Genomic DNA, 144,179 nt, shown 5'->3' on the forward strand with positions numbered 1-144,179 from the left:
ATTGAATTGGACTGATTTGTGGTTGTAATTTGTCACTCTAAAGCTGTTAAGCAAGAGTGTGTGTCTACTTGATCAAAGCTGTGAAGCAAGATCAAGTGTGTGTCTTCTTGATAAAAGTTGTGAAGCAAGATCAAGAGTGTGTCTTCTTGATTGAAACTGTGAAGTAAAATCAAGAGTGTGTAATTGAAAAGTGTTTTCTTTTCTCAAGGGATTGTTGTTTAAGATCACAGGTGTGATTGTAAGGAAGTGAGTGGGTTCTCATATCTAAGAGTGCTTAGGTAGAAATTGCACGGGTAGAGATTAGGTGAGAAAGACTGTAACTTGTTGAAGTGTACGGAGAGTCTTTGAACTGATTCTATTTTAGTGAATTTCCTTCCTGGCTTGGTAGCCCCCAGACGTAGGTGAGTTGGACCGAACTGGGTTAACAATTGCTTGTGTATTTTGCATTACTATTCTCTATCTTTATTCTGTTTGCATTACTTAGATATTAGTGTCGTGACATTACTTTCGACATCTCATATCTGATACCAGAATTTCAACGCGAAAGCGACAGTTCCTGTTAAATGCATTCTTTTCAAGAGTAAAAAATATTGCCCAATAAGTAGTTCTATTTAGACAATCGAAGCATCGTTTACCTGACGTGAAATACATTCAAGCCTATCTTTATCTACACTGTATTTATCATTTTCTTTATTTGTTGTTATTTTGCGACATCAATATCTCATTCGTACCGCCTTAGATAAACATCGTAACAATAGTAATCGATAGATTGACGATTTGGTCTCTGTGGGATCGATAATATTTTATATTACTCTGACACGATTCGTGCACTTGCGAATATAACGATCAAAGGGTAGAGATGAGAGGTCCTTACTCTCTTTAGGATAATTAGGATGTGATTGATTCTGAATTTTCTATGAAGTTTTGATGTTGTTGGCAATTATAAGATGAATTTCTTATGCTTATATGTGTTATATTTTCTGTTTTGAGATATGGATGTTTTCCACCATGTTTGAGGGTTTGGAAGGTTTTAGGGTAAAGATGAATTGAGAGAATTGCATGTTAGTCATATATAAATGATGTATTATTGATTTAGATATTAAGAAATGTTAAAAATCAATATGTTTTCATGTACAATGATGTATGGTATGTTTTGTGAAACTTGGGATTTAGGGTCTGATAAACTGCTGAAAAACAAGAGCGATCGCACAAAATCGTGAGCAAATTGGGGTTTTCTGGGCACTGCTACGAGCCATAGCAGATGCTATGGGCGGCCGTAGCAGCCCTATATTTTTTGTACCAGAGGCATGTACAAAGGGTTTTTTTGGCTTGGGGAGTGCTATGGACCGTACTAGCTACTACGGCCAGCCGTAACAGCTCCCTTGGTTTTGTACCTAGTGATCCATTTTCGAGCATAACTTGAGTTTTGTGACTCCAACTGAGACATTGTTCAAAGTGTTAAAAAGCTAACGTGCAGAGCTACCTCATGGCAGTGCTTGGTGAAACATTTTAGTTATAGTCATTTACCTAGTGTAGGTATGTTTTGGATGACTTGTATGATCGTTTAGGAGATCGTTATGTTTACATGATATGTGTTTTTGTTTTGGTGAAGTAGTATGAAAGAATGCTTATGAAATTACCATTGTTGAGTTGATGATGTTTGTTGTTGTTTATTGATGTTGTAACATTGATTAAATCTTACACATGACGAGTGATGTTGTGTATAAATGGTGAGATGTGCTTGGTGATTCTTTTGGTGAACCTTTTGGTGAAAATGCATGTTGTTGAAAGTCATGCATCATGGTGTACATATTTCGGTCCAGTATTGGTGTGCTCCGGTCCTATGGTGGGGATTGGGAGAGAGTAGCCAGTTTCAGGTGGAAATCGGTGAAGCGTTATATATGGTGATGGTTACGATTTGGTGTGCTCTGGTCCCATGGTGGGGATTGGGAGCGAGATGAATCTGGGCATTCATGAATGGTACCACGTGCATAATGAGTTAGTTGTGGAGTACATTGCATACATGTTTTCATGTGTAGTTGATATTTCACGATGTTGTGAATTGGTTGAGAATATGCACATGTTATTATGATTGGGTGTGAGAATATGTTATTGTCGATTCTGTAATGAGTGTGTACTTGTTGTGTGTTCTCTACCTTAACATTCTTTACACTGTTTATATTCGTTTGTTGTTTCTCACCCCTTTTGCTTTCATGTTGTCCACGATGGACATCTTGCAGATACTCAGGAGTAGATTTTGCTACTGTTAGTGGAAGTTCGCTCATGGAGTTACTTCGTTTAGTTTTTCGTTAGAAGTCTTGTTCTAATTTTGTAACATCACGGTCGCGAACTTTATTTGTTTATTATGTTTTATTGGAGTTTAAACCTTTAATTTGGTCTATGTTAGAGTTGTTGAAAGTTGCTTATGAGAACTCTGGTTTTTGAAAATATTTTATTTAAGTGGAAGTTTGAGACAAATGTGTTGTTGTGATTATTTTGTTTAAATCGAAATAGGAAGGATACCGCCGCAATGATACCCTAAGTGAAAAGGAGTGTGCGATGATAGGTGTTGATTGACGTTGTAATTCTGCTGAAATGTTTCGTTGATTGTTAAATATTTGTCTTGTTAAAGATTTTGTCGTTGGAGACATCTTAGATTATCGTGTAATTATTAAAATATAGATTTTAAGATTTAGGATGATTCGTAGCCAATTAAATCGTAAATTACTTGGTTATATATATTTGATTTCCAATTATTGAACATTTGTCTGTTTCTATTGTAGCTTTTAATATTTGTTATATGTCATTGTATTTTGTTGTATTTGATGAATAAGAATACTAAATTATTTAATTTTGCTTAAGTCTATTTTATTGCATATGTCATGAAATAATATTTTTCAAAATATATTTCTATAATTATAAACTTAATTGTGTTAGACGAATGCCAAAAGTTAGATTAGTTATCGGTTTTTGAACTCTTTACCGAGAGCATTTTAGTATAATTTTAAATGTCATATTCTTATGATAAAATACTATAAAGTTTGTCAATCTATGTTAACAAATAATAATATTATTATAATAGATTATTGTTTTTTATTTATAAATGGGATTTCCTGTCTATATTGATCAGAGATGTTCAAGGTTCATCAACTGCAATAAACCATAACACATTAATGGTTCAATAAAAACCAGTGAATCGTTAAAGTGGTTTCAACTTGATTGAAATTAATGGTTCAATTGAAACACTTTGTATTTATAAAAAGGTTTTATATTTTAAATTCTTTTTGAATAAATTTTATTAAAGAAAAAATTATTTTTAAAAGATTTTTTTCTTTTTCAGAAATTAAATATAATCTGATTTTTATTATTTTCTTTTCAGTAAAATTATTTTTTAAATACTTTTTTAATTTTCTAGAAAAAATTAAATTTTATTTATGAAGAAAAAATATATTTTTTTCAGAAAAATATTATTATTTTTTAATTCAAATAAAAAATTTATTTAATTTTTTTAAGTTTCTAGAAAATAATGATTTCTAGAAACTTTTATATTTTGAAAAATAATATATCTTTTTTAATTGTTTTATTACGAAAAATTATTTTCAAATATTTTTTAAGCAATTCATTTAACAGTTTAAACTAATTTTTAACTTAATTTTGTTAATTGAATTGTTTATAATATGTGATTCAATGTATTAACCAATTAAATAATTCAAGTTTGTTTTTCCAATGTAATTCATTTTGTGAATATGATTAAGTTAACTTAATGTCTTTACATACTAATATTCATATATTGCTATGTATGGTTTTAGTGTTTTTTCCTTGACTACATTAATTCTATTAAAAATTAAAAATTAAAAATTTAATAAGATGTATCTTTTTTAGATATGCTTTTAGTCAATCTGGATATTTTAAAATTTTAAAATTTCAAAGTAATAGTCTAATCCGTATTCATAAATTTTGAGTGAAACTTGGTTTTAAAAAATTAAATTTTATCATTCAAATTAAATAAATATATTTATGTTTTCAATTTCCAAACCTTTTTTATTTGGGGATAAGGTAGCCAATGAGGATTGAGCTCTGACGTGGTTTCCTTTTATTAGTCAATGATTTTAATTACATACTCTATATAAAAGGGGTTTTAATCTCAATTGTATACCACAAAGAGAAGCAAGTAGACATGACAACTAGAAATAGACTAATAATGCACCAAGGGAACATGAAGATTCTAACCGATTTAATAGTTCCATCATATTTCCTTTATCACCATCAAGTATGACTTCATATGTGTAGGCTCCACCTTTTAATATTGGTAATTTTTTATTATGGATTATTGTGCTTTTTTTCAAAATTAAATATCAAATTCTTAACTCATAATTTTCCTGTATTTTCTTTTATTTATTATTTTCCCCCTTTTGATTATTTTTTTTAGAATATATAATGTCTCAGTGAATATTCAGTGATAATATTTTTTTGTAACAATTCTACGACAGGTAAATTTCAAGATTGAAAGATTTATCATTTTTTTTTGATATTCTCATTCTATTTTCCAATTTGTTAAAAAATTTAAATTTCATTCAGTTCTTTAGATGTTTATTTGAATGATGGAATTTACTAGAATTCAAAAACGACCTTAATTGGAGCAATTTTGGTTGTTCATCATTTCAGCCTCCAACACATTTATTGTGTTGGGTTCTAAGAGTGTGTTCAGTCTCCACCATTAACTTCTTTAAAGTCAATTTTTTGATTTTGAGTTTCATCTCTTGTTCAATTCTTAGGATTATCAAAGATTCGCTTTCGAGCCAACCACACCTTAATTGATATATATAGTGTCTCTGGTTATTTTATATCCTGATTGAATTCATGTAAAACTATGTATATTTTAAGTTAATTTAAGTATCTGATATTCTTCCTTATCTAAAACAATGACTTTAACTAAGTATCAGAGTAGTACCACCATTCATTACATATGTTGTCATTGCTTTGTTCTCAAACTTTAAAACCTAACTATTATAATGTTATTACATCTTTGATTCATTCTTTTTCTTCATCATATACACCTTATTCTACAACCATTGTTGAAATTATCTTAGACTATCTAATGTACTTTTCCTTTATATATCTTTTTTTAGAAAGCTTATGGACATGGAACACATGTTGCTTTTCAGTTGGGTTATCCCATTTGTGAATTTTTTGTTGATATTTTCTGTCTTTCTTATGGTAACTCTTCTTCACCCATGACCTTTTCATATGAATTTTCTCCCTCTTTGTGGAAAATATTCATATTTTCAACTTCTATAAATTCAAAATTGCTATCATTCTCAACAAAAATATTTTCAAATTCCATAAATTTAAGATTGTTATCATTGTTAGCAAAATTATTTCCAATTTCCATAAATCCAAAGTTGTTACCATTATCAGCAAAACTATCTTCAATTTCTATAACTCCATAGCTTTTGTCATTATCAACGGAAATGTTTCCAACAATATCAATAAAAGACATTTTATTGAAAAATATTAACGAAAAATCTGAACTCAATTTTCCTATACATTTCTTCAACAATTATGGGATTCTAGAACCATTTCAAACGAGTTCTTCAAGTTATTATACATGTTCTTTGTTGTTTTTAATCTTTGTACTAGATTTCCCACATTTCAGACTGAAATGAGGGAAAATATAGTACAAAGATTAGAAGCAGTAGAGAACGGGAAGAATAATTTGAAGACTAGTTTGATATAGTTCTTTAGAATCCAAAATTTATTGAAAAATGTATTTGAAAATCTAGTTCGTATTTTTGTTAAGATGTTTCAATAAAAGACCTATTAGTGATGTTGTTGAAAATAGTTTTGTGACAATGATAGCGATTACGGAGTTATGGAAGATGGAAAAAGTTTTAATGATAATGGTATCAACTTTGGATTTATGGAAGTAGGAAATAATTTTGGTTACAATGATACCAACTTTGAATTTATGGAATTTGAAAATTTCTTTTTCTGAGAATGATAGCAAATTTAGATTTATGGAAATTGGAAATATGAATATTTTCCATAAAGAGGACTAAAATGCAGAGGATTAGGTTATAATGAAGGAATGTTACGACATGAAACGGAAACAATATTAAGTTTCGGAGAATCCAACTACGATTATCTAATGCACTTTCCCTTGTATAGTTTTATTTCTCAAAAGGGTGTATTTCTTAGATGATTAATTTTAAATAGGTTTGAGTGTGAAGGAGAAAATAAAGTATCTTAAATCATCTTTTTGCATTGATATATATGCTAAGCATTGATATAAGTGTTAACTAATTAGAATGGATAAATATATTAGAAGTAATTCATCTTTATTAGTTTTACTATTTTCTTAGCCCCTAAGTTTGTTAGAGGGTATTTTAGTATTTTATTATATTCTAGTAACCCTAGTTTTAGCTTATAAATAGGGTGACAATCATTGTAACTTTTAATCATGTTTTGTAGCCGTCATTCTCTTAATAGAATATTCATCTTTTATTCTACCTTTGCACCAACAATTGGTATCTAGAGCTCCGGTTCGGATTCATTGGGAAACACGGGAAACACGAGTGAACGTGAGGTCTTGTGTGTTTGGTTTTGATTCTTAGATTCGTGTTGAATCTTGAACAAAATCTGATCAGAATTTTAATTCTGTGGGTTGGGAAACACTGTGTGAGAAATCTGAGTGTATTGTGCAAGGTAGAAAGATGAACGGAAACGGCAACATGAACACCAAACTTCCAGTATTTGACGGTAAAAACTGGAATCGTTGGATGATCCAAATGCGTGTACTGTTCGGTGCTCAAGATGTTCTAGATCTTGTCACTGATGGTTATGTTCCGGTAGCAGCAGATGCGACGGATGAACAGAAAAACGCGCAGAAGGAAGTAAGGAAGAAGGATCAGAAAGCATTGTTCTTCATTCATCAATGTGTTGATGTAAATGTGTTTGAGAAGATTGCAGATTCAACGACAGCAAAGGCTGCGTGGGACACACTGGTTAGATGTTATGGTGGTGACGCATCAGTGAAGAAGGTGAAGCTTCAGTCCTTGAGAAAGCAATATGAGAATCTCAACATGAAGAATAATGAGAAAGTTTCTGAATACATCTCTAGAGTGATTTTGATCACTAATGAGATGAAAGCGTGTGGAGAAACTCTTTCTGAAGAAACAATCATGGAGAAGGTATTGAGATCCCTTACCTCTCAATTTGATTACATTGTGGTAGCAATAGAACATTCCAAAGATCTGAGCACCATGAGAATTGAAGAGCTGCAGAGCAGTCTAGAAGCGCAAGAGTTGCGTTTGACTGAGAGAACTTCTGAAAGGGAAGTAGAGCAGCAGGCTCTGAAAGCAACTTCTGATAGGAGGTATCAGAAGCAGTCAGAAGCCAGGAGAAGATCTGATGGTGGTCAGAAGTCAGAAAGCTCAACCTCTGATAGACAAAAGAATGCTCAGAAGGGAAAAGAGAAGTATGACAAGAAGAAAATCCAATGTTACTGCTGTAAGAAGTTTGGTCATTTTGCTAGAGACTGTTGGTCAAACAAGGAGAGAAAATCAGAAGAAGCAAATATAGCCAGAAGTTCTGATGACGAATCTGTGCTATTGATGGCCTCTGAATCTGATGATATGGATCTGATAGACTGGTGGTATATGGACACTGGCTGTTCAAATCATCTTACTGGAAACAAGAAATGGCTGGTTGACTTTGACTCTGAAAAAAGGACAAAGATCAGATGTGCTGATGACAAATATCTTAATGCAGAAGGTATGGGAAATGTCAGAGTGATTCTGAACAATGGGAAAACAGCATTGATTCAGAACGTGTGGTATGTACCTGGCATCAGAAGCAATCTGATGAGTGTGGGACAATTAATTGAGAAAGGTTTCTCAGTTACCATGAAGGACAATCTTCTGAAGCTGTATGACTGCAATCAGAAGTTGATTATGGAGTCAGAACAGGGAAGGAATAGAACATTCAAGGTGAATGTCAGAACTGCAGACTCAGAATGTCTTAGTGCAACAAGTGCTGAGAAGGAGAGTGAGCTGTGGCACAAAAGATTTGGTCATTTGAATTTCAGAAGCTTAAAACATCTGAATTCAAAGAAGTTGGTACATGGAATTCCTGCAATTAAGAAGCCTGAAAAGTCATGCAAAGTTTGCATGGAAGGAAAACAACCACGATTGCCATTTGCGTCAGAAACTGCTCCAAGAGCAAAACATGCCTTGGGAGTTGTACATTCTGATGTGTGTGGTCCATTTCCAGTAGCATCGATTGGAGGGAATAAATACTTTGTGTTATTTGTTGATGAATTCACAAGAATGACATGGGTATCCCTTATTAAGTTTAAACACGAGGTGTTTGATGAATTCAAGAAGTTCAGAATGAAGGCTGAGAATCAGAGTGGTCAGAAGTTGAAGATTCTTAGAACTGACGGTGGAGGTGAGTATAACTCCAAAGAGTTCCAGAAGTTCTGTGAGGAGAATGGAATTGAGCATGAGGTTACTGCTCTTTATACCCCTCAACACAATGGTCTTGCTGAAAGAAGAAACCGCACTTTGCTTGATATGGTGAGAAGCATGCTAAAGGAGAAGAAGCTTCCTCAGAAGCTCTGGGGAGAAGCTGTTGCCACTGCAACGTATGTACTCAACCGATGTCCTATGAAGAAGTTGAAGGAAATAGTTCCAATACAGAAGTGGACTGGAGATAAGCAAAGTGTTAGTCATCTGAAGGTGTTTGGTTCTGTTTGCTATAAACATGTTCCAGAAGCCAGAAGACAGAAGCTGGATGATAGAAGCAAAGTGATGATTCTGATAGGGTACCACAGTACAGGTGCATACAAGCTCTATTGTCCAGAAACCAATAAAATTGAATTCAGTAGAGATATGATTGTGAAGGAATCAGAAGTTTGGAATTGGGATAAGTCTCAATCTGATTCTGATGTTAGAACCTCTGAAGAAAGGTCAGAGTTCAGAATTTCTGAGGTTGGAGTAAACTCTGACGTTGATTCTGACTCTGATAGTGATCCAGAATCTGATGTTCCAGACTCTGATGTTCCAGACTCTGATGTTTCAGACTCTGATGATCCAGACTCTGATGACCCAGACTCTGATGGTAATCCAGATTCTGGTGGCAATTCAGACTTTGGAAATATGCCAGAACCTTCAGATGGTCAAAGCTCTGGAGGAAGTCAACCATCTGAAGGTAGAAACTCTGAAGTTGAAGACTCTGAACAAGTTCAGAGACCACAAAGAGTCAGAAACATCCCCAGAAGATATGCAGAATTTGACATGCTGCAAGACACTGAAGTAGACTCTGAAGGAGAAGTTATTCAGTGTGCCATGTTAGTAGACTCTGAACCCATAAGTACAGAAGAGGCTCTTAAGCAGAAGCTCTGGTTGAAGGCCATGAAAGAAGAACTTGATGCTATAGAGAGAAACAAGACTTGGAAGCTGACAGAACTTCCAAAAGACAAGAAAGCCATCAGCGTCAGATGGGTTTTCAAACAGAAGTTAAAGCCAGATGGTTCAATTGGCAAACATAAAGCAAGGTTGGTAGCCAGAGGATTTCTACAGAAACCTGGGCTGGATTACTCTGAAGTGTTTGCACCTGTAGCAAGACATGAAACAATCAGAATGGTGATTGCAATAGCTGCTAACAGGAATTGGCCTCTGATGCATTTAAATGTAAAATCTGCATTTCTGAACGGTCCATTAGAAGAAGAAGTTTACGTGTCACAACCTCCTGGATTTGTGAAAAAGAATCAGGAAGGGATGGTGTACAGATTATACAAAGCTCTATATGGATTGAAACAAGCGCCCAGTGTAACACCCCGATGAAATTAAAATAATTGTTTAAATTAAGTTAATATTTTATTTATTAATTTAATTAAATAATTAGAAAATTATTGGATTATTAATATTATTATTGGGATAATATTATTGGGTTATTATTGGAAAATATATAAGTTGGAATTTAGAAAATCCCATTTTTGGTAAAAAGATTATTTTCACGTGAAAAGGAAAAAGAGGCAGAAAAGGGAAAAGGGCAAAAAGCCAGAGAACGAAGGTTGAAGGAAGGAAAAGCTTGGAGCTCAGAGATTGCCGGATTTACTCAGGTAAGGGGGGTTTATCACCGATTAATGGGTATTATGGGATAATATGTGATGGGTAGTGAGAAACCATTGATTTGCCTCTGATTGAATGATGTATGATGAATTTGTGAACTTTTGGGATGAACGAAATTGGGATTAAAATGGAAGAAATTCGTAGGAATTAGAGGTAGAAAGGTTAGCAATTTGTGAAATCGAAAGTGTATGATTCGTGTTAGATGAGATGAATGAATTGTATGAAAATTGGACTGTAGAGGGTTGGAATTGGATAGATCTCGTAGCAGAGAAAGCCATAGCAGATCTGGGAATTCTGGGTTCTGGTCATACGCGTATGGCACTAGGCAATACGCGTATGAGATGGCTGGTACGCGTATGGATGAGGCCTTACGCGTATGGGTGAGAAAGATGATGTTTTGAACGTGAAATTGTCTCTGTTGGTACGCGTAGGAGAATGTGGTACGCGTAGCATACACGTATGGGCTTGGGCAATACGCGTATGGACTTGGTCAGGAATGGGCAATACGCGTATGGGTATAGGCAATACGCGTATGGGCAGACTTGTGGTTTTCCTGAACTGTTGTTGTGCAGTTTTTGGTTGTTTAGGCTGAGTGATGTAACTTAGCTGATGTATGACGTAGTAGGGATCATTTCCCGTTGTTTTGAGCAGTATAGGTATTAGTAGAGTGTGCTAATACTGTGTTTAATTATTTGATATGATATGATGTGTTGATACATGTGTTGATGATGTATGATGAAATGCATAATGCTGTGAATGTATATATTATGCATGTATTTGTGAATGGACTGTTGTATGGCTTAGAGTGTGAGCATGTGTCCATTGTGGATTGTTGTTGATGTTGCATTGCTAGATGATTAGCGTGCATAGCATAGCCTGTGGGGCTGTAGCTAATTCCCATAGTGAGGAATTAGTGAGTAAATCATTGTGGATTTGTTGTTGATGTTGGCATGCTAGGTGATTAGTGTGCATAGTCTAGCCTTTGGGGCTGTAGCTAATTCCCATAGTGAGGAATTAGTGAGTGAGTCACTAGGTCTCAAATGAGTGGGACTAGTGAGCTTAGTAGCCGTATCTGGAGGGATCGGTGAGCTTGAACTATATGTTCAAGAATAGTCGGTACCGCATGTGTGGAGTCTCATTGCATAAATTATGTATGGCGTATAATATGAATGGATGTATTCCAATATTATACGTGTGTTTGTGTTGGTGTTGAGTATTATGTTGAGTTGATGTGCTGTTACTGAATATATGTTTGGATTAGGGTGATGAAATGTGTTAAAATTACTTAGCATTACATAATGTTTTATAATGCTTATTATATTGATTGAGGAACTCACCCTTACAACTGTTTTTCAGGTAACGAGCAGTGATTGAGTAGGAGCTAGTACTTGGAGTCTAGAGTAGTTCTTTAGTGGGTCATGCTCTGATAGATGTAACATCGGGACGGGATGTTTGACTTGTTTTCATTGATGATTGTTGAATAAGCTTACATGTTTTGTATTGATGTTGGATTCTATTCCGCTGCGAATTATGCAAATGTTTTATTTGATTAAATAAATGAGCATGACAGGATATTTTGATGATTGTTATGAAATGATTGTGTGGCACCCTTCGGGGCATAATTACTCTGATTGATATTTTTATTATTTTAATTAAATATTTGGGGTATTAAGAAGGGTGTTACATTAGTGGTATCAGAGCATAGTCGGTCGAGTCGAGTCGTAATTATTCTGTTTCCCCTGTACGGGATAGGTGTTGTGTAACCCTATCAGTACTATTGTTTAGCTTGTTGGGTTTTCAGAATAGAGATGGCTGGGAGAGGTAGAGATGATGCTGCAATTGCTGAGGCTCTGGGTATGCTAGCTGGAGTACTTGGAGGAAATCCGAATGTTGTGGGAATGGGAGCTGCTCGTCAACTGAGTGAGTTTCAGAAGAACAATCCTCCAATGTTCAAGGGAGCATACGATCCAGATGGCGCTCAGAAGTGGTTGAAGGAGATAGAGAGAATCTTCCGAGTGACTGAGTGTGCCGATAACCAGAAGGTCAGGTTCGGTACGCATATGCTGTCAGAGGAAGCAGATGATTGGTGGGTTGCTACCCGCACCGAGTTGGAATCTGCTGGGAATGCTGAGATCACTTGGGCTGTGTTCAGGGAGAGATTCCTGAGGAAGTATTTTCCAGAGGATGTTAGAGGAAAGAAAGAGATAGAGTTCTTAGAATTGAAGCAGGGTAACAGGTCTGTTACTGAGTATGCTGCTAAGTTCACAGAGCTGTCGAAGTATTACACTCCCTATAATGAGGCTGCTGGAGAATTTTCGAAATGTGTGAAGTTTGAGAACGGGTTGCGTCCCGAGATCAAACAGGCTATTGGATATCAGCGGATCAGAGTGTTTTCTGACTTGGTTGACTGTTGCAGGATTTTTGAACAGGATTCCAAAGCCAGAGCAGAGAGCTATCAACAGAGAGTTGATAGGAAAGGCAAGAGTCAGAATGATCGTGGAAAACCGTATGCAGCTGGCAAAGGTTTTCAGAAGCAGAGTGGGATGAAGAGGCCTAGTGGGGGAGACTCTAGTGCCCCTGCTAAGTGTTATAGATGTGGTCGGGCTGGACATCGTGTCCATGAGTGTACCAGTGCTGAGATGAAGTGTTTCAAGTGTGGAAAAGGTGGTCATTTGGCTGCAGAGTGTCGGTTGAAGACTGTAACTTGTTTCAACTGTGGAGAGTTGGGTCATATCAGTCCACAGTGTCCTAAGCCGAAGAGAGAGAATCAGTCAGGAGGCAAGGTCTTTGCTTTATCGGGTTCTGAGACTTCTGCAGATGATCGTTTGATCCGAGGTACGTGTTATATTAATGGCTTTCCTCTTGTAGCTATTATTGACACCGGTGCTACTCATTCCTTTATATCTTTGGATTGTGCTGTGAAACTTAAGTTAGAAATATCTGAGATGCATGGTAGTATGGTGATTGATACTCCTGCAAAGGGTTCAGTGACTACTACTTCAGTTTATTTGAGTTGTCCTTTGAGTATTTTTGGTAGAGACTTTGGAATGGACCTTGTGTGTCTTCCACTAGTACAGGTTGAGGTTATCCTGGGTATGAACTGGTTGGTGTTTAACCGAGTCTATATCAACTGTTTTGATAAGACTGTGATTTTTCCTGAGATTGAGGAAGGAAAGAGTTTATTTCTATCAGCAAGGCAGGTGAATGAGGAAGTAGCAGATGGGGCAGAGTTGTTCATGCTGTTAGCGACTTTGGAGGCTAAAGATAAACTAGTGATTGGCGATCTAGCCGTGGTGTGTGATTTTCCTGATGTGTTTCCTGAAGAAGTGAATGAATTGCCGCCCGAACGTGAAGTTGAGTTCTCGATTGATTTGGTACCTGGTACTAGACCGATATCGATGGCTCCGTACCGTATGTCTGCTGTTGAGTTAGCTGAATTGAAGAGTCAGTTGGAAGATCTGTTGGATAAGAAATTTATTCGTCCTAGTGTGTCACCGTGGGGTGCACCAGTGTTGTTGGTTAAGAAGAAAGAAGGTACTATGAGGTTGTGTGTGGACTACAGGCAACTGAATAAAGTGACGATCAAGAATCGGTATCCTTTGCCGAGGATCGATGATTTGATGGACCAGTTGGTTGGTGCGAGTGTGTTCAGCAAAATAGATTTGAGGTCGGGATATCATCAGATACGTGTGAAAGTTGAGGATATTCAGAAGACTGCTTTCAGAACAAGGTATGGACATTATGAGTATTCTGTGATGCCTTTTGGTGTGACTAATGCGCCTGGAGTATTTATGGAGTATATGAATAGGATTTTCCATCCGTATCTCGATCAGTTTGTTGTGGTGTTTATTGATGACATTTTGGTGTATTCGAAATCTGAAGAAGAGCATGCTGAGCATTTGAGAGTGGTTTTAGAAGTTCTACGAGAAAAGAAGTTATTTGCTAAACTATCCAAGTGTGAATTTTGGTTAGAAGAGGTTAGTTTTCTTGGTCATGTGATTTCAAGAGGTGGTGTTGTTGTTGATCCTTCTAAGATAGAAGCGGTATCTAAGTGGGAAGCTCCGAAGTCAGTTTCTGAGATAAGGAGTTTTCTTGGTTTGGCTGGTTATTATAGGAAGTTCATTGAGGGATTTTCCAAGTTGGCGTTACCGTTGACGATGTTGACTAGAAAGGGGCAAGCGTTTGTTTGGGACTCAAAATGTGAAGAGGGTTTCCAAGAGTTAAAGAGAAGGTTGACTACTGCTCCTATTCTGATATTACCGAGTTCGTCGGAACCATTTGAGGTTTACTGTGATGCTTCATTGTTGGGTTTAGGTGGTGTGTTGATGCAGAATAAGCAGGTTATAGCTTATGCTTCGAGACAACTGAGGGTTCATGAGAGGAACTATCCGACACATGATTTAGAGTTGGCAGCTGTGGTATTTGTTCTGAAATTATGGAGGCATTACTTGTATGGGTCAAGATTTGAGGTTTTCAGTGACCATAAAAGTTTAAAGTATTTGTTTGATCAGAAAGAGCTGAATATGAGACAGAGGAGATGGTTAGAATTTCTGAAGGATTATGACTTTGGTTTGAATTACCATCCGGGTAAAGCAAACGTAGTGGCTGATGCATTGAGTCGGAAATCATTGCATATGTCTATGTTAATGGTTAAGGAATTGGATTTAATTGAGCAGTTTAGAGACTTGAGTTTGGTGTGTGAGAGTACTCACAATAGTGTTAAATTGGGAATGTTGAAGTTAACGAGTGGTATTCTGGATGAGATTAGAGAGGGTCAGAAATCCGATGTGTTTTTGGTCGATAAGTTGACTTTAGTGAATCAAGGTCAAGGTGGTGAATTCAGAGTTGATGAGAATGGTGTTTTGAGATTTGGTAATCGGGTGTGTATTCCGGATGTTATCGAACTTAAGAAGAGTATCCTGGAGGAAGGACATCGTAGTGGCTTGAGTATTCATCCTGGAGCTACGAAGATGTATCATGATTTGAAAAAGTTATTTTGGTGGCCGGGAATGAAAAGAGAAATTGCTAGTTTTGTTTATTCCTGTTTGACTTGTCAGAAGTCAAAGATTGAGCATCAGAAGCCGTCTGGGCTAATGCAACCGTTGGCTATTCCGGAGTGGAAATGGGACAGTATCAGTATGGATTTTGTTTCTGGTTTACCGAGGACAATTAAGAATTTTGAAGCTATTTGGGTGATTGTTGACAGATTGACAAAGTCGGCTCATTTCATTCCGATCAGAATGGATTATCCGTTAGAGAGATTAGCTGAGTTGTATATTGAGAAGGTTGTAAGTTTGCATGGTATTCCGTCGAGTATTGTTTCGGACAGAGATCCTAGATTTACATCGAAGTTTTGGGAAGGTTTGCAGAGGGCTTTGGGAACTAAGCTGAGATTGAGTTCTGCATATCATCCGCAGACTGATGGTCAGACTGAGAGGACGATTCAGTCATTAGAGGATCTTTTGAGGGCTTGTGTTTTGGAAAAAGGAGGTGCTTGGGATTGTTATTTGCCTTTGATTGAGTTTACCTACAACAATAGTTTTCATTCGAGCATTGGTATGGCACCGTTTGAAGCTTTGTATGGTAGGAGATGTCGGACGCCTTTATGTTGGTATGAGTCCGGTGAGAGTGCTGTGGTTGGACCGGAGATTGTTCAACAGACTACGGAAAAGATTAAGATGATTCAGGAGAAGATGAGGATTGCTCAGAGTCGTCAGAAGAGTTATCATGACAAGAGGAGGAAGTCACTTGAGTTCCAAGAGGGAGATCATGTGTTTCTTCGTGTTACTCCGATAACTGGTGTTGGTCGAGCTTTGAAATCGAAGAAGTTGACACCTCGATTTATTGGTCCCTATCAGATTTTAGAAAGGATAGGAGAGGTAGCCTATCGTATCGCTTTACCGCCGTCGCTTGCGAATTTGCATGAGGTTTTTCATGTGTCTTAGTTGAGGAGGTACATTCATGATCCGTCGCATGTAGTCCAAGTAGATGATGTACAGGTGAGAGATAACCTGACTGTTGAAACATCACCTATGAGGATCGAGGATCGAGAGTTGAAGCAGTTGCGGGGTAAAGAGATCGCCTTGGTGAAGGTAGCTTGGGGAGGACCAGCAGGTGGCAATGTGACTTGGGAACTTGAGAGTCAGATGAAGGAGTCTTATCCTGAGTTGTTCGCTTGAGGTATGTTTTCGAGGACGAAAACTCTTTTAGTGGGGGAGAGTTGTAACACCCCGATGAAATTAAAATAATTGTTTAAATTAAGTTAATATTTTATTTATTAATTTAATTAAATAATTAGAAAATTATTGGATTATTAATATTATTATTGGGATAATATTATTGGGTTATTATTGGAAAATATATAAGTTGGAATTTAGAAAATCCCATTTTTGGTAAAAAGATTATTTTCACGTGAAGAGGAAAAAGAGGCAGAAAAGGGAAAAGGGCAAAAAGCCAGAGAACGAAGGTTGAAGGAAGGAAAAGCTTGGAGCTCAGAGATTGCCGGATTTACTCAGGTAAGGGGGGTTTATCACCGATTAATGGGTATTATGGGATAATATGTGATGGGTAGTGAGAAACCATTGATTTGCCTCTGATTGAATGATGTATGATGAATTTGTGAACTTTTGGGATGAACGAAATTGGGATTAAAATGGAAGAAATTCGTAGGAATTAGAGGTAGAAAGGTTAGCAATTTGTGAAATCGAAAGTGTATGATTCGTGTTAGATGAGATGAATGAATTGTATGAAAATTGGACTGTAGAGGGTTGGAATTGGATAGATCTCGTAGCAGAGAAAGCCATAGCAGATCTGGGAATTCTGGGTTCTGGTCATACGCGTATGGCACTAGGCAATACGCGTATGAGATGGCTGGTACGCGTATGGATGAGGCCTTACGCGTATGGGTGAGAAAGATGATGTTTTGAACGTGAAATTGTCTCTGTTGGTACGCATAGGAGAATGTGGTACGCGTAGCATACGCGTATGGGCTTGGGCAATACGCGTATGGACTTGGTCAGGAATGGGCAATACGCGTATGGGTATAGGCAATACGCGTATGGGCAGACTTGTGGTTTTCCTGAACTGTTGTTGTGCAGTTTTGGTTGTTTAGGCTGAGTGATGTAACTTAGCTGATGTATGACGTAGTAGGGATCATTTCCCGTTGTTTTGAGCAGTATAGGTATTAGTAGAGTGTGCTAATACTGTGTTTAATTATTTGATATGATATGATGTGTTGATACATGTGTTGATGATGTATGATGAAATGCATAATGCTGTGAATGTATATATTATGCATGTATTTGTGAATGGACTGTTGTATGGCTTAGAGTGTGAGCATGTGTCCATTGTGGATTGTTGTTGATGTTGCATTGCTAGATGATTAGCGTGCATAGCATAGCCTGTGGGGCTGTAGCTAATTCCCATAGTGAGGAATTAGTGAGTAAATCATTGTGGATTTGTTGTTGATGTTGGCATGCTAGGTGATTAGTGTGCATAGTCTAGCCTTTGGGGCTGTAGCTAATTCCCATAGTGAGGAATTAGTGAGTGAGTCACTAGGTCTCAAATGAGTGGGACTAGTGAGCTTAGTAGCTGTATCTGGAGGGATCGGTGAGCTTGAACTATATGTTCAAGAATAGTCGGTACCGCATGTGTGGAGTCTCATTGCATAAATTATGTATGGCGTATAATATGAATGGATGTATTCCAATATTATACGTGTGTTTGTGTTGGTGTTGAGTATTATGTTGAGTTGATGTGCTGTTACTGAATATATGTTTGGATTAGGGTGATGAAATGTGTTAAAATTACTTAGCATTACATAATGTTTTATAATGCTTATTATATTGATTGAGGAACTCACCCTTACAACTGTTTTTCAGGTAACGAGCAGTGATTGAGTAGGAGCTAGTACTTGGAGTCTAGAGTAGTTCTTTAGTGGGTCATGCTCTGATAGATGTAACATCGGGACGGGATGTTTGACTTGTTTTCATTGATGATTGTTGAATAAGCTTACATGTTTTGTATTGATGTTGGATTCTATTCCGCTGCGAATTATGCAAATGTTTTATTTGATTAAATAAATGAGCATGACAGGATATTTTGATGATTGTTATGAAATGATTGTGTGGCACCCTTCGGGGCATAATTACTCTGATTGATATTTTTATTATTTTAATTAAATATTTGGGGTATTAAGAAGGGTGTTACACCCAGAGCTTGGAATCTGAAGATTGATTCATTTTTCAAGAGGCAAGGCTTTCAGAAATGTGAGATGGAGTACGGTGTCTATGTTCAGCATACTTCTGAAGGAAATATGACTCTGGTATGTTTATATGTTGATGATATACTGCTGACTGGAAGTTCTGAACAGGAGATAGCCAAGTTCAAGAAAGTTCTGATGAATGAATTCGAAATGACTGATCTAGGCAAAATGACATACTTTCTAGGGATGGAATTCAGATACTCTGAGAAAGGTATTATTTTGCATCAGCTCAAGTATGAATTAGAACTTCTGAAGAGATTTGAATTGGAGAATTGTAAGATTGCTGTCACACCTTCTGATACAAATCAGAAACTGGATTCTGACTCTGATGGAAAGGATGTGGATGCTACAACCTTCAAACAGTTGGTTGGTTCTCTGAGGTATTTGTGCAATACCAGACCTGATATTTGCTATTCAGTTGGGATGGTTAGTAGGTTCATGAGTAAACCTAAGTGGTCCCATTACCAAGCTGCTGTCAGGATTCTGAGGTATATCAAGGGAACTCTGAAGTATGGAGTATTATTTCCTTCTGAAAGAAAGGATGAGTCAGAACTTCTGAGTTATTCAGATTCTGATTGGTGTGGAGACAGAGTTGACAGAAGAAGTACGTCTGGGTACTTATTCAAATTTCTGGGAAGTCCCATTTCTTGGTGTTCCAAGAAGCAACCTGTTGTGGCATTGTCAACTTGTGAAGCTGAATACATTGCAGGTGCTGTTACTGCATGCCAAGCTGTGTGGATTCTGAATCTATTGCAGGATCTGAAGATTAAAGTAAACAAACCTCTGAAGCTGATGATTGACAACAAGTCTGCAATCAATCTTGCCAGAAACCCAGTGTTGCATGGGAGAAGCAAGCACATTGAGACCAAGTATCATTTTCTGAGACATCAAGTTCAGAGGGGAGTGTTAGAAGTTGTACACTGCAACACTCAGAAACAGTTGGCAGATGTTCTGACGAAAGCTATCAAGACTGATCAATTCCTCAGATTAAGGGATGGAATTGGTGTTACAAGTTTTGATGGAATATGAATTAAGGGATGGTATTAGAAGTAATTCATCTTTATTAGTTTTACTATTTTCTTAGCCCCTAAGTTTGTTAGAGGGTATTTTAGTATTTTATTATATTCTAGTAACCCTAGTTTTAGCTTATAAATAGGGTGACAATCATTGTAACTTTTAATCATGTTTTGTAGCCGTCATTCTCTTAATAGAATATTCATCTTTTATTATACCTTTGCACCAACAAAATAGTGGTGACTTACGTAGTTTGTTTTAAGATGACTTAAGTAGCTTAGATAGTTTAAGTTCAATATAAAAATTATAGTTTAAATTTATTTGTGTCACATAAATCCCAATTGAGAAAAAAAGATGAGACAAATATATATGTTCTGGCCAATGATTCTTGTCTTTTATTATATTGCTTTCAAAATAGTTAGATTATCTATATATATATATATATATATATATATATATATATATATATATATATATATATATATATATATATATATATATATATATATATATATATATATATATATATATATATATATATATATATATATATATATATATATATATATATATATATATATATATATATATATATATATATATGCAAAGTATTGATATAAAGTTTTGATAATTAGAATTGATAAATAGTGGTGTCTTACGTAGCTTATTTTAAGATGCCGCTTAATTAATTTAGTTATTTTTATTTTAACATAAATATTACAGTTTAAATTTATTTGTGTCACATAAGTCTTAATCGAGAAAAAAAGATGAGACAAGTATATATGTTATGGCCAATTATTCTGACTTTTATTATATTACTTTCAACATAGTTATATTATATATATATATATATATATATATATATATATATATATATATATATATATATATATATATATATATTATATATATATATATATATATATATATATATATATATATATATATATATATATATATATATATATATATATATTATATATATATATATATATATATGCTAAGCATTGATATAAAGTATTAATTAATTAGAATGGATCAATTATGGTGGCCTACGGAGCTTGTTTTGAAGTCTCCATCCCTGACAGAACCTATCGGAGAAGAAGAAGATATGGGGAGGAGAAATCAATACACCATGTAAAAACAAGAGCAAAACCAAAAGACAACTCAGTGCACGAGAGTCTGTAACACCAAAGGTGGTTACGAACCAAAAACAGTTGAAAAAGAGAACCTAAGGAAGGGATTCAACACACATGGTGGATAGATAAGATGAGATTTGGGGTCAAGTTAAGGAGAATATTAGTACCACATAGGAGGAAAGGAAGTTAAAATGTTCCAATCTAATTGAAACGTCCATAGACTACTTGAATTGGAAAAAACTATAATCCTTCAAGATTTAATACCACTGTGTTTTTTATGGTTGAATTTAAATTTAAATTATTTGGTTATAGTATTTTCAATTATAAGTCTTAAAAACAAGTATGTAGTTTATTTATGAAAAACAATAGCACACTAAAAAGTTTTATTTTAATTTTATTCAAATTCTTTTTTAATAAAGATAACTTATTAAATAAAAAAGGAAAAACAAAAAGGATGGAAGACATAAAACTTAGGGCCTGTTTGAAACACTTTTCAATTTTAGTTCTTAAAATTTGTTTTTCAAATCTATTTTAAAAAACTATTTTTAAGAAAAAAATTAACAAAAAATTTGTTTGATAAACTAATTTTTAAAAACTGTTTTAAAAATATGAAAATGAAAAAACTTGTTTGATAATCTAATCTTTTAATAGTATTTTAATAAAAATTATAATTTTTTATGTTTTTTCTTCAAATTTTATAATACTAAAAACTAAAAAGTAAGAAGCAAAACACAACTAAACTGTTTCACTTTTTTGCTTTTAAAAACTGAAAAATAGAAAAGAGTTTTTAAAATCATTTTTGCAAAACATTATATTCAAACAAGTTTTTAAATTTTAAGTTTTCAAAAACTATAAAAGAGTTTTTAAGATGCATTTCAAACAGGCCCTTAATCTATCAAAAAGAGAAAAATTGATTGTTGGAAACGTCTAACATATCTCTCAAAAAGCTTTCAAAAATACAAATAAGAAGTGAATTTCATCAAATGTCATAATCTAACGGTAAAGCCTGTGTTGGTTAATTTATTTGCACATACATTTCCATCTCTGAAAATGTGTGACATTTTGAATATAAAGGAGTGTATAGTGTGTAATGTATTCTTTCATTCAATTAAAAGATGTCAAGGAACAATATTTGCATTAGAAAATTCATGAATGTCCAATATTTAGTATGTTTCAAGCGAAAGATTTCTACAATTTGTCTTGTTAACATATTCAATAACAAGCATGATTCCATGCATTTTAGCTTCAAGGGTGGTACGAACAACAATCTTAAATGAGAAAGCTCCCAAGAATATTCCTAAATTATCCCTAAATAGGCCACCACAAATTGACAGTCTTGAATTTCCTCTTGAAGCTTCATATGTGTTGCACTTAATTCATTATAACTAGGAAAACACCAATTATCTTGTATGATTCTAGGGGTGGGAGGAGGTCGATATTTGATTTAAAATTATTTAATAATCGTAAACTCATGAGTTGAAGAGCACATGTGCCCCTTGAAATAAGTATATGTCATATAGATCAATCGTTTAACATGAAAATATCTCTATCAAAGTCAACTTTACCATTTTGAAATCTGATATCATTTCTTGTGTGCCAAGTTTTTGAAATAATTATTATGATGAGAGTTGTGAACAAATTTTGAATTTGATAGCTCCAACTTCTACAAGAAAGTTTAAATAAGATTTCGTAACTAGTTATATCAATGTTCATGTTAACCAATCGCTCCATCCAATGCCATATAAAAGTAAATTGTACATGCATTTAAGAAATAAGTGGGTTGCAGTTTTCACGTCATGATTATAGAGACAGCACCTCGAAACCATATGAATTTCCCTTCGAATCAGGTTGTCTTCTATTACAATAACATTATGATTTAGTTTCCAAGTCACTAATGACATAGGAGGTGGTATGTAGGGATTTCAAATGAATTTTATCCAAGAAGGCTCAATGTGATACCCGCTGATACATTGTAGGCATCTTTAATAGATAAATCAGTATTTTCAGATTTTGTCCAAATAATTTTGTAAGAAGTAGTATTATCGAATGCAAGAATAGTTTGTTAAGAAGATTTATTGGTCATTTATAAATCATAAGACTATACAAAAACATGTCTTATTTGACTGACTAGACCAATTGAAATTTATCCATCATAGAAAGAAGGTGACACTTCTAAGTAGCTAGCTTAGCCATATTATATATGTTATGATATAAAGATGATGAGTTCTATGTTTGCCTTGGAATATAGGAACTTCAAGATAATTAAATGATGCATGTCCCGTAGTGAATCCAATCATATTTGCAATGCACATCGGCCTAGATCCTAAAGTACCTCCATAATTAGCTTACATTTAGTTGAACCAGTGTGTTGACCATAATTCTAACCATATTCTTGAAGGATATTATTAATGACTAGAGATTTTTTTCTTTGTAGCTTTACAAAATATCACAAGGCCATCTAGAAAAAAAGTGTGGCTAATGTAAGACCCCAATTTTGACCCTAAGATCCCTCATGGCATCATAACATTGCATTTGCATCTTGCCTCAAGGATCATAGCATCTTGGCTCCTAACCTTTGGGTGGGAACACTTGTGAGTTGGTTTGAGATCACCAAGCATGCTTTAATTGTATATTATTGCTTTCCTTACTTTGATTACTAACCAAAAACACAAAAATATGTCACTAACATCTTTTGACTTGTAGCTCAAGCAAGCATGTGACCCAAAGCTCCTAGGAGACCCTATGCTCATTGATATGACCAAGTGAAGATGAAAGCAAGCATGGAAATGGTTCACAAGGCCCTCATCCATCATATATGCCTCCCAAGTATCTCAATTCATCATTTTGATCAAAGCAAACCAAAGGGCTTGAGGATTGTTTCCCAAGGAAACCCTAATTCATCTGTGCATCAACTATGCCTTGCTCATGAAGCAACCTCAACCCATGATCAAATACAATCAAGGTAAGTTCTTTCATTCATCATTTAATGCATATTTGAGATTATTTGAGTTTCCTCAATCATCAATTCATCAAGATTTGAAGTTTGGACTTGAGAAGTTGATCAGTCAATTCATCTAACTATTTAGAAATCCACTTAGACCTAACTTTTGATGTGTTTGTCAAATTGATATTACCCCAAGATAAATAATGTTCTTAAGAACCATATGAACAACTTTCATGTTCATCAAAAATTGATTTGAAGCTTGGAAGATCATCATCCATTTCAAAACATTATAGGTCATTTTGACTGAAACCCTAATTTTGGGTCAACTTCCCAAGAACATAACTCATTCATTTTTCATGATTTTGAGGTGGGATAAAATGCATTGGAAATTTTAAGATGTCTAATTAATTTTTTATTTTGATCAAATTTTCATAATACTAAAAGAAATACACGTGATAATGAAAAACATTACAGGTCACTTTGGACCAAAAGCATTGAAATATGAAAAAGTCCAACTTCAAGTGCCCATAACTTTCTCATCAAAAATCCAAATGATGCAAAATTTAAGTCCAAATTAATTGTCTTGAAAAATATCTACAACTTTGATTTTGAAGGTGTTGTCATTTGGAGCTTGAATCATTGAAACATAAGGGCTTGAAGTTTGCCCATTTTGGAAATTTTCACATACACATGTTTTGCACCTTGCACTTTATGATCAATTTTCATCAATTTCCCAATTTCAAATGAAGTTTTGTTCAACATAACAATTTATCCTCATGTCAAGAGCTTTCTAACCATTACCCATAAGGCCATGTTCTATTTTTGGAGAAGGCATTTTCGAAGAGGAGAACATTTTGGTGCATTTTTAGAAACTTGATTCAAACTTTATGCATGAGCCAAATACATCTCATTTGCACGTCCAAAACCTATTTGTTGATGTTAAGCTTGCTATTCCAATTAGATTTGGGCCCTCCATGCGCTTGTACAGGCCCATGCATGGAGGCCCTTATCATTCATGCACACACTTTGCTCATGCTTGCAGCTTCCATTTGCTATAAATAAGTGTGCTAGGCTTCATAATTTGATAACCTGAAGGCGCCTGTTATGCTGCACAACTCCCTCCATAGCCATACCTAAAGGAATTCTCACTTTCTTTTCAAAAATTCAGATCTGAATTTCAACTTCATTGGTTGATTTTCAGACTCATAATTCCTTGACCTTGCTTCATCTTCATCACTAGATCATACTGCAAGCATTAGCTAAGGAGATTTGTGCTTTCTAGATCCACATTTCAGAGGTGGATATCCAAACTTTTCTTCTTCGAAACACCTTGATTATTGTCTGTTTCTTGCCTTTTTTGGCTTGGCTAAAGTCCTCTCATTAGAGGCAATTGAACTGTACCTTTAATTTTGAAATTCCATTAAGTTCAAGATGAACACCATCATTTTCAACCTCTGATTTCTCTCTCCATGGAGGTCTAGAGTGAAAATAGATGGCACAGGGGTGATGTACATCACCCCAGCTTTCCATTGATGTATAGATCGCCCCATTTGGTTAGGTCTTGTTCTTTGCAACTCTCGCCGGAATCTCTGGTCTCGCCGGAGAAGACGATGGTGTACACCACCGTCCGTTTGCCAGATCAAACCACAGCCGTGCGATGCATTCTCCAGATTTAATCTCATCCTTCCATCTTTATGACTTTTTTAATGGCTTGGTGTTTCTCATTGACCAGCGTGTTTGGTGGATGCGCGCATATGAGTCGTCTGATGCGCCAGCTCAATTAATGAGCTTGGATCCAACACATCATGTTTTTTCTCATTTTTTATTTCTGATTTAATTTCCATTTTATTTCTTTTATTTCTTTTCATTTCAAAAAATCATATCTCATTCATTTTAATTCCAAAAAATGTGAGACCAATTGCATTATTTCTCTTTTAATTTCTAGTTTCTAAAAATGATTTTTAATATTTTTTATTTTATCGTTTGATATTTTTTATGAATTTTCTCTTTTCTGGTTGTTTTTAATTCATTTTAAATAGTTTTCAATATCCAAAAAATACAAAAATATTTTCTTAACCTCTTTGAATGATGATGGATCTATGAAAAATATTCTCATAAATTTCTTAATTGATTTGAGATTTATTTGAGATTTTAATTCAATTAGGTTATTTTTATGCCTTTTTAATTGATTAAAAATAGTTTTTGGTTTCTAAAAATGCTGAATTTTTTTGTCAAACTTTGTTTGACCTTGTTGAACTTAGGATGATCCAGTTGGACTTTTCAAAGTTGATTTGAAATGGATTTGAAGTTTGACCTTTAATTGTTCATTTTAATTCAAGTATTATTTTAATTTCCAAAAAATACCAAAAATATTTTATTTGTTTCTTGACTTCTAAGTTTCATTATGCTTCTGTTTACTAATGTTTGGCCTTGATTCCATCTATCTTTGGTCAATGTGTGTTGATTACTTCATTTGAATTTCCATTAATGTTCCTTCTTATTCATCTCCTTCTTCATCTTTTTCTTTTTTGATCAATGAGTTAAAGATTGGTGGTTAGCCTTGATGAATGGGAGGTTTAACCTTCCTTGATTCAAATCTAATTCATCTTGATTATAGATCAAGTGAAAGACTTTGCATTAAGGATAGGTTGCTTCCTAATCAAGCAAAGAACCTAAATCAATACAAGATCATTTCTCATCTTCTTTTGGCAAGGCAAGTTGTAGGAGCTTGATTCACTAATCAAGATCTCTAACTTGTGTTGTTGCCTATATTTTTATTGACTGGCCTCAGATAGGTGCGACTACTACATTAGTCCACTTACGATTGCTTAACATAGCGCTAAATTGCCTTATGGCACACTAACACTAACAATTGACCATTAACATTTAATTCTTGCACTTTACATTTATGCAATTTAATATTCTTGTACATATTATTCATTTGCTTTTGCCTCTTGCTAACTTGAGCACATGTTTATGTTAATGCAATTTGCCTTTTGCTCACTTGAGCACATGTTTATGTTAATGCAATTTGCCTTTTGCTCACTTGAGCACATAATTGTGTATATACTATTGTGCTTGTGTTTTATTTTGATTGTTGTGAACCAAATGCAAATGGACAAAAGGACTTAGACTTTAGGACATTCCCTATGCAAAATGGAGTCAAAGAGCAACTAGGCCTCATGCCTTTAGAATGCTTAATGTTGAAGACTTTGAAAGGACCTAATCTCTAAACTCAATCTTGTCCACTCATTGTTTGCATTATAGAACTTTTTGATGTGTGTGTTCTTGTGTTAGGGATTCCAACTTGAGCCTAATTGAAGAACCATTGTCATGAACATCCAAAGGGAGAGATACAAAAGCCATTGGAAGATTCCTAGGAGCTTGTGTGATTGTGTGCTTGATTGCTTGAGTAATTGCTTATTTGCTTGCTTATTCCAAAGGATGGGAGCTACTTGGATCATAACTATGATCTCAAGAAGGGAACTCCATTTGTGGTTTTATTTCTCTTCCTTCATCTTTGTATAATTAGGACTTAGCCATTCTTCTTCTTCCCTCCTCTCTAACCCAAGCCAAAACTTTTGTGCAAACATTAACATTTGTTTTCAACATTAGAAACCTAAGCATTATGCTTTTGATTTTCCAAACTTCTTTTTATAACACTTATTTTGAATTGAATTCTTAAGTCAACTTTGACCATATTTTGTAAATACTTTTCATTGGTAAATACAACTCACTCAATTGTTTTTGTGGTTTCAATGGCCATTTCTTGCCAAAGTTTTTATAAACCATTAGCTATTAGGTTTGAGTTATCCTTGAGGTTGATATAATGCTCACCTATATCCTTAGTGATGGACAATGAGTCTTCCATGCTTATTATAGGGTTAATCCCTCACTAGCATGTTGAAGCTATCCTCACATGGTGGATTTGTGGTTTTAGGTTGAGTTTTCTCCCTTGGATAACAAAAGACCTTAAGGTTTTTGGACCAATCAATCTACCAACTTCTTTTGAGATTTTTACCCCGAACTACGAGGTTTTGATCCTAATCTTTTTTAAGATGGTACGTAGGCAGTGAGTTTATCCATTCAAACACAAAATTGTAAATAAATTTGTATATTCTTCTCTCATCTCCCCAATCATGTTTGCACAAATAATTTTTCCGCAAATACCAACCTACCTTACAACAAATTGTGAAAAGGGATCCCTAGGAGTACCTAGGATGTTTTGGGTGCTTAAAAGCTTCCCATTGCATAACCAACCCCCTTACCCCGATCTCTGACATTTTTATTAGTTTTTTATTCGATAAAACTTCTCAGTTTTTGTTCGCTTTCTAACCTTTCCTTTGGATAAATAGAAGTGCGGTGGCGACTCGACTTGTATGGTTTACTTTTGATTTAGTCAATAAATCTAAAGGTAACGAATACCCCGCTTCAGAAAAGTGGCGACTCTGCTGGGGATGGTTTGCCTAGTGTGTTTTGCCTACTTTTCACATTTGTTGTATTGTATTGTGTATATTATTTTTTGTGACATATTTTTGTGCAATTTGGGATTACTGTATTGTATGTAATGATTGAATTGCTTGATATATTGATTCCTTGTATGCTTGATGATCTTTATGAGATGAGTTCTATACCCGAACTCGAGTGCACTTAGGATAGGAGAATGGCATAGTCTTGTCAACTTGTGTGGAGTTATTCCTTAGCAAGTTGACTTGTAAGCCCATTCACTTGGTGGAGGTCATGTTGGGATCAATAATGTCACACGAGTAGTCGTGGTTAGGCATTACTCTTTCCAATATAGACCTTAGAAGCCAAGGACCTTAGTTTACCAAGCCCATCTTGGCCTATTTTTAGGATGTAGTGCGAAGGTCGTTCAAGTGTAAGATTTGATACGATTGTTACGCGATACTACACTCATAAGAGTCTCTCTTGAGAATATTTTTGGAATACGAGTAGTCGTTTACCCGATAATATCCGAAAGATGGGATGATGACTATGGGAACCTCTTGTAGAACATGATTGGCATGTTTAAACCATAGTACACTCCCTTTGGGTGGTTCTTAACAAAGACTCCATGCTCGTGACTTGCAACAAACCCTTGATTCATGGTCGATCCTTTCTTATATATCCTTAATATCAATGGAACTTGGGTGTTGATAAGGTGTAAACCATAATCCACCAAAATGGATGATTGATATTAAGGGTGACTTGATCTATCCCATGACCTTTACGTGGTGTGCTTTGTTTGATCCTTGAGTGTGATTGTTGCATCCATGCATTCATGCATCCACATACATCCATATCATCAACAATGAGAAAATTTTCAAGGAACTTAAGAGGTCTATTTGCAAATTTTCAGACATGGACAAACAAAGAAGGAATACAAATAAGTACAGTTTCAGACAACCCGACTTGAAAGAGCTAAGGAATTTGACATCCTATGTATTAGATCCCTTGGAGTTTAAGGCTCGTCATGGGAAGCTTCTATCTATTCTGGCTACTCAGGTGGACGAAGGTCTGATGAGTGTATTGGTGCAGTTCTATGATCATGTGTACCGTTGCTTCACATTTCCGGATTTCCAGCTTTTTCCTACGCTTGAGGAGTATGCCTATCTTGTGGGTATACCTATCCTAGATCAGTTGCCGTTCAGTGGCTTAGAGAGGGTTCCTACTTCTCAAGAGATTGCTGATCTGTTGCATATAGATGAATCTCTGGTTGGTGCTCATATGACTACCAAAGGTGGAATTCAAGGTCTCCCTTCTGAGTTCCTCATTGCTCAAGCTACTTTGTATGGGAAGGCCATGAGTGAGGGCGCCTTTGAGGCCATATTTGTACTTCTCATCTATGGGCTAGTGTTATTCCCCAACATCGACAAGTTTGTGGATGTGAATGCTATTAGGATTTTCTCTACTATTAATCCCGTTCCAACTCTGTTGGGTGACACTTATTTCTCTTTTCATATGAGGAATGCAAAGGATGGTGGTACCATTGTATGCTGTTTTCCTCTGTTGTACAAGTGGTTTATTTCGCACTTGCCACAGACGGTCGCCTTCAAGGATAACAAAGGATGTCTACGGTGGTCCACGAGACTTATGTCTCTCACTAATGATGATATCTTTTGGTACAACCGTGTATATAATGGTGTGCATATTATCGACTCTTGTGGTGAATTTCCAATGTGCCTCTTCTTGGTACATGTGGTGGGATTAACTACAACCCTATTTTGGCACGTCGTCAGCTTAGGTTCCCCTTAAAGGATAAACCCAATAACATTCTGTTAGAAGATGTATTCTTTCAAGAGGGTAAAGATCCCCAAGGCCTGAAGAGCAGGATGGTCCGCGCTTGGCACAAGATCCATAGGAAGGGAAGGAAAGAGCTTGGTCTGAAGAACTGTATCGCTTTGGAACCCTATACCTCGTGGGTGAGGAGGAGAGCTTCCAAGTATCTTATGCCCTACGAGTATCCGAGACCTACACCTTTGGTTATGGATGGGCCATCAACCCTCCCTGACCAAGGAGTAGAGGAGTTGAGAGACGAAGACCGTTCGCGTGCTTGGATCCATGAACGAGAAGAGCTACTTCAGCAGCTCAGAGATAAGGGTGCTTTGATAGAGTTTCTTGAGCATCAAGTTATTGATGAGCCTGATGATGTGGTGACTTTTCTTCTTCCTCAGTCTTCTAAGTTCTGGAAGAGGAAGTACGATCGACTCGCCAAAGAGAAGGCAAATATGGAGGCAGCCTACGAGAGAGAGATGAAGAGGCTTCATGCAGCGTATCTTCCGGTATCCAGAGCTTTAGACGATTGTTTCTAGGGTTCTATTAGGATGTTCATTTTCCTTCTCTCTTGTATTGTATTTGGTTACCAAGACTGTACTTCTTTGGTGTAAATTTTTTCCAGATATTATTGATATGAGATTTCCATATGTGTCTAAATAATTAATATTTTCAAATATTTGCAAATAGGACTCTAAAAGTTCCTCTGATGAATAAAATAAATCATATGCACAAGCATTGCATGCATCATGTGCATAAGCAGGTTTTGCTCCAGGCTTCTTGTTCAATGGTCTAACTCTGTGTTCTTTATTTATTTTGAAGACAAGTTGACTCACCGGTACTACACCAGAGCCAACACTTCAAGACTGATGGATCACTTAGATCAAGAGAACAGAGAACTGAAGGAGGAAGTGGCCAGATTGATTGCCTTGATGGAGTCTTTCATGGCCGCCCAAAGCCAGTCATCTCCAACGCCTTTAACTCCTCACCAGAGGACAGTCATCTCTGAGATTGCCTCTTCAATGGTGCCTGCTGCTAGTTCCCATTTTGCGCCAACTGTTATGCCAGCCGGGTTTCCTTGGGGGATGCCCGCAAACTTTGTTCCTGACGGTGTCGCCCCAACGTTTGCTTCTCTGCCGGCATCTAGCCCGGTCCTCGCCGTTCCACCTCCGGTCGTGCATACTATGCCATGAGTAGACGACACCATCTACCACTCTGAGTCGTCTGAGGGCCCAGACGTGTATGAAAAGATGGATGAAATGAACGATCAGTTTGTTGAGCTCCACAAGGAACTCAAAACTCTTAGAGGAAAGGACCTCTTTGGCAAGTCTGCTGCTGAACTCTGCCTGGTTCCTAACGTCAAAATCCCTGTAAAATTCAAAGTACCTGACTTTGAAAAGTACAAGGGAAACACTTGCCCCCTCGGCCTTGGTTATGTATGCGAGGAAAATGTCGACTCAGACCGACAATGATCAGCTCCTCATTCATTATTTCCAGGACAGCCTGTCCGGTGCCGCCCTGAGATGGTACATGGGTTTGGACAGCGCGGACATCCGATCCTTCAATGACCTTGGCGAAGCTTTCGTCAAGCAGTACAAATATAACATGGATATGGCTCCCGATAGGGATCAATTGAGAGTCATGTCCTAGAAGGACAAGAAGACTTTCAAGGAGTACACCTAGAGGTGGCGAGAACTAGCTGCACAAATTGTGCCTCCGCTGGAAGAAAAAGAAATGACCAAGATCTTCCTGAAGACCTTGAGCTTATTTTATTATGAGCGGATGATTGCCAGTGCTCCTTCTGACTTCACCGAGATGGTGAATATGGGGATGCGTCTGGAGGAAGGAGTCATGGAAGGGCGTCTGACTAGAGAAGAAGGCTCTTCTGCCAAACGATATGGAGCGTTTGGAAAGAAGAAAGATGGTGAGGCACATGTTGTGACCTCCCATGTCAAACCCAAAAGACCCTCTGTGAGGAGGAAGACCGTGCGTCCCGCCGGTAATCAACATCAGGTGGCTCACATAGCACCTGTTTTCAGAGAAAACCAGCACTATCAGCATAATAATAACCAGCAACAGCAACACCAACAATATCAACAACAACAGCACCGTCCTCAACAACAGGCCTACCAGCCTCGAAACAATAATCAGACCAGTGCAAGCTATGAGAGGAAAAGGGTCACTTTTGATCCTATTCCCATGACCTATGCAGAGCTATATCCCTTTTTGATAGAGAGAAAACTGATCACTCCATGTGACCCACCGACTATACCTACCAACCCTCAGTGGTGGTATAAGCCCGAGCTACATTGTGTGTATCATTCTAGTGCCCCCGGACATGACGTGGAAAATTGCTACCCGCTGAAGACCAAGGTTCAAGACCTTGTGAGGAGCGGTATCTTATGTTTCGAGGACGTAGGTCCCAACATCAAGAAGAACCCATTGCCCGAGCATGGGGAATCTGCTGTCAACATGGTCCAGGGCTGCCCTGGTAAATACAAAGTCCGATATGTCAGCCATATCCGACAATCCTTGGTCGAGATGCACAGAATGTTATGTGAATATAGTCATTATGAGCATGACCATGACAGATGCCGAGTCTGCACTGTCAAATAGAGGGGGTGTCGTCAAGTTCGGAAAGACATCCAAGAAATGCTGGATGAATGTGTAATTGAAATACTTCAGAATCGCGATGGGGATGATGAAGTTAATGTGATATCACCAGTATTCCGGATCCCAGAGCCTGTTGTCATCCGATATGATGGCAACAAACAGAAGGCTTCTCCCTCTCTCATAATTAAACCAGTTGGCCCCGTGCCATATTCTTCTGATAAGGCTGTCCCCTATCGTTACAATGTTGTGGCATTGGAAGATGAGAAGGAGGTGCCCCTGCCCTCTACCTCTGTTGTCAATATCGCTGATGTCAGCGACCTTACCCGTAGTGGTCGCGTTTTCTCGGCTCTGCCGAAACCCCAGGCTGACATCAGAAGGGCAGATATTGCTGATTGTGCGGTTTGTCCGGTTGGAAATGCTGTTGTTGCTCCAAATCCGGCACTTGTTGCTAATAAACCTGCCACCACTGTAAGAACTCATGTCCCTGCTGGCCAAAATGGCACAATGAAAGAGGATTGTGATGAGATGCTGAGGTTCATCAAGAGGAGTGAATACAACGTTGTAGATCAGCTTCTACAAACGCCATCAAAGATCTCTGTGCTATCTTTGCTAATGAACTCAGAACCACACCGTGAAGCTCTGCAGAAGGTATTGGATGTGGCGTATGTAGACCATGACGTCACAATAGAACAATTCGATAGTATTGTTGCGAACATTACCGCTTGTAACAATCTGAGTTTCTGTGATGCTGATCTCCCTGAGGAGGGAAGAGACCACAATTTGGCACTTCACATATCTATGAGTTGCAAGGATGATGCCATGTCTAATGTGGTGGTAGACACTGGATCATCACTGAATGTTGCCAAAATCCACTCTGGCTAGATTGTCATACCAGGGGCCTCCCATGAGGCAAAGCGGGGTGGTGGTAAAAGCTTTTGATGGATCCCGCAAAACGGTGATTGGTGAGGTTGAACTCCCAGTCAAGATTGGACCAAGTGATTTCCAGATCACTTTTCAAGTCATGGATATCCACCCATCATATAGTTATCTGTTGGGAAGACCATGGATTCACGACGCAGGCGCCGTGACATCCACCCTACACTAGAAATTGAAATTTGTCAAGAACAAAAAGCTGGTGGTGGTAGGGGGAGAGAAGGCTCTCCTGGTTAGCCATCTGTCTTCCTTTTCTTATATAGACGCTGAGGATGAAGTTGGGACGCCGTTCCAAGCTTTATCTATTGCTGAGCCTTCTAAGAAAGGAATTTCTTCATTTGCGTCCTACAATGATGCTAAGTTGGCCATTGAGCATGGCACAACTACTGGTTTAGGACAAATGATTAAGATAGCAGACAATAAATCCCGAGCTGGCATAGGGTATTCTTCAGGCACCTTCAACAAGCGTGGGCTGTTTCAGAGTGGTGGGTTCATCCACACCGTCCAAGACGAGGAAACTGCTGCTATTGTGGAAGAGGATGCAGAGGAGGATTCTGGCAACTTTGTCATCCCTGGAGGGGTCTGCAATAATTGGGTCGCTGTTGATGTTCCAACAGTTATCCATAAGTCCATATAATGTGTCCACTCTTGTTTGAAAACCCTTCTCCCATTTCCAAAAGGAGGAGTGATGACATTGTTGGCTCATAAATTCAATGATATTCATTCAATAAATTCATGTTAAATGTTTGTTTTTTTCAAATTATTTTCACTTTTTGCTTTTTTGCATGAAATTGGTGATCACATAAAACCTTAAAAATAGAATAAAATCAATCTTTTCATCTGCATAATGATTTGCCTTGTTTAAATTCTAAAATCTCTTTTATATCTAAAATCATTATGCAGGTTGATCAAACCCTTTGAACATAATGATCCAACACCATCTCCCAACTTTGAGTTCCCTATATTTGAGGCAGAAGAAGACGATGTTGAAGAGATTCCTGATGAGATTACCCGTCTACTTGAGCACGAAGAAAAGATCATTCAGCCACACCTTGAGAATCTGGAAACAGTCAACTTGGGGTCTGAAGATTGTGTTCATGAGGTGAAGATTGGGGAACTCCTGGAAGAATCTGTAAAGAAGGGGTTGATTGAGTTGTTACGAGAATACATCGACGTCTTTGCCTGGTCATATGAAGACATGCCTGGTCTAGATACTGATATCGTGCAACATTTCCTACCTTTAAAGCCTGAGTGTGTGCCTGTAAAGCAGAAACTCAGAAGAACTCATCCTGATATGGCAATGAAGATTAAAGAAGAAGTTCAGAAGTAAATTGATACGGGGTTTCTGGTGACTTCTACATATCCTCAATGGGTGGCCAATATTGTGCCTGTGCCTAAGAAAGATGGAAAAGTCCGAATGTGTGTGGACTATCGAGACTTGAATAAAGCTAGTCCGAAAGATGATTTTCCTCTACCACATATTGACATGTTGGTAGATAATACAGCTAAATTCAATGTCTTCTCATTTATGGACGGATTTTCCAGATATAATCAAATTAAAATGGCACCCGAGGATATGGAGAAGACAACATTCATCACATCTTGGGGAACATTCTGTTATCGAGTGATGTCCTTCGGTTTGAAGAACGCCGGAGCCACGTATCAAAGATCTATGACTACCTTGTTTCACGATATGATGCACAAGGAGATCGAAGTATACGTTGATGATATGATTGCGAAGTCAAGAACGGAAGATGAACATGTAGATCACTTGTTGAAGCTTTTTCAGCGTTTGAGGAAGTATAAGCTTCGTCTAAATCCCAACAAGTGTACATTTGGAGTCCGTTCTGGCAAGTTATTGGGCTTTATTGTCAGTGAGAAAGGTATTGAAGTTGATCCTGCCAAGGTCAAAGCAATACAAGAGATGCCTGCGCCCAAAACTGAGAAGCAAGTCCGAGGTTTTCTTGGCCGCTTGAATTATATCTCCAGATTTATATCCCACATGACTACCACATGTGCGTCAATATTCAAGCTTCTCCGGAAAGATCAGCATCATGATTGGACCGAGGATTGCCAGAAGGCCTTTGACAGTATTAAGGAGTATCTGTCTGAGCCGCCGATTCTGTCTCTGCCTGTGGAAGGGAGACCCTTGATTATGTATCTGACAGTTCTTGAAGACTCTATGGGTTGTGGCCTTGGTCAGCAAGACGAATCAGGGAAGAAAGAGTATGCTTTTTACTACCTGAGTAAGAAGTTCACCGATTGTGAGTCCCGATACTCAATGCTTGAGAAAACATCCTATGCTCTGGCTTGGGCTGCTAAGCGCTTACGCCAGTATATGTTGAATTATACTACTTGGTTGATATCCAAAATGGATCCAATCAAGTATATCTTTGAGAAGCCTGCTTTAACTGGGAGGATTGCCCGTTGGCAGATGTTGTTGTCTAAGTATGATATTGAGTATCGAGCTCAGAAGGCTATTAAAGGTAGTATCTTGGCTGACCACTTGGCACATCAACCAATTGAGGATTATCAGTCAGTTCAATACGACTTCCCTGACGAGGAGATTCTGTATTTGAAAATGAAAGATTGCGATGAGCCTACGCTTGATGAAGGGCCAGAGCCTGGTTCCCGATGGAGCATGTTGTTTGATGGCGTTGTAAATCAATATGGAAATGGTATTGGGGCAGTGATTATTACCCATCAAGGCACACATTTTCCTTTTACAGCAAGACTAACTTTCAAATGCACGAATAATATGGTGGAGTATGAGGCCTGTATTTTGGGATTGGAAGAGTGTATTGATCTTAGGATTAAGCATCTTGATGTTTATGGTGATTCGGCCCTTGTGGTTAATCAAATTAAGGGTGAATGGGAGACGAATCAACCTGGCCTCATCCCATATAGAGATTATGCGAGAAGGATTTCAACTTTCTTTACTGAAGTTGACTTCCATCATATTCCTCGAGATGAGAATCGGATGGCAGATGCGCTTGCTACACTTGCTTCAATGATTGTGCTGAGACTCTGGAATGAGGTTCCCAATATCACTATGATGCTCTTGGATAGACCAACTCATGTATTTGCAGTAGAAGAAGTGAAGGATGATAAGCCATGGTATTATGATATCAAGTGTTTTCTTCAGAGTCAGATTTACCCGCCTGGGGCATCTGTGAAGGATAGAAAGACCTTGAGGAGATTATCTGGCAGTTTCTACCTCAATGACGATGTGCTTTATAGGAGGAATTTTGACATGGTTCTTCTCAGATGCGTGGATAGACACGAAGCAGACCTGTTAATGACTAAAGTCCATGAGGGTTCATTTGGTACTCATTTCAATGGACATGCCATGGCAAGGAAGATGTTTAGAGCAGGCTACTATTGGTTGACCATGGAGTTTGATTGCTGCAAATATGTGAAGAAATGCCATAAGTGTCAGATTTATGCGGATAAAATTCATATTCCCTCAACATTTATGAATGTGATTTCATCACCATGGCCCTTCTCCATGATGGAAATTGACATGATAGGCATGATAGAACCGAAAGCGTCCAACGTTCACAGATTTATTCTCGTAGCTATTGATTACTTCACCAAGTGGGTTGAAGCAGCATCGTATGCAAACGTGACCAGGCAGATGATTGTGAAGTTTATCAAGAATCAACTCATATACCGTTATGGGGTTTCAGACAAGATCATTACTGTCATACGGTGAACTGGACTTTTTGTGTTTTTTATCGCAATGTCGCGGTTAGCAAGAGTCGCCACCGACTTTTCTTTTATCCAATAAGGAAAGGTGGAAAAGAACAGGAAAGACCTTAATTTAGATTTTGGGTTCGGGAGGTACATTATACAAAGGGAAGGTGTTAGCACCCTTTGTATCCATGGTTATCCATGGGCTCTTAATTGCTCGATCACTTATATTATTTTTGAAAAAAAAAAAAAAGTGTTTGTGAATTGTTTAGAAAAATTGTTTTGAAAAGAGAATTTAACTTTGTAATGATTCTTGTATGAATGTATACAAAGTGATTATCTCGTTTAGTTTTGAAAATTGTTTAGAAAAATATAACTCGGTAATGATTCTAGTATGAATGTATACCAAGTGGTGATTTTCTGAAGGTATTTTGAAAGGTGTGAGGTGTGAAAAAAATGTTTTAGGTTGTGAGCCAGCAATTAAGAGTTATACCGACCCAAGGTCTTTATGAGTATTTCCTATCCTTATGAGGGTAAAACTGTCCTTATTATTGAGAAATAAGTAGTTTTATCCTTTGGATGTAAAAGGGTCATCGTAGGGTCATCGATTGGTCATTGAAGGCAACAGTTACGAGGATACCTTAGCATTCGAAGGGACTATCATCTTTTAACCGTAGGAAACATCGGAGGGTCATCGAGGGACAAAGTTGTATATTCGAAGGCAACATCCGAGGGACTATAATTTATTTTATGATGATTTAACCGAAGGGTCTTTGCTAAGGGTATCCCCACGTTCGCGGGACATGACCGTAATATCGTAATCGTAAGGCAACAAAGAGAGGTCCAAGATCACTTATTCAAAGGCAAAGTTTTACAATTAATTATATAATTAGGATGAAACTCCACATTAAAATTATTAAAAATAATATATTAAAAAATTAATACATTAGAAATTAATACATTAGAAATTAATACATTAAAAAATTAATTTAGGGTGAAACTCCACAAGGGTATCCCACAAATAAAGTGGAATACCTAGCCAATAACCTTTTCCTGGGATATGTGAACCTTTACGAAACTCAAAAAAAAGAAACATGTCAGAACACCAAATCAGGGTGCAATCGAAGATTACACCGGAGAAATATCACAACAATAAATAGGATAGGATGAATAATGCATGGCTATGATAAAAACATAAAAAAAAAAACAGAATAGGCCACGGATTTTGAATTTGAAAACAGCCCCACGTTAGGAACTTTGAATTTTATGGCATTTTATCACAGGAATAACATGGTCAAACATTCAGGGTATTCAGGCATATTTAAATTCCCATACGAAAGCAAATTATATATCAACATTTAATCATGATGCATTATATATGTAGATATGGCCAATTGAAAGTATAAACAATAGAGATACGCAAACCTGTTTGCCAATTCAAGGTTGAAGGGATTGACCACTTGTAGTATCGGAATAAGTTAGGCAGCGGGAATTGGACGGCGATGGCTTCGGTGCAGATGGGCTGCCTTCAGGGTTTCTTTACTCTGAATTCTCCGGGTAGGCAGGGTTCCTATGCCAAAGTTTCTATCCGTCCTTCTCTGTTCTCTCTCTTTCTTTTTCCTCAAGGTTTTGTTCCAAGGAAACCTCAGAGTGTTTTGCTTCTCTTCCTTCTTTCTCCAGTAAATCTCCCAGTGTAAACTCCAAGTCTCACTCCCCTACTGAAACTTCAGTATTTATAGACTAATTTCGTGGGTAATGGGCTTGGAATGAGGGAGACCCAAGTCCAAAATAATTTGTTATATTTTATTTATTTTAATTATTTAATTAATTAATTAATTAAATTTTTTTTCTTTTTTTTTTTTTTTTTTTTTTTTTTTCGTTTTTTTTTTCGTTTTTTTTTTCGTTTTTTTTTTTTTTTTTTTAGGAAAAATGATGGGTAATTTTTGGGGTATGACAGCTGCCCCTGTTCAATATTCTTGAACCGAGAGAGTTAGGATGGCGTGTATGCCATTCGTGGTCTGGAGGTGGAAGATTATTGAACACTAGAATGCCCCAAAAATTTGCACTTGAGAATCGACAGTTGGTCTTGATGGAGATGGGCTTAAAGATGCCATCCGGGAGGTTTGATGACGAAAGCTTCAGATCGCGCCGTATATTAGGCTAATTTGAAGACATGGGTGCCACACTGGGTCGTACGTTAGACCGTATAATGAGTCATCCATTAGGCTGCCGACTTCGCTGGGGAGTCGGAGTGTGTCATATGCTGTTGGGGATAAAGGATCAGAATGGACCATACGCTAGATCGTATCTGAGTTGCAGAATGAGCCGTACGTTAGGCTGAATCTGATGACGAAAGGGGTAGTCGTACGTTAGACTACACTTCAGAAATGTACCGTATGTTAGGTAGGATCTGATGATGAAAGGGGTAGTCGTACGTTAGACTACACTTCAGAAATGTACCGTATGTTAGGTAGCATCTGAGGGGATGGACATCCGAACGGGTCGTACGTTAGACCGTCGTAGAATGAGTCGTCTGTTAGGCCGCATCTGATGATGAAAGCGGTAGTCGTACGCCAGACTACACTTCAGAAATGTACCGTACGTTAGGTAGCATCTGAGGGTTGTAAGATCCAAACGGGTCGTACGTTAGACCGCGTTGGGGTTGTTGAAGTTCAGAATGGATCGTACGTTAGATCGTATCCGAGTTGTAGAATGAGCCGTCCGTTAGGCTGCATCTGAAAAAGAAAGTAGTCGTACGCTAGACTACACCCCTGAATGTACCGTACGCTAGGCAGCATCTGAGGATTTGAAGGTCCAAATGGGTCGTACGTTAGACCGCATTGGAGTTGCTGAAGAAGTCATATGTTGGGCTGAATCAGAATGAACCGTACGTTAGGCTGTATCTGATAACCTGTATATGTTGTACTTGCAATAAATGTCTGGGATGGGCTTAAAGATGCCATCGTTAGGAGGATATCGAAGTGTTGTCAGAATGAATGTTCCCATGAACTGTATTTGAAATATGTATCTGAATCTTGAATGTGATTGATAAAGGTGTCTGTCTGAATGAACCTTCTACTTTGACTATATCAGGAGGATAATTAACCTGCAAAGAAAAAGTTAGCTTCATGCTATGTCATGATGCATGAGATGTTTCGTGTTATGCTAAAATAAATGTGAATGTTGTATGCATGCGTATGCTGTGAAAGGATGTAATGAATGAGTTATGCGTATGAGAAGTTCTGCTTGGGGACTCTACTGGGGAAAATAAATCCCCATCTACTGATTTGAGACATTTGTGTCGATGACCCTTTCTCGGCTGGGGATGCTTGATTTCTGTCTGATGGTGGAAATATTCAACAGAGCCTGGCTGGGGATGGATGAGATGATCAATCTGTCTGGTGACGCCGACCTCTGTTGGGGAGTAACTGGCTGTGCCGGGGAATACTGCTAATTTCTTCTGAGGAATAACAGACTTGCTGGGGGAATAGAATTGGTAGCGGATTCATTGGAAGCATGGTTAGACCTTCTCCTCGATCCTGAAGTCGGGTAGTAATTGCTATTGCTATTCTACGCATATATTTTGGTAAACATTTATCATATTCAAATGCACATATTAATTCAAATTAAATCAATGGACATTTACGCAACCAAAACAGAAAAGTAAAAACAAAAGCATCTTTTTTTTGAAAGAGGGTTGTATTGATTTTGAAAGGAGGCCTATAAACAGGCAATTTGTGTACAAGGAGACAGAAATCCTAGTAAGAGGAAATTGTCGAAAACAAAGAGAAAGCTATGTGGAAGAAGTCCTATTGATTTTAAGCCTACTACTGTCATTATGTCTTCGAGCATCTCATCCCTTGCTGTCGGATAGAAGTGATTGGCTTGGTCAGTCCCTCGAACTTGGATGAAAGTTGACTGAGAACGGGACATAGTCATACGCTTTAATCCCTAATTTTTGCCTGGACCGCCTTTTCAGGTTTTCAGTCCACCAGGATACCCTTTTTTGCCCAAGCCGCCTTTTCAGGTTTTCGACTTGCCGGGTGTACATTTTTTTTATATATCCCTAATTTTTGCCCGAACCCTTTTGGTTCGCCGGGATGCCCTTACTTTTGCCTAGATACGTCGATCTAGCGGGTCTCTTTTATGCGTAGTATTTTTTAACTATGTCCGCGTTCAGGGGATGTGGGAAGTCTTCACCATCCATTGTAGCGAGTATCATGGCTCCACCTGAGAATACCTTCTTAACTACAAATGGCCCTTCGTATGTGGGAGTCCATTTGCCTCTGGGGTCAGTTTGTGGTAGGATGATGCGTTTGATTACCAAGTCGCCAATTTGATACACTTGTCTCTTGACCTTTTTGTTGAATGCCCTGGTCATGCGCTTCTGATATATCTGCCCGTGACATACAGCCGCAAGTCTCTTCTCATCCATCAAATTTATCTGATCGAGTCGAGTCTGAATCCATTCGTCCTCGTCTAAGCCCGCCTCTTTCATGATCCTTAGAGAGGGAATCTGAACTTCCACTGGTAAAACGGCTTCCATTCCGTAGACTAAAGAGAAAGGAGTTGCCCCTGTCGAAGTTCGCACGGAAGTACGATAACCATGAAGAGCAAATGCTAACATCTCATGCCAGTCTTTGTATGTTACCGTCATCTTTTGTATGACCTTCTTGATATTGTTAGCAGTCCCCACGGCGCCGTTCATCTTTGGCCGGTACGGAGAAGAGTTATGGTGTTTTATTTTGAACTGCGTGCAGAGTTCAGTAATCATCTTGTTGTTCAAATTAGTACCATTGTCAGTGATAACTCTTTCAGGAGACAGCAGGTTTCTCAAATAGGTATTTGATAGAATCCATCTTAGAAGTCAATAAGGTGGTATGATTCAACATATACTGTCTTAGTCGGCGAGCAGCCCAGGCCAAAGCACAGCAAGCTTTCTCGGGCTGTGAGTATCTTGTTTCACAGTCGGTACCTTTTGCTAAGGCAGTATATGGCATGCTCTTTTCGACCAGACTCGTCATGTTGCCCCAACACACCTCATTGAATTTTCTAACACGGTCAAATACGTAATTAAAGGTCTTCCTTCAACTGGTGGCATCGGAACTGGAGGTTCTTGGCGATATTTCCTGATTTTGTCATAAGCTTCTTGGAATTCATCATTCCATACCATCTCTTGATTTTGTCTCAGTAATTTGAAGATGGGTTTGCAGGTAGCAGTCAAGTGTGGAATGAATCGGGCAATGTAATTCGAGTGCCCCAAGAAACCTCTGACTTCTTTCTTGTTTATTTCAGTACCCAGATTTACAATTTCAATTGATTCCTCATGCGGCTGTATAGTCTTTTCTTCTTGCAGTAGTCGGGCAAGTTCTCCAGGGACTTCACAATCTTCCTCGCTTCCATCCTCGGCTTGGTAGATCGGATTTTCAAAGTCATAATGAACAGTAGCAGAGTCATTACCAACAGGATCCAGAGTGGATATGGATCGACAAATTGTTACGTGAGTGTGTGCAAGAAACATAGCTTGTTTGAAAAATGACAGGAAAGATAAAGAGCGCAATATTTGAATGCAAAAAGTCCATTGATCTATTGAATATGAATATGCTTATGAAAATGACAAACCCCTAACAAATTAGCCATTGTGCCTCGGGCATAGACACAATGCTTTAAGAAGTTTGATTGTAAAAGAAAATTAAAATTTGCAATTCTAGAATAAACAATAACAATTACTCCTGACTAAAGGAAATCGGGATAATGTCTTCAGTCTTCCAATTGTTGAGTCCGTCACCAATTGTTGGGAAAATCCAGCTATCCAAGTCGCAATCACTATCAGCATCTTCCATAGCATTAATCTGATTTTTGACTATCTTTCCAGAGTTAAACCCCAGGCCAGCTTTATCAGACTTGTACGGTACATTGATCAGTTGACCCCAACCAGCACGATCACCATTTTCAACCGCGGCTTGAGCATCTTTCAGAGAGATCATGACAGGGGGAGCACGAACAACCTTGGGCACAAGGGGAGTTGGCTTAAGGACAGGACTGGGTGGAGGAACCACTTCAAATGACTGAGAAGGAGTCTCAAAGAATTCACCATCCATCTCGACGTATTTGAAGGCTTGCACACTACTGACAATATACTCTTCTTCTCCACATACAGTGACAACCATGCCTGCTATTGGATACTTCAGCTTTTGATGAAGCGACGAAGCTACCGCACCTGCCCCATGGATCCAAGGGCGCCCCAACAAGCAGGAGTAGGCGGGACGAATGTCCATCATGTGAAAGGTAGTGTTGAAGACTTGAGGTCCTATCTTGATAGGGAGAACCACTTCACCATAGACAACACTCTTCGCACCATCGTAAGCACGCACCACAACATCACTAGGTTTCAGTTCAATGCCTTTGTAGTCAAAATTATCGAGTACAGCTTTCGGGAGCACATTCAAGGAAGAGCCGTTGTCGATCAACACGTGAGCCAGGGTGGTCCCCTCACACTCGATGGAGATATGCAGAGCTTTATTGTGATTCTTTCCTGCTGGCGTCAGGTCAGCATCGGAAAAGCCTAGGCCATTGTCAACAGTCAAATTAGCAACATAATGTTCGAATTGATCGACGGATGTTTCTTGAGGCACATGAGCGGTCTTCAAGAATTTCATCAATGCATTGGCATGGGATTCAGAGGATAATAACAAGGACAACATTGAGATTTTAGACGGAGTATGCCCCAATTGTTCCACTACATCAAAATCGCTCTTACGGATGATTTTCAGCATCTCTTCCATTTCCTGTTTGGCAACATCTTCAGAAGTAACTTCGACCGATGTCTCTGACTGAGGAGGATTGACTGGTCTTTTTCCTCGAATTTCGGGAGCGGGAGGTGAGATTTCTGGGGAGTAGATCCTTCCACTTCGAGTAACTTTACTAGTCCCCACAATATCATTAGGATTAGCAGAACTACCAACTTGCTTTATGCCATGGATGTAAACGTCGCCTCCATAGTTCCACGGAATAGCTTTGCTGGAGGAATATGGCACGGGGCCAGGTGCGGTAATAATCAGGGGAGCCACTTTGGGCTCAGCGGTAATCTTCACAGGCACTCTAGTAGCGGTAATCTTCACTAGGGCTTTGGACCTAGCAATCACAGATACCTCTTCAATAGAGTTGTCCACCTTAGGAACCCTTTCAAATAGAATTGTACGATCATCCATCAGCCGTTGAATGTCGTTCTTCAACTTCAAACAATCATTGGGTCGGAGTACACAGAGATCGCAATCTTCAGCACAACCTGGAAATAAACCAGCTTGCAATAAATTCTTCTTAACGATCAGGAGAGGAGATGCTAAATCAGCAACGTCAGTAACGTGAGAATTGTCGTCCACAACATTAACATTCTGGTCATGATTAGGCATAGGTGCTGTGATGACATTGGGGGTCGCCGGAGGATCAAATTCAATTTCTCTAGCGTCGATCATATCCTGAATCTTGTTCTTCAACAACCAGCAATCATTCGTATCATGCCCGGGGCTATCGGAGTGATAGGCACACCTGGCGTTGGGATTATAACGAGGAGAAGTAGTGTTGGGATTTGCAGGAGGGCCTCTGAGGGTAATCAAATTGGCCTTTAACATACTCTGCAGTGCTTGGGTTAAAGTCATATTGATCTTGGTAAACTGTCTTCTCGACCTGTCTTGTCTGTGTTGGAAGTTCTGAGATGGCGGTGCGGCAATTGTAACTGTCCCAATAGTATGGTCACGATTCTTCTTGTTATGCTTCCTCTCACTGTACACAGCATTTGATTCATTCTTTCCCTGATAGGACTTTTTGGTGCTTGCAGAAGTAGCTGCCTGTATCTTTCCACTTCGAATGCCGCTTTCAACCCGTTCACCTGTCAAGATAAGTTCAGTGAAACCTGACGAGGAACTTCCCAGTAGATGGCTGTAGAATGGGCCAGTCAGTGTACCCATGAACATGTCCACTAACTCTCGATCAGTCATAGGGGGTTTGACTCTGCCAGCCAAATCTCTCCACTTTTGAGCATATTCTTTGAAACTTTCTTTAGAGCCCATAGTCATATTTTGTAGCTGTAGCCGAGTAGGCGCTAACTCAGAATTATACTGGTAGTGCTTGTAGAAAGCTGTTGCTAAATCAGTCCATGTGCGGATGTTAGAGCTCTCAAGCTGATAATACCACTCTAACTGTGTGCCAGACAGACTCTCTTGGAAGAAATGGATCCACAGTTTCTTATCAGTAGTGTGCGGCTGAATCTTTCTCACATAAGCCCTTAGATGCATCTGAGGACAAGAGGCACCATCATACTTAGTGAAAATGGGAACCTTGAATTTGCGGGGAATGACCACATCAGAGACCAGACCCAAGTTTTCGAAATCCAGACCGGGCACTTTCTGCCCCTCCATAGCTAGCATACGTTCTTCCAGCAACTTGTACTTATCATCCTTCGGAGAGTACTGTTCATGTTCATAATCTTCGTCGTCGTCCTCAGAATTGACGAGATTAGGATTCTCATCTTCCGAATCATTCTCGGTCTCTTCTTCTGAATCCTTCGGAATTCTAATCTTGACTCCTGTAACCTGTCCCTTAAGCCTTCTCCCCGGGTTGATGTAACCCACAGGTTTCTGGTCCTTCTTCTTCTCCATCAAAAGAGCTTTCAGTTCTTCCTGCCCCTTAGATAAGCTCAGCATCATTTCCTGGAATTGAGCATTCTGGGCCTGGAGATCTTTGACAGTTTGTTCGAGAGCCATTGTTCAATCTGTTTGAATCTGCTGGAATCTGTTTGATAGGAAAATCGTGAGAACACTGATCCTTTAGAATACCTGTTATGCGATGCAATGCAATGTATGAAATGTTTTCAAGGACTTTCGGGATTTAACTTTGCATAAACTACCAAAAAGAGCTTTTTTTTTTTTTTTTTTTTTAGCAGAGTTAAATCCCTAAATCCTTGAAATGCTTAGTACAATGCCATGATGTTGTCGCATCGCGCGAAAAACCGGCGGGAAAAGAAAGAAACAACAGAGCCGCCACCGTGCGTTATTTATCCCAAAAGAGGGAAAGGAAACGCTCGAAGTAAACCTAGGAAAGAACATGGTCTCGCGACCAAAGAGAATGGGTTCGGGAGTCGGTTATGCGAAGGGAAGGTGTTAGGCACCCTACGCATCCGTAGTACTCTACGGGATCCACGCACAATAGGAAGGAAAATGGTTGCTAAACACTGCTCAGACACACACACACTGGCTGAAAGGGACAAAAGAAACTGACAGAAACTGACTCGGCAGGATGTCGCATCCTGGGCCTACTTAGTCTATCAGGCATAGACATCAGAGTCGAAGTAGTTCGGACGGGGAAAGCGACACATGCTCGCTAGGATATCGCATCCTATGCATACGTATCTTCTCGGACGAGAGAAGAATCAGAGCATTCGTAGCTCGGCTGACACGCGCACAAACAAACACAGGCAAAGGCAAACGTGGAGCCCGACTGCCAATCACTGGACTTACATCAGCATCCGAACCGAAACACACACAAGAAGGCAAACATGGAGCCTGAATGCCAATTGCTGGACTTACATCAGCATCCGAACCAAACACACGCACACTGGAACCCAAATGCCACTCGATGGACTTACATCAGCTTCCAAGCACACAACAACACAACAAGTTAATAGGGAGTCGGGGACTCGAGCCTATAACTGTCAAACACACTCAAACACACAGACAACAAATTGCTAAGGAGCCAGGCACTCGAGCCTAGCAACTGTCAGACAACACACACAGAAAGAAAAAAGGGCGCCCGGAGAGATCAGCTCAATCTCCTGCCTACATACTTCATCTGGTATGAAGATCAGGGCGATGTAGTTCCCCTACGCAGGGATAAAGGATCTAGCCTAACCAGATAACAGAGGGAGACACAACACTAGGGAGACTACGACTCGAGCCTAGATGTTGTCATGCAAAATCAACCCTAAGTTATGGTTTCTAGCTAAATGGCACGCGGGCCAACCTATCCTAGACACGGCTTGCACAGGAAGCAAGGGTCTCAATTGCAACTAGGGCAAGAGAAAGGGGAGGTCTCAATCGCAACGAGGGCGAGAGAAAAGAAAGATCTCGATCACACAGGGGTGAGAGAAAAGAAGTTAGTGTTAGTGGTTAGTCAAACTCGGCAAGACATCACGTCTCGTGCCTACGTATCTCACCTGAACATGAGAATCAGAGTTGCCGTAGTTCGGCCGGCAGGGGAAAAGGACTCGATTGCAACTAGGGCAGGAGAAAGGAAAAGGCTCGATCGCAATGAGGGCGAGAGAAAGGAAAAGGCTCGATCGCAACGAGGGCGAGAGAAAGGAAAAGGCTCGATCGCAACGAGGGCGAGAGAAAGGATCGCAACGAGGGCGAAAGCAAACAAGGATTAGTTGTTAGTCAAACTCGGCAAGACATCGCGTCTCGTGCCTACGTATCTCATCTGAACATGAGAATCAGAGTTGCCGTAGTTCGGCCGGCAGGGAAAAAGGGCTCGATTGCAACGAGGGCAAGAGAAGGGGAAAGTCTCGATCGCAACGAGGGCGAGAGAAAGGAAAAGGCTCGATCGCAACGAGGGCGAGAGAAAGGATCGCAACGAGGGCGAAGGCAAGCAAGGATTAGCTGTTAGTCGTTAGTCAAACTCGGCAAGACATCGCGTCTCGTGCCTACGTATCTCATCTGAACATGAGAATCAGAGTTGCCGTAGTTCGGCCACGGAGGGACAAAGGATCTCGATTGCAACTAGGGCAAGAGAAAGGGAAAGGCTCGATCGCAACGAGGGCGAGAGAAAGGATCGCAACGAGGGCGAGAGAAAGGATCGCAACGAGGGCGAGAGAAAGGAAAAGGCTCGATCGCAACGAGGGCGAGAGAAAGGATCGCAACGAGGGCGAAAGCAAACAAGGAATAGCTGTTAGTTGTTAGTCAAACTCGGCAAGACATCGCGTCTCGTGCCTACGTATCTCACCTGAACGTGAGAATCAGAGTTGCCGTAGTTCGGCCAAACAACTCTAAGCATGGCTCACACAGGGAGTAAGCCACACAGACCTGACTTGCACAGGAAGCAAGTCAAGCACAACCTACCTTGCACAAGGGCAAGTCTAAGCTAAACCTAAAGAGGCAAAGCAAATAGGCAATCACAGATAGCACACACTATATACATACAAGAGGCTCAAGCAAAAGGTTAGGCACTAGGGCCAACTGGAATAGGGTAAGTGTTGCTCTTAACCTTGCCATTGAGAGGCTAAGGTGAAGCAGATGAATAGGAGATGAGGGGTGTGCCTCATTGCTTCTATCCCTAATCAGGGAGAGCATCAAATAGACAAATGAGCATGGGTCCAGAAAGTGGGAACCCTTCTATACTCGAAGACTCTGACACTGTACACTTTGTACAAGATCTTGGGTTTGTATCCCAATGCGTCAACACACAGCAGTGTGAGCAGAGGGATGACACAACAAGAGTAGTGGGGGATAGATTGCATATCCCTACCTTCCACCAATTGCCTTACTTGAAGGACTTTTCCTGCTTGGGACAATTTTAAACAAACACAGGCATTGCCTCTTAAGGAGGACTTCAGACAGATTGCCCGGTCAAGTAACAGGCCGGGTCTCCAGACTACATGAAGTAAAAGAGATTATACCTCAAAGCAAATGCTAAAAAGCAAAGCAAAGCAAGTTCAAAGAACTTAAGCAACTAAAGTACCTGAAAAAGTCAAACTCATTAGTAAACAAGTCAACAATCAAAATCAAAAGAAAATGAACCAATAGTCAACCACAGAGGGACCAATTGTGCAAGGCACAAAGACTCAAGTATGTGAGTCACACCTACAAAACAAAGGTTAGCACAATATAAAATTCAACTCAAACAAATTTGAATGGTCTTTGAGGCATTGGTGCTTAACCTGAAACAACAGCTCAATTGTAAGCTTACAAGACCACTAGGACTAGCCTAGGGTCAAAGAGGAAATAAAAAGTCAAAACAGCAAAGTAAAGTCAACCCAGAGTCAAAGTCAAACATTCAAGAAGCATTCTCAATTGGATTCATAATTATATCATGCATCATGGTCATTTCATATACAAAAGGATGCAAAGCATGGCAAGAGAAGCATACAAAAGTCAACAGCAAAGACTTCATTCAAAAGTCAACTCAAACAATCCCAAAAATTATGAAATAAATCACACTCAATCCTAACATCTAACATGGTATACATGTCAAATTTCAATGCATTTGGATGAGAGGAAGGCAGTCAAATAAAATCATGAAGTCAAACCAATTTTAAGTAAGCACAATGAAAGTCAACAAGCATGGGTCAACTTCAAAAAAATCATATCAAATTGAAAACAGAAGAGAAATGAATGAGATTAACACTAATGCAAAGCTTGAGGTGTCTAGTTATCACATATGAAATTTCATGGTCATACAATATGTTATGAAAATTTCCCAAAAGATTTGGCAATGTATAGCACAAAAAGTCAACAAATGACCAAGCATGGAAGAAAATTCTCACATAAATTGGAAACAGGGCAATTAATTCCAGGAAAATTCATACATCAACTAGACATATCAAGGATCAATCATGCAGAATTTGGGGTCATTTGGAGGCCAGGAGACATGTGAACAAAATTAGGGAAAATGCATGTTCATGGTGCAGCAACAAATGTGACACATAACTTCAAAAAATCATATCCAGCAAACCACAAATGGGAAATCCACAAACTTTATATCAAAATGAAGGTGAACATGTCTAGTTTCCTCACAAAAAATTTCAAGCTCACTGGATGCAACATGAGTATTTCACAATTGAAATGGCCAAGGGTATCAATATTGCATACATGTTGGGACAATAATTACCATAAAAAATCCAGCCAATGGAAAAATCATTAAAAATCATCATAAAACAAAGGACACATTCATGATCATGAGGAAAAAATTTCACAATTTTTAGATGAAATGTGAAAGAGAAATTAATTGTGGAAGTTGGATGAATAATGGATGCAACATGGACAAAATAGCATGGCAACAAAGTCAACATGTGGTCAACCGATGGCACAAAAGTAATTCTGTGTCTCATTAATCCAAACGACACAGTTTTGGGCGCGCTGAGGAAATGTTCCTATTGGCTGTTGCCAATGGAACAGTACGCGTGCAGGAACAGCTAACAACAACAGCCAATCCAACTTCATATTTTTCTGGGAATTTCGTGCAACATTAGGGTTTGTCCAACAGCAATATGCATTCAACATTCATGCATCAATCAATTAAAATGAAAACCAATCAATAACTCATAAACAGCATGGCACGGCAAGCAGCATGAACAACACCAAAACAATCATGGGGATGCTCGGGCAGAATTCTAGGGCTTCATACACAGCAGTAAGACATTCATCATCATCATGTTCCATCACCAATCATGAACAACCGAAAATAAACATCATCAATAATCCAACAGGGCCATGACACTATCCTCATACAACATTGAGAACAACAGAACAAACATAATCATGAGGGTTTCTGGGCAGAGTAGAGTTCAATACAACAGTGCATATGTTCATCACCAACATTCATCAGTCAATCATCAACATGAACAACAACATTAACAAATGGTCGTGGCCATGGAACATCATCAACTAACAGCAAAACAAACAACCATGGGAGTTTTTTTCTAAACAGAATTCTAGGGTTTAAAGAACAGCAGCCAACACTCATCATCACTAATTCGAATTTTCAAAGAAATTTCCAGAAATTAAAAACGCATACATAAAAATGCTCAGCATGGCAAGGTGAATGAGAAACCAACATCAATTTTCAACAAAACATGCTGTGTATTAGGAATCGAGCAAAGCATCATGTGAGCATCATTTTTCATTTCCAGGTTTCTAACAATATACTCAACTATTTTACATGAGACCAAGTTTAAAACAACCAGCAAACCAAAACCTATCTAACACATGGCATAGATTGGAGAATGGGGGTAGTTGAAAACTTACTTATTTTTGAAGCAAGTTGAGATGTAGTGATGTATTGGTGGTACCAGCTTGAAACAGAAGTAGATTAAGGTCAATGCTGAAGGATTCTTGAAGGTCTTTTGCTCAAACTAGCTTGAAACCAACTGATTCTAACTTTGCCATTGAAAGGGGTTGAAGTAGCAGCAGGGAGATGAAGCTTTACAGATGTGAAATAGTGATTCAAATAGACCCAAAATGTTGTTCAGTTGATGAAACAACCAAGCCAGCTCGTGATTCTTTGAAGGATTGGCCAGGAAATTTCGAATGCTCAAATGCAAGAATGAAGAGGAGAGTGTTTTTTCTGTCGTGTGGCTGCAGTCTAGGGTTCAAAATGAACAGAATAATGCCTTTATATCATCTGTTTATCATTCACTAATCAAATGGTAAGTTGGTTTAGTGCTAATGAAGTAATTTGCAAAGTTGCTAATGTTTGGTCAAGTGTAATTGGAGGTACAAGTGCTGCACGTTTTTGGGCTTGCTACAGGCTACAAAATGACTTACCAATTGCTGTTTGTGGTCTGCCTTTGCATGCTGTACTTGTTTTACTTTTATCAAACCATTTTGCTAAAATTGTCAAGATTGCACTTTGGTCCAAAATGAGGTATGGTAATGGTATGAACATGAAATGATGCTTGGAACATGTCACAAATATGGTATAAAGTGGATCCCAATCGGTCAATTGTGCAAAAAGTCCCTAAATCAAAAAGTCAACCTTGGGTCAAACTTTGATTTTTAATGAAAAAGGTCAAAAAATGCCATTTTGATTGGCAAGGTTTTAGGTCATGAAGTTTATATTTTTGGAAAGAGGATGAAAAATGTGATTTGTAGGAAAAAACCCCACCAAATTTGGCCTTATGGTTTGAGAGATATGCCCCTTTGAAGTTCAAGATTTGATGAAAATGAATTGATCATATCTCGACAACCATACATGGGATTTGAGAGTTCTTGGACTTTTTGAAAATGGGAGAACAAGATCTTCAACTTTCATGTTGGGCAAAAATCCATTTGGAGCTTGTATCATGATGCAAGTTGAGGATCAAGAAGTTTCTATTTTTGGCAGTTGAAATTACAGGTCCACTTGCTATTTCTGGAAATTTTCTGATTCTACATGATTTTCTTCCATGATGAGGTTTGACATGATAGATGAGACCTATTAGGACATGAATAAGCTCCTTCAAACCATTTCCATCCATCAAATCCAAAGAATCAACCACAGTTGACCAACTTTGACTTTCTAGGGTTTTGGACTTGACTGTGCACTTCTGATGAATTCCAAACCCTAGTTCCTTGAAATCTTGACTTCAAATGATGTCCCAAGACATATGAACTCTTGATGATTGATCATGGTGCCCAAATTCCACAAGAATGGCCACCATCCACTGCTTTGACTGACTGTCGACTGTTTAGGGTTTTGACCTGGTTGTGCATTGACTGCTGACCTCTGAGCCTTCAACCCTTGACTTAAACATTTCAAATAGACCTCCAGGTCATGTGAACTTGATGGACAAACCCTAGGGCTTTTGCTCTGTGAGAAACAACTTTGCTTGATTGATGGACTGACCTCCTGATCAGTTTGACCTAATTCTGGCTTGCTTGCTCTTGAGGCAACTGGGGACAATGCAAATGCTATGCAATGGATCATGATATGCTATGACTTAATATGAAAATGTATGTACAATGATAGGTGCAAATTTGAGGTGCTACAGATGTTATGATGTTATGTTGTTATGATGTCATGTTGTTAGATAAATAACAAGCACAAGCAAGTCACACAACAATCATTCCTAGGTTTTAAGGCTTGCGTGAGTTCCATAGGTAAATACCCTCCCCACTGAAGTTTGGTTGGTTCAACCTGTCTTAGAATAGTAACCGGGTTCTAGAAGGATCTCAAATCATTGACCTTTCCTTAAGTCCACTTCAGTGCAACACCAAGTGGTTGACCGAAGCTTCCCTAAAGTCCAATCTCAAAGAGTGTAGTATCGAGTCTCAACCAACTCCAGTCGGAACCGAAGCCAGTTATCTCACTACTTTCTAATGGCCAGGATGAGTCAATTAGGGTTCTAAAGGTCTGGTTAATGCTTTTATGACACCACGCGAATGCCAAATATTTCCTCAACTAACATGAGGAACATCAGGACATCCAAAGTGCCACATTAACCGTAGCCATCATTTTGACCATTCCAGTATACGCCGGACAGTCGCGATGATCTCTTGCTACTTACCTAAGGTACACTAGATCCGGGTGTAGGATCTTTCACTCAAGCATAACATACCCAAGCAACCCCTTAAAAATAAATCAGACAAATTGAATAAGTGATCTTGTTTTTAAGGTAACCTCTCTTTTTAAGGGTCCCCAGCAGAGTCGCCAGTTCTGTCATACGGTGAACTGGACTTTTTGTGTTTTTTATCGCAATGTCGCGGTTAGCAAGAGTCGCCACCGACTTTTCTTTTATCCAATAAGGAAAGGTGGAAAAGAACAGGAAAGACCTTAATTTAGATTTTGGGTTCGGGAGGTACATTATACAAAGGGAAGGTGTTAGCACCCTTTGTATCCATGGTTATCCATGGGCTCTTAATTGCTCGATCACTTATATTATTTTTGAAAAAAAAAAAAAGTGTTTGTGAATTGTTTAGAAAAATTGTTTTGAAAAGAGAATTTAACTTTGTAATGATTCTTGTATGAATGTATACAAAGTGATTATCTCGTTTAGTTTTGAAAATTGTTTAGAAAAATATAACTCGGTAATGATTCTAGTATGAATGTATACCAAGTGGTGTTTTTCTGAAGGTATTTTGAAAGGTGTGAGGTGTGAAAAAAATGTTTTAGGTTGTGAGCCAGCAATTAAGAGTTATACCGACCCAAGGTCTTTATGAGTATTTCCTATCCTTATGAGGGTAAAACTGTCCTTATTATTGAGAAATAAGTAGTTTTATCCTTTGGATGTAAAAGGGTCATCGTAGGGTCATCGATTGGTCATTGAAGGCAACAGTTACGAGGATACCTTAGCATTCGAAGGGACTATCATCTTTTAACCGTAGGCAACATCGGAGGGTCATCGAGGGACAAAGTTGTATATTCGAAGGCAACATCCGAGGGACTATAATTTATTTTATGATGATTTAACCGAAGGGTCTTTGCTAAGGGTATCCCCACGTTCGCGGGACATGACCGTAATATCGTAATCGTAAGGCAACAAAGAGAGGTCCAAGATCACTTATTCAAAGGCAAAGTTTTACAATTAATTATATAATTAGGATGAAACTCCACATTAAAATTATTAAAAATAATATATTAAAAAATTAATACATTAGAAATTAATACATTAAAAAATTAATTTAGGGTGAAACTCCACAAGGGTATCCCACAAATAAAGTGGAATACCTAGCCAATAACCTTTTCCTGGGATATGTGAACCTTTACGAAACTCAAAAAAAAGAAACATGTCAGAACACCAAATCAGGGTGCAATCGAAGATTACACCGGAGAAATATCACAACAATAAATAGGATAGGATGAATAATGCATGGCTATGATAAAAACATAAAAAAAAAACAGAATAGGCCACGGATTTTGAATTTGAAAACAGCCCCACGTTAGGAACTTTGAATTTTATGGCATTTTATCACAGGAATAACATGGTCAAACATTCAGGGTATTCAGGCATATTTAAATTCCCATACGAAAGCAAATTATATATCAACATTTAATCATGATGCATTATATATGTAGATATGGCCAATTGAAAGTATAAACAATAGAGATACGCAAACCTGTTTGCCAATTCAAGGTTGAAGGGATTGACCACTTGTAGTATCGGAATAAGTTAGGCAGCGGGAATTGGACGGCGATGGCTTCGGTGCAGATGGGCTGCCTTCAGGGTTTCTTTACTCTGAATTCTCCGGGTAGGCAGGGTTCCTATGCCAAAGTTTCTATCCGTCCTTCTCTGTTCTCTCTCTTTCTTTTTCCTCAAGGTTTTGTTCCAAGGAAACCTCAGAGTGTTTTGCTTCTCTTCCTTCTTTCTCCAGTAAATCTCCCAGTGTAAACTCCAAGTCTCACTCCCCTACTGAAACTTCAGTATTTATAGACTAATTTCGTGGGTAATGGGCTTGGAATGAGGGAGACCCAAGTCCAAAATAACTTGTTATATTTTATTTATTTATTTATTTTAATTATTTAATTAATTAATTAATTAATTATTTTTTTTTCTTTTTTTTTTCTTTTTTTTTTTTCGTTTTTTTTTTTCGTTTTTCTTTTTGTTTTTTTTTTTCTTTTTGTTTTTTTTTTTTTTATGAAAAATGATGGGTAATTTTTGGGGTATGACAATTACTGATAATGGATCCAACTTGAACAACAAGATGATGAAAGAGTTGTGTAGAGAGTTCAAGATTGCGCATCATAATTCTTCTCCTTATAGACCCAAGATGAATGGGGTTGTTGAAGCCGCTAATAAGAACATCAAGAAGATTATCAAGAAGATGGTTGTTACATACAAAGATTGGCATGAGATACTGCCATTTGCTTTGCATGGATATCGTACATCTATTCGCACTTCAACAGGGGCAACCCCTTTCTCCCTTGTATATTGTTGGTACACGGATAGAGTATCGGGATTTGTTATCGTCTCCACAGGGATTATGTGATATTGCCACCGTTCGACAGTTGTTAAGTTCTTAACTTATAGTAACAAGGGGGTTTTAGTTTTCGGTTACGGTAGCTTGCATAAAAAGTAAGAAATTACGGTAAAAGTTTTGGTTTTACGATTTGATAAAGATTGTCAAAGTTAGGGTTCGACGATCATTTTGCATGCATATGTTCGATCAAACAAAACTCATAAACTCCATTAGATGATAAACACATTCACAAAATCCTCCCAATGTGTTTATTTCTAACACACATTGTGGTTTTTCCCATTTTGATCCATTGTTGATTTCTCACACAATCTATCAAAATGACAACTTTTAGGTTCAACTTTTTAGTGAACAAACTCATTCAATATTATCTCTAGCTAAAGAACAAGGATGGATGAAAACCTAGGTCAAGCGTTGGAAAACACCTTTCAATCATAAACCAACACAAAAAGTTATCAATAAAACAAGGTTTTCACCATACATTCATCATCAAAGAGTTTACAAATGAAGATCATCCCATATACATACAAAGCTTATGATCATCTACATCTAACCTTGACAAAATGAGAGGCTTAGCTACTCATTTTCATGGTAGCTTGAACAATAAGTTTCGATCGAAGGTTGATCAACATCTGAGTCGAAGAATCGAGATTGGATGGGAATCCACCTTCTTTTTCTAAAATATTGTCAAGAGAAGAAGAAAAATGAGAAAATGTGATTTCTAGGGCACAAAAATCACCTCTAAGCCAAAAACAAGTAAAAAGATGATCCCAAGAAAAATGAAGATAAAAAGATGTTGTTCCAAAAAGTAACCCCTGCTACTTATAGTAATGGTTACTGAGCTGTCATGCCCGCTAGGCGAGCAGAATGGTTCGCCTAGCGAGCCCCAAAATAAGCCACCAAAATAGCCTGCGTCCAGAGGAGTCATCCCAGAAAAGTTTGCATATGTTCGCTAGGCGAAGCCCTCGCTTCTCTCATTCGCTCCAGCGAGTCTTGATGTTTTTGCTATTAGAATTGCTCGCTGTCTACTCGCTGGATGCTCGCCTAGCGAATACTTAGCTACTTCCCTCGCCCCAGCGAGTTTTGATGGTTTTGCTACTGGAATTGTTCGCTGCTTGCTCGCTGGATGCTCACCTAGAGAATACTTGATCTTTTTGGTTCTGTCCAAGTCTGGGAGTGTTCGCTGGAATCTCGCTGAGTGCTCGCCTAGCGAGCACTTCGCTACCTCACTCGCCTAGCGAGCTTGCTAATGTTTGCTTTCTTTCTAGGTTCCTTTGCCATCTTTCTTATGCCTTAGTTTTCTACTCTTTCATGCCTAATTCCTGCACAATAACACACAAATTAAAGGTACCAAGATCATTTCCATAGTATTGCAAATCAACAAAAGCAAGGGCGGTTTCGAACACTTTTTCGACAAAAAGGAGTGAAAGATGCCCACATTTGATAGCTCAAATAAGCAAACTTGGGCATCTAACAACTCTCCTCAACTAGATTCTTGCTTGCCCTCAAGCAAAGTATGCCTCTTGAAGGACAAGAGGATTTGCTTAAAGAAAAATATTTCTCCGAAATCGGATAAAATGGCTCAAACACAAGAGAATCAACCAGACACAAGTTCCCAATGGTTAGAATAACACAATACATAAGAACTAAAGCCTTATAGCAATGCAAAACATGTATCAATCCACAACAATGTTATCCTGAATGAATCACCCTATCTCTCCTCTTCGAATAAGGATTGAAGAAATTCCGCGTTTGCAACCGCGGGGACAATTTCACTCTCCAACAAACAATGCAAAAGTCAATTCAATTCATACAATGTCTAACAATTATAAATGAAAATGCGGAAGCACGAAGATCACTAAGGTCTTTTCCGGTTGTAGCTTGGTCAGGTTTACAAACAAGGGTCATATCTAAGGCCATTGAAAACGAACTTGTCGACGCAAAAGAGACATTCACTGTACAAGCTATTCACACATCTCAACTTCGTTCCACTTGTTTCTCATTTGAAACCTTCACAACTCTTATTTCACAACTCAATTTTGTTTTTCACTATTTTTCTTTCAAGCAAGCATTCATTTTCATTTTCTCTATTTTTTTTTTCACATCGTATTCACAAAACAGATGTTTCTCTTTTCTAATTTTTTTCTTTTCAATGCTTGCTCGGTTATTCAAGAGTTGTGGCACCTACCGATTCTCATTTTCGTTCTCCCCAACTTATCTTTTACTCACCCCAAGTGAATGCTCTTGACTTTTTACGGCAAAAGAACAATTATAAAAAATTTCAGGGTTTCAAGAAAAAAGATTTTGACATCTCGCCTTATTTCAAGCTGAGATTCAACTGTTTAAGCTCAAAGGGGTTCACGAATACTCTCTGCTCACGGGTAAGTTGTATTTGGAACTGGTTGTGCTCGAAAGAAAACAAGCGCCTTGATCATTTCTAATTGCTTCCACAAATTCACAATAATAAAAGACAAAGCATGAATCAAATGAATCAACACAGTTTATTAGAATCCAGCATTTTAGTGTACAATGGAGGTTTCCTCACAATTTGTGGTTCTAAGCCCTAGGTGAATCATTCATTCAATTATGTTGCAAAAAGAACAATATTCAATTACGAAAAGAGTAAAGTTCTTAATGCATTCTAAAATTCTAACCGGAGGTACCCATGTACCTTAGCCTTATTCGCTTGTTTATTTTTATCATCGTCATCCAAGCTCGGATGCACCTTCATTGGATACTTCTTTGAGGAGCAACCAATCTAGAAGGTTTGACCCTCAACAACCAAAAATTTATTAAACAAAAGAAATTCAAACCAAACACAATAATTTAAAACATAAACAACAATCATCACTTCAAAATGTTAAAATGTGCGTGGGGGACAAAACACCCCAAAAAGTACATAACCAAAATACTAAATATCTGAAAATACAAGAAAATAAAACATAACATGAAAAATAAAACTTAGTCCTCATAGGACTCAGAACTCTCTTCACTACCGGCCTCAGAACCGGAACCATCATCATCATCACCATCATTATCATCATCAGCGCCACCAGAAGCATCAGCACCAAAAGCACCAGCACCCGCCCCCTCTCCGAAAACAGGCATGTCCTCAGGCCAGCTAGCATGTTGCAGGAACTGCTCACGCGTCATCATAGGATGCTCTCCAGAAGGGTCACGTACATGCAACTGTAATAACTGCATAGAGTCATGAATATCAATCATGGCACGCTGAGTTGCCGCCATCCAATCCCAATTGTAATTGCAAACAGCTTGCTGGAAAGGATCAAACCCCTGAGCAAAAACACCAGGACCATCAGAAGCCCCGGTATCATCAGCAGTTGTACTACCTCGGAAGTTCTTCGGCTTACAGTACTTGGCCACATATCGATCGTCGATTGCGGACGGAATCCTTACCTGACTGCGGGAGGGTAGCTTCACCCTCGACTGTTGGCACAAAGCCATGATGAGACAAGGGAAAGCAAGGGGGAAGTTAACTCGTGCCCCCGACTTCAGCCCGCTCTCAACCACAGACTTCATCTCAATCGCAATGATTTGCGCCACATCGATCTGTACATTGGTAAGAATACAGTGGACCAAGTGTGCCACTGGGATCGGCACGGTCGACGTGTGTTGCTTGGGCTTAATGTTAGTCAGAACCAACATCAAGATCAACTGAGTCAAGGGAATCATATCCTCCCGATGGTACCTCACAGGAACCCCAGATGGGTTCACCTCAACCGACTTTTCCCTCAAACAACAGGGCTGCAAAAATAGAATCAGTGTCCCTGTGGAGCCTCAGATCTTTGTGGTATGCATCCCTCTCATTAACTCCCAGATGGAGCGGTTCACCAAGCACTCGGTTAATAGCATCCCTATCAAAAGCACCCTGACGTCCTGACACTCTTGTAGTCCAAGTGAAAGGCTCGTCGTCATTCGGCAGCGCGTTCGCATAGAACTCGCGCACTATTTCAATATCATAGCTTTCGAGTGGAGAGATCAACCTGTCCCATTTCTTGCTATGTATCAACCCTGCAAATGTCTGATACTCGCCTTCGGGGTTGATCAAAAACCTTTTCTCAGGTAAGATCTTCCTTTTCTCCAACGTCACATAACGTGCGGCTTGCTTCGGCCCAACGAATTTGTCGGTGTCAAATTGAATTGGCATAGTTCGGGAAGTGCTCCCGACCTTTCTCTTTTTTGAAGCACTTGACCTGGATGCCATCTATAAAATCATAGAAAAGAAACAGCACACAACCACAAAACAGATTAGAGATCAAAACAGAAAAACCAAATACTGTCATGGTCGCTACTGCTTCGCTTAGCGAGGACCCAGCGAAGATTCGCTACTGGTTCGCTTAGCGAAGTGACAGCGAATGTTACGGGATTCTGAGTTCTCCATTGTTAACAATCCAATTTCAGAAAACCCAAAGTAAAATGATACCCATTCTCCCAAATTTCAGAAACAAAGTAATTTAACATGCTAGGAATCGTTCTAAACATACATGCAAACCTAAAAACCCAATCTCCCAAATTCAACCCTAATGACTCATTATTCAGAATTTACAACATTGGAAGCACAAAGGAATAGAGACAGAACAAACCTGATTGAAGAGGTTGATTGATTTTGAAATGCAACAGTTAGGGTTTGAAATGCAACAGTTAGAGATTGTGTGCGATGGAAGTGAAAAGTGTGAAAGTGAGAGTGAGTTCGACCTTATATTCAAACTTAAAACAAAATAAAGAGTTTTGGTCCCAAATGAGTGGCCTTGTGAAATAGAATAAAGTTCTGTCATGCAACGTTCGCTACTGTCATCGCCTAGCGAGCAGCTAGTGAATCAGCTCGCTACTGTCTTCGCCTAGCGAGCAGCTAGCGAACATGACAGTATCTGTTTTTTCAAAACAGCACTGCACAACACAATTCAGCAAGGTTCCACCAATTTGAACACCAATACCACACAACACAAAGTTGTAAATACTTACAATGTTGGGGTGCCTCCCAACAAGCGCTTGTTTAACGTCGGATAAGCTTGACGGTTCGAGATGCTCACAGAGGAGCATCTAAGCATATTGCACAGCTCTCGCGATCCACAAGACCGCCAAGATAAATCTTCAAACGTTGGCCGTTAACCGTCCAACTCTCTTTCTTCTCCAAGTCCTCAATGACAACAGCTCCATACTCTTTGACTTCTTTGACATGAAATGGCCCGGACCATTTAGATTTCAATTTTCCGGGGAATAGCTTCAACCTAGAATTGAACAAAAGGACCGACTGTCCGGGCACAAATTCCTTCTTCCTAAGCTTTTTGTCATGATACTTTTTCACCTTTTCTTTATACAACCAACTCGAGTGATATGCGGCATTGCGCATTTCTTCCAACTCAAGCAATTGCACTTTTCTTTTTTCACCGGCCAAATCCTTATCAAAGTTCAATAGTTTCAGAGCCCACAAAGCTTTGTGCTCCAATTCGACCGGCAAATGGCAAGTCTTACCAAATACCAATTGAAAAGGATTTAGCCCAATTGGAGCTTTAAAAGCGGTACGGTATGCCCATAAAGCTTCATCCAATTTTTGCGACCACTCTTTTTTAGAATTCGACACAGTTTTTTCAAGAATTCTCTTAATCTCACGATTAGAGACTTCGGCTTGACCGTTTTCTTGTGGGTGATACGGAGTCGCTACTCTATGTGATACACCGTAATGTTTCAAAACTCTTTCTAACGGTGCATTACAAAAGTGCGACCCTCCGTCACTAATCAACACACGGGGGGTTCCAAAACGGGAAAATATGTTTTTCTTCAAAAAATTTATTACCGTTTTAGCATCCGCCCGAGGTGAGGCAATCGCCTCAACCCACTTAGAAACGTAGTCAACCGCCACAAGCATATATTCATTACCATATGAGGGTGGGAATGATCCAACAAAGTCGATACCCCAACAATCGAATACTTCAACCTCTTGGATGTTTTGGAGAGGCATCTCGTCTCTCTTACCAATCCCACCACTTCTTTGGCAACTATCACAACTTTGCGCATGGGCATTTGCGTCTTTGAAAATAGTAGGCCAATAAAATCCTGACTGAAGGACTTTAGTGGCCGTTCTTACCCCATTGTAGTGTCCGCCGTAAGGCGAGTTGTGATAATGCCAAAGAATGCTTTGCGCTTCATCGCCAGTAACACACCTCCTCAAAAGGTTATCACCACCCAATTTAAACAAGTATGGGTCATCCCATACGTAGTACTTAGCATCCGAGAGAAATTTCCTTTTTTGGTTTGAAGTTAGGTCGGGAGGCACCAAACCACTAGCCTTATGGTTCGCAAAGTCCGCAAACCACGACCTAACTTGAACTTTGAAAAGTTTTTCATCAGGAAACTCTTCCCGGATTTCCTTCTCGGAAGCGGTAACCTCCACATTAACTAAGCGAGATAAATGATCTGCCACCAAATTTTCCGATCCTTTCTTGTCTTTGATTTCAACATCAAATTCTTGCAACAAGAGGATCCAACGGATGAGCCTTTGCTTCGAGTCCGGTTTGGTGAGCAAATATTTAATCGCCGAGTGGTCGGTATACACTATGACCTTGAAACCAATAAGATAAGACCTAAACTTTTCAAGCGCATACACTATCGCAAGTAATTCTTTTTCAGTGGTGGCATAGTTAACTTGAGCCTCATTAAGAACTTTACTTGCGTAGTGTATCGCATGAAATTTTTTCTCTTTTCTTTGGCCTAATACCGCTCCGATTGCATAGTCGCTCGCATCACACATGAGCTCAAAATTTAAATTCCAATTTGGAGCGACTATAATTGGAGCGGTAACCAATTTTTCCTTTAAAATTTCAAAAGTTTGTAAACACTCATCAGTTAAAAGAAATACCTGATCCTTAGCTAGCAAGTTACTCAAAGGCTTAGCTACCTTTGAGAAGTCTTTGATAAAGCGCCGATAGAAACCGGCGTTCCCCAGAAAGCTTTGGACTCCCTTCAAATTCGCCGGAGGAGGCAACTTTTTAATCACTTCAACTTTAGCACGATCAACTTCAAGCCCTCTTGAAGAGACTTTATGGCCAAGCACTATCCCCTCGGTCACCATGAAGTGGCAATTCTCCCAATTAAGAACAAGATTTGTCTTCACACATCTTTCAAGAACCGTTTCCAAGTTGTCCAAGCATAGACCAAAGGAACCACCAAATACGGAGAAGTCGTCCATAAAGAATTCCATTGTTTTCTCGATAAGGTCGGCAAAAATAGCTTGCACACATTGTCGCATCCGCGAAAAACAACCGGCGGGCTGAAACAAAACAACACAGAGCCGCCACCGTGCGTTATTTATCCCAAAAGAGGGAAAGGAAACGCTCAGAGTAAACCTGGAAAAAGCATGGTCTCGCGACCAAAGAGAATGGGATCGGGAGTCGGTTACGCAAGGGGAAGGTATTAGCACCCCTCACGTTCGTCGTACTCGACGGGATCCACGCTCAAAAGATAGAAAAAGGTTGCTAAAACAAACATCACACACACACACTGAAGACAACACAGGTGGAGGAAGAGAGGAGAGGGCTCGCTAGGATATCGCATCCTATGCCTACGTATCTCGTCTGGAACGAGAATCAGAGCTGCCGTAGTTCGGCTCACGCACGCCGAAACAAAACACACGCACAAAGAGGCAAACATGGAACCCGAACGCCAATCGCTGGACTTACATCGGCTTCCGAACCAAACAAACACAATCAGGATACGGACAGCCAATCGCTGGTCTTACATCCATATCCCGACGCACAAGAAGAAACAAGCAACAAGTTACTAAGGAGTCAAGCACTCGAGCCTAGCAACTGTCAAGCAAACACACACAAAAAAGAAAAAAAGTGCCCGGAGAGACCTCGCGCGGTCTCCTGCCTACGTACCTCATCTGGTATGAGGATCAGGGCGACGTAGTTCCCCTGAACGGGAAAGAAGTTCTAACCAGATACAAAGGGAGACACACTACTAGGGAGCTGGACTCGAGCCTAGATGTTATCATGCATCATTGCCCTATGTTATGGTTTCTATCTACTTGCACAACAGCAAGCTAATCCTAACCAGGAAAAAGCAAAGCATGCAAGCATAAATAAAGCAAATCAAACATTCACAGTTAGCACACACTATATACAGACAGACGTGGGCTCAATCAAGGGTTAAGTTGCAAAAGCAACACAACTGTGTCAGGGTGGTGTTAGCTCTTAACCCTGACATTGAGAGTCAGGGTGAAGCCAGATGAAAGGTGAGTGAGGGGTGTGCCTCACAGCTCTTATCCCTGGCCAGGGAGAGCTTCAGACAAAGGAGTGTGGGTTCAGAAAGTGGGAACCCTTCTACACTCATGACTCTGACTCGACTGTACAAATGTACAAGATCTTGGGTTAATGTCCCAATGCATCAACACAATGGTGTGAGCAGAGGGACGACTCAACAGAATAGCAGGAGGTGGACTACACACCTCTTGTGTCTGCCAATTGCCTTAATCAAGGTCTTTTCCTACTTGGGGACAAAGTTAAACAATCACAAACATCGCCTCTTAAGGAGGACTTCAGACAGTTGCCTGGCTAAATAACAAGCCAGGTCTTCCAGACTACATGGAGACAAGAGAGTCTACCTCAATTGGTTTATACAACCAAGCAGCAGCACAGCAAGTTCTCAAAAAACTATTAGCAACTAATGTACCTGAAATCAATCAAATACAGTCAGTATACCAATCACAAAGTTAAAACAAACAGCATAAGAATCAACAGACAATGCAATCAATCATCTGTGCAAAGCACAAGTCCAAAGCAAGTGAGCTAGGCATCCTACAAAACAAACAAGTTAGTTCACAACAAGCAACCAAACTCAATCAACTTGCATTAATCTCCTTAAAGCATTTGCTTCTTAACCTGAAAAGCACATTCAAACATGAGAAACAAGACCCCTAGGACAAGCCTAGGGTCAAAAGGAGATGAAAAATTCAAAACAGCAAGTGAAAATTAATCAAAACCAAGATTTATCAAGCAAAAATAGAATCCAATTGGTCTCACACCAAAACTATGCACCAAATCCATTTCATATACAAAACATGCCAAACTATGCACTTTGGAAACACATTGGAGCAAACAGAATGATCACAATCAAATCAATATCAAAACATCTCAATAAATTCCACAAAAATTCAAGCCTAAACAGAACACATTGAATGAGTAGCATATCAAATTTCATGCTATTTGGACCAGAGGAAGTATGGCAATGAAATTCAAAAAGTCCAGCCAAGTTCAAGCAAGCCAACACAAGGCATCAAAACAAGCATCCACTTCCACCAATCATAAAACAGTGACAAAACATGATAAATGAATGGGATCAAAGCCAAAATGTTCTATAAAATTTCTACAATGCTCATACCAAATTTCACACTCATCCAATTAATGACCAGAATTTCACAAAGCAAATACAAACATGTATCACAAAAAATCAACAAATGACCAAACAGAGGGAAAAATTCCAATCAAATAGGAAATGTGACCATAAATTCCAGAAAAATTCCCATGTATTCTCAACATCCATATTCTCAATCATGCAAAACTTCAACTCAATCCATCATCCACAAGCCTGGAAAATAAAATCATGAAATTGCACTAAGCATGGTGTGACACACATTGTCACACCTCTACTCAAAAAATCATATCTCATCAACCAGGGACTCAAAAATTGCAAACCATACATCAAAATCATCAGAAAAGAGTCAAGAATAGGCATGTAAAATTTCATGAATTTCTATGGAAGCATCAAGATTTTATGATCAAAATGGAATGGCATACACAAATTGGACACATTCAAACACTCTCTAGGCATTTTTAAAATTCACACGTGCACAAAAATATTAAAAATCATCATAAAAAACTACACATCACAAGGAGAATGGTGAAAAAAGTCTCATCAGATTTGGATTAAAAATGAATTACTTATGAATTTTCTAAAGTCATGGATCAAAATGAAATGAAATGGAGAAAAGAAATGAAATAAAAATGAAATTATTGTGAATAATGGCAATTTCGTAATTCTCCTGCAACGAAGCTAAACGCGGCGTTTTCATTAAACGCGGTGGCGCCATCTGATTGGCCTATGGAAGCGGGAAACAAGAAATTCAAAACAAAAGCCAGGCGCATGGATCAAACAGCATTGGAAACGCGTTCTTCATCATTCATCAACAACAACAATTCCAGAAAATCATCAAGAACATTTCTCAACCAAATTCATCGTGCCATATACCAAAATGACCGGTGTTCAACATACATCACGAATATGGCAAGCATTTAACCTAACTCTAAACATGCTTCACGGATCGAACGAAATTAGGTTTCACATCCAAACTTCAACTTAAGATATCTCACTCGATTCTCAATGATTTTCAATTCTACAAGCTGCATGCTACTCTATGAACTTAGATCTACACAAATCATATCATAATTCAAGCAATGATTGAGATCGAGTTCTAACCTTGTGGCGATGGCAGCTGTTGAAATCGTGAGTTTCCAAGCCTCTAATGCCAAAACAGATGATGATTAATGCTGTGGAAGTTGAATGAAATGAGTAGCTTAGCTCAATTGTGCACCAGTTTGAAGAATCAGCAAAATGCCATGGATGAGTGAGCTTTCAACAGTCCCAATTTCTCAATCTTTGGCCACGATTTTGTTGAAACAGATGTACACAAACACTTGTAGATTATGGATCCAACAAGAATGAGCACAATTGATGATGAATTCAATGAGAAATGATGAAAAAAATGTGAAAAGATTTTGAGAAAAGTGAGAGGTTTTTGGAGAAAAGTTTGTTAGATCTGAAATTGTGAAATGTTATTATGCTTTTCTGTTACAATTATCATTTTATACCATGCCTTAATCCACTTGTTAATCACAATTAGCAAAATGGAAGTGATTAGTGAAATGTAGTTTTCATGTGAAATGACCAATATGTCCTTTTGCAAAAATCAGCCAATGCAACAGTAAAAACCAATTCAAACAAGTCACATTGATCATTTGAAATGCATTGAAATTGGTTTGGTATGCAAAATCCATGTATTTCACAAAATCACCTTTTTCCCACCAATTTTCAAATAGTTCACTTGAAAAATGACATTTTTCCATGATGATTTTTGATGAAATATGATGATGCATCATGAAAGTACATGTAAAATATGGTTTGCTCAAAGAAAGATCACCCAATTTGGCCATTCCATGTGAAAGTTATGCCACTTTGAAATTCAACATATTTGGAAAATGATTTGATCACAACTTGCCAACCACACATGAGAAATTCATGTTCTTGGACTTTTTGGAAAGGTGAGAGCAAGATCTACAACTTTCATGTTGGACAAAATTTCATTTGAAGCATTTTTGGACACGTAATTTTGAGGTGAAAAACTTTCCATTTTTGGCAGTTTTCAATTACAAGTTACTTTCTATTTTTGGAAAGTTTCCATCTGATTTGATTTTCTTCATTCTTGATGTTTGAAATGCCAAATGAAACTTGTTTAGACATGAATGAAGTGTCTCTAACCCTCTCCCTCCTCCAAATCCATCAATTCAAGCACAGTTGACCACAGTTGACTTTTCTGACTGGTAGATGAATCTGGCTATGCACTGATCAAGTTGAGCCTCAAACTCCTGATGAAATGGCTCAATGATGAAACCCTAGCTTCCATAAGCTCAATATAATCATGTGATGATCCCCATATCCATTGTAGACCCCATCTCCTTGCCAAGCTCTGATTGGCCTAATACAACTGATTAGGGTTGACTAGAGGTCAAAACCCTAATCTCAAGGTATCTGATCAATCTCTTGGATGATATCAAGACCATGATGATGATGATGTATCATTGCAACCAAGATGAAGCTCAACCCCCTTGAGAATCAAGAAACCCTAATTTGAATCACACACCCTCAGATGGCTAGTGATCAATTCAATCAATGAAACCCTCAGGCTTGCATCTTAACCTCTCTATCTTCTGATCAAGACTTAGGAAGATGACTTGCTTGTTGCTACCACATGATATGCAAATATGCAAATGCCTAATGACCTAAAAAATTAAATGCAATATGTTAAGCTAGTCCCAAGAGAGGAGGGCAAATTTTGAGGTGTTACAGCTGCCCCTATTCAATCCACTGTGAACCTGTCGATATGAATAGCCTCGGCTTTCAGATGATCAGGATGAAGAGTGATTGAATACCAAGAACAGACGAACAATTTGCACTTCGATGGGATATAATTAACAATGCCTGTCAGAATCGGCAAAGAAACAATCTTGAAGGAAAATCCATCTGGTACGGAGAAAGTCGGCCTGATCACCGAAACAGAAACGTCGACCTGGATACCAAAATAAATGGTAACACAGGGATAACCATGGCCTGAACACCACATCCGCTGGGGATTATCATTTCTCTTCTTTTTTTTTGCTTTTCTTGAACCCCGAAATTTTCCTCTTTCGCGCAAGTGATCCCGGATCATTGCATTTGAACCCCGACATCTTGTTTGCCAACATAATGAACCCCGTTCTCCATTCGAACCCCAGTCGCCTGACGATAACTTGTGATCGCCATTGTGAACCCCATTCTCCAGAAAATGCCTCAACATCTCCCTTTCTCCGTTTGAACCCCGTTTTCCATAAAATGCCTCAACATCTCCCTTTCTCCGTTTGAACCCCGTTTTCCAGAAAATGCCTCAACATTTCCTTTTCTCCGTTTGAACCCCGCTCTCCAATTTCTTGTGATAATTCCGCTGGCAACGTCGGAAATAACACCAAACACCACTCTGAGGGCGACATATCAGAGGGTATACCTTCACAAAAGGAAGGTAACATGTGTATCTCTTCCTCAGAAGACACCTATAACGACCTCCATTGACCTCAGCCAAAGTCTAAGGTGACACATGAACAGAAGATAATCCTGCGGACCTCATCCCAGATATAATCTTCAACTCCAATCTCCATTTGAACCCCGCTCTCCAGAAAATGCCTCAACATTTCCTTTTCTCCGTTTGAACCCCGTTTGTCGCGCTGATCGCGTAGCGTCCTTTGATTTTATTTCCATCTCCGTCCGACGGAAAAGTTTTCTCCAGTATCGCACTACTGGGGAACATTGCTGATCTGACCTCATGATGCTAAACTCCTCAGAGTAACATCTTCCAACTTCCGTCTCGCACGACATAAATCTCCTCCAGTATCGCACTACTGGGGACTATTGTTGATAAAAAACGGTGCCAAACTCCTCGGAGCAACACCTTCACCCTCAGGCAACCACTTCTCAAACGGTAACCACGGCTTGAGTCGCGCTGATCGCGTAACATTCCCATCTCTGTCCGACGGAAAAGTTTCCTCCAGTATCGCACTACTGGGGAATCACCTTTGATTTGAAATCATGATGCTGAACTCCTCGGAGTAACACCTTCCAACTCTCAGGCAACCACTTCTCAAACGGTAACCACGGCTTGAGACTAGCTCATGCTTGCAATATGATGCATGATTGATTTTTCTGCGTAATGCTCCATACTTATGGAAATGCTACGCGATTCTTTATGCAATATGCTATGCTATTTACATGGTGCATGTATAAAAAGCATCCCCCTCAAGGGACTCTTCTGAGGAGCTCGAGACACTCTGCTGAGGAACTCGCCACCACTCCAATTTCCGCCCTGCTGGGGAATATCGCTGCTGCTGGGAAATAGGCAACCCTTGCTGGGGAAAAACCTCCTTTGCACCCGATCCGCTTGGGGAATTGTCGGGGAAAGATCACCAACACACTCTGTGGGGATACACCAGTCTCTGACTTGCTGGGGATATAAATCCCGACTCTGTTTGAGACACCACCGCACACAGATACTTCCGCTGGGAAATAACAACCTTCAGGCCTGACGACTGGGGAAGCATCGATCTGAAACCTGCTGGGGATAACCATCCTGACCCTGCTAGGGAAGCCACAGACCTTGAATCTGCTGGGGAATTAGTCATTCCGACTCTGCTTGGGAAGTTGAATGAAATTTTGGTACTGAACACCCGTCGACTCGTCGAATCATGTCATTCATCATCCACATCTACTGTCAGCTTTCCAATTTTGAGGACTCCCAGACTCATCTGGACCTTTTCTGCTCCATCATCTTGTATTCCAAACCGTTCCGCGCTCGACGGAGAGCGAACTCCTGGGACTTATACAGGTTTTTCAATTTTCAGACTTTGAAGAGTCTTCTTGATTAATTTCCAAGGATCGTCGTACGTCCATCGCCGTCATTTCACCGCTCTCTTATTCATTCGTCCCTGATCGGACTCCATGGGGATTTGTTTTGTCAAAAGCTTCCACATCACAACCTGCAAGTGAGTGAAAATACCTAACAGTACCTGCAAAACAGATCGTTAGATAAAACCGTGCCCCAGGTGTGTCAAGATTTCAACACTTGGGTCACTCAACCTTCCGAATAAGATTTCAAGCTTTCAATCTTATAAACATGCATTGGAAGGGACCTGTTTGTCTTAAAATGCAAGATTCTTTATCAAAAATAATCGGATGTTTTTGCAATCAAAGCGGTAATGAAAAACAAAAACAAAATTATTTGACTGAATATGCATTTTATTGATTTGAAAAAGTGTGGCTCAAATTGAGCAATACAAAGGAAGCAATTCCTGAAAAGAGGTAATTGCGCACAAAAGGAAAAATCTATCCTAATGGCAATGTGAAACCGCGATCTCATCGAGTTCCAACTCGGTTACACCCCATATGTCCTCAGACTCTCCGTGCTTTCTGCCTTCTGAACAAGACGCTTCCGACTGATCCCTACCGGGTATTATCCATGATGCCTTAACCAAAGCACTAACGATCATGCCAGACGCAGTTGTTCGTTTCAATCCCTCTTTTGCCTGGACCGCCCTTTCGGGTTTTCAGTCCACCGGGATACCCATTTTTGCCCAAGTCGCCTTTTCAGGTTTTCGACTTGCCGGGTGTACAATTTTTCATTTTTATCCCTAATTTTTGCCCGAACCTTTTCTTTCTGTTTTTTCTTTTGGTTCGCCAGGATGCCCATTTTTGCCTGGACTATTTTATTCTTTTTGTCCAGCGGGTCTCTTTATACGAAGTATTTTTTAACTGCGTCCGCATTCACAGGGGATGGAAAATCCTCGCCATCCATGGTCGTTAACAACAAGGCTCCGCCAGAGAAAACCTTCTTGACCACGAATGGACCTTCATAATTGGGTGTCCACTTGCCCCTTCGATCGTTTTGAGGAGGAAGGATCCTTTTCAGCACCATATCACCTACGTGATATACCCGAGGTCGTACTTTTCGGTCAAAAGCACGTTTCATCCGCTGCTGGTACAACAGCCCATGACAAATGGCTGCCAACCTCTTCTCTTCAATCAGGCTCAACTCTTCATACCGGGTCCTCACCCATTCCGCCTCTTGCAATTTCACGTCCATCAGGACTCTCAAAGAGGGAATTTGAACCTCAACTGGTAGCACAGCTTCCATTCCATATACCAATGAGAAAGGAGTTGCCCCAGTAGATGTACGCACCGACGTTCGATACCCATGCAATGCAAACGGCAACATCTCATGCCAGTCCTTATAGGTCACCACCATCTTTTGCACAATCTTCTTAATATTCTTATTGGCTGCCTCAACCGCCCCATTCATCTTCGGACGATAGGGAGAAGAATTGTGATGTTCAATCTTGAATTCCCGGCACAGTTCTGCCATCATCTTGTTGTTCAAATTAGAACCATTATCAGTAATGATCCTCTCGGGAACCCCATACTGCAAATGATGTCTCTCTTGAGAAATCTGGCAACGACCTGCTTCGTCACATTCGTATAAGAGGCTGCTTCTACCCACTTGGTGAAGTAATCAATAGCCACTAATATGAATTTGTGCCCATTCGAAGCCGTAGGCTCTATCTTTCCGATCATATCAATGCCCCACATAGCAAACGGCCATGGAGACGACATTAAGCTCAACGGATTTGGAGGCACGTGCACCTTATCAGCATAAATCTGGCATTTATGACACTTCCGCACGAAATTGAAACATTGGGCCTCCATTGTCATCCAATAATAGCCTGCCCTCAGCAGCTTCTTTACCATCGCATTCCCACTGGCATGGGTACCGAACGATCCTTCGTGAACCTCTTTCATCAATTGGCTTGCTTCTTTATCATCAACACATCTGAGCAAGACCCAATCGAAATTCCTCTTGTACAGAACCCCATCCTTATTCAAGTAGAACACCATGGCCAACCTCCGCAGAGTCTTTCGGTCTTTTTTAGATGCTCCCTCAGGATACTCTTGAGTCTCTAGATAGCGCTTGATATCGTAATACCACGGCTTCTCATCATCAGGCGCTGTATCAACAGCAAACACATAAGCCGGTCTATCCAGACGACCTACTTCAACACTGGGGAACTGATTCCACCTCTGTACTTTAATCAAGGCGGCCAGAGTAGCCAAAGCATCTGCCAAAGGATTCTCCTCTCTGGGCACATGATGCAACTTCACCTTGGTGAAAAACGTCAACAATCTCCTCGTATAATCCTGGTATGGAACTAAATGAGATTGATGCGTATACCATTTTCCGTTAACCTGATTAACCACCAGAGCTGAATCTCCATATATGACAAGGTTCTTGATCCTTAAATCAATCGCCTCTTCAATCCCCAATATGCAAGCTTCATATTCAGCCACGTTGTTGGTGCACTCAAATGTTAGCCGGGCAGCAAAAGGAATGTGGGATCCTTTCGGCGTAACCAAAACAGCACCAACACCGCTACCATTCACGTTAACGGCCCCATCAAACATCAGAATCCATTCGGATTCAGGGTCAGGCCCCTCCTCCGGGATTGGTTCCTCACAATCTTTCGATTTGAGAAACATGATGTCCTCATCAGGGAATTCAAACTTCATCGGTTGATAATCATCAATGGGTTGCTGAGCGAGGTAATCAGACAATACACTCCCCTTGATCGCCTTCTGAGAGGTATACTGTATATCATATTCTGTCAAAATCATTTGCCACCTCGCAACCCGTCCGGTCAATGCTGGCTTCTCAAAAATGTACTTGATTGGATCCATCTTGGAAATCAATAAAGTGGTATGGACCAGCATGTACTGCCTCAGTCGGCGAGCAGCCCAGACCAAAGCACAGCAAGTTTTCTCGAGTAGTGAATATCTTGTTTCACAGTCGGTAAACTTTTTGCTAAGGTAGTATATGGCATGCTCTTTTCGACCAGACTCGTCATGCTGCCCCAATACACACCCCATAGACCCCTCAAGGACCGTCAAGTACAGAATTAACGGTCTTCCCTCCACAGGAGGCATCAGAATCGGAGGCTCCTGCAAATACTCTTTTATTTTTTCAAATGCCGCTTGGCAATCATTATTCCACCTGACCGTTTGATCTTTTCTTAACAACTTGAATATTGGTTCACACGTGGCTGTTAGGTGAGATATGAACCGTGAAATGTAGTTCAATCTACCCAAGAAACCACAAACCTCCTTCTCTGTTCTCGGTTCAGGCATTTCTCTTATTGCTTTTACTTTAGCAGGATCAACCTCGATTCCTTTCTCGCTTACAATGAACCCCAGCAATTTACCGGACCGCACTCCGAAAGTGCACTTGTTCGGATTCAACCTCAGTCTGAACTGTCTCAGTCGGTCGAACAACTTGGCCAGATCTACCAAATGCCCCTCTTCTGTTTGGGACTTTGCTATCATGTCATCAACATAGCATTCAATTTCATGATGAATCATATCATGAAACAAAGTCACCATGGCCCTCTGATAAGTAGCACCGGCGTTCTTGAGACCGAATGGCATCACCTTGTAACAAAAAGTGCCCCATGGTGTGATGAACGTTGTTTTCTCCATATCATCTGGCGACATTTTGATTTGATTATAGCCAGAAAAGCCATCCATGAAGGAAAACACCGAGAATTGAGCTGTATTGTCTACCAACACATCAATGTGAGGTAGTGGGAAATCATCTTTCGGACTAGCTCTGTTCAGATCTCGGTAGTCCACACACATTCTTACCTTCCCATCTTTCTTCGGGACTGGCACGATGTTTGCGACCCAAGGCGGATAATTAGTGACAGCAAGGAAACCAGCATCCCATTGCTTCTGCACTTCCTCTTTAATTTTCATTGCTATGTCAGGTCGGGTTCTGCGCAACTTCTGCTTCACTGGAGGACAATCTGCTCTCAACGGTAGCTTATGCACAACGATATCGGTATCCAACCCTGGCATATCTTGATAAGACCAGGCAAAGATGTCGACATACTCTTTCAACAATGCTACCATTCTGCTCTTGACACTTTCCTCCAAAGCAGCCCCGATTTTCACTTCTTTCTTGACCTCGTCGGTACCCAGATTCACCGTTTCAATCTGCTCTTCATGCGGCTGAATCACCTTCTCCTCTTGTTTCAACAACCTGGCTAACTCCCCTGGCAGTTCACAATCTTCTTCGCCTTCTTCTTCGGCTTGATAGATCGGATTGTCGAAGTCATATGAGGGTGTAACAGGATTGTTATCAATGAGATCCGGAGAATGATCGTATCTGCATGAATGTGGATTCATGCATTGCTTTAGAACCGGAACGAGACAAATTGAAAAAGAAAAAATGAAAACATTGCCATTTTTATTTTGTTTTTATTTTTAAACTGCAAAAATAAATGAAAAACAGGGAACACCGCTTTTAACTGAAAAACATCCTTTTATTGATGATGCAAAATTTGCAAATTTTAAACATGAGGTGGCCCTTACAATGAACCATTACGTGTCGGACAACACGTATGGCTTTCATGCACATAAAATCAAAAACAGGAAAAATATTACTCTTCGAGCAGAGTGACCGTGATGATCTTTTCAGCCTTCTAGTTCTGGATTCCCATCCCTGGTGCGCACGACTTTATCCATTGGTCAATTTCGCAGTCGCTATCAGTTTCATCACTCATCATGTAGATGTGATCCGGATCCAGCATTCCGGCACTAGTGAAGGTGACTGACGTACGGCGTCCTCTGCCTTGTCCTGAGCCTCTTCCAGGCTGATACCCCACTCCGAAGCGGTCTTTCTTTGCAGAGGTATCCATCATTCTGCCCCAACCAGGAGCCTCTCCATTCTTCACCACCTCGGCGGCCTGTTTGTACGAAGCAATGGACGGTTTCTCTTCTTCCTTTGCAAACAGAGCATTCTCCACCTTGACGGTTTCAAATGCTTGACTGGGCGTCTCCCATATCTCGCCGTCCATTTCAACATATTTAAATGAGGACAGGTGGCTGACAAAGATGTCCTCTTCTCCGCACACAGTGACAACCTGTCCTTCCCAAATATATTTCAGCTTTTGGTGCAAAGTCGAGGTCACTGCCCCAGCAGCATGGATCCATGGGCGACCCAACAGGCAACTGTATGCCGGCTGAATATCCATGACATAGAAAGTCGACTTGAACACCTCTGGGCCTATCTTCACAGGAAGCTCAACCTCTCCAAATACGGCCCGCTTCGACCCGTCAAACGCCCTTACTATCAGATCAGTGGGTGTCAGAATCAGCCCTTCACAATTCAGCTTAGCCAGGGCTTTCTTCGGCAACACATTCAATGAGGAGCCGGTATCAACCAGCACATGCGAAAGCACGACCCCTTTACATTCCATTGCGATGTGTAACGCCCGGTTATGATTTCTCCCATCTACAGTCAGATCCATGTCTGTAAAACCCAACCCATGGCTGGCATGCACATTAGACACAACCGTCTCCAACTGGTTAATGGTAATCTCCTGAGGAACATAGGCTTTCTTCAAGATCTTCATCAAAGCCTCCCTATGCCCCTCAGAGCTTAACAGCAACGACATAATCGATATTTTGGAGGGAGTCTGCTGCAAATGGTCAACAAGTTTGTACTCAGACTTCTTAATGATCCTTAAGAATTCTTCTGCATCATCATCAAGCTTTTCTTCCGACCCAACAGGCGCCGGTATCACCACTAGAGTATCATCACTAACCACGGCTTTCCCTTTCGCCCTGGCTAAAGCCTCGGCCTTTTCTTTTTTCTCTTTCTCTCCTTCTCCTCCCCTCAAGGCATCAGGAGCAAACAGTCTTCCACTGCGAGTGAAACCACTGGTACTGGCATTATCCACCTTTGAAACGGTGGTTTCACTAGCAGTCTGGTCTTCTACTTTCTCCCCATTATAGTATACCTCTCCACCATAATGCCATGGCACGGCATCATCTTTGTCATACGGAATTGGTCCCGGTACCGTGATGGTAACTGGAGCCGCCTCAGCAAGAGTAGACAAATCCACCGGATCAAAATAAATTGTTATGGTGGAGACCTCTTCTTTTCCCATATCAACCTTCTCAATCAGAATACTTCCATTGTCCATCAAACCTTGGACAACCTCTCTCAACAGCATACACCCCTCAGGGGTAACAGTGCACTCAGCACAATCAACACCACAGCCCGGGTAAACCCCATTCAACAATAACTGCCTCTTAACCTCAGCCAGAGGAGTCTTCAATTGATCAACCCTCAACAACCCGATTCGGCCCTCCTCAGAGATAGCATTCACCCCCCTTTGACCATGCGCGGGCATGGGATTAGCATTGACGTTGGGAGATGGTGCGAAGTTGATCGCCTTCGAATCCACCAGGTCTTGAACCACATGCTTAAAAGCTTTGCAGTTCTCTATGTTATGTCCGGGCGCACCTGAGTGAAATTCACATTTTGCATTCTCATCATAATTGGCTGGCCTTTGATCAGGTCTCAAAGGTGCCAGAGTTCTCAACTGTACTAACCCCAAGTCTTGCAGCTTCTTTAACAAGAAAGAGTAAGTCACAGGCGGCCTGTCAAACTGCCTATCATTCATTCTTCCCCGCACCTGATAACCAGCCCTCTGAGGCCTCTGCTGAAATGGTTGTCTTTGCTGTTGAGGTTGCTGCTGTTGCTGCTGTGCAGGCTGATACTGCAGCAGTGTGCTGGAAGTAACGATCCCTACTGGGTCCTCTCTGAGCATATACCGCACTGGTATCACCTTCTTTCTTCCTTTGGCCATTACTGAAGGGCTTCTTCGATCCTGAAGATGAAGCATTACCCTGAATCTTTCCAAGCTTCAGCCAGCTCTCGATCCTTTCACCAGCCACCACTATGTCTGAGAAATTGGTCACAGGACAACCCACCATTCTCTCGGCGTATGCCCCCTGCAGGGTCCCCATGAAGAGATCAGACATCTCTCTGTCCACCAGTGGAGGTTGCACTCTGGCCGCCAACTCCCTCCACCTTTGAGCGTATTCTTTAAACCCTTCGTTGTTCTTCTGAGACATACCCTGCAGCTGGGTACGACTCGGAGCCATATCAGCATTGAACTGATACTGTTTAAAGAATGCGTCCCCAAGATCTTGCCAATTCTTGATATCTGAGGACTTGAGCTTGGTGTACCACTCCAGTGAGCCTCCGGACAGACTGTCCTGGAAGAAATACATCCATAGCTTTTGGTCCATGGTGTATGCAGAGATCTTTCGGACAAACGCCTGCAGATGAGTCTCGGGACAGGAACTCCCATTGTACCTATCAAATGTGGGCGCTTTAAATTTCTGCGGGATCACAATCCCCTCCACCAACCCCATATTTGACATGTTGACCACCCCAGGAGTGGCATAGCTCTCCAAAGCTCGGATCTTCTCAGCCAGCAGCTGAATCTCTTTGTTCTGTGGTGGGGCACTGTATTGACCAAACGGTTCGTTGTGCATGGAGAATTGGTCAGCTTCCCGGTCTTCCTCTCTGTCGTCATCGACCCCGAAGAAAGGAGGGAATAAACTGTCTTTCAAATTCTGACCCGGTTGACCCCCAGCAGCACCAAAACCAGCATTGTTCACTATACCCACGGTCATTCTCTTTCCACCGTCTCTGGAACCACCCAGCCCCTGGTTGGAGACACCATCCAGGTTAACACCACTATTTGCCGCAGAAGCCCGCTCGAGCTTCTCAACTTTGTCAGCTAGAGCTTTCTGACCAACTGCAAAACCTTGCATGATGTTGATAAGCTCATTCATCTTGTCCTTCAGCTCAAGAATATCAGTGTTTGGGAGATCCATTAATCTGGGAGTATTGCGTCGCGTGAAGTATCTGTGGGGACGGGTTGAGTGCAAAGGTATAACTCTGCGAGCACGAGCAATGATTCCTGCAACAATCAAGCACGTTAGAACTGATACCTGCAAAATAAAACACAAGTTATTATGATCATGCATGAATGCAGTGTTTATCCACATGAGGAACACTTTATCTCTCGATCCTGGCTTCATCGAGACATATAACAATCCGGCAGCAATATTCTGACATTCAGCATTTGATTTCATCATACAGATCAGAGATATATGATTTAGCAAAAAACCCCCAACTATGTGTGTGTGCTGTGTGAGTGCATATGGTAAAGCAAATAAAGCTTGAAGATCGATTACTGAATGAACATAACCATCACATAACAAAATGCACAATAAGTGCCATAGTCATACATCACAGCTGATACAATTCTCCAGAATCAGGAAAGAAATACAAGCAAATGAATTCCGTCAACATGCCTGACGGTAATCCACACAAATGAGACAAATCTAGCCTGATGAAGGTCCCACCGAAGGCCCTATCTCATCAACCATCTTCGCGAACTCTGCGGTGAACCTGAGCTCGGTGTTCTCTTGCTGTAATCTCCCCACCTCCTTCTGGTGAATCTTCATTTGCCTGAAGTAATGATCTCTCTCAGCAATGTAATGATCCCTCTCGGCGATACAATGATCTCTCTCAGCGATGATCTTCAGGTTCTCTGATTCCTTAAGCTTCAGCTTTGCCTCCCACTCAGCAACAAGAACTCTGACTCTGTCATCCCTCTGATCCCTTACGAGAATTTGCCTTCTCTTCTGATCTTCAATGACCTTTGAAGCTCTAGCCAATCTCTCTTTGGTGATGTCGTGCTCCTTTGTTGAAGATGCCAAAGCCTGACTGACCTTCCCATAGTAGGCAGTATCCATCTCAAAGCGCTTTGCTTCCAAGGCATGTCGCTTGTCTTGATCTTCCATCTTCACTCTGATCTCCTGATTAGCCATCTGAACCCGAGCGACATTCATCTCCAATTCCGTTTTCTCCGCAAGCAACTGATCTCTCTCCCGCTTCATCTCCAGGAACTCTTCCATACTAACAGAAGAAGGAGACTCCTCGATCAACGGATACCAAGGATCCACCATAGGAAACGGTAGACAAGTAAGCTCCACTCTCTTACTGAGCCAGTCATCGAACGGAGGAAAAGACCTGTTATTGGCTCTACCCCAAGAAAACTTGCCTTTCCTTTGAATACTGCGCCATGCATCAGATACTTGTCTTAACTTGGCATGATTGCCCTCAATCGGGAAGTACAAAGTTTCCTGAACCTCACTCTTGAAAGGAGGAAGTTCCATAGCGAATCCCATTTGTCTCTTAAGAAGTGTCGGGTTATAATTAATGCAACCCTGAACTCCTATAAGCGGCACATTGGGAAAACCCCCACAACTGCAGATGAAATCTTGTCCAACCCCACTACTGTGAGTCCAAGCTATGTCTTTGGCCCTCAAACCCATCAGCTTGGTCGCCCAATTGACATTTTGGCCAAGAAGAACAAAAGCACCCCGGGTAGGCAGATATCCCATAAACCACTTGTATAGCAGCTGAGTGCAGCATCGAATCAATCCCCCACGCCTCTTCTCGTTCCGATTATGGACCGAGTAATAGACATCTCCGATCAAAGTAGGAATAGGATTCCTCTGAACAAACAATCGGATGGCATTAATGTCCACGAAGCCCTTCTGATTAGGAAACAGAATGATCCCATAAATGCCCGCAGCAATCAAAGCACAGACAGCTTCCCAGTTACCCAACTCAGCCTGCTCCTTAGCCTTAGCCTCTAGGAAACTCAGATGAAAACCAGGCAACTTCCCCTTCTCTTTCAGACTCCCCTTAACCATCTCCGGACCCAAATAAAGAGCACGGGAAATCCCTCCAATATCAGACTCTTCCTTAGTAGCATAGAAAGGAACCTGATTTCTGATCTGAATGCCCAAAATATCAGCATAATCCTCCATCAGAGGCCCCAATAAGTAATCTGGGAAAACAAAACACCTCAGACCAGGATCATAGAACTGGAGGAGAGTATGAATGGCGCTCCTATCTCTGTCAGTGAGTCTGAAAACCATCTTCAGAATACCACCATATGCCTCACGAAACATCCCCACATGGTCGGGTGTAATCAAAGCTATCATATCCTTCAACACACTGATCTCTGGGTCAAAGAAGCTATAGGCAACATCATCTTTCAAACTGGGCCTCCTCATGTCTGAGCAGAAAGTCTCTCAACCAGGATCTCGATCAAAAATGTCCCTGCATATGGATAAACATGAGTTAGATGCAGGCAAATGCAAAATGTAATGATGCTGATGAATGAATGCAATGCACTGCCATCCTCCAAGTCATCTGAACATCTGTTGCTCTGAATCACAGCCCTGATCTCTGAACTGATCACAACCATCTGAAGGAAAATGCAACCACGAATCCAACTCAAGGGTTCCGAAATAAACGGAAGATACATCACCATCATCATCAGACAATCTCTGAGCAGATCACCATAACCATCTGAATCGGCCCGGGGAATCCTGAAATAAACGGATCCCCACTGATAAATAACTCGGACAGCACTTCGGCGTCTCAGAAATAAATGGCCATAAATCCGACTTATAAATAGGACTCTGATCAACGGAACCAATAGTCACCATCAAAGTCACCATCTGAACATGCATCTGTAAGAATCACCCTCCCCTCACAGGTAAATTTTAATCAGGTCATCCTAAGGCAGATAATAGTCTCGACAATCGGGAAGAGATACTCAATGGGTTTGCCCTTTCGGGTGTGCCATTGTAGCTCTCCTGAGATCGCCTAAACCAAAGATCCGGGAAAGATCGGTCACCGAAGTAAATAGTCCAAAAGAGGTAACCCCACCAAAGTGGAAAACCCCACTGAGGAAGAGCACTCTCAGATGAACCTCGTCCGGCTTGTGGTATGTCACGTCGCAACAGCATGCCCAACCGGCATGTGAGGAACGTGAGACCACACTAATCCTAGGTGTATACTCGGGCCTGGGTTTTAGCCCCACTCGGAACACCCACCCCAAAACAAGGAACCACCTGTACAGAGGACAGCAACATGATAGTATGATGCATGCAAATATATACACAATCAGAATAATAAATGCAATAAATAAAGCGGCACAAGCAACCTAAACTATCCTAGAACGCTAGGAGAGACTCGCTTAGGGAAGATGGACCAGCACAGGTCAACATCTGATGTCCCCAGCAGAGTCGCCAGCTGTCGCATCCGCGAAAAACAACCGGTGGGCTGAAACAAAACAACACAGAGCCGCCACCGTGCGTTATTTATCCCAAAAGAGGGAAAGGAAACGCTCAGAGTAAACCTGGAAAAAGCATGGTCTCGCGACCAAAGAGAATGGGATCGGGAGTCGGTTACGCAAGGGGAAGCTGTAGCACCTCAAATTTGCACCTACCTTTGTACATACATTTCCATCATTAGATCATTAGCATAACATAGTCCATTGCATAACATTGCGTTGCCTTTTGCCCAAGTGCAAGTTCAGCTGACAAATTAGGTCAAACTGGTCAGGAGATCAGGTCAAACAAGCAAGCATGTGCCATTTCCATTGAGACAAGGCCCTAAGGTTGGTTTATCAAGTTCATATGGTCTAAGGATCATTTTGAAGTGATTTGGACAAAGATTGGATGATCAAAGCTCAACAGTCAAGCTGAATTTCCTCAAAAACCCTAGAAAGTCAACTATGGTCAAATGTGGTCAACTGTGCCTGATTTTATGGATTGGAAGGTGGGAGATGGTTTGAAAGGGTTCATTCATGTCCATACAAGTCTCATTTGACATCTCAAAGATCAAGATTGAAGAATTTGAGGTCAGACAAAAAGTTTCCTAAAATAGTAAGTTGACCTGTAATTGGAAATTGCCAAAAATAGAAAGTTTTTCTCCTCAAATTTACATCATCATACAAGTTTCAAATGAAATTTTGTCTAACATGAAATTTTAAGATCTTGCTCTCACCTTTCCAAAAAGTCCAAGAACACTCATTTCTCATTTATGGTTGGCAAGTTATGATCAAATCCTTTTCAAGAATTTTTGAACTTCAAAGTGGCATATCTTCCAAACCATTTGGCCAAATTGAGTGGGGTTTTTTGCTACAAGTCATATTTGATGTGCTCTATCCAAATCCTTCATCACAATTTACCAAAAATCATCCAAGCAAAATGGCCTTTTTCAAGTGGCATGAATTAAAAAGAGGTGAGGTGAAAAATGACTTTTCAAATTAATCATTTCCAATACATTATACCAATTACAATTGTTCAGAAATCACATTTGGAGGTTGTTTAAAGCCCATTTCGTGCATTAACATGCACCCCATGCAATTTGAGTGGTTTTTTAGCAAACGACCAAAACACTTTCATTAAGCCAAATTCACTTACCATTACACTAACCATGTTTAAGCAATGTTAATTAAAGTATATAGTGCACATTTTCAGTCTGAAAACCCTAGCCACAACACACAAACCAGATCAAAATTCGTTTTCCCTCAAGAACACTCATTTTTCTTCACTTGAAACTTTTTTCTAAAATGCAAAGAACCCGTGTTCTGGGCATTGGTTCCTCATTCACCAACATTTGTGAAGCCATTGCAAGCATCAAATCACAACTGTAAAGCCATTCCTAACACTGTTACATTGAAGCTTCATCCATGGCAGCTTTGTGTTTGAGCTAATCCGTGCCAGCTGAGCTTCAAGTCTTGCTTCTATTCATCAATACCAACCTCCATACGCATCTGTTTTAGCTCAACACAGCCAAACGACCTCTATTTCATCACTGTTCTTCAAGCAAGGTAAGATTTCGAACCACACCTTTGTCCAAATCGTGCTATGCATCTTATAGATCTTTTTGCCATGAATGTATTGAGCTTTGAATCAAGAGAAATGGTTGAGTATTAAGGAAGATACATGGATTCAAAGTTTGATTGTCAAATATGTTTGTGCATGGTTCATCTTGGTAAGCTCGAATTGATGAAAACTAGGGTTAGATTTGGATTGTATGTGGTTAGACGGTTTGAACGATATGCTCTTTTCCAAATTCTGAGAAAATTGTTCTTCGCGTGGATGAACAAGTTACTGTGTACTTAGAACCCTAATTTTCATGAACCCAGGTCGTGTTTGATCTGTGGAAATATTATTTTGCATGCATTTCGTGTTTTCATGGCCATGCACGAATCAGAGGACGCCACGCAGTCTATTGGAACGCTGCGTTCCACTTAAATGAACCCAATATTACAAAATTGCCACTGGCCGGTTTTATTAATTCATTTAATCCATTTCTTTTTCAATATTTATTTCATTTTGGCATGGCAACTTAGAAAAATCATAAGTCACTCATTTTTGATCCATTTTTCATGGGATTTTTTGTGAAATGCTCCTCATGACCTCTAGTTTTTTATGATGTTTTTTCCAGATTTTTTGCACGTGTGATTTTTTAAATGTGCTAGGATTTGCTCATGTTGTCCATTTTGTGTATGTCTTGCCAAATTGCTTGTGAAATGGTGATACTTTATCCAATGCTTCCCAATTTTTTTGTGCTTAAACTAGACATGTTCATGGTGATTTTGGTGTAGGGTTTGTAATTTTATCATTGCTGGTTGTGGAGATATGATTTTTTTGAATAGGGGTGTGACAATTTGTGTCACACCATGCATGTCCAACTTCATGATTTTAATTACCCTGCCTATTGAACTCAAAATGGTCTGGATTTTTGCATGAAGACACTTGTGCATGTTGAGAATGTGTGTGAATTTTCCTGAAATTTCTGAATGCATTTCCTATTTGTTTGATAATTTCTCCCCTGTTTGACCAATTGTTGACCATTTGTGAGACATGTTTGTATTTGATTTGTGAAATTCTGGTTATTAATTGGATGGATTTGAAATTTGACATATGCATTGTGGACATCTTGAAGTACATCATGGCTTTGGCCCCATTCATTTATCATGTGTTGGTTCTGTTTTATGATTAATTGAAGTTGGTGCATGTTTTGATGCTTTGAATGAGTATGCTTGAACTTGCTTTGCCTTTCTGAATTTAATTTCCCTACTTCCTTTGATCCAAATGAGCTGAAATTTGGTATGCCTATCATGTTGTGGATGATGTTCGATCATTATTTATTTGAGGAATTTTTGAAATGTTTGTGATTGGATTTGAGTTGAGTCTTTCTGTTGACTTCTTTGAGGTTCTATATGACATGTTTTGACCTAATTTGTTTGTGAAATGATAATGATGAATGATATGAATGTGAAACCACTTGGGTTTGTTTCTTGATTGATTTGTCTTGACTTTGGGCACTTATCCCTTGCTGTTTTAAACTTTTTATCTCCTTTTGACCCTAGGCTTGTCCTAGTGGTCTGGTTGCTCATGTTTAAGCTTGGTTTTTCAGGTTAAGCAACAAATGCTTCAAAGAGATCAATACAAGTTGAATGAGTTTGATTGTTTATCATGAACTAACTTGTTTGTTTTGTAGGTTGCTTAGCTCACTTGTTATGAGCTTGTGCTTTGCACATATGCTTGACTGTGTTGTCTGTTGGCTTATGCTGTTTGTTTTAACTTTGTGTCTGGTATACTAATTGTGTTTGACTGATTTCAGGTACATTAGTTGCTTTTAGTTCTTTGAGAACTTTGCTTTGCTTTGCTTGATAGCAATTTGCATTGAGGTATAACTTCCTTACTTCATGTAGTCTGGAAGACCTGGCCTGTTACTTGGCCAGGCGCCTGTCTGAAGTCCTCCTTAAGAGGCAATGTTTGTGTTTGTTTACTTTTGTCCTTGCATTTATTCAAAGACCTCCTAAGTGAAGAGGCATTGGCAGATATAAGGGATGTGCAATCCATCCCCTGCTATTCTGTGTGTCATCTGCTTTGCTCACACCACTGTGTTGATGCATTGCAGATACTAACCCAAGATCTTGTACAGTTGTACAGTTGAGTCAGTGTCAAATGTGTAGAAGGGTTCCCACTTTCTGAACCCACACATTCTTGTCTTAAGCTCTCCCAGGCCAGGGATAAGAGCTGTGAAGTCTCATCTTCACTCACCTTTCATCAGCTTCACCCTAACTCTCAATGTTAGGGTTAAGAGCTAACACTACCCAGTTACAGTGGTTTGTTTGTTGAGGTTGATATGACCCCTCGACTAAAACCTAACCTTGATTGAGCCCATTGCTTGCATATAGTGTGTGCTACTTGTGCTTGTGTGTTTGCTTTAGCTTGCTTCCTGTGCAAGATAGGTTTGCTTTAGCTTGCTTCCTGTGCAAGATAGGTTTGGTTTGGCTTGCTTCTTGTGCAAGTCATGTTTAGGATAGGCTTGCTCCCTGTGCAAGTTAGCTAGAAACCTTAACTTAGGGATGAATTTGCATGATAACATCTAGGCTCGAGTCGTAGTCTCCCTAGTTGTGTCTCCCTCTGTTATCTGGTTAAGCTAGTCCTGTATCCCTTCGTAGGGGAACTACGTCGCCCTGATCCTCATACCAGATGAGGTACGTAGGCAGGAGATGGGCAGATCTCTCCGGGCGCCTGTGTCTTGGTTTTGTCTTGTTGTGTGCTTGGAAGCTGATGTAAGTCCATCGAGTGGCATTCGGGTTCTAGTGTGGGTTTGTTGGTTCGGATGCTGATGTAAGTCCAGTGATTGGCATTCGGGCTCCATGTTTGCCTTCGCCTGTGTTTGTTTGTGTGCGTGTTAGCCGAGCTACGGATGCTCTGATTCTCCTTCGTCCAAGGAGATACGTATGCATAGGATGCGATATCCTAGCGAGCACGTGTCGTTTCCCCAGTCCGAACTACTTAGACTCTGATGTCTATGCTTGATAGACTAAGTAGGCCCAGGATGCGATATCCTGCCGAGTCAGTTTCAGTTTGTTTTCTTGTGTCTCTTTCGGCCAGTGTGTGTGTGTGAGCAGTGTTTTAGCAACCATTTTCTTTCCTATTGTGCGTGGATCCCGTCGAGTACGACGGATGCGTAGGGGTGCTAATACCTTCCCTTCGCATAACCGACTCCCGATCCCATTCTCTTTGGTCGCGAGACCATGCTTTTTCCCAGGTTTACTCTGAGTGTTTCCTTTCCCTCTTTTGGGATAAATAACGCACGGTGGCGGCTCTGTTGTTTCGTTTTCCCGCCGGTTTTTTCGCGTAATGCGACAGCTGGCGACTCTGCTGGGGATATGAGAGAAGTTGACCTGTGCTGGTCCATCTTCCCTAAGCGAGTCTCTCCTAGCTCTCTCTAGGTTAGGGTTTTGGTTGCTTTGTGCTGTTATTTATTGCATTCATTTGTATATATGTGCATTTACCGTTTGCATTTATTGTTTGCATTAATGTTTGCATTCGTTCATATTCATCTGCTGGTTGTGCTGTGTCTCTATGTTTGGGGTGGAATTACTCGAGGTAAAAGGCCCAATACCCAGGCTATAAGTGAAATCTAGGAAACCTAGGAATAGAGTGATTCAGGGGAAGCGGGTGGTATTGCGCCACTTAGCGGAACATTGATATCACGAGCAGTTCAGACCCTGGTGGGATATTATCGTTGCATACTTCGGGTGTGTACATGATGATATTCTGCGAAAGGTTATTTATGCTGCGTTTCTCTCGACTTTACCCTGGCCTAGACAACACCCGTGAGTGGGGAAGGGTTTGATCATTATTACAGGTACAGTTGCTGATTTGTTGATGACTTGTTGGTGACTCGTGGTACTGATGGTGACTATGAATTATGGACACTTATTTCTGGGACGCCAGAGTTCTGTCCGTGGTGTATCAGCGGGTTCCGTTTATTTCGGATCCCCGGGTTGAATTTGAGAGTACCGGTTCAGAGGATCTGATTGTCATCCGTTCAGTGGATGTTCCTATGAAGATAGTGATGTAATCTCCGGTTCCGTTTATTTTGGAACTCCCCGAGTTGGATTTATGGTGACTTGGTCCCACAGATGTGACTGGTTCATAGAAATATTGGGTCTTCAAATGACTTGGTGGCACAGTGGCCTGCATTCATGCATTTGCATCATATCATTTCGCATTCATCTGCATTCAACTCATGTCTGTCCGTACTCAGGGTCCATTATTTTTAATTGAGACTCAGGTTGAGAGACATCCAGATGTCAGAATGTTGTTGATAAAATTTTATCTGTCTCGATGAAACCGGAATCAAAGGATAGAATATTCCTAGTACGGATAGACATTGCATGTGTGAGTCATACTAACCTGTTTGCTGTTTTGTAGGCTTCAGTATTCAACCGGTGCGCATAGCTCGTCTGTTCAGATAACCTGCTGGGGGTCAACAAATCCAAGCTGATGGATCTTCCCAACGCCGACATCCTTGAGTTGAAAGAGATGATGAGGGACTTGTTCAGTGTTGTGCAAGGGCTTGCCTTGGGGCAGAAAGTCATGTCTGAGAGATTGGAAAAGATTGAGAAGTGGCTGATAGTGGAGAAAGTTCAGGGAAAGGCTCCGTCGCCCGAAGTAACAAATCCCTCTGACTCTATAGCAAAGAAACCCTCCGACAGTGGTCCATTCAAGAAAGAGGTTGAGCCAATTGGTGTGCCAGCAAAGAAAGAACGTAGTAAAGATCGTTATCACCCTTATGCTGCCACTGTAACCACTCCTGTCAGCAATCCACCTGCTCAACGGCAACAACTGCCACCTCAACAGAAGGCACCGAAAGCTGAAAGCCAAGTAAAGAAGAAGAAGGAGGATCGTCAGTTCGATGAGCCGCTTGTGACCTATACTCTTTTGTTCAAGAGATTGAGGGATTTGGGGTTAGTCCGGCCAAGGATATTGATTCCTATAGAACAGCAGCGGAGGCCTGCAAATTATGATGAGAGTGCCAAGTGCGAGTTTCACTCTGGGGCACCCGGACACAACATTGAGGGTTGTAGAGCTTTTAAGCATATCGTCCAAGATATGGTGGACTCCAAGACTATCAGCTTGGCACGGATAATGAATGAGGATGTCAACCCCGTATCCAGGCAGGGTCCCGTAAAGGTAAAGATGGTGAAAAAGAACCAAGAGAGGAATGGAAGTGGCTGAGGAGAATCAGTTAAAGGTTCCAATGTCTGTGGCCCCGAAACCTCTGACGCAGGATGGAGCTTTCCCTGTGGTGGATAATTGTTGTGTGGCCGTCACCACAGGGGGATTGATGAGAGACACGACCTAGAAGATGAAGGAAGTAGAAATGGACAGTGAAGAACTTGAAATACCCAATCAAGTAATCGAAATCGTCCAGGTGGAGAATGCCCTTGTTGCTGAGAAAGAGAAGAAGCTGTCCATTTCTTCTTATAAACAAGCTCTAGAAGTGGTGAAGAACAAAGAGGCCCAAGGCTGGGGAAGGATCATTGACATCGTGGTAAAAGCAGACATGTTTGGGGTCGATTATCAGCCGGATCAAGAGTCGTCTAGACCAAACAGAGGATGTCGCCCACCGTACGCCTTCATCAGTGCAGGAATGCTGGATTCTGATCATGCTTGTTCAGTGAGTGAAGAGATCGACCGTGACCGCGAGCTCGAGGCATGGATAAAGTCGTGCGTACTAGGCAACCGGAAGGTCTCCAAAAGCATCACTGTCGCTCATCCGGAAGTGTAGCATTTCTGGTTTTTAATTTTGTTTGCATGAAAGCCATACGTTTTGCCCGAAATGTAATGGTCCATTGTAAGGGCCATCTCATGTGTTTCATTGTGCAACATTTTGCATCAGTAATAAATAGATGTTTTTGTGATTAAAAGCGGTGTTCCCTGTTTTTCGCTTTTTGCAGTTTTAAAAACAAATAAATGGCAATGTTTTTCGTTCTATTTCCTTTTGATTTGTCTCGTTTCCAACCTCAAAAGTGATTATCATCCTGATCTCATCGATAACAATTTGGTTACACCTCTGTATGACTTCGACCATCCGATCTATCATGCCAAAGAAGAAGGCGAAAAAGATTGTGATCTGCTGGGATTAGCCAGGTTGTCGAAACAAGAGGAAAGGGTAATTCAACCGCACGAGGAGCGAGTCAAGATTGTCATCCCAAGTACCGCCGAGGTCAGAAGGGAAAGTGAAAGTTGAGGCCGCTTCGGAGGCAAGTCGAGAACAGAATGGTAGCCCTGTTAGAAGAGCAGGTGGATGCCTGGTTGTATCAAGATACACCAGGGTGGAATACCAATGATGTGGGGCACAAGCTACCCTTAAGAGAAGACTGTCCTCTGGTGAAGCGGAAACCGGTGCTGAAAGATGAGAATGTGTATGGACTGCTGAGACGTGAGCAGAGCTAGTTCGAGAAATGAATTCCCGATACGTCACAACGAGTATTGTTTGATTATAATGCTCAGTTTACCTTCATGGATGGCTTCTTGGCCAAGACCAGATTGAATTGCTGCCAGATGATATGGAGTAAACCATGTCCATCACACAAGGGGCACCTTCTTGCTATAAGGTGATGTCGTTCAGTATCGAGAAGGCCGGTGCCAAGTATCACAGGTCAAGGGTGACTTTGTTTCATGATAGGATTCATCGTGAAAGCAAATGCCATGTTGATGACATGATGACAAAGTCCCAAGCAGAAGAGGGGCATCCGGTGGACTTGATCCAGTTGTTTGACAGGTAGAGATAACTCATACTGTTGAGTTCGAATCAACGCACTTATGGAGTGCTGTCCGTTAAGCTACCGAGGCTTATTGTGAGCGGATAAGAGGAATCGAGGTCGATCCTGCAAAAAAAAATGCAAGAAACGCCTGAACCAAAAACAAACAAAAAAAGGGGGAAAGACATCAAATGGTCAGGTGGAATGATGGCTGCCAAGGGGTGTGGAAAGATAAAAAAATGAGTAGCAGGAACCTCCGATTCTGAGACATTCCGTGGAAGAAACAATTGTTAATCTGGTACTTGATAGCCCTCTAGGGGTTTATGAGGTGTGTATGGGTCAGCATGACGGGTCTTGTCGAAAAGAGCATGCAATTTACCTAAGCAAAAAGTTTATCGACTGTGAAACAATACACTCACTGCTCGAGAAAACTTGATGTACTTTGGCATAGGCTGCTCGCCGACTGAGACAGTATGCTGGTTCATACCACCTTGTTGATGTCCAAAATGGATCTGATCGAGTATGTGCTTGAGAAGTTAGCGTGAACCGGACGGGTTGCGAGAGGGCAAATGGCGTCGACTGAATACGATATTCAGTATACCTCCCAGAAAGCAATCAAGAGGAGGGTATTGTATGGTTATCTCGCCCAACAACCCATTGATGGTTCTCAACCAAGGAAGTTTGAAGTCCCTGATGAGGACATCTCGAGGTACTCAAATCGAAAGATTGAGAGTGACCGATCCCGGAGGAGGAGCCTGACCTTGAATCCGAACGGATTTTGATGTCTGATGGGGAGAGTTTAAAGTGAATGAGCTAGTGCTTCCCCGATAATATTTGAATGCACCAACGATGGTGGCTGAGTACGAATTTGGTATCCTGAGTGTCGTACTTCGGTACGTGCATCTACTGGGGCAGCGCCTTTCTCACTCGAGTATGGGATGAAGATTGTACTACCATTTGAGACCCAGGTTTCGTCATGGAGTCCCGTTGGGCGTAGACTTGAAAAAGGGTGAGTGGATTAGGACTCAGTATGACACGTTGAGCCTGACCGAGGAGAAGAGGCTGACAGTTACGTGTCCTGGGGCAGTTATACCCAGTAAATGAAGCGTGTTGTTAACCGAGAGGTGCGTCCTCGTGGGTAGCATGGAAGAGATGTGGTTTTGAAAAGGATCCTTCCTCCTCAACGATCGTGGGGCAAATGGACACCCAATTATGAAGGTCCATTCGTGGTCAAAAAGGTCTCCTCTGACAGAGCCTTGTTGTTGACGACCACAGATAATGAGGATTTGCCACACCCTGTGAATGCGGACGCAGTTAGAAAATACTTCGTGAAAGAGACCCACTGGACAAAAAGAATGAAAGAGTCCAGGCAAAAAAGGGCATCCCGGCGAACCAAAAAAAAAAAAAAAAAAGAAGAAAGGTTCGGGCAAAAGTTAGGGATAATAAAAAGGAAAAAACTGTACACCCGGCAAGTCGAAAACCCCACAAGGGCGACTTGGGCAAAAAAGGGTATCCCGGTGGATCGAAAACCCAAAAGGGCGGTCCAGGCAAAAGAGGGAATGAAACGAACAACTGCGTCTAGCATGATCGTTTGTGCTTTGGACATGACTCGGCTAATCTTCGACAAAGATCGATCGGAAGCGTCTTGTTCAGAAAACAGAAAGTGAGGAAAGTCGTGAAGACATATGAGGTGTGACCGAGTTGGAACCCGATGAGATCACGGTTTCACATTGCCATTAGGATAGATTTTTCCTTTTTGTATGCAATCACCTCTTTCCAAGGTTTGCTTCCTGTGTGTGTTGCTCAGTTCCGAGCCACCTTTTTGTTTCAGTCAATAGGTGTGTGTTCAGTCAAATAAATTTTGTTTTTGTGTCATTACCGTTTTGATTACGAAAACATCCGTTATTTTGATAAGAATATTTGCATTTTTGAAACATAGAGATCCCTTTCGATGCATGCTTATGAGATTGAAATCTAGAAATCTTATTCGAAAGTTTGAGTGACCTAAGTGTTGAAATATTGGAACGTCTGGGGCACACTTTTATCTGACGATCTCTTGTGCAGGTACTGTTAGATATCTTCATTCACTTGCCGGTGGTAATGTGAACCCTTTTGACAAGAGATCCCTGCAGAACCTGATCAGGGGCAAGGGATAGATGAACGGTGAAAAGACGGTGAAGGATTACGACGGCGATCCTGGAAGGATAATCAAGAAGACTCTTCAAAGTCTGATGATTGGAAAGTATGTGTGAATCTCAGGAGTTCGATCTCCGTGGAGTACGAAGGAGTTGGGAATACAAGATGATGGAGCAGAAAAGTCCAGATGAGTCTGGGAGATTATTAAAAGTGGAAAGTCGACATTGTGGGTGGATGTTGAATACCAGTGTTCGAACAAGTCGACCGGCATCCCATGTCAAACGAGTCGTATCTCTCCAGTGGGTTGAGAGTGTGATCTCCCCGACAGATCCGAGATCGGTGTCTCCTCAGCGAGCCTGAAGGTTGTCACGTCCCCCATGTCGCATCCGCGAAAAACAACCGGCGGGTTGAAACAAAAACAACACAGAGCCGCCACTGCGCGTTATTTATCCCAAGATAGGGAAAGGAAACGCTCAGAGAAACCTGGAAAAAGCATGGTCTCGCGACCAAAGAGAAAGGGTAAGGGAGTCGGTTACGCAAGGGGAAGGTATTAGCACCCCTCACGTCCGTCGTACTCGACGGGATCCACGCTCTAAGAAAAGAAAAGGTTGCTAAAACACCACACACACACACGCATCGAAGACAACACAGGTGGGGTTAAGAGGAAGAGAGCTCGATAGGACATCGCATCTTATGCCTACGTATCTCGTCTGGAACGAGAATCAGAGCTGCCGTAGTTCGGCTCACGCACGCCAAACAAGACACACACACCCACAGGCAAACCTGGAACCCGAATGCCAATCGCTGGACTTACATCGGCTTCCGAACCAAACAAACACAATCAGGATACGGACAGCCAATCGCTGGGCTTACATCCATATCCTGACACACAAGAAGATTAACAAGCAAACGCACACAAAAAGAAAAAAGTGCCCGGAGAGACCTCGCACGGTCTCCTGCCTACATACCTCGTCTGGAACGAGGATCAGGGCGATGTAGTTCCCCTGAAAGGGAAAGAAATTCTAGCCAGAAACCAAGGGGAGACACACTACCAAGGAGCTGTACTCGAGCCTAGTGTTATCATGCATCATTGCCCTATGTTATGGTTTCTATCTACTCGCACAACGACAAGCTAATCCTAACCAGGAAAAACAAGCATGCAAGCATCATTCAAAATAAAACAAACATTTCAAGCAAATATTCACAAAGCACACACTATATCCAGTCAGAAGTGGGGCTCAAACAAGGGTGGACTGCCGAGGCAAGTCATCTGTACAAGGGTAGAGTTAGCTCTTAACCTTGCCATTGAGAGACTAAGGTGAAGCTGATGAGAGGTGAGTGAAGATTAGACTTCACAGCTCTTATCCCTGGCCAGGGAGAGCTTCAGACAAAGGAGCGTGGGTCCAGAATAGAGGGGCCCTTCTACGCTCAAGACTCTGACTCGATTGTACAAAGTACAAGATCTTGGGTTTGTGTCCCAATGCATCTACACAGTGGTGTGAGCAGAGGGACGACTCAACAGAATAGCGGGGGATAGATTGCATATCCCTTGGGTTCCGCCAATTGCCTCATAGAGGTCTTCACCTGCTTGGCACAAAAGTAAACAATCACAAACATCGCCTCTTAAGGAGGACTTCAGACAGTTGCCTGGCTAAATAACAAGCCAGGTCTTCCAGACTACATGGAGACAAGAGAGTCTACCTCAACTGGTTTATACAACCAAGCAGCAACAAGCAAGTTCTCAAGGAACTGTAAGCGACTTAATGTACCTGAAATCAATCAAGTATCATCAGTACTCAAACAAACCAACAGTAAACAGCAAATGTTAATCTGTACAGTCAAACACAAATTAATGCACACAAGTGCAAGCCATGAGCCCAAGCTCAAGCATCAAACCCTACAACACAAAACAAGTTAGTTTACAACATCAAACAATCTCAATTTGCAACTTGCATTGTTCTCCTTAAGGCTTTTGCATTTCAACCTGAAAATCCAAACCAAACATGAGAAACTAGACCACTAGGCCAAGCCTAGGGTCCAAAGGAGATGAAAAATCCTAAACAGCAAGTGAAAATTATCCAAAATCACATCTAAACAAATCAAAAGCAAATGCAATTGGTCCCATGCTCATATCAATCACCATTATCATTTTATGCACAAAATAGCGTCCAACATGCAATTTGCAACTCCAAATGACCAAGAAGAACTATCTCAATCAAATCCATATCAAAACAATTCAATTAATTCCACAAAAATTCAAGTCTAAACAAAACATATCCAATGAATAGCACATCAAATTTCAGCTCAATTGGACAAAAGGAAGTAGAGCAATGAAAATCATAAAGTTCAGACAAGTTCAAACAAGCCAACACATGGTATCCAAACAAACATCAACTTCCAAAAATCACAAAACAGTGTCACAACAAGATAAATGAATGGGATCAAAACCATAATGACCTATAATGTGTCTACAATGCTCATACCAAATTTCACACTCATACAATCAATGATCAGAATTTCACAAAGAAAACGGTAACAGGTGTCACACAATGTCAACAAAATGACCAAACAGAGGGAAAAATTCCAATCAAATAGTAAAAGCCATCAATAAATCCAGAAAAAATCACATGTGATCTCAACATTCATATGTTCATTCATGCAAAATTTCAACTCAATTCAACATCCCTAAGAATTTTAAATAAAATCATGAAGTTGACCTAGCTTGGTGTGACACAAATTGTCACACCTCTAATCAAAAATTCATATCTCTTCAACCAAGTGTCCAAAAATCACAAACTCTACATGAAAATCACCATCAAAGTGTCCAGAACAAGCACAAAAAATTTCATTCATTTCTTTGAAAGTATTATCATTTCATGAAAGATATGGCAAAACATGTACAAATGTGACACATCAAACAATCCCTAAGCCAATTAATTTTCCACACATGCACAAAAATAATAAAAATCATGATTAAATTCTACACATCACAAGGAATATCATGCAAAAAATCTCACAAATTTTGGATAAAAAATGAGCTCTCTATGAATTTTTGAAGTTATGGCATCAAAATGTAAAATGAAAATGAAAAAAGAAATGAAATAAAATAAATAATTATGGATAATGGCATAAGCGTAAATATGCACAGATGGACCAAAACGAGGTCGTTTTCATTAATGCCATGGCGCTCACTGATTGGTTGAAATGTGGCGGTAAACAAGTTTGAAACGCCAGGCAAGGGAACTAAAGATCAAACACGTTATTTCACATGTTCTTGAGCAAGAATGTCCAGAAAATCTCCAGAAATGATGAACATCAAATCGTAACCAAAATCAACAAACTTATAGTCAAAAGAACCGTCTCTCAACAAGGATTATGAATATTTAAACGATTTAACCTAATTCTCAACATAACGACGGGATCGAGCAAAATAAGATTGGACATCAAACATTCAAATCACAATTTCTCACTCCACACTCAATCAATTCACAAACTATAAACATCATTGCATTCTACGTTCAAAGACCTACAAAAGGTATATAATAATTCATGCGATGATGAGATTCGAAAAAACACCTTGTGGAGGTTGCAGGTCTCGATTCGTGAGTTTCCAGGCGTAATTTTGTGAAACAGATGAGGATTGATGTACAGGAAGATGATTGGAGTGCAAGTCCTAGCTCAAAGATGCTTCATGTGCAAGATCCATCCATTTGCCATTGTTGTGCTCACTTGTGACAGTTCCAATTCTTGGAGTTTTAGGCAATGATTCAGCAAAACAGCTCCTCAATGAACCTTGTGGAAGATGAATCCACGAAGAATCAGCAAGAATGATGAAGATTTGGTGAAGATTGATGAAAAAAAGTGATGAAGATTTTTGAGAATTTTGAGAGGTTTTGGTGAAATTCAGTTACAGATCTTTGGAGAATGTGATTGTAATTAGCATTTTCTGTTATGCTTAACAATATATACCAATTCTAATCCACTTCCTAATCTCAATTACCAAAAATCAAGTGATTAGCATAATTGCATTTTCAATGAAAGTCCAAAAATGACCTTGCCAAATTATGCACTATGACAGCACATGACAGTTGGAGCAAATCACATTTTGCATTTGGAGTGTGTTGGCATTGGTTTCATGTCCAAATTCCAAGTATTGCTCAAATTCACTATCTCACACCAAAAATACACATAAATCCACTTGAAAATTGACTTTTTGCCTTGACCATTTTTGATGAATTTTGATCACACACCATGAAAGTACATGTGAAATGGGGTTTGCTCACAAAAAGATCACTCAAATTGGACATTCCATGTGAAAGTTATGCCACTTTGATTATAGGCATTTTTGGAAAATGAATGAACCATAACTTGCCAACCATACATGAGAATTTTAAGTTCTTGGACTTTTTGGAAAGGTGAGAGCAAGATCTACAACTTTCATGTTGAACAAAAATCCATTTGAAGCTTTTTTGGACATGTAATTTTGTGGTGAAAAACTTTCCATTTTTGGAAACTTCCATTACAAGTCACTTTCTATTTTTGGCAATTTTTTGTCTGACTTTATTTTTTTCATTCTTGAGCTTTGACATGTCAAATGAAACTTGTTTCAACATGAATGAAGTGTATCCAACTCTCTCCCACCTCCAAATCCATAAAATCAAGCACAGTTGACCCTAGTTGACTTTTTCAACTGATAGATGAATTTGGCAATGCACTGATCAAGCTGAGCCCCAATCCTCTGATGAAATGGCTCAAGGATGAAACCCTAGCCTCCATAAGCTCAATATAATCACATGATGATCCCCATATCCATTATAGACCCCATCTCCTTGCCATGCCCTGATTGGCCCAATGCAACTGATTAGGGTTGACCAGTGGTCAAAACCCTAATCTCAAGGTACCTGATCAATCTCTTGAACCTCTTGGATGATATCAAGACCATGATGATGATGATGTATCATTGCAACCAAGATGAATACCAATCTCCTTGAGAATCAAAACCCTAATTTGAATCACCACATCCTCAGATAGTTAATGATCCAGTCCAATGAAACCCTAGCTTGCACCTCAACCTCATCTTCTGATCAAGACTTATGAGGATGACTTGCACAATGTAACCACATGATATGCAAGATGCAATGCCTAATGACCTAAAATGATATGCAAATATATTAAGCTAGTCCCAAGAGAGGAGGGCAAATTTTGAGGTGTTACACCCCAGTGGGAGTGTCAGGGGCAGAATGTTTCTCAAGGTGGAGGACGTTTCCCCAGCCCAAACCAGTTTGAGAGCTGTCAGAGCTATGTTCCCCTGCAGAGATGTCTGTGGATAGTACCTTCTTTCCCCAGCAGATCTAAGGATTTCCTATCCCCAGCAGGCTTGTGTTGTAGATTCCCCCAGTGGGTGTATTCCCCGGCGAATATTTCCCCAGTTGAGGTTCCCCGCTGAGTGCCTGGCAGATGTTATCCCCAACGTGGTCGTGAGCGCTCATCCTCGACATATTTGTGGATGTTTCTCCCCCAGCACAGGGTCTGGTATGGTGGTTTCCCACACCAGAGTTTTGCTCTTCCTCAGCAGAGAGGTGTGTTATCCCCAGCAGGGTGGATTTCCCTAGCAGATCTCCTGAGTAGAGATTGGTGTTGTTTTTTCCTCAGCAAATTCCCCGAGTGGAGCGGGTTTTAAAGAAATATTTCTCCAACAGAGTTCATCCTACCAGTGGATTGGATGGGTTTCCGTAACAGATTGACATGTGCATTCCCAGCTGGGTTTATCCTACCTGTGGATTGGGTCGTCCCCAGTGGAGTAGCAGTTATTCCCCAAGGCAGAGTTTATTCTACATGAAGTTTGGTTGAGTCTTCCCCAGCGAAGTCGCTTTATCATTCCCCAGTAAGGTTGTCTTGTTACTCCTCAGCAAGTATTGTCCCCAAAGAGTTGCCTGATTTATCTTCCCCCCAGCGGGGTATTGATTGCTTCCCAAGCGGAGTCACCGAGTGGATTGGGTCCTGCGTAGGATATCCCCAGCAACGGTCGTGTTTCTCCAGCATGAGTGAGAAGTCGTTGCTTTCCCCGTAAAGCATTCCCGGATGAGGCTCTCCCCGTAGAGTATTCTTCAAGCAGAGTCTCCCCGCAGAGTGGGAGTATTTGATCAGTTTGGCTCCCCAGCCAGGGTTCATTTGCATTTGGCATATAGTAATCATTGCATCTTCAAAAAATGCGTAGCATTTCCATTTTATATGGAGCATTACGCCATAGAAAAATTCAAACATATGCATTCATGTGTTCAAAACCATCAGACCGTATCCCCGGCAGAGGCGGATTTTTGTTCAACCTGTATGGCACGTTTGCTACAGTTGCTCCTGATGGCGTTCAGGATTAATCCCCACAGAGGTTTATTTCCTCATCCGTTGGTGAAAGGAAAGTTTATTTCTCCCCAGTGAGACCCCCTGCAGGTGTCAAGCCTTGCCCTGTCATCTTGTGGATGTCAGTATCCCGTCAACACCCGCGTGTGTTGTTTCTTTGGTGTCGGTAAACACCATCTTTCGGTGATTTCCCAGTCATGCGTAAGTGTCTGGTCTTCTTTGGTGTCGGTAAACACCATCTTTCGGTGCTTTCCCAGTCATGCGTAAGTGTCTGGTCTTTTTTTGATGTCTGTAAACATCATCTTTCGATGTTCGTAACGTCGTCCTCCTTCCCTAGTGAAGCTTTTCTCCTCTCCGTTGGTGTCGATAAACGTCGAGTTTTTCCCATTCGTCCGTTGACGTCTGGTTGTATTTCTCTTCTTCCCATTCATCAGTAAATGTTTGGTCGATCTTTTTTGGTGTCTGTAAACATCATCTTTCGATGTCAGTAAACGTCGAGTCTTCCCATTCATCAGTAAATGTCTGGTCGATCTTTTTTGGTGTCAGTAAACATCATCTTTCGATGTCGGTAAACGTCGATTTTTTTCCCATTTCGTCCGTTGACGTATGGTTGTATCTCTTCCAGTCATTCATTAATGTCTGGTTACCTCTCCGTTGGTCTTGGTAAACGTTGAGTTTTTCCCATTTCGTCTGTTGACGTATGGTTGTATCTCTTCCAGTCATTCATTAATGTCTGGTTACCTCTCCGTTGGTCTTGGTAAACGTTGAGTTTTTCCCATTTCGTCCGTTGACGTATGGTTGTATCTCTTCCAGTCATTCATTAATGTCTGGATACCTCTCCGTTGGTCTCGGTAAACGTCGAGTTTTTCCTAGTTGTCCGTTGGCACCTAGTTGTGATTTCTATTCCCATTCATCGTCGTTGTGATGTCTGGATGTGGCCGTATCCTTTGAGAAGAAAAAACCAAAAAAAATACCCAGTAATAAATATCAGATCCCAGTGGACGTTTCCATTGGTGAATCCCAACAGTGTGCAAATTCTACGGTTCTTGGTATTCAATCCCTGTTTACCCTGAAAGTCTGACAGCCTTTGCTCTCATCCATTCGGGTTCCCAGTTGATTGAATAGGGGCAGCTGTAGCACCTCAAATTTTCACCTACCTTTGTACATACATTTCCATCATTAGATCATTAGCATAACATAGTCCATTGCATAACATTGCGTTGCCTTTTGCCCAAGTGCAAGTTCAGCTGACAAATTAGGTCAAACTGGTCAGGAGATCAGGTCAAACAAGCAAGCATGTGCCATTTCCATTGAGACAAGGCCCTAAGGTTGGTTTATCAAGTTCATATGGTCTAAGGATCATTTTGAAGTGATTTGGACAAAGATTGGATGATCAAAGCTCAACAGTCAAGCTGAATTTCCTCAGAAACCCTAGAAAGTCAACTATGGTCAAATGTGGTCAACTGTGCCTGATTTTATGGATTGGAAGGTGGGAGATGGTTTGAAAGGGTTCATTCATGTCCATACAAGTCTCATTTGACATCTCAAAGATCAAGATTGAAGAATTTGAGGTCAGACAAAAAGTTTCCTAAAATAGTAAGTTGACCTGTAATTGGAAATTGCCAAAAATAGAAAGTTTTTCTCCTCAAATTTACATCATCATACAAGCTTCAAATGAAATTTTTTGCAACATGAAAGTTGAAGATCTTGCTCTCACCTTTCCAAAAAGTCCAAGAACACTCATTTCTCATTTATGGTTGGCAAGTTATGATCAAATCCTTTTCAAGAATTTTTGAACTTCAAAGTGGCATATCTTCCAAACCATTTGGCCAAATTGAGTGGGGTTTTTTTGCTACAAGTCATATTTGATGTGCTCTATCCAAATCCTTCATCACAATTTACCAAAAATCATTCAAGCAAAATGGCCTTTTTCAAGTGGCATGAATTAAAAAGAGGTGAGGTGAAAAATGACTTTTCAAATTAATCATTTCCAATACATTATACCAATTATAATTGTTCAGAAATCACATTTGGAGGTTGTTTAAAGCCCATTTCGTGCATTAACATGCACCCCATGCAATTTGAGTGGTTTTTTAGCAAATGACCAAAACACTTTCATTAAGCCAAATTCACTTACCATTACACTAACCATGTTTAAGCAATGTTAATTAAAGTATATAGTGCACATTTTCAGTCTGAAAACCCTAGCCACAACACACAAACCAGATCAAAATTCGTTTTCCCTCAAGAACACTCATTTTTCTTCACTTGAAACTTTTTTCTAAATTGCAAAGAACCCGTGTTCTGGGCATTGGTTCCTCATTCACCAACATTTGTGAAGCCATTGCAAGCATCAAATCACAACTGTAAAGCCATTCCTAACACTGTTACATTGAAGCTTCATCCATGGCAGCTTTGTGTTTGAGCTAATCCGTGCCAGCTGAGCTTCAAGTCTTGCTTCTATTCATCAATACCAACCTCCATACGCATCTGTTTTAGCTCAACACAGCCAAACAACCTCTATTTCATCATTGTTCTTCAAGCAAGGTAAGATTTCGAACCACACCTTTGTCCAAATCGTGCTATGCATCTTATAGATCTTTTTGCCATGAATGTATTGAGCTTTGAATCAAGAGAAATGGTTGAGTATTAAGGAAGATACATGGATTCAAAGTTTGATTGTCAAATATGTTTGTGCATGGTTCATCTTGGTAAGCTCGAATTGATGAAAACTAGGGTTAGATTTGGATTGTATGTGGTTAGACGGTTTGAACGATATGCTCTTTTCCAAATTCTGAGAAAATTGTTCTTCGCGTGGATGAACAAGTTACTGTGTACTTAGAACCCTAATTTTCATGAACCCAGGTCGTGTTTGATCTGTGGAAATATTATTTTGCATGCATTTCGTGTTTTCATGGCCATGCACGAATCAGAGGACGCCACGCAGTCTATTGGAACGCTGCGTTCCACTTAAATGAACCCAATATTACAAAATTGCCACTGACCGGTTTTATTAATTCATTTAATCCATTTCTTTTTCAATATTTATTTCATTTTGGCATGGCAACTTAGAAAAATCATAAGTCACTCATTTTTGATCCATTTTTCATGGGATTTTTTGTGAAATGCTCCTCATGACCTCTAGTTTTTTATGATGTTTTTTCCAGATTTTTTGCACGTGTGATTTTTTAAATGTGCTAGGATTTGCTCATGTTGTCCATTTTGTGTATGTCTTGCCAAATTGCTTGTGAAATGGTGATACTTTATCCAATGCTTCCCAATTTTTTTGTGCTTAAACTAGACATGTTCATGGTGATTTTGGTGTAGGGTTTGTAATTTTATCATTGCTGGTTGTGGAGATATGATTTTTTTGAATAGGGGTGTGACAATTTGTGTCACACCATGCATGTCCAACTTCATGATTTTAATTACCCTGCCTATTGAACTCAAAATGGTCTGGATTTTTGCATGAAGACACTTGTGCATGTTGAGAATGTGTGTGAATTTTCCTGAAATTTCTGAATGCATTTCCTATTTGTTTGATAATTTCTCCCCTGTTTGACCAATTGTTGACCATTTGTGAGACATGTTTGTATTTGATTTGTGAAATTCTGGTTATTAATTGGATGGATTTGAAATTTGACATATGCATTGTGGACATCTTGAAGTACATCATGGCTTTGGCCCCATTCATTTATCATGTGTTGGTTCTGTTTTATGATTAATTGAAGTTGGTGCATGTTTTGATGCTTTGAATGAGTATGCTTGAACTTGCTTTGCCTTTCTGAATTTAATTTCCCTACTTCCTTTGATCCAAATGAGCTGAAATTTGGTATGCCTATCATGTTGTGGATGATGTTTGATCATTATTTATTTGAGGAATTTTTGAAATGTTTGTGATTGGATTTGAGTTGAGTCTTTCTGTTGACTTCTTTGAGGTTCTATATGACATGTTTTGACCTAATTTGTTTGTGAAATGATAATGATGAATGATATGAATGTGAAACCACTTGGGTTTGTTTCTTGATTGATTTGTCTTGACTTTGGGCACTTATCCCTTGCTGTTTTAAACTTTTTATCTCCTTTTGACCCTAGGCTTGTCGTAGTGGTCTGGTTGCTCATGTTTAAGCTTGGTTTTTCAGGTTAAGCAACAAATGCTTCAAAGAGATCAATACAAGTTGAATGAGTTTGATTGTTTATCATGAACTAACTTGTTTGTTTTGTAGGTTGCTTAGCTCACTTGTTATGAGCTTGTGCTTTGCACATATGCTTGACTGTGTTGTCTGTTGGCTTATGCTGTTTGTTTTAACTTTGTGTCTGGTATACTAATTGTGTTTGACTGATTTCAGGTACATTAGTTGCTTTTAGTTCTTTGAGAACTTTGCTTTGCTTTGCTTGATAGCAATTTGCATTGAGGTATAACTTCCTTACTTCATGTAGTCTGGAAGACCTGGCCTGTTACTTGGCCAGGCGCCTGTCTGAAGTCCTCCTTAAGAGGCAATGTTTGTGTTTGTTTACTTTTGTCCTTGCATTTATTCAAAGACCTCCTAAGTGAAGAGGCATTGGCAGATATAAGGGATGTGCAATCCATCCCCTGCTATTCTGTGTGTCATCTGCTTTGCTCACACCACTGTGTTGATGCATTGCAGATACTAACCCAAGATCTTGTACAGTTGTACAGTTGAGTCAGTGTCAAATGTGTAGAAGGGTTCCCACTTTCTGAACCCACACATTCTTGTCTTAAGCTCTCCCAGGCCAGGGATAAGAGCTGTGAAGTCTCATCTTCACTCACCTTTCACCAGCTTCACCCTAACTCTCAATGTTAGGGTTAAGAGCTAACACTACCCAGTTACAGTGGTTTGTTTGTTGAGGTTGATATGACCCCTCGACTAAAACCTAACCTTGATTGAGCCCATTGCTTGCATATAGTGTGTGCTACTTGTGCTTGTGTGTTTGCTTTAGCTTGCTTCCTGTGCAAGATAGGTTTGCTTTAGCTTGCTTCCTGTGCAAGATAGGTTTGGTTTGGCTTGCTTCTTGTGCAAGTCATGTTTAGGATAGGCTTGCTCCCTGTGCAAGTTAGCTAGAAACCTTAACTTAGGGATGAATTTGCATGATAACATCTAGGCTCGAGTCGTAGTCTCCCTAGTTGTGTCTCCCTCTGTTATCTGGTTAAGCTAGTCCTGTATCCCTTCGTAGGGGAACTACGTCGCCCTGATCCTCATACCAGATGAGGTACGTAGGCAGGAGATGAGCAGATCTCTCCGGGCGCCTGTGTCTTGGTTTTGTCTTGTTGTGTGCTTGGAAGCTGATGTAAGTCCATCGAGTGGCATTCGGGTTCTAGTGTGGGTTTGTTGGTTCGGATGCTGATGTAAGTCCAGTGATTGGCATTCGGGCTCCATGTTTGCCTTCACATGTGTTTGTTTGTGTGGGTGTTAGCCGAGCTACGGATGCTCTGATTCTCCTTCGTCCAAGGAGATACGTATGCATAGGATGCGATATCCTAGCGAGCATGTGTCGTTTCCCCAGTCCGAACTACTTAGACTCTGATGTCTATGCTTGATAGACTAAGTAGGCCCAGGATGCGATATCCTGCCGAGTCAGTTTCAGTTTGTTTTCTTGTGTCTCTTTCGGCCAGTGTGTGTGTGTGTGAGCAGTGTTTTAGCAACCATTTTCTTTCCTATTGTGCGTGGATCCCGTCGAGTACGACGGATGCGTAGGGGTGCTAATACCTTCCCTTCGCATAACCGACTCCCGATCCCATTCTCTTTGGTCGCGAGACCATGCTTTTTCCCAGGTTTACTCTGAGCGTTTCCTTTCCCTCTTTTGGGATAAATAACGCACGGTGACGGCTCTGTTGTTTCGTTTTCCCGCCGGTTTTTTCGCGTAATGCGACAGAAGGTATTAGCACCCCTCACGTCCGTCGTACTCGACGGGATCCATGCTCAAAAGATAGAAAAAGGTTGCTAAAACAAACATCACACACACACACTGAAGACAACACAGGTGGAGGAAGAGAGGAGAGGGCTCGCTAGGATATCGCATCCTATGCCTACGTATCTCGCCTGGAACGAGAATCAGAGCTGCCGTAGTTCGGCTCACGCACGCCGAAACAAAACACACGCACAAATAGGCAAACATGGAACCCGAACGCCAATCGCTGGACTTACATCGGCTTCCGAACCAAACAAACACAATCAGGATACGGACAGCCAATCGCTGGTCTTACATCCATATCCCGACACACAAGAAGAAACAAGCAACAAGTTACTAAGGAGTCAAGCACTCGAGCCTAGCAACTGTCAAGCAAACACACACAAAAAAGAAAAAAAGTGCCCGGAGAGACCTCGCGCGGTCTCCTGCCTACGTACCTCATCTGGTATGAGGATCAGGGCGACGTAGTTCCCCTGAACGGGAAAGAAGTTCTAACCAGATACAAAGGGAGACACACTACTAGGGAGCTGGACTCGAGCCTAGATGTTATCATGCATCATTGCCCTATGTTATGGTTTCTATCTACTTGCACAACAGCAAGCTAATCCTAACCAGGAAAAAGCAAAGCATGCAAGCATAAATAAAGCAAATCAAACATTCACAGTTAGCACACACTATATACAGACAGACGTGGGCTCAATCAAGGGTTAAGTTGCAAAAGCAACACAACTGTGTCAGGGTGGTGTTAGCTCTTAACCCTGACATTGAGAGTCAGGGTGAAGCCAGATGAAAGGTGAGTGAGGGGTGTGCCTCACAGCTCTTATCCCTGGCCAGGGAGAGCTTCAGACAAAGGAGTGTGGGTTCAGAAAGTGGGAACCCTTCTACACTCATGACTCTGACTCGACTGTACAAATGTACAAGATCTTGGGTTAATGTCCCAATGCATCAACACAATGGTGTGAGCAGAGGGACGACTCAACAGAATAGCAGGAGGTGGACTACACACCTCTTGTGTCTGCCAATTGCCTTAATCAAGGTCTTTTCCTACTTGGGGACAAAGTTAAACAATCACAAACATCGCCTCTTAAGGAGGACTTCAGACAGTTGCCTGGCTAAATAACAAGCCAGGTCTTCCAGACTACATGGAGACAAGAGAGTCTACCTCAATTGGTTTATACAACCAAGCAGCAGCACAGCAAGTTCTCAAAAAACTATTAGCAACTAATGTACCTGAAATCAATCAAATACAGTCAGTATACCAATCACAAAGTTAAAACAAACAGCATAAGAATCAACAGACAATGCAATCAATCATCTGTGCAAAGCACAAGTCCAAAGCAAGTGAGCTAGGCATCCTACAAAACAAACAAGTTAGTTCACAACAAGCAACCAAACTCAATCAACTTGCATTAATCTCCTTAAAGCATTTGCTTCTTAACCTGAAAAGCACATTCAAACATGAGAAACAAGACCCCTAGGACAAGCCTAGGGTCAAAAGGAGATGAAAAATTCAAAACAGCAAGTGAAAATTAATCAAAACCAAGATTTATCAAGCAAAAATAGAATCCAATTGGTCTCACACCAAAACTATGCACCAAATCCATTTCATATACAAAACATGCCAAACTATGCACTTTGGAAACACATTGGAGCAAACAGAATGATCATAATCAAATCAATATCAAAACATCTCAATAAATTCCACAAAAATTCAAGCCTAAACAGAACACATTGAATGAGTAGCATATCAAATTTCATGCTATTTGGACCAGAGGAAGTATGGCAATGAAATTCAAAAAGTCCAGCCAAGTTCAAGCAAGCCAACACAAGGCATCAAAACAAGCATCCACTTCCACCAATCATAAAACAGTGACAAAACATGATAAATGAATGGGATCAAAGCCAAAATGTTCTATAAAATTTCTACAATGCTCATACCAAATTTCACACTCATCCAATTAATGACCAGAATTTCACAAAGCAAATACAAACATGTATCACAAAAAATCAACAAATGACCAAACAGAGGGAAAAATTCCAATCAAATAGGAAATGTGACCATAAATTCCAGAAAAATTCCCATGTATTCTCAACATCCATATTCTCAATCATGCAAAACTTCAACTCAATCCATCATCCACAAGCCTGGCAAATAAAATCATGAAATTGCACTAAGCATGGTGTGACACACATTGTCACACCTCTACTCAAAAAATCATATCTCATCAACCAGGGACTCAAAAATTGCAAACCATACATCAAAATCATCAGAAAAGAGTCAAGAATAGGCATGTAAAATTTCATGAATTTCTATGGAAGCATCAAGATTTTATGATCAAAATGGAATGGCATACACAAATTGGACACATTCAAACACTCTCTAGGCATTTTTAAAATTCACACGTGCACAAAAATATTAAAAATCATCATAAAAAACTACACATCACAAGGAGAATGGTGAAAAAAGTCTCATCAGATTTGGATTAAAAATGAATTACTTATGAATTTTCTAAAGTCATGGATCAAAATGAAATGAAATGGAGAAAAGAAATGAAATAAAAATGAAATTATTGTGAATAATGGCAATTTCGTAATTCTCCTGCAACGAAGCTAAACGCGGCGTTTTCATTAAACGCGGTGGCGCCATCTGATTGGCCTATGGAAGCGGGAAGCAAGAAATTCAAAACAAAAGCCAGGCGCATGGATCAAACAGCATTGGAAACGCGTTCTTCATCATTCATCAACAACAACAATTCCAGAAAATCATCAAGAACATTTCTCAACCAAATTCATCGTGCCATATACCAAAATGACCGGTGTTCAACATACATCATGAATATGGCAAGCATTTGACCTAACTCTAAACATGCTTCACGGATTGAACGAAATTAGGTTTCACATCCAAACTTCAACTTAAGATATCTCACTCGATTCTCAATGATTTTCAATTCTACAAGCTGCATGCTACTCTATGAACTTAGATGTACACAAATCATATCATAATTCAAGCAATGATTGAGATCGAGTTCTAACCTTGTGGCGATGGCAGATGTTGAAATCGTGAGTTTCCAAGCCTCTAATGCCAAAACAGATGATGATTAATGCTGTGGAAGTTGAATGAAATGAGTAGCTTAGCTCAATTGTGCACCAGTTTGAAGAATCAGCAAAATGCCATGGATGAGTGAGCTTTCAACAGTCCCAATTTCTCAATCTTTGGCCACGATTTTGTTGAAACAGATGTACACAAACACTTGTAGATTATGGATCCAACAAGAATGAGCATAATTGATGATGAATTCAATGAGAAATGATGAAAAAAATGTGAAAAGATTTTGAGAAAAGTGAGAGGTTTTTGGAGAAAAGTTTGTTAGATCTGAAATTGTGAAATGTTATTATGCTTTTCTGTTACAATTATCATTTTATACCATGCCTTAATCCACTTGTTAATCACAATTAGCAAAATGGAAGTGATTAGTGAAATGTAGTTTTCATGTGAAATGACCAATATGTCCTTTTGCAAAAATCAGCCAATGCAACAGTAAAAACCAGTTCAAACAAGTCACATTGATCATTTGAAATGCATTGAAATTGGTTTGGTATGCAAAATCCATGTATTTCACAAAATCACCTTTTTTCCCACCAATTTTCAAATAGTTCACTTGAAAAATGACATTTTGCCATGATGATTTTTGATGAAATATGATGATGCATCATGAAAGTACATGTAAAATATGGTTTTCTCAAAGAAAGATCACCCAATTTGGCCATTCCATGTGAAAGTTATGCCACTTTGAAATTCAACATATTTGGAAAATGATTTGATCACAACTTGACAACCACACATGAGAAATTCATGTTCTTGGACTTTTTGGAAAGGTGAGAGCAAGATCTACAACTTTCATGTTGGACAAAATTTCATTTGAAGCATTTTTGGACACGTAATTTTGAGGTGAAAAACTTTCCATTTTTGGCAGTTTTCAATTACAAGTCACTTTCTATTTTTGGAAAGTTTCCATCTGATTTGATTTTCTTCATTCTTGATGTTTGAAATGCCAAATGAAACTTGTTTAGACATGAATGAAGTGTCTCTAACCCTCTCCTTCCTCCAAATCCATCAATTCAAGCACAGTTGACCACAGTTGACTTTTCTGACTGGTAGATGAATCTGGCTATGCACTGATCAAGTTGAGCCTCAAACTCCTGATGAAATGGCTCAATGATGAAACCCTAGCTTCCATAAGCTCAATATAATCATGTGATGATCCCCATATCCATTGTAGACCCCATCTCCTTGCCAAGCCCTGATTGGCCTAATACAACTGATTAGGGTTGACCAGAGGTCAAAACCCTAATCTCAAGGTATCTGATCAATCTCTTGGATGATATCAAGACCATGATGATGATGATGTATCATTGCAACCAAGATGAATCTCAACCCCCTTGAGAATCAAGAAACCCTAATTTGAATCACACACCCTCAGATGGCTAGTGATCAATTCAATCAATGAAACCCTCAGGTTTGCATCTTAACCTCTCTATCTTCTGATCAAGACTTAGGAAGATGACTTGCTTGTTGTTACCACATGATATGCAAATATGCAAATGCCTAATGACCTAAAAAATTAAATGCAATATGTTAAGCTAGTCCCAAGAGAGGAGGGCAAATTTTGAGGTGTTACACACATCTTTGGAAAGTCGTTGGTGCATTGCACAACCCAAAGGGCATTTTACAGTATGCGAAAATTCCAAAAGGACATGTGAAAGCCGTCTTTTCATGATCGGCCGGGTCAACCGCGATTTGGTTATACCCGGAATAGCCATCTAAGAAACAATAGTATTGTTGCCCAGAAAGTCTTTCTAGCATTTGATCCATGAACGGGAGTGGAAAGTGATCTTTTCGAGTTGCGGTATTCAACCGCCTATAATCAATGCACATACGCCACCCCGTTGCCACTTTTGTCGGGATCAACTCATCCTTTTCATTTCGAATCACGGTAATGCCACCTTTCTTCGGAACCACATGTACAGGACTAACCCATGGGCTATCCGAAATCGGGTAAATCATTCCCGCATCCAACAACTTAACAACCTCCTTTCTAACAACTTCCTTCATAGTAGTATTTAAGCGGCGTTGCGGTTGAGCTATCGGCTTAAAGTCCTCTTCCATTAAGATCTTGTGCATGCAATAGGAAGGACTAATTCCTTTGAGATCGGAAAGAGTCCAACCCATGGCTTCTTGATTCTTTTTCAAAACATTGATCAAACGGGCTTCTTCATTCTTTGACAAAAGGTTGCTTATGATAACCGGCCTTGCTTCGGTCTCGTCGAGGAATGCATACTTCAAATTAGAAGGTAACATTTTCAATTCAATCGGCAATTTTTCTTCATTAACCTCCTTCTTCAATACTTCCTCCTCAACTTCCCACGGATGTAACTCTTTTAGACTATCAAGTTCCCTTAGGCATTCATCAAGAGCTTGCTCTTCTTCAATTGTGAAAACTTCAAAGGAGTCATCAAGAGCTAACTCCATATGAGATATCTCATGAATATGTTTAGAAACAAAAGTTGCCTCTTCGATCACATCAATGCGAAAGCTATCACTACTATCCTTTGAATGCTTCATGGCTTCGAATAGATCAAAAGTAACTTCTTCATTTTGGACCCTTACTTTCATCAAACCGTCGTCAACGTCAATCATCATGCGTGCGGTTTTCATGAACGGTCGGCCAAGAATAAGCGGAGCATCATCATCCTCTTCCATATCAATCACGATGAAATCAACCGGGAAGAAGAATTTGTCAACTTTGACCAATACATCTTGGGCTAACCCATGAGGATGGGTAGTTGACTTATCGGTCAATTGCAAAGTCATCCGGATGGCCTTCATTTCAATGTTGCCAAGCCTCTTCACAATAGACAATGGTATTAGATTAATGCTTGACCCCAAATCAATTATCCCTTTTCCGACATAGACATCACCAATTGTAACCGAAAAAGTAACTCGTCCCGGATCAACCTCTTTTCTCGGAAGCATCCGTTGAATGATTGCACTACAACTAGCATCTAGGACAATTGTCTCCGGTTTCGTGTACCTCCGCTTTTTAGTAAGTATGTCTTTCATGAATTTCGCATACTTAGGCATTTGCTCCAATGCTTCGGCAAACGGAATGTTCACTTGAAGTTGTTTGAATATATCCATGAATCGGGCGTAATGCCGTTCATTCTCCCTCTTAGATAGAGCATGTGGATACGGAAGGTTTTGGATTGGAGTAGCGCCCACTACCTCCTTTCCTTTAGAAACTCTAGAATTCCTCTCTCTTTTCTCTTTTACTCCCTCCACCTTCACTTCATCACTCTTATTTTTTTCAACTTCCACACTTTCTTTATTTTCTACTTCACCATTTTTTTCATTCTTTTCAACTTCTTCCTCACTCCACTCCCCAACTTCACCATCAATGCTATCCTCTATTTTTTTCTCCTCATCTTTTTTCTTATCCTCTCTTTTTTCACTCTCATCTCTTTTTTTACTCTCACTAATCAACTCCCTTCCACTTCTCGTCGTTATCGCTTTACAATGCTCTTTTGGATTCGTTTGCGTGTTCGCCGAAAAAGATGGTACGGGTTGTTGTTCCGCTAGTTGTTTAGCAAGTTGACCGACTTGAGTTTCGAGATTTTTGATTGCCGCATCGTTGCTCTTTTGATTAGCCATCGACAATTGCATAAATTGTGTCAATGTCTCTTCTAACTTTGAAGTCACGACCGACGGTTGTTGAGGTTGGTAAGGATTTTGACGGCTAGAAGTACCACCCCCATAACCTTGGTTATGGTGATAGTTAGCCCTTGGTTGGAACCCTTGATTCCCTTGAAAGTGTTGTTGTTGATTTTGCGGGTGTTGATATGGTTGTTGTTGTTGTTGCCTCGGTTGGTGTTAGGGACCAATTAGTACTATTTTTTATATCATTTTATTGGTCCATTTTACCAAGTTTTGATGCAATTACACACTTTTGTTCTCACTATTTTGTATAAATGCAATTAGGTTTAATTTATTTTGTTTTGTTTTGAATAGTTATTTCACATTTTCATTAGTTTTGTAGAATTTTTGGATAAGAAGGCTTTGGAATGCAACACCGCATCTTGGAGGAAGCTTGCCAAACAAGGAAGCTGGAGAAGCAACAGTTCGTGCCGCGAACTGCCTTCGCGCCGCGAAGGCTGCGAATCCAGCAAGCTGACTGAGGGTCAAAAGTGTTGTCTTGCAGAAAAAGCTTTTTGCCATTTTGATGTCTGCCTGGGAATTGCTTTCCTGCTTTTGATGATAATGACCAATTAGGGAAATGTCAACCTTTTTTGTAAGGAAAAATACATTATTCTAGGGCATTGAGACATTACACTATTCACATTGATATTGAGAGATTTTTGTAAGAGAGAAAGAGAGTTTTTCTTCTTGAACTTTCTGCTTTGAACAATGATGATGAGGAGCTAAAGTCCCTTTTGTCAAGATTTGAGGTAGTAGCTATTCTCATATGTTTATGTATTCCATTTGATTTATATATATGATAAAGATTGTTGATGTATTGAATACTGTTTTTGCCCTAAGTTGAAAACCAGATTTGAGTAGTTGTCGAGAGAGATTATTTGAGTCTTGACATAAAACAGATTTTCAAGTAGTGAATAAGTTGTAGAGATAGATTTATTCATTACTCTTCTTTGGTATTAAGCATTAAAGATTGCTATATTGATAGTTAGGTGGAGAGATCGTCTAAGGATCAATATAGTGATTATCACAATATCATTTAGACATAAATGACTTTGAGAGGATACTTGAACATCATCAATAATCTTGAATCTATTTATTTATCATAAGGAATCATAAGCATTTGAAATAGTGAACTCCAATCTTGCCAAGCTTTTATATTTGATTAAAACCATTTTTACTGTTTTAGTGATATTTACTCACAAGATAAATTTCCAACCAAAACAACCTTGTTACCTTCTAAACTTACAACATTTGGATTATAGAACGGCGGTAATATCAACCAATCTCTGTGGATACGATATAAAAACATTTGCCGAAGATATACTTTTCAACAAATTGGCGCCGTTGCCTTTGATTGGTGTCGATATTACAAGCATTGCAATAATTCTTTGTTTTAAGTTGTGTTACATTTATTACTATCCCTCTTTTGTTTCACTTGGTTTGTTAGTTTTGTAGATTCTAGTGTATGCGAGGAAAAGTAACCGAGGAGCCACTTCAATTCGATCCTGAAATTGAAAGAACACTTCGGAAGCTCAATAGCAAAACTCGAAGAAGAAGGAAACTAGCCGAAGAGAGGAACCGGAGAGAAGAAGCATCTACTTCCGCACTTGTTCCGATCGAAGAAGTGGTTGTAGAAGCTTGCAAAGGAAACATGGCGGATGATAATCGTACCGAGATATCCGCGAATAGTCCAAGAAGAAATGCTCAATTTGCTTGTGGAGGAAGAAATACGGAGATGAAGACCGGAATCCTCCAACTTTTCTATGCAAATCCATTCACCGGAATGGATCATGAAGATCCGTACACCCATCTCATCAAATTTTATGAGATTGCGGGCTCTACGGGAATTGATGAAACGGGTGAAGAGGCACTATTCAAAAGGATGTTCCCACACTCCTTAGTGGGAAAGGCAAAAGAGTGGTACCTTGATCAAGCAGCAAGAGTGATGACGGATTGGAATTTGTTAGAAGAAAAGTTCTTAGAAAGATACTTCCCTCAATCCCGATTCATGGAAGCCAAAACGGCTATTGCGGTATTCACTCAAGGAGGAAACGAGTCTCTAAATGAAGCTTGGGAAAGATTCAAATCAATGTTGAGAAAATGCAAGGGACATGGTTTTGATGAGCTCACTCAAATCCACATTTTTCTAAATGGACTCCAATCAACTCACAAGACACTTCTGGACGCCACTGCGGGTGGCTCGCTTATGTCAAAAACCGCGGAAGAAGCTAAAGTCATTATTGAACGGATGGCCCTCAATGATCATCAATGTCAACATGATCGTAGCCCTTCACAACGTAAGCCGGGAGTTCTTGAGTTAAATACCAATGATGCCATCCTTGCTCAAAACAAGCTACTCTCCCAACAAGTGGAGCTTCTCACTCAACAAATGGCCAAGCTTCCACAGCAAATGAAAGAGATTCAAGGGTTTCAAGTTCAGCATCAAGTAGCATGTTGCGAATTATGTCAAGGGGATCACCCTACTGGTTTTTGTCCTCCACCCCAAGAAGAAGTGAGTTATGTGAACAATCAAAATCAGGGCTATCAAAGGCAACAACCTAACAATCAAGGCTACCAACCAAGAAACAATCAAGGCTATCAACCATCACGGTTCAACAATCAAAATTTTCAGCAGCAAAGTCCTTACCAACATCCAAATTCTCAAGGACAGCAGTCGCAAGGAGGAAATTCCAAGCTAGAAGACACTCTTCAACAATTCATGCAAGCTTCCATGGCAAATCAGAAGAGTAACGAAGCAGCAATTAAAAATCTGGAAAATCAAGTAGGCCAACTTGCGAAGCAACTGTCGGAACAAAACGTAGGATCTTCCTTCTCTGCTAACACTCAACCGAATCCTAAGGAGCATTGTAAAGAAATTGTCACGAGGAGCGGTAAAGAGTTGGTAAGTGAAAAAGGTGAAGAGATTATAGAAGAGAACAATACTGATGGGATGCTGGAAGAAAAAGACATGGCTGGTGGAAGGGAGAAGGTTACTGGAAATGCTCAGTTCGCGCCGCGAACTACCTTCGCGCCGCGAAAAGAGCAGGTTTTGCCAAATGAGCAGCAGGTTGATTTAGAGGGGAAAAAGGATGCTGAACCAAGAAAGAAAAAGAAATATGAGAAAGGGGTGAGCGTCATTCCAACTCAACATCTACCCTATCCACATGCTCCATCAAGGAAGGACAATGCTAGGCATTATGCACAGTTCATGGACATCTTCAAGCAACTCCAAATCAACATTCCATTTGCTGATGCATTAGAACAAATGCCACGGTATGCTAAATTCATGAAGGACATTCTTACAAAGAAAAGGAGACACGTGGAGGATGAGACCATATTGCTTGATGCACGGTGTAGCGCCATCATCCAAAAGACTCTCCCAAGGAAGGAGTCTGATCTGGGCCGGGTTGTTCTACCGGTAACCATTGGAAGCACATACGTTGGAAATGGTTTGATTGACTTGGGTTCTAGTATAAATTTAATCCCCCTCTCCATTGTTAAAAGATTGGGGAATGTTGAGATTAAATCGACGAGAATGACTCTACAACTAGCCGACAAGTCTACCACCTCACCATACGGAGTCGCTCAAGACATGCTTGTGAAAGTGGACAAATTTTTGTTTCCGGTGGACTTTGTAATAGTAGAGATGGATGAGGACCGTGATGTGCCCCTAATTCTTGGAAGACCTTTTATGAAAACAGCTCGGATGATGATTGACATAGATGATGGTCTAATGAAGGTGAAAGTGCAAGATGAAGAGGTGACCTTTAATCTTTTTGAAGCTATGAATCATCCAACCGACAAGCATGATTCTCTCCGAATCGATGCAACTGAAGAGGAAGTAGTGGAGGTCGCAAACCAAATTCATATTTCTAATCCTCTAGAAAGATCCCTTATCGGAGCATACAACGTGTTAACCGACAATGAGGAACGAGAGATCGAAGCAATGTTGCACGAGCTAGAATCTTGTGGTGAGATGGCCTATCAAGAAGAAATAAAGGAAGACTTGGATGCGAAGAAGAAAACGAATGAGCAAAAGCTAGAGTTGAAAGCGCTTCCGTCACACTTGAAGTATGTGTTTCTTGGAGACGAGTGTACTAAACCGGTGATTATAAGCAACACATTGTCCACACAAGAGGAAGACAAGTTGATTCAAGTATTGAAAAAGAACAAAGGTGCAATAGGGTGGGTGTTATCCGACTTGAAGGGTATTAGTCCAGCCTATTGCATGCATAAGATCATGATGGAGGAAAATTTCAAACCAGTTGCGCAACCTCAGAGGCGTCTGAATCCATCAATGAAAGAGGTAGTCCGGAAAGAAGTTGTCAAACTATTGGAAGCCGGAATGATTTATCCTATATCCGATAGTGCATGGGTGAGTCCGGTACAAGTGGTCCCCAAGAAAGGCGGAATGACGGTGATCAAAAATGATAAAAAATGAGTTGATTCCGACAAGAACAGTGACCGGGTGGAGGATGTGTATCGACTATAGAAGGTTGAACCAAGCTACAAGGAAAGATCATTTCCCACTACCCTTCATGGACCAAATGTTGGAGAGGTTAGCCGGTAAAAAATTTTACTGTTTCTTGGACGGATATTCGGGGTATAACCAAATTTCAGTAAATCCGGAAGATCATGAGAAGACAGCTTTTACGTGTCCTTTTGGCATCTTTGCTTACCGAAGAATGCCTTTTGGGTTGTGTAATGCACCGGCCACATTTCAACGGTGTATGCAAGCTATATTTTCGGACTTAATAGAAGAATGCATTGAGGTGTTCATGGATGATTTCTCTGTTTATGGATCATCTTTTGAATTGTGCTTAAAACACCTTGATGTAGTTTTGGGGAGATGCGTGGAGACCAACCTAGTGCTCAATTGGGAAAAATGCAATTTTATGGTCACCGAGGGTATAGTACTTGGTCACAAGATTTCTTCTGAAGGGCTAGAGGTGGACAAAGCCAAGGTGGAGGTTATTGAGAAGCTACCACCTCCAACTAACATTAAAGGGATAAGAAGCTTTCTAGGACATGCCGGTTTCTACCGGAGATTCATACAAGATTTTTCAAAGATCGCGAAGCCATTGAGCAATTTTCTCAACAAAGGTACGCCCTTTCTTTTTGATGAGTCATGTCTTAAAGCTTTATTAGATTTGAAAGAAAAGTTGGTCACCGCACCAATAATCGTAGCACCAAACTGGAACCTTGATTTTGAACTCATGTGTGATGCTAGCGATTACGCAGTTGGTGCGGTGTTAGGACAAAGAAGCGATAAAGTTTTCCATGCCATACACTATGCTAGTAAGGTGTTGAATGAAGCACAAGTTAATTACGCAACAACCGAAAAGGAATTACTAGCCATATTATATGCATTGGAAAAATTTAGAGCTTATTTGATTGGTTCAAAAGTTGTAATCTACACTGACCACTCGGCGATAAAATATCTGCTTACCAAGCCGGATTCAAAGCAAAGGCTTATTCGTTGGATCCTTTTATTACAAGAGTTTGATCTAGAAATTCGGGATAAAAAAGGTTCCGAAAACTTGGTGGCGGATCATTTGTCTCGGTTGGTCAATGTAGAAATTACAAACAAAGAAGAGGAGGTGAGAGAAGAATTTCCAGATGAAAAACTTTATGCGATTCAAGTGAGGCCTTGGTTTGCTGATTTTGCTAACTACAAAGCAACCGGTTTAACACCGGAAGACCTCACTTGCAATCAAAGAAGGAAATTCTTGGTAGATGCAAAATATTATGTTTGGGATGATCCTTATCTGTTTAAAGTAGGAGCTGACAATATTTTGAGAAGGTGTGTAACAATTGAGGAGTCAAGAGACATTCTTTGGCACTGTCAAAACTCTCCGTATGGAGGTCACTATAGTGGTTTGAGAACAGCCACTAAAGTACTCCAATCGGGTTTTTATTGGCCATCTTTATTCAAAGATGCGCATGAACATGCGAAGAATTGTGATGCATGTCAACGGAGTGGAGGAATAGGAAAACGGGATGAAATTCCTCTAACCAACATGCTGGAAGTGGAAGTTTTTGATTGTTGGGGTATTGATTTCGTTGGCCCGTTCCCCTCTTCTTTCTCGAATGAGTACATACTAGTAGCTGTTGACTATGTTTCGAAGTGGGTAGAAGCAATTGCCTCACCTAAGGCCGATGCCAAAACAGTGATTAAATTTTTAAAGAAAAACATATTTTCACGTTTTGGTGTGCCTAGGGTGTTGGTAAGTGATGGAGGCTCACACTTTTGCAATACACCTTTAGAAAAAGTTCTGCAACATTATGGTGTAAAGCACAAGGTGACCACTCCCTACCACCCACAAGCGAATGGTCAAACTGAGGTTTCAAACCGGGAAGTCAAACGGATTCTTGAAAAAACAGTCTCGAATTCAAGAAAAGATTGGTCCTTAAAACTGGATGAAGCTTTGTGGGCGTATCGCACTGCCTACAAAGCACCTATTGGGCTAACTCCGTTTCAAATGGTGTATGGGAAGACTTGTCATCTTCCAGTGGAAATGGAGCATAGAGCATTATGGGCTCTTAAGTTCTTGAATTTCGACTCCACTCTAGCTGGAGAAAGAAGAAAAGGTCAACTCCATGAATTGGAGGAATTGAGGAATGATGCATACCATTCGAATAAGCTGTACAAGGAAAAGGTAAAGGCATACCATGATGGAAAGGTCCGTCATAAGGAGTTTCATGTTGGACAGATGGTATTGCTTTTTAACTCGAGGTTGAAGTTATTTCCTGGTAAGTTGAAGTCGAAGTGGTCAGAACCATTTGTTGTCAAGGAAGTACGGAATTATGGAGCCATTGTGATAGAGGATCCAAAGTCACAAGAGAGCTGGATTGTCAATAGTCAAAGGCTAAAAGTCTATCAGAGTGGTGACGTAAACCGTGATGTGTGTGTTATTTCCTTATCTGGACCATGCTAATCGAGGTACCGTCGAGCTCTTAACGACGTTAAACAAAGTGCTTGTTGGGAGGCAACCCAATGTCGTAAGTTTGCATTTTATTTTTCTCTGCTGCATTGATTTTCATCTCTGTTTAAATTGTAGAATTTGGGGTTCTGTTTTTCGCAGTTCGCCCCGCGACCACAGTTCGCGCCGCGAACTGAATGAAGAGTCTCAGGTCGCGGCGCGAACATTGTTCGCCCAGCGAATAGCGCGTGACAGAGTCACTTAAAGTCTGTTAGGTCATTTTTCCATTTTCATTTCAAACCTTTTTCAAAACAACAACTTTGTCGCGCTTTCGTCTCCACTCTCAAAAACCCATCAAATACTAAACATCTTCATTTCACATATTCCTAATCTTCCATTGCTAGCAAGAACTAGTATATCAAAAGGTATGTATTTCTAAATTCCTCTTTTCCAATCCTTTTTGGGTTTTACATTCAGGGTTGGTTAGAAATCAAATTTTTTTGGAGATTACCTCTTGAAATCACTATGCATGTTTGCTTTAGATTAGGATTAGGGTAGATTTGAGAGCTTTGACTGATTGGGAGTAGTTTGCTTCCCAATTTTGGAACTCTAGAAAGCTCTGGGAGATTTCCTGGATTCGCAGAGTTCGCACCGCGAACTGGCCTTCACGCCGCGAACTGGGAATTCCAGAGCCATGTTTTTGTGTTGATTGTTTGCTAATCCTTTCCATGTTTGTTCTGTGGTTGCTCTGGTGTTGATTGCAGATGTCAAAAAGAACTAAAACCACAGCACCTCCTCAAGCCCGTTCAATCAGAAGGTTTATTAGTGATGAACATGAGGCACGATTCGAAAGCCTAATTAAGAGAACCATCTTGCCTGAGAGGTTTATCCGTCTAGCTCCAACTGGGACGTATCATAGTGTGGTTGCGGTTTTTGAACGACGAAGGTGGATGAAACTATGCGAACCAGAAGCAGCAATCAACTATGATATCGTTCGGGAATTTTATGCGAACGCTATGCATCGAGAGGAGGGGACAACTTTCGTCTACCGATCCAGGGTAAGGGGCAAGATCGTTTCCTTTGGAAGGGATGACATTAATTCATATCTGGGTAACCCCCTAACTCTTGGAGAGGGTGAGTGTGAGTACCGTACCATGGAGGCAGCTAACAGGTGGAATCTTGAAGCGGTCAATGCTACCCTATGCCTCAGCGGAAAATTCTTCGAACTAAATGATCAAGGACATCCGAAATTGTGGAAAAGAGAAAATTTTAATTTGGGTGCTAGGGCTTTTCTTGTGCTACTATTGACTAATATTCGGCCAAGAAGCCACACCACCACAATTCCTCTGGACGTAGGGTGTCTATTGTACTGCATTATGGTCGGGAAGTCTGTGGATGTCGCATCCATCATCGCAGGCGAGATGAGAAAGATGGTTTTAAGCGGAACCAATTTCGGTGGCAAAGCAGGTGTACTCGCATATCCAGGACTTATCATGGGACTGTGCCGTCAGGCAAATGTTCCCATCCTAGAGGAAGTACACTTCTCGATCACCAGTGTGATCAATGACTCATATCTGAACAGGTTTCTGCAAAACCAAAATGATAAGACTGATGCACCTGGAACTTCTTCATCCAGAGCCCGAGCCAGACCTCGACCTCAACCTCAACCTCACACTACCCCAGGCTTTGATCAAATGGCGTTTGCCAACTACTGTTGCGAGAGCTTTGAGGCCTCCAGGAGGTCTCAATCATTTCTCTTCGATGCCATGCAGCAGCAGTTCCAGAACACGTTTCTGGCGCCAGAGGCCCGCACTTTTCCTTCGCAAGCGGACTATGCAGCTTATGCTAATTGGCCTGAGGGCAGGCCAAATTTTATGGGGGGTGCAGGAGGTAGTGCAGACCCAAATGAGGAGATGGAGGATGTTCTTGGAAATGTAGGTGGTGACGAAGAGGAGGAGGATTGAGAATTTGGAGAATTGAGAGTTGTTGTATTTCTGAGTTTCTTTGTACTAACTCTGTTTTTGTTTTTGGGAATTTGTGATGTACTTTTGGGTGGCTCTAGTTCACCATAACTTTATTTTGGCACTTTATTTTTGTTAGTATTTTGACAATTGCATGAATGCTAGTTGAGATTTAAGTGTGTTTTAATCAAATTTTGGTTTACCAACATTTTTGTTTAATTGTTCTTATTCTTAAGTCAAGCTTTAAGCAACCGAGAAATGATCGCAAAGAAAGAAGCAAAGGACACTTCGAGTGGTGATGATAAGAATTAGTGTCGGCATTTCAAGGTACACTTTATCGCTTTCTAGACTTAACATGAGTAGTTTGATGGTGTGTGCAAATTCCATTTCATAAATTCATTGAAGTATATGTCAGTTTTGAATCAAAATAGGACTTAACCAATTGTGAGGAGGCTTTCCATTGTACACTAAAAAGCGGGAAACCGAGCATTATTTTAACTCATTCTTATCATGCTAAATCATGCATCAATCTATCTTTGTGTGAAAATTTTGAAAATGATAGAGGCATTGTTTGTGAGAAAAACCACTTGACCAAAGTTCAAATCAACTAACCTTGGGAGGAATAATCCTTAGTTAAACCCCTTTGAGCTTAATTTAGGATTCATTTGATTGATCATTGTAAAATCAATTGAAAATTATGGAATAAATGAATCCTAATTTCTTTAGTATCAGTTGAAACCTCAAACCAAGTTGTTTGCGAAATTTTGCCTTTTGCTTGTGTCTAAGTAGGGAGCATTATTGAATAAATTTGGTTTTGGAATCTAAAGTTGGGGAGAGTAAAATGAGAAGTGATTAGAAACTTGGAAAAGTGAGTTTCTTATGAAAGGGTGAAAATTTGAAAAGAAATTAGAAAAAGAAATCACTCTTGAAACCATAGAGCAAAAAAAAAAAAAAATATATATATATATATATATATATATATATATATATATATATATATATATATATATATATATATATATATATATATATATATATATATATATATATATATATATATATATATATATATATATATATATATATATATATATATATATATATATATAATTACTCATGGTTGTGTGGATGTGGAAAGAAAAAGAAAAAGAAAAAGATAGGGATCAAAGAAAGGAAAAGTGTGTAGAGTTGAATATTTGGAAATGCTCCCTTAGGATAGGCAATTTGGTTGAATTCTCTTAATCATATCCTTTCTTGTAACCTAAGCCACATTACAACCTTTGAAAGACCTCTTGATTCTCATTTTTCACATGATTTGGTACTTGTTGTGATAACCGTATGATTTGAGTTGTTGTTGATTTAATTGCTTGGATGAGTGAAAGTAACCCTTAATATTATTCATCATTATTATGATGTGTGTGTAAGTTTGATTCAATTTTGACATATATGGCTTTGAATTCCTTAGAATGATTTTTGCACTTTACCATTTCCCTTATTCATGTTTTGTCTAGAATTGAGATAGGTGAATTGAGAAAATGCCAAACGCTTTTGAACCATTTGAATGTCCTTGATAAATTCTTATTTAAATCTTTTGTGTCATGGCTTTGGTTGTAAGGGTGGAAACTTTTGTTTAGGGACAAACAAAATGCTAAGTTGGGGAGAGTTGTTAGGGACCAATTAGTACTATTTTTTATATCATTTTATTGGTCCCTTTTACCAAGTTTTGATGCAATTACACACTTTTGTTCTCACTATTTTGTATAAATGCAATTAGGTTTAATTTATTTTGTTTTGAATAGTTATTTCACATTTTCATTAGTTTTGTAGAATTTTTGGATAAGAAGGCTTTGGAATGCAACACCACATCTTGGAGGAAGCTTGCCAAACAAGGAAGCTGGAGAAGCAACAGTTCACGCCGCGAACTGCCTTCGCGCCGCGAAGGCTGCGAATCCAGCAAGCTGACTGAGGGTTAAAAGTGTTGTCTTGCAGAAAAAGCTTTTTGCCATTTTGATGTCTTCCTGGGAATTGCTTTCCTGCTTTTGATGATAATGACCAATTAGGGAAATGTCAACCTTTTTTGTAAGGAAAAATACATTATTCTAGGGCATTGAGACATTACACTATTCACATTGACATTGAGAGATTTTTGTAAGAGAGAAAGAGAGTTTTTCTTCTTGAACTTTCTGCTTTGAACAATGATGATGAGGAGCTAAAGTCCCTTTTGTCAAGATTGGAGGTAGTAGCTATTCTCATATGTTTATGTATTCCATTTGATTTATATATATGATAAAGATTGTTGATGTATTGAATACTGTTTTTGCCCTAAGTTGAAAACCAGATTTGAGTAGTTGTCGAGAGAGATTATTTGAGTCTTGACATAAAACAGATTTTCAAGTAGTGAATAAGTTGTAGAGATAGATTTATTCATTACTCTTCTTTGGTATTAAGCATTAAAGATTGCTATATTGATAGTTAGGTGGAGAGATCGTCTAAGGATCAATATAGTGATTATCACAATATTATTTAGACATAAATGACTTTGAGAGGATACTTGAACATCATCAATAATCTTGAATCTATTTATTTATCATAAGGAATCATAAGCATTTGAAATAGTGAACTCCAATCTTGCCAAGCTTTTATATTTGATTAAAACCATTTTTACTGTTTTAGTGATATTTACTCACAAGATAAATTTTCAACCAAAACAGCCTTGTTACCTTCTAAACTTACAACATTTGGATTATAGAACGGCGGTAATATCAACCAATCTCTGTGGATACGATATAAAAATATTTGCCGAAGATATACTTTTCAACAGTTGGTAGTCTCGTTGGTTTGCCATGTAATTCACCTCTTCGAACCCGGGAGGTGGACAAAACCCGGTGTCATGATCGCCCTTGCAAAGCTCACAACAAGCCATTTGTTTAGCTTTTGAAGGCTCTCTCAACTCTTTTATTTGTTGAGTTAAGAATTCAACTTGTTGTGAAATGAGTTTATTTTGGGCAAGAATAGCATCGTTTGTCCCAAGTTCAAGCACTCCCGGTTTCTTCAAAGTGTTGCCTCTACTTTGACTTTGGAGGTCATTTAGAGCCATACGGTTAATGATATCAGTAGTTTCGTTGGCACTTTTAGACAGCAAAGAACCACCCGAGGTAGCATCCAATAAAGTCTTGCAATTAGGTTGAAGGCCATTCTTGAAAATGTGGATTTGCGTCAATTCGTCAAAACCATGCCCTTTGCACTTCCGAAGCATGGATTTAAATCTTTCCCATGCCTCATTCAATGATTCGTTGGCTCCTTGCGAAAACACGGAGATAGCCGTTTTGGATTCCATGAACCGGTTGTGGGAGAAAAATCTTTCAATGAACTTCTCTTCCAACACGTTCCAATCCGTCATGACTGCAGGTGTTTGATCCAAGTACCAATCTTTGGCTTTGCCGAGCAAAGCATGAGGAAATAGTCTTTTGAACAATGGTAGCTCTTGAGCTTGATCAACTCCGGCTGCCAATGCTATCTCGTAAAATTTGGTGAGAAAAGCAAAGGGGTCTTCATGGTCCATTCCGGTGAATGGACTTCCGTATAGTAAGTTAAGAGTTCCCGTCTTCATCTCGGCTTGCCTTCCCTGGTGGTCGGCAAACTGAGTTGTATTCCTCGGATTGTTGACACATGGTGTGGAAACAGGCGGTGGTGGTGGTGGATCCATGATAGGTGTGAAAGGTGGTGGGTGTGTTGTAGAAGAACCTTCTCCTTGTTCTTGTCATTGTCTAGCTTGTTGCCTCCTTCATCTCGTTCTGCTATTCAGTCTCCTTGCGGTTCTTTCGATCTCGGGATCAAAAAGAAGTTGGTCCTCAGGAACCTGCCCTCGCATAAAACGAAAGCTGCACACTAAACCAAACAATATAAACAAGCACAAGTCAAAAATTCAGAAGTTACAAATTTAGCAACTATTGCGATGCTCGCAATATCAATTCACAATCCCTGGCAACGGCGCCATTTTGTTGGTACATGGATAGAGTATCGGGATTTGTTATCGTCTCCACAGGGATTATGTGATATTGTTGTCGTTCGATAGTTGTTAAGTTCTTAACTTATAGTAACAAGGGGGTTTTAGTTTTCGGTTACGGTAGCTTGCATAAAAAGTAAGAAATTACGGTAAAAGTTTTGGTTTTACGATTTGAGAAAGATTGTCAAAGTTAGGGTTCGACGATCACTTTGCATGCATATGTTCGATCAAACAAAACTTATAAACTCCATTAGATGATAAACACATTCACAAAATCCTCCCAATGTGTTTATTTCTAACACACATTGTGGTTTTTCCCATTTTGATCCATTGTTGATTTCCCACACAATCTATCAAAATGACAACTTGTAGGTTCAACTTTTTAGTGAACAAACTCATTCAATACTATCTCTAGCTAAAGAACAAGGATGGATGAAAACCTAGGTCAAGCGTTGGAAAACACCTTTCAATCATAAACCAACACAAAGTTATCAATAAACAAGGTTTTCACCATACATTCATCATCAAAGAGTTTACAAATGAAGATCATCCCATATACATACAAAGCTTATGATCATCTACATCTAACCTTGACAAAATGAGAGGCTTAGCTACTCATTTTCATGGTAGCTTGAACAACAAGTTTCGGTCGAAGGTTGATCAACATCCGAGTCGAAGAATCGAGATTGGATGGGAATCCACCTTCTTTTTGTAAAATATTGTCAAGAGAAGAAGAAAAATGAGAAAATATGGTTTCTAGGGCACAAAAATCACCTCTAAGCCAAAAACAAGTAAGAAGATGATCCCAAGAAAAATGAAGATAAAAATATGTTGTTCCAAAAAGTAGCCCCTGCTACTTATAGTAATGGTTACTGAGTTGTCATGCTCGCTAGGCGAGCAGAATGGTTCGTCTAGCGAGCCCCAAAATAAGCCACCAAAATAGCCTGCGTCCAGAGGAGTCATCCCAGAAAAGTTTGCATATGTTCGCTAGGCGAACAATCCTTCGCTAGGCGAAGCCCTCGCTTCTCTCATTCGCTCCAGCGAGTCTTGATGTTTTTGCTACTGGAATTGCTCGCTGCCTGCTCGCTGGATGCTCGCCTAGCGAATACTTAGCTACTTCCCTCGCCCCAGCGAGTTTTGATGGTTTTGCTACTGGAATTGTTTGCTGCTTGCTCGCTGGATGCTCGCCTAGCGAATACTTGATCTTTTTGGTTCTGTCCAAGTCTGGGAGTGTTCGCTGGAATCTCGCTGAGTGCTCGCCTAGCGATCACTTTGCTACCTCACTCGCCTAGCGAGCTTGCTAATGTTTGCTTTCTTTCTAGGTTTCTTTGCCATCTTTCTTGTGCCTTAGTTTTCTACTCTTTCATGCCTAATTCCTGCACAATAACACACAAATTAAAGGTACCAAGATCATTTCCATAGTATTGCAAATCAACAAAAGCAAGGGCGGTTTCGAACACTTTTTCGACAAAAAGGAGTGAAAGATGCCCACATTTGATAGCTCAAATAAGCAAACCTGGGCATCTAACATATATGGCATGGAGGTTGTGCTCCCAGTAAAGGTGGAAATCCCATCAATGAGAGTCTTGATGGAAGCCAAGTTGACTGAGGCTGAATGGGTTCAGAATCGTTACGACCAGTTGAACTTGATTGAAGTGAAGAGATTGACTGCCATGTGTCATGGTCAGTTATATCAGCAAAGGATGAAGAAGGCCTTTGATAAGAAGGTCAAGCCTCGTGTGTTCCGAGAAGGTGACCTTGTGCTCAATAAAGTCTTGTCTTCCGCGCCCGATTCCAGGGGCAAGTGGACTCCAAACTATGAAGGTCCATATGTTGTTAAGAGAGCCTTTTCATGCGGTGCTTTGATACTTACAACTATGTGTAGCGTGGTATTCGTTACCATTAGAAATATTGACTAAATCCAAGGTAAATCATACAAGTCGAGTCGCCGCCGCACTTCTATTTATCCAAAGGAATGGTTAGAAAGAGAACAAAAACCTAAAAGTTTTATCGAATCAAAAACTAATAAAAATGTCAGAGATCTGGGTAAGGGGGTTAGTTATGCAATGGGAAGGTATTAGGCACCCAAAGCATCCTAGGTACTCCCAGGGAGCCCTTTTCACATTTGTTGCAAAGCTTGTTGTTTTTTTTTTGAAAATTTATTTGTGCAAACATGATTGAAGGGATGAGAAAAGTGTGTATGTTTGTCTAATGTACTACTTACTAAAAGAAGGGTCAAAAGAAAATGACTTGCACGGACGTCGCATCCACTGCATACGTATCTCATCTGAATCTGAAAATCAGAGTCTTCGTAGCTCGGCTACCTAGGGGTTAAAGAGGAGTGTGCTCGCTAAGACATCGCGTCTTATGCCTACGTATCTCATCTGGGATGAAAATCAGAGCAAAACGTAGTTCGACCACCTATGGGGTAAGGGTTGTGTTTTAGGGTGAACGACGTTACTACGCAATCTACCGGATGCTCGACCTTTGAAGACTTACTCGCCTGTAGTAGAAGGAGTAAACGTGTTCTTAGGAGAAGAAAAATCAATGAGTTTGGGGTGTTTAGGGATGCTCATGCAAAAAGGCAGTCCTAGATGAAGGAACAACGCTACCTTAAATGACATGCCACGAGAGGCTATACGAAACCTAAGAAATCGGTAACATGCAAGAAAAGTAAAGGGATCGAGAGATTTATCGTACGGATAAAGATCCTAAGTAACAGCAATTAAAGAGATAAGAAACCCAAAGTCTCTCAAGCTAGCACCATCAAAGAAAGTGAGTCAGTACAGGTAATCGGAGTAAACCTCCAGGTGGTATCCCACAAATAAAGTGGAACACCAGGCAAGCCATCTCTGCAAGAGTCATATGAGCCCTCACAAAACAAAACTCAACAAACAGGTTAGAGAAACAAGATAGGGTAATCAAGAGTTGCCCCCAAATCAAAATGTAATCACATGAATCATGCCATTAAAATTCACAAAAAGCAACCAAGGGTAGGAGGCCTAAACCTCTTGTCAAACACATGCATCAAAAGGGTATCAAATTCACCCATAATACCTCATACATTCAGAGCATTCAAATTAAAAGCATAAAGTAATGGGAATAAGGCAAACCTGACTGGAGAGATCGAATGAAATTGAATTGCCCGGTTGGGTTTGCAAAGCAATCTGAGGGTTTATATGAGAGGGAATTGGTTCTTTGCCGATAAGTTCCCTTCAGTCTCTGGAGGTTGCTCTAAACTCTGTTAGCTCTTCTCTCACTATCTTTTTCCCTGCCAGGGTAATAGGAATAGAATGAAATTTTGTTTCACTAAAACTCTGAATTTATAACCTGGTTTTTGTGGACCTGTGGGCTCAAATGAGAGAGGCCCAAGTCCAACATTTTTCTGTTATATTTTTATTTATTTATTTATTTAGTTATTTTTTTTTCTTTTTTTTTAACACGTGGGCTTCGCCTAGCGAGCATGACAGCTCATGAACAAACTTTTGCTCCTTCAAGATTAACGTTTTGACTGACGAATAGACCCCATTTGAACCTGTTGGAAGTATCTCAAGCCATTCCCTTGTGTTGACTGATCATCTAAATAGAACCCACAAAGTGTCTTGGATGATACTCAAGCTTCAAACAAAAGATGTTAGTGACACATTTTTGTGCTTTTGGTTAGTAAACAAAAGTAAGAGAAACAATGATGTATAATTCAAGCATGCTTGGTGATCTCAAACCAATCACAAGGAGTCCCACCCAAAGGCAAAGGGAACCAAGATGCTAAAGATCCTTGCGGCAATGCAAATGCAATGTTATGATGCCATGAGGGATCTTAGGGTCAAAATTGGGGTCTTACAGATGCCCCTATTTAAGGTCATTCTAGCCGGAGAAGTGAAGGTTAAAATCTTCATCTCGACGGGGTAGAATGGGCTTAAATAATAACAAAAAGACGAACTTTGGTCCCTAAGAGACCTCATGATGCAAATGTAGGTATGAAAAATGGTAACACTCTGTGGATATATGTGTCCACAAAAGCAAAGAAAATCAGAAACCACTGATAATCCATATGAGTAATTCACTCCATGGGACCAAGACCCTGGGGACTCTCCTGGGGATAGAAAAGGGATAAAAATGCGCGAGCAGGTCACGACTCAAAGCGTGGGGAACAGAATTCCAAAGGGAAAAGATCCAATGGAAAGACTCGAGCTGACTCGAAGATGCATGTATTGGGGAATATGCCAATACAGCAAAAAACTATCCACAACGGATACTTCGGATAAAATCCGGATGAAAACAATCCACTAAGGGACTTCGCTGGGGATGTCCACAAGGACATTCCTAGGGAAGCAGCGGGACGAGGCATTATCGGTTACTGGGTAATAAGCTCAAGGAGACATGTGATCTGAACGCCGGGTATGAGGGTGAGAGATACAACATGCTCAGGAAGAGATGAATATCCAAGACCGGTATAAGGGTGAGAGATATCAATACTTCAAAACGTCTGAGGAAAACCTAAAAGGTATACTTCAACTCAAGGATTCTGACTCCACAGGGGACAAAAAGTCATAATAGGGAGCAGAGAGAAAGGAACACCAGGGATACCGGTTACTGGGCATATAATAGGTGACCAACCAAGGCGTGAATTGGGGAATATTCCCAAAACACTCATCATCCAAAAGAGGGCTAAAAGCAAACTCGATTACAGGATGGATATTCGACTCCACAAAGGGGATACGAATCTTACTCAACTGGGGAAGAACAAAAGGCTTCAGACCTGAGAGTGCATGAGATATACTATCTATTACCGTCAGAACATAGATAATATACTCGCATGGACGATTATCCACAACCGGTTACTGGGTTAATAAAGGATAAATCGACTGAAAAGAAAAGGCATCGGGATACCGAAACTAGGTATATAATGATGGCCAATTTAGGGGAGAAACAATCGTTACCAACAACAACAAGGTAGACGAGAGATGACCTGCTGGGGATAAATTGCGTAATCAGGGCAATTATCCAAGCAGATGAGGGGATATCATCACCGAATATTGGATGAAGATAACTGTCACCAATTAAAGATGAGCAAAAATAGTTACTCTGCAAAAAGGGAAGAAATAAGGTTTACAACTACCGGTATGAGGGTAGAGAAACACAGACTCCGCCGGGGATAATAATTAATAATTATTGAGCAATTATTCATTTACCACGGGGAAACAGGAAAAGAGTCTCAAGAGACCGATCTAGGATCAAACTAGATAGGCACACCAAATCAAGACTTGTCCCGGTGAGGATATAACTCAATGGGGAAAACCATCCCAGTATATGTGTTGGGAAGGAACAAAAACAATCAACATCCACGAGGATATAACCCGGTGGGGAATGTGGAAGAAAGGATAGACGCTTTCTGCTTATGGAGCTGACTCTATATGGAGAGATCAGACACACACATCTGCTCGGGGAAGTATATCACCAAATAGCAGGAGACAACAAACAACGATATATGGCAAAGAATGCAACATGAATATCTGAATAATATAATTATGCATGAATATGCGTGGTTTATGTATGATGTATGCTGACAGACAGACATATCTAACACAACCAGGTCCAGGAATCAACCACCCGATACTACATCTCAAGAGAGAAAGCCAAGTTCACCGGGGAGTATCCAATCTGCTGGGGATCAGAGATACCAGGAAACAAAGAACTCTGCAAGGGATGAATTATCAATCATTCCAGCTGGGGACGAGAGTTATCACAGACAAGGTCCACCACACCAACAACTCTACTGGGGAATTTATCCGAGGAGATAAAGGATTTATCGGGATCAACCACCAAATACCGCTCTTGCCCAAAGAGATCCAAGCTGCTGAGGAAGAAAGATTGCTACTCTGCTGAATGGAAGAGAGGTGACTCTCAACAAGCAATCCACTTGGTAGGATAAACCACAAAAGGTCCCAGAAGGAGGAGATACAGTCATGCCAGGAATATGGACAAAAATCTTACCCTGTTGGGGATCGTACCACCCTTAGGAGAGCACTAAGGATCTCCTAAGTATCCTTTCGTCATTGTGAATGTTCACTTTGTTTAAAAACAAATTATGAAAAATTTGATTGTTTAAAACAATGATATTTTCTTAATCAAAACATGCAAAACATTTGTTGAATAGAAACAGATAAGAGTGCCAATAATTGGATAAAAGGCTCAAATTTATTTGATAGAATGGTAGTCTGCGAATGGCAAGGCTCCATAGATCTTTACAAATTTGAAATTGGTGATATATATTGGAAAAGGGCTACATTGAACATAATGACCATTTCTCCACCAATTCTGAATCCGATGTATTTGAAGCTTTGGCTGATAATGAGCAAGGATCTCTGACGGACGACAGTTGTAGAACAAAGTCTTGTCAGAATGTAGTTACTTGCCAAATCCCTAATTTTTGCCTAGATTGCCCCAGGATGAGGTACTCACTCTAGCGGGATACCTATATTCATTTTTCATGTCTCTAACTTTTTCCTGGACCGCCCTTTCGGGTTTTCAATCCACCGAGACGCTCATTTTTGCCTAAGCCGCCCTTTCGGGTTTTCAACTTAGCGAGCTATTTTTTTTTATTTTTTTAGGCGAAGTATTTCTTGACTGCATCTGAATTCACAGGACGATTGAAATCCTCTCCATCCATAGTTGTAAGTATCAAAGCACCGCCTGAAAAGGCTCTCTTAACAACATATGGACCCTCATAGTTCGGAGTCCACTTGCCCCTGGAATCGGGCGCGAAAGACAAGACTTTATTGAGCACAAAGTCACCTTCTCGGAACGCACGAGGCTTGACCTTCTTATCAAAAGCTTTCTTCATTCTCTGCTGATATAACTGACCATGGCACATGGCAGTCAATCTCTTTTCTTCAATCAAATTCAGCTGGTCATAACGACTCTGAACCCATTCAGCATCAGTCAACTTGGCTTCCATCAAAACTCTCATTGATGGGATCTCCACCTCTACAGGGAGTACAACCTCCGATCTTGACTTAGCGATCATATCGTCAACGTACACCTCAATCTCCTTATGCATCACGTCATGGAACAAGGTAGTAATAGCTCGTTGATACGTGGCTCCGGCGTTCTTCAAACCGAAGGGCATCACTCGATAACAGAATGTTCCCCAAGGTATGATGAATGTTGTCTTCTCCATATCCTCGAGTGCCATTTTAATCTGATTATATCCGGAAAATCCGTCCATAAATGAGAAGACATTGAATTTAGCTGTATTATCTACCAACATATCAATATGTGGTAAAGGGGAATCATCTTTCGGACTAGCTTTATTCAAGTCTCTATAGTCCACACACATCCGGACTTTTCCATCTTTCTTAGGCACGGGCACAATATTGGCCATCCATTGAGGATATGTAGAAGTCACCAGAAACCCCGCATCAATTTGCTTATGAACTTCCTCTTTGATCTTCACTGCCATATCAGGATGAGTTCTTCTGAGCTTCTATTTTACAGGCATGCACTCAGGCTTTAGAGGTAGGAAATGTTGCACAATATCAGTATCTAGACCAGGCATGTCTTCATATGACCAGGCAAAGACGTCAACATATTCTCGTAGCAACTTAATCAACCCCTTCTTAACAGATTCTTCCAGAAGTGCCCCAATCTTTACCTCTCGCACACAATCTTCAGACCCCAAGTTGACTGTTTCCAGATTCTCAAGATGCGGCTGAATGATCTTCTCTTCATGCTCAAGTAGCCGGGTGATCTCATCAGGAATCTCTTCAACATCATCTTCCTCTGCCTCAAATACAGGGAATTCAAAATTAGGAGATGGTGTTGGGTCATTATGTTCAATGGGTTTAGAAATCAACCTGCATAATAATTTTGGATATGAAAAGATTTAGAATTCAAACAAGGCAAATCATTATGCAAATGAAAAAGATCGATTTTATTCTATTTTTTAGGGTTTTATGTGATCACCAATTTCATGCAAAAAGCGAAAAGGGAAAATAAATGGAAAAACAAACATTTAACATGAATTTATTGAATGAAAATATCATTGTATTTATGCGCCAACAATGTCATTACTTCTCCTTTTGGCATGGGAGAAGGGTTTTCAAACTCGGTGAACATTACTTCGACTTATGGATAACTGTTGGAATATCCACAGCGACCCAATTGTTGCAGACCCCACCAGGGATGATGAATTTGCCAGAATCCTTTGTATCTTCTTCTAAAACGGCGGAAGCCTCCTCATTTAGACCAGTGTGGATGAATCCTCCACTCCTGAATAACCCTTGCTTGTTGAAAGTACCAGAAGAAAAACCTATGCCAGCCCGGGACTCGTTGTCTTCTAACTCAATCATTTTTCCTAAACCAGTGGTTGCACCACGCTCAATGGCCAGCTTTGCATCTTTGTAGGAAGCAAATCAAGGAGTTCTCTTCTCAATAGGCTCAACAATAGATAAAGCTTGGAAAGGAGTTCCAATTTCAACCTCAGCATCTATATAACAGAAGGAAGACAAATGGCTAACCAGGAGAGCCCTTTCTCCCCCTACCACCATCAGTTTCTTGTTCTTCACAAATTTCAGCTTCTGGTGTAGGGTGGACGTCACGGCGCCTGCCTCGTGAATCCATGGTCTACCTAAGAGACAACTATACGATGGGTGAATATCCATAACCTGGAAGGTAATCTGGAAATCACTTGGTCCAATCTTGATTGGGAAATCAACTTCCCCAATCACAGTTCGCGGTTCTCTTGCTCTAAGTGATCCATTAAACTTGAAATATTGGCTCTAGTGTAGTACCGGTGAGTCAGCTTATCTTCAAAATAAATAAAGGACACAGAGTTAGACCACGGGGCAAGGGACCGGAAACAAAACCTGCTTATGCATATGATGCATGCAATGCTTGTGCATATGATTTGTTTTTTTTATTTCAAAGGAACTTTAGAGTTTTATTTGCAAATTCTGGAAATATTAAGCATTTTATCACATATGGAAATATCTCATCAAATAATATCAGGGAAAAGAAGTGCAGCATCGTCAATCATATACAAGAGAAAAGGAAAATAATCGTCTTATGGATCCCTAGAAACAATCATCTAAAGCTCGGGACACAGGAAGATAAGATGCGCGAAGCCTCTTCACCTCCCTCTCGTAGGCTGCCTCCATATCTGCCTTCTCTTTGGCGAGTCGATCATACTTCCTCTTCCAGAGCTTAGAAGACTGAGGAAGTAGAGAAGTCCATACATCATCAGGGTCATCAATAACCTGATGCTCAAGAAACTCAATCAACACATCCTTCTCCTTAATCTGCTGAAGCAACTCTTCACGTTCACGGATCCAGGCACGTGAACGGTCTTCGTCTCTCAACTCCTCTGCTCCTTGATTAGGAAGGGTTGAAGGCCCAGCCATAATCATAGGTGTAGGTCTCGGATACTCGTAAGGCATGAGATACTCAGACGCCCTCTTCCTAACCCAAACAGTGTAAGGCTCCAAAGCGATGTAATTCTTAGGACCTAACTCTTTCCTTCCTTTCCTATGAATCTTGCGCCAAGCGCGGACCATCCTAGCTTTCAAGCCTTGGGGATCTTTACCATCCTGAAAGAATACACCCTCTAACAGAATGTTATTGGGTTTATCCTTTAAGGGGAACCCAAGCTGCCGACTTGCCAAAACAGGATTGTAGTTAATCCCACCACATGTACCAAGAAGAGGTACATTGGAGAATTCGCCACAAGAGTCAATAATCTGCACACCATCATACACATGGTTATACCAAGAGATATCATCAATAGTGAGAGACATAAGTCTCGTGGACCACCGTAGACATTCCTTGTTCTCCTTGAAAGCGACTGTCTGAGGTAAGTGAAAAATAAACTACTTATACAACAGAGGCAAACAACACACAATGGCGCCACCACCCTTTGCATTCCTCATATGCAAAGAGAAGTAGGTATCGCCCAACAGAGTTGGAACGGGATAAAGAGTATAGAAGATCCTAATAGCGTTCACATCCACAAACTTGTCGATGTTGGGGAATAACACCAGCCCATAAATGAGAAGTACAAATATGGCCTCAAAGGCGTCCTCACTCATGGCCTTCCCATACATAGTAGCTTGAGCAATGAGGAACTCAGAAGGGAGACCTTGAATTCCACCTTTGGTAGTCATATGAGCACCAACCAGAGATTCATCTATGTGTAACATGTCAGCTATCTCTTGAGAAGTAGGAATACTCTCCAAGCCACTGAACGAAAACTGGTCTAGAATAGGTATACCCACAAGGTAAGCATACTCCTCAAGGGTAGGCAAAAGCTGGAAATCCGGAAACGTGAAGCAACAGTACAAGGGATCATAAAACTGCACCAATACACTCACCAATCCTTCATCCACCTGAGTAGTCAGAAGAGGAAGAAGCTTCCCAAAACGAGCCTTGGAACCCAAAGGATCTAATACATAGGATGTCAGATTCCTTAACTCTTTCAAATCTCGTTTCCTGAAGTTGTACTTCTTTGTATTCCTTCTTTGTCTTTCCATGTCTGAAAATTTTGCAAATCAACCCCTTAAGTTCCTTGAAAATTTTCTTATTTATTGATGATATGGATGCAAATGGGTGCATGAATGCATGAATGCAACAATCACACTCAAGGATCAAGCAAAGCACACCAAACAAAGGTCATGGGATGGATCATGTTATCCTTAATACACATCATCCATTTTGGTGGATTATGGTTTACACCTTATCAACACCCAAGTTCCATTGTTATTAAGGATTCATGAACGGATCAACCATGAATCAAGGGTTTGTTGTAAGTCACGAGCATGGAGTTAGGTTAAGAACCACCTAAAAGGGAGTGTACTAGGGTTTAAACCTGCCAAACATGTTCTACAAGAGGTTCCCATAGTCATCATCCCATCTTTCGGATATTATTGGAGAAACGACTACTCGTATTCCAAAAATATTCTCAAGAGAGACTCTTATGAGTGTAGTATCGCGTAACAATCATATCAAATCTTACACTTGAACGACTTTCGCACTACATCCTAAGAATAAGCCAAGATGGGCTTGGTAAACTAAGGTCCTTGGCTTCTAAGGTCTATATTGGAAAGAGTAATGTCTAACCACAACTTACTTGTGTGACATTATTGATCCCAACATAACCTCCACCAAGTGAATGGACTTGCAAGTCAACTTGCTAAGGAATAACTCCACACAAGTCGACAAGACTATGCCATTCTCCTATCCTAAGTGCACTCGAGTCCGGGTATAGAACTCATCTCACAAAGATCACCAAGCATACAAGGAATTAATATTCAAACAATTCAATCATTACATACAATACAGTAATCCCAAATTGCACAAAAATATGTCACAAAAAAATATACAATACAATACAACAAATATGAAAAGTAGGCAAAACCCACTAGGATGTTTCGATCCCCAGTAGAGTCGCCATTTTTCTGTAGCGGGGTATTCGTTACCATTAGAGATATTGACTAAATCCAAGGTAAATCATACAATTCGAGTCGCCACTGCACTTCTATTTATCCAAAGGAATGGTTAGAAAGCGAACAAAAACCTAAAAGTTTTATCGAATCAAAAACTAGTAAAAATGTCGAGATCTGGGTAAGGGGGTTGGTTATGCAATGGGAAGGTATTAGGCACCCAAAGCATCCTAGGTACTCCCAGGGAGCCCTTTTCACATTTGTTGCAAAGGTTGTTGTTTTTTTTTTGAAAATTTATTTGTGCAAACATGATTGAAGGGATGAGAAAAGCGTGTATGTTTATCTAATGTACTACTTACTAAAAGAAGGGTCAAAAGAAAATGACTTGCACGGACGTCGCATCCACTGCATACGTATCTCATATGAATCTGAGAATCAGAGTCTTCGTAGCTCGGCTACCTAGGGGTTAAAGAGGAGTGTGCTCGCTAAGACATCACGTCTTATGCCTACGTATCTCATCTGGGATGAAAATCAGAGCAAAACGTAGTTCGACCACCTATGGGGTAAGGGTTGTGTTTTGGGGTGAATGACGTTACTACACAATATACCGAATGCTCGACCTTTTGAGACTTACTCGCCTGTAGTAGAAGGAGTAAACGTGTTCTTAGGAGAAGAAAAATCAATGAGTTTGGGGTGTTTAGGGATGCTCATGCAAAAAGGCAGTCCTAGATGAAGGAACCGCGCTACCTTAAATGACATGCCACGAGAGGCTATACGAAACCTAAGAAATCGGTAACATGCGAGAAAAGTAAAGGGATCGAGAGATCTACCGTACGGATAAAGATCCGAAGTAACAACAATTAAAGAGATAAGAAACTCAGAGATCTCTCAAGCTAGCACCATCAAAGAAAGTGAGTCAGTACAGGTAATCGGAATAAACCTCCAGGTGGTATCCCACAAATAAAGTGGAACACCAGGCAAGCCATCTCTGCAAGAGTCATATGAGCCCTCATAAAACAAAACTCAACAAACAGGTTAGAGAAACAAGATAGGGTAATCAAGAGTTGCCCCCAAATCAAAATGTAATCACATGAATCATGCCATTAAAATTCACAAAAATCTCACAAAAAGCAACCAAGGGAATGAGGCCTAAACCTCTTGTCAAACACATGCATCAAAAGGGTATCAAATTCACCCATAATACCTCATACATTCAGAGCATTAAAATTAAAAGCATAAAGTAATGGGAATAAGGCAAACCTGACTGGAGAGATCGAATGAAATTGAATTGCCCGGTTGGGTTTGCAAAGCAATCTGAGGGTTTATATGAGAGGGAATTAGTTCTTTGCCGATGAGTTCCCTTCAGTCTCTGGAGGTTGCTCTGAACTCTGTTAGCTCTTCTCTCACTATCTTTTCTCTGCCAGGGTAATAGGAATAGAACGAAATTTTGTTTCACTGAAACTCTGAATTTATAACCTGGTTTTTGTGGACCTGTGGGATCAAATGAGAGAGGCCCAAGTCCAAAAAATTTCTGTTATATTTTATTTATTTATTTATTTATTTTCGTTTTTTTTATTTATTTTATTTTTTTTTAACACGTGGGCTTCGCCTAGCGAGCATGACAGCTCATGAACAAACTTTTGCTCCTTCAAGATTAACGTTTTGACTGACGAATAGACCCCATTTGAACCTGTTGGAAGTATCTCAAGCCATTCCCTTGTGTTGACTGATCATCTAAATAGAACCCACAAAGTGTCTTGGATGATACTCAAGCTTCAAACAAAAGATGTTAGTGACACATTTTTGTGCTTTTGGTTAGTAAACAAAAGTAAGAGAAACAATGATGTATAATTCAAGCATGCTTGGTGATCTCAAACCAATCACAAGGAGTCCCACCCAAAGGCAAAGGGAACCAAGATGCTAAAGATCCTTGCGGCAATGCAAATGCAATGTTATGATGCCATGAGGGATCTTAGGGTCAAAATTGGGGTCTTACACTATGGATGGGGAGGATTTCACTCGTCCTGTGAATTCGGATGCAGTCAAGAAATACTTCGCCTAAAAGAAAAACAGAATTGCTCGCTAAGTTGAAAACCCGAAAGGGTGGCTTAGGCAAAAATGAGTGTCTCGGTGGATTGAAAACCCGAAAGGGCGATCCAGGCAAAAGTTAGAGACATAAAAAATGAATATGTATCCCGCTAGATTGAGTACCTCGCCCTGGGGCAATCTAGGCAAAAATTAGGGATTTGGCATGCAACTGCATCCCGACAAGACTTTATCCTACAACTATCATCTTTCAAAGAATTTCACTTAGTCATCGTCAACTGAAGCTTCAAATACATCGGATTCAGAATTGGTGGAGAAAAGGTCATTATGTTCAATGTAGCCCTGTTCCAATATATATCACCAATTTCAAATTTGTAAAGATCCATGGAGTCTTACCATTTGTAGACTACCATTCCATCAAATAAATTTGAGCATTTATCCAATTCTTCACACTCGTATTTGTTTTTGTTCAAACAAATATTTTGCATGTTTTAATTGACAAATATCATTGTTTTGAATAAATAATTTTTTTTCATAAGTTGTTTTTAAACAAAGTGAACATTCGCAACGAAAAGGATAATTGGGACGTCTTCAGTGCTCTCCCAAGGATAGTATGACCTCCAAAAGGATAAGACATTTGTTCATATTCCCATCATACATGTATCCTCTTCATTATCTTTCAAGTTGTCTCCTCCGCAAGTGCAAAAGAAGGGTAAGCATCGCCAAATTCCCCAGAGAGTCTGGAACCTTGATCCCCATTTTGTTGGGAGGAGTATGTCTCTAACAACCCACAAAAAAGTTTGGAGTTTGGCCTTAATCTTCTAACTCCTTAGTAAGGCTGGATTTAGCATTTGTGTTATCAATTATATGGTTGTCATCCCTTGGTTGGATAGACCTAAAATTCCTTATAAATTGATAAATTGATATGCTATCTTTTCAAGGAAGTTGGTCTTCCCTCATTGGACTTCTCCCGCAGAGTGAGCAGGAAATCCCCAGCATGAGTGGAATTCTCAATAATTTGGTTTGTAGCTTATCCCCAGTGGACTCGCCTACATTAATCTCCAGCGGATGGGCTTTGTTCATCCTCAGCATCGGATTTTATTCCCTGCAGATATCAGTGTTTCCTGGTTTCTGTTGCCCCCCGTCAGATTGGGAGTCTCCCCGATGGGCCTGGTTTTCTCTTTCGAGATGTAGTACCAGATGTTTGTCCATTGATTCCTGGACTTGGTTATTTCTCGTGGATGATTGTTATTTTTATCCTTTCTTCTGTATTCCCCACCGAGTTATATTCTCGTGGATGATTGTTATTTTTGTTTCCTCCCAAAATATGTACTAGGGATGGAATTACTCCCCAGAGTTATATCCTCATTAGGTTGAGTCTTGTTTCGTTGTGTCTCTCTAGTTCGTTCCTAGTTTGACTCCTCTTGTTTTTTTCCCCGCACTTCCCCGTAGTTTGGATGAATAATTGCTCAATAACTAGTAATTGTCCATCTTTTCCCCGGCGGAACCTGTGGTTTTCTACCCAGTAACCGGTAGATGTAATCCCCTCTTTGTTGGTTATCTTTATCCAATATTCGGTATTGATATTCCTTCATTTTTTAGTATATCTCCCAGTAACCGGTGATATATCTCCCGGATCATTGATTTTGTCAATGTATCCCCACGATTCATCTCTCATTTACCCTTTTGTTGGTAATGATTGTTTCTCCCCTTGATTGGTCATCATTTTATACCCAGTAGCCGGTATCCCGATGTCCTTTCTTTTCGGTCGATTTATCCTTTATTAACCCAGTAATCGATTATGGATAATCTTCCATGCGAGTATGTTAACTACGTTATGACGGTAATAGATAATATATCTTATGCGCTCTTCAGTCGAAGTCTTTTTCTTCCCCAGTCGAGTAAGAGTCGTATTTCCTTATGGAATCGGATGCCCATCCTGTAATTGAGTTTGCTTTTTCAGCCCTCCTTTCGGATGATGAGTGTCTTGGAAATATTCCCCAATTCACGCCTGGTTGGTCAACTATTATATGCCCAGTAACCGGTATCCCTGGTGTTTCTTCCTTTCTGCTCCCTATTATGACTTTTGTCCCTTGTGGAGTCAGATTTTCCTGAGTTGAAAAGTACCTTTTCGGGTCTTCCTCAAATGTTTTGGATAATTGATATCTCTCACCCTTATACCGGTGATTTGATCATATGTCTCTTTGAGCTTATTACCCAGTAACCGGTAATACCTCATTTTGTTGTTTCCTCAGCTGAGTCCTCTTTGGACATTCCCCATCGGAGTCCCTTGGTGGATTTTCTCAGCCTGAGTCCGGATTTTTATCCGAAGTATCCTTTGTGGATAATTTCGCTGTATTGGCCTATTCCCCAATACATGCATCTTTGCGTCAGATCGAGTCTTTCCATTGATTTATTTTCATGGAATCCCTTCGTGTCTCCCAGCAAGTTTTAAGTCGTGACCTGCTCACGCATTTTACTCCCCTTTACTCCCCCCAGAGTCTATGTTCCATTTATGAGTGTATTACTCATATGGATTTTCAGTTTTTCCTGATTTCTTCTCCTTTGTGGACATATATCCCCACAGAGTATTACCTTTTGCATACATACATTTGCATTATGAGGTCTCTTAGGGACCAAAATTCGTCTCTTTGTTATTATTTAAGTCCTTTCTACCTTGTCGAGACGAAGATTTTAACCTTCACTTCTCCGGCTAGAATGACCTTAAATAGGGGCATCTGTAAGACCCCAATTTTGACCCTAAGATCCCTCATGGCATCATAACATTGCATTTGTATCTTGCCTCAAGGATCATAGCATCTTGGCTCCTAACCTTTGGGTGGGAACACTTGTGAGTTGGTTTGAGATCACCAAGCATGCTTGAATTTTATATTATTTCTTTCCTTACTTTGATTACTAACCAAAAGCATAAAAATATGTCACTAACATCTTTTGACTTGTAGCTCAAGCAAGCATGTTACCTAAAGCTCCTAGGAGACCCTATGCTCATTGATATGGCCAGGTGAAGATGAAAGCAAGCATGAAAATGGTTCACAAGGCCCTCATCCATCATATATGCCTCCCAAGCATCTCAATTCATCATTTTGATCAAAGCAAACCAAAGGGCTTGAGGATTGTTTCCCAAGGAAACCCTAATTCATTTGTGCATCAACTATGCCTTGCTCATGAAGCAACCTCAACCCATGATCAAATACAATTAAGGGAAGTTCTTTCATTCATCATTTCATGCATATTTGAGCTTATTTGAGTGTCCTCAATCATCAATTCATCAAGATTTGAAGTTTGGACTTGAGAAGTTGATCAGTCAATTCATCTGACTATTTTGAAATCCACTGAGACCTAACTTTTGATGTGTTTGTCAAATGGATATTACCCGAAGAGAAACAATGTTCTTAAGAACCATATGAACAACTTTCATTTTCATCAAAAATTGATTTTAAGCTTGGAAGATCATCATCCATTTCAAAACATTATAGGTCATTTTGACTGAAACCCTAATTTTGGGTCAACTTCCCAAGAACATAACTCATTAATTTTTCATGATTTTGAGGTGGGATCAAATGAATTAGAAAGTTTAAGATGTATAATTCATTTGTTATGTTGATAAAATTTTCATAATCCTAAAAGAAATACATGTGATAATGCAAAACATTACAAGTCACTTTGGACCAAAAGCATTGAAATATGAAAAAGTCCAACTTCAAGTGCCCATAACTTTCTCATCAAAAATCCAAATTATGCAAACTGTAAGTCCAAATTAATTGTCCTGAAAATATCTACAACTTTCATGTTTAAGGTTTTGTTATTTGGAGCTTTCATCATTGAAACATAAGGGCTTGAAGTTTGCCTATTTTGGAAATTTTCACATACACATGTTTTGCACCTTGCACTTTATGATCAATTTTCATAGATTTCCCAATTTCAAATGAAGTTTTTTTCAACATAACAATTGATCCTCATGTCAAGAGCTTTCCAACCATTACCCATAAGGCCGTGTTCTATTTTTGGAGAAGGCATTTTCGAAGAGAAGAACATTTTGGTGCATTTTTAGAAACTTGATTCAAACTTTATGAATGAGCCAAATACATCTCATCTGCACGTCCAAAACCTATTTGCTGATGTTAAGCTTGCTATTCCAATTAGATTTGGGCCCTCCATGCGCCTGTACAGGCCCATGCATGGAGGCCCTTATCATTCATGCACACACTTTGCTCATGCTTGCAGCTTCCATTTGCTATAAATAAGTGTGCCAGGCTTCATAATTTGATAACCTGAAGGCGCTTGTTATGCTACACAACTCCCTCCATAGCCATACCTAAAGGAATTCTCACTTTCTTTTCAAAAATTCAGATCTGAATTTCAACTTCATTGGTTGATTTTCAGACTCATAATTCCTTGACCTTGCTTCATCTTCATCACTAGATCATACTGCAAGCATTAGCTAAGGAGATTTGTGCTTTCTAGATCCACATTTTAGAGGTGGATATCCAAACTTTTCTTCTTCGAAACACCTTGATTATTGTTTGTTTCTTGCATTTTTTGGCTTGGCTGAAGTCCTCTCATCAGAGGCAATTGAACTGTATCTTCAATTTTGAAATTCCATTAAGTTCAAGATGAACACCATCATTTTCAACCTCTGATTTCTCTCTCCATGGAGGTCTAGAGTGAAAATAGATGGCACAGGGGTGATGTACATCACCCCAGCTTTCCATTGATGTATAGATCGCCTTATTTTGTTAGGTTTTGTTCTCTGCAACTCTCGCCGGAATCTCTGGTCTCGCCGGAGAAGACGGTGGTGTACACCACCGTTCGTTTGCCAGATCAAACCACAGCCGTGCGATGCATTCTCCAAATTTAATCTCATCCTTCCATCTTTATGACTATTTTAATGGCTTGGTGTTTCTCATTGACCAGCGTGTTTGGTGGATGCGCGCATATGAGTCGTCTGATGCGCCAGTTCAATTAATGAGCTTGGATCCAACACATCACGTTTTTTCTCATTTTTTATTTCTGATTTAATTTCCATTTTATTTCTTTTATTTCTTTTCATTTCAAAAAATCATATCTCATTCATTTTAATTCCAAAAAATATGAGACCAATTGCATTATTTCTCTTTTAACTTCTACTTTCTAAAAATGATTTTTAATATTTTTTATTTTATCATTTGATATTTTTTATGAATTTTCTCTTTTCTGGTTGTTTTTAATTCATTTTAAATAGTTTTCAATATCCAAAAAATACAAAAATATTTTCTTAACCTCTTTGAATGATGATGGATCTATGAAAAATATTCTCATCAATTTCTTAATTGATTTGAGATTTATTTGAGATTTTAATTCAATTAGGTTATTTTTATGCCTTTTTCATTTATTAAAAATAGTTTTCAAGTGAATGGATTTGCATTAAGGATAGGTTGTTTCCTAATCAAGCAAAGAACCTAAATCAATACAAGATCATTTCTCATCTTCTTTTGGTAAGGCAAGTTGTAGGAGCTTGATTCACTAATCAAGATCTCTAACTTGTGTTGTTGCCTATATTTTTATTGACCGACCTCAAATAGGTGTGACTACTACATTAGTCCACTTACGATTGCTTAACATAGCGCTAAATTGCCTTATGGCACACTAACACTAACAATTGACCATTAACATTTAATTATTGCACTTTACATTTATGCAATTTAATATTCTTATACATATTATTCATTTGCTTTTTTCTCTTGCTCACTTGAGCACATGTTTATGTTAATGCAATTTGCCTTTTGCTCACTTGAGCACATAATTGTGTATATACTATTGTGCTTGTGTTTTGTTTTGATTGTTGTGAGCCAAATGCAAATGGACAAAAGGACTTATACTTTAGGATATTCCCTATGTAAAATGGAGTCAAAGAGAAACTAGGCCTCATGCCTTTAGAGTGATATAAAAGTCAAAGAGCAACTAGGCCTCATGCCTTTAGAATGCTTAATGTTGAAGACTTTGAAAGGACCTAATCTCTAAACTCAATCTTGTCCACTCATTGTTTGCATTATAGAACTTTTTGATGTGTGTGTTCTTGTTCTAGGGATTCCAACTTGAGCCTAATTGAAGAACCATTGTCATGAACATCCAAAGGGAGAGATAAAAAAGCTATTGGAAGATTCCTAGGAGCTTGTGTGATTGTGTGCTTGATTGCTTGAGTAATTGCTTATTTGCTTGCTTATTCCAAAGGATGGGAGCTACTTGGATCATCACTATGATCTCAAGAAGGGAACTCCATTTGTGGTTTTATTTCTCTTCGTTCATATTTGTATGATTAGGACTTAGCCATTCTTCTTCTTCCCTCCACTCTAACCCAAGCCAAAACTTTTGTGCATTACATTAACATTTGTTTTCAACATTAGAAACCTAAGCATTATGCTTTTGATTTTCCAAACTTCTTTTTATAACACTTATTTTGAATTGAATTCTTAAGTCAACTTTGACCATATTTTGTAAATACTTTTCATTGGTAAATACAACTCACTCAATTGTTTTTGTGGTTTCAATGGCCATTTCTTGCCAAAGTTTTTATAAACCATTAGCTATTAGGTTTGAGTTATCCTTGAGGTTGATATAATGCTCACCTATATCCTTAGTGATGGACAATGAGTCTTCCATGCTTATTATAGGGTTAACCCCTCACTAGCATGTTGAAGATATCCTCACATGGTGGATTTGTGGTTTTAGGTTGAGTTTTCTCCCTTGGATAACAAAAGACCTTAAGGTTTTTGGACCAATCAATCTACCAACTTCTTTTGAGATTTTTACCCCGAACTACGAGGTTTTGATCCTAATCTTTTTTAAGATGGTACGTAGGCAGTGGGTTTATCCATTCAAACACAAAATTATAAATAAATGTGTATATTCTTCTCTCATCTCCCCAATCATATTTGCACAAATAATTTTTTCGCAAATACCAACCTACCTTACAACAAATTGTGAAAAGGGCTCCCTAGGAGTACCTAGGATGTTTTGGGTGCTTAAAACCTTCCCATTGCATAACCAACCCCCTTACCCCGATCTCTGGCATTTTTATTAGTTTTTGATTCGATAAAACTTCTCGGTTTTTGTTCGCTTTCTAACCTTTCCTTTGGATAAATAGAAGTGCGGTGGCGACTCGACTTATATGATTTACTTTTGATTTAGTCAATAAATCTAAAGGTAACGAAAACCCCGCTATA

Source organism: Lathyrus oleraceus, chromosome 3, assembly GCF_024323335.1.
Source record: "Lathyrus oleraceus cultivar Zhongwan6 chromosome 3, CAAS_Psat_ZW6_1.0, whole genome shotgun sequence".
NCBI lineage: Eukaryota > Viridiplantae > Streptophyta > Magnoliopsida > Fabales > Fabaceae > Lathyrus > Lathyrus oleraceus.